This window comes from Schistocerca gregaria, chromosome 7 (assembly GCF_023897955.1).
Source record: "Schistocerca gregaria isolate iqSchGreg1 chromosome 7, iqSchGreg1.2, whole genome shotgun sequence".
NCBI lineage: Eukaryota > Metazoa > Arthropoda > Insecta > Orthoptera > Acrididae > Schistocerca > Schistocerca gregaria.
The window spans coordinates 99,356,291-99,500,469 of NC_064926.1; the positions used below are offsets into that span (position 1 = coordinate 99,356,291).

Here is a 144,179-nt window from a genome sequence, read left to right on the forward strand (position 1 = left end):
TCAGAATATGTTCTAAGTTCTATAACAAATGGATCACTTCTGCTACCCTTATTATGGACAGGTATAACCTACACTTTCTCCCAACTTCAGTTTTTTGCTTGAGGGATTTGCAATACATTATAGTTTACTCAGCTGCGAATTGGGTATAGATCCTGAAAGGGAAACAGTCAGGCTTTGGGGCTTTGTTCAATTTTAACGTTTTTTACTGTTTCTCAACCCCACTGACACTTACATCAATTTCACTCGTCTTTCCAATGGTACAAGAATTAAGCTGGGGCAATACTCCTAGGTCTTAATTTGTAAAGGAATATCTGAAAACAGAGTTAAGCATTTATGCTTTTGCTTTGCTACTCTGAACTTCAGTTGTAGCCTCATTCATGAGTGACTGGACACTAACAGCAATGGCACTAACAGCCTTTGCATATGATTGGAATTGTTTTGAGTTTTGTGGAAGATCATCTGACAATATTCTGCTATGGTTGTCAGTGACGTCTTAGCATATTTCGCTCTTGACTGACAAATGTGTTTCATTCATCATCTCTCTCTGTATATAGCCTTATACTTTGTCTTATATGTGTCATGCACTAGTCTCTGTTTCTTTAGAATTTTCTTTACAGTGATTATATACAAGGGAGGATGTCTCCTATTACGAATTACCAGTGCATGGTCAACAATTCTTTTAAACACGAGCCATAATTCCTCTACAAACTCTTGTCCTGAGTTAAAACTTCCAAGTTACTCTCTGAGGTATGTCACTATTGTTTTCCTGTCTACATTACTTAACATATAAATCTTTCTGCTTGTGACAATTGTCCTTTGTGTTTTGGTAATCATTGTTTCTATAACTGTCTATTGGTCACTGATACCAGTTTCGACGTGAAATTGCTCAAAGATACCAGATATGTTTGTTGCACATTCGATAAACATATTTCCATCATGAGTGGGGGTCTGAACTATCTATTCTAGGTAGTTTTCAGAGAAGGTATTTAGTGATGTTTTATGGGCTGCCCCGTCTCATCCACCGGTAACAACACTATAATGGATTGGTGGATTATTTTAGTCTCCTCCAATGACTACAGTATCATTAGGGAACTTATGCACAAGTGAACTGATGTTTTCTCTCAACTTTTTAGTTACATCAGAAAGAGAATCTGACAGTCATTAGAAGCTTTCTATTATAGTTGTTCTATGTTGGTGGATTTGAGTTTATTGTCTACTGAAACAATTACACCACCTTCATTTCCCTATCTTTTCGGTATACACTCTGTGAGCAAGGCCGGTATTCTTAACCCTCTCTGCTAGTCGCTGGAATGACACAAGAATGACCTCGGTGCTTAAACGGCACGCACCGTTTGTTCCAAGGTGCACCACAGTCGGTAGTTGGTTGCACGCTCTTTCATCAATAGTTGCAGGAACATCCTCTTCGACAAGCTTCAGTGCGTATTCGCACAGTTCGTCATGTTATATCACGCTAGTTCGCTTAGCCCAGTACCGAAAATGAAAGTTAGGTTACGAGATACCATCCGTGATGCAAAAGTTTGAAATATAGAATCTGAACTGAGGTACTAACAACGATAAACTTTATCAGTGGTCAAAGTAAACTATGTAACGAATGTTCTTGGTCAGTTTTGTGTGGTAAACTGTTGAGAAGTGAAACAGTTTAAAACATCGACATTAGTGACTAGTAAAAATATTTATAATGCGCATTAAGAATATAACGATTTAGGAAGACACAAAATCCATTACTGTAACGTGAATGAGCGCGACGATTATATGTTACCTTATGATGTTAGCAGACGACGACACCGCCAAAATTTGCTACCGGAGAAACCTTGACCTGACGTGTCGTTATATTCTATTTCACTAACGATTTGTATGAATGCTGTCACTTGAAATGCATTGTAGAATATTTTGACGTGATATGACATGACGGCGGGTGTGAATTGGCCTTTGCGCACCTCATTTAAGAAATTGAAAGTAATGACTTTCGTTTAGTGATAGAATCATGTACTGCTCAGTGACCAATGTCCTATATCTTTTCAGTCGTTTGTTATTTCTTGTAATACTGCGGAAGGAAATAGACTGACAACTTTTAAAAATAAAATATAGTTTCCTTTTAGCGATTGTAGGGAAATTCATTTTGCAGAGTTGCACAGATTGCTACCGTAACAGATGACATTTGTCAGCTGGGAAGAGTGAAAAATGTTTTGTATCGTTCGTGTATGACATTCTGTTGCTTAAGACAATAATTTAATTAGCGTGTGTTTGGATCATAAAATTTTGTTACCAGATTTTGACGTGATAGCATTACTTCTTCTAATACCGTAATGGTAAAGAGATTTTCGTCGGCCCAACGAAATCGAGGAGTGAAGGTGAATTACAAGTGGAGAACATACAGTGTTGAAAGTTCGTGATTAAATCTACAAATAATTAGTGGAAATGATTTACTATTACTTTCGTGGTGGGTGTAATTAAATTGCCATGTCTCACTATGGACAAGATAATGACAAACAAGGTATTTTCTAGTTTCTGACTATGTTTAGTTTTATATTGAAAATTTCAAACAGCGACTTATATTTTATGAATAAATTCCAGCATTATAAATAGTGATGCTTAGAAAGTAGACAGTGATATGACCACGTTTCACCTGAGTTGTACATTGTGGCTTCGTGTTATACTAGGGAGTATGTGATATTTATGCACCATTCACAATGCATACGAAAATATATTTTTCTTGTTACCTTTGGAATATCGTTAGTTACATTTGACGCCTCATAACTGTGGATTATGATGCACCGCTATTAGATGCCCTTTGCTTCCACACCCTCTCTACTCCTTTTTTCAAGAAAAAGTATTAGTAATTGTTAACGACAGCATGTGGAAAACTTAATTCTAGTCCCAGTTGGTTAGAAAATTATGAAGTCTTACAGGAAATAGCCGATCTCAAAGGATCATTTTTGTTTCATTCTCCAACTTGACTATTCAGTGTTCGCCGAAATCATTGAATATACTTTTGCCCTAGCAGTGTTATGTTTTTATTTGGTGCTGTTATGAGATATTTTGTTTATTCAGCCAGCTCTCTTATGGATGGGGTTCCTGTTAAAATAAGTGAAAAATACAAGCCACCAAGAAAAATCACCCTACCTGTTGGCTATCAGAACAGAGTGCCTCTAGCCTCAGTGGATGAAGTGGTGAGCATTTTAGTTTGTACATCAGCATGAAACAGTTGTAAAATATCTGTAAACAGAATACTAATTAACGCATTTTTGAATTTTGTTGCAGTATGACTTCTCTTTAGAAAATACTGTGCTTAGAAAGATTGCAGAATGGAGAAAACTGCAAGAACAACTTGTATCCAGGAGGAGGGAAAACATCAAACAACATAACGCTGAAAAGAAAGACGTAAGTTCAAAGGGAGAAACAGACTGGAATGTCCCAGCAACTGTTTCTACATCAGTGAGTGTTACAGCTAATAGTGCTGATGCTTCCACCTCACATTGCCACCAACAGCAGCAGCAGCAACAACAACAACAACAACAACAACAACAGGCTTCACAACAGCAACAACAACAAGTACTACAACAATATGCATCAATACTTACCCCAGTTCCCATTAGCATGCCCCTCAGTACAACTACCCATCATAAAAATCACTCTCACCACTTCAATCTGTCAGATTTTGAAACAGACACTTCAGACCCTTTTGATACAGTTGAATTAAAGACAATAAATGATATGGAGGAGTTGGCTCATGTTCTTCAGCCAACAATACCAGTAACAAGTACTGTGCCTAATTGTTACACTTTGCCCTACAACTCTTCCCAACACTTTGGAATGGTGGTGGAAAGCAATAAGGACTCTGTTATACTACCACATCTGAATGGCCTCACAGGTTATCGAATGATGAGGGAAGGGGGTTTCGCAACTTTACCGGTCCAACAGAAGAGTAGTGCTAATGTCAACTACCCTAATTTATGGGGTGACAGTTATAATGAAGCAACAACTAACCAGCGATCCTCCCAGCAGGATGGTGCTGGCTACGGTGCTCTGTCTAAAAGTGTGCCAGATATTATGAAAGAACTTGATAGAGAACTGAAAGAAAAACGAAGAGGACCAACACCACCTACAGTAATGTCAAGCAGACCAGCAAGTCTTGGTTCCACAGGATTAGAGGTTAGTGCCAGTTATCATAGACATATATTTGTGTGTTTTTGGTAAGATAAGTTCTATTCATAGTTAAGTTTGTTTATTTTATGTAAATATTTGCATTTGGATATGTTTGGTGATCAGATTTTGGATGCACATTGCACTTTGTGAATGTATCAACAGGTCTGAGATTTCGTATTCACATTTGTTGGCGTCCCCATCTCTCTCCCAAATTGTTAACTTTCAATGTATCTTATACCTCGGGCTTGGGATCCATAGGTCACTACAGCATACATTGCAAACATAATATAGATGGAAAAAAGGATTCATTGTTTTATTCCTGTCTGCGAGTGAATTACGTTACATGCACACGACAGCATTATTACTGTACGTCATAGGATGAAGGTGACACCTGTTGTGTTTTGGCTCAGTTGCCACATATATAATTAAATCAAAGTAACCTCGTTCTTACTATTGTTAAATTGCAGTCATTGTGGGAATCCTTCATTCATTCACTGTTAATCTGTGGCAACATATGTTTGTGGTGTCAATTCTTCAGCAGAGATAATTTTTTTTACATTTTTTTTACAAGTTTGACCAAATTGCTGCATTATCAGGCTGAATTTCAGTCATACAAGCTTCAAAGCGTTTCACCACAACTGCAGGTAACTGTTTTGTAATTATCTATTCATGATGTGTTCTCGGTTTTGCATGATAGTTTTGTGTTGTATAAGAGCGTCAGCTTACTTTCGATACCCTTACCTCATATTACATATACACCAATTTGGTATAAGAGAGAGAACACACGTCTTCTTAAGGATATTTTAGCAGACAAAATGTAGTAGGCCTACATTTATATTGCCTCAGAAGGATATATTTTCTAACTTTCAGAGGGTCTTTCTGGCTATTAATCGGGGAACTTTGTATTAGATGATATAACAGAATGTTGACTCTTGCCAGCATGTGTGTATATCCCAAGCAGTTTTGGAACCAGTTGTGGGATCCTTCCATCTCACTTCAACTTAAAAAAATAAATAATAATCCTCAGCCACTGTATCAGATTTAGATGAAACCTAGCATATTTGTGTATTTATTTATTCAGTAATCCATAGTATAGATGTGGTCAGGACATACAGTTTCAATTACATTTATACAGTTATGACATAACACAGACATATGTGATTTAGTCAAAATGTAATTTAGTGCCCTTAGGTAAATATACAACCCTAACAAAAATTTCTTTAAGAAGGTGAATAAGATAAAAACATGACAAACAACACATTGTGTACACGAAATTCATACACTCCTCTTAACATTTTTGTAGTTTTACACTTCAGTTTTACAGTGTGTACCATGCTGTCACTAATCTCCGCTATCCTGTACTCTGGCAACCTCACTTTGTAGCACCATGTCTGTCCAAGGTACCTGGAACAAACAAAAAAGAGGAAGGTGCAGTAGGATGATTCAAAATGAGAAAATACATGTATGGACAATCCAGGATGGAGTAACGGCAATATTATGGAAAGTATATATCGCTACTCATCATGTAGTGGAGACGGTGAGTCACAGACAGGCACAACAAAAAGACTGCTAAACGAGTAAGCTTTAGGTCAAAAAGCCTTCTTCTGAAGTGAGTGTGGGGGGGCAGGGGAGGGGGACCAAAAGAAGACTTTTTGGTCAAAAGCTTACTTGTTTAGCAGGTTTTTTCTTATGCCTCTCTGAGACTCAACATTTCCACTATATGGCATGTAACAGCCTATTCTTTTCACAATATTGGAAGTACGTGTATTGTATATTTGTGCTTCCTCTTGTACAGATATACGGCCAGTTAATGATGTCTTTCTTGTTTGAAGGAGATCATTTCTGCTGTTAAATTTCCAGATATTGTTTTAGGCTACAGATGTCTTTTCATTGCATTTCATTCTGAGTGGTAATTTATTGTATAAAATGTGCCCAACAGTTATGGGACCTTTTTCGGTGAATGTGAGCCATTTCCTCTGCAGGTAATAATTCTCTCTGTTTCTCATATTGTAATCATACATATCTCTACTTAACTATGCAGTACTATTTGCTTTCAAGTGCATAATTAGTTTGCTTTCAAGTGCATAATTATTGCAAGTGTATGTAGTGAAAGGACAGTCATGTCATTAAGTTTTGTGAATTTATTTGTACAAGATGCTGTAACTTACCAAAGGTGAAAGCACTGGTATGTTGACAGGCACAATTAAAAACACACAAATATTCAAGCTTTTGCAACCCAAGGTTGCTTCAACAGGAAAGAGGGAAAGGGAAGGAGAGGGAAAGACAAAAGGATGTGGGTTTTAAGGGAGAGGGTAAGGAGTCATTCCAATCCCGGGAGCGGAAAGGATTTACCTTAGTGGGAAAAAAAGGACAGGTATACACTCACACACACACACACACACACACACACCCATCCGCACATGTACAGACACAGGCAGACATATGTAAATGCAAAGAGGTTGGGCAGAGATGTCAGTCGAGGCGGAAGTACAGAGGCAAAGAAGTATTTGAATGACAGGTGAGGTATGAGGGGCGCAACTTGAAATTAGCGGAGGTTGAAGCCTAATTTCAAGTTGCCACCCCTCGTACATCACCTGTCATTCAACAACATCTTTGCCTCTGTACTTCCACCTCGACTGACATCTCTGCCCAACCTCAAGTTCCCATCTTCAGAGTTCTGATAGGTTGGTGTCAGTGGGAAGTATCCAGATAACCTGGATGGTGTAACTGTGCCAAGATGTGCTGACCATGAACCAAGGCATGTTTAGCGACAGGGTGATCCTCATTACCAACAAACACTGTCTGCCTTTGTCCGTTCATGCGAATGGACAGTTTGTTGCTGGTCATTCCCACATAGAAGGCTTCACAGTGTAGGCATGTCAGTTGGTAAATCACGTGGGTGCTTTCACACGTGTCTCTGCCTTTGTTCGTGTACACGTTCCGGGTTACAGGACTGGAGTAGGTTTACACTATGGGCAGTTACAAGGGTAGGAGACAGAGGGTATGGAAGGTGATTTCGGGATTTCATAGGGATGAACCAAGAGGTTACGAAGGTTTCAGGGCAGGATTTGAGGAAGTTGTATCCCTGCTGGAGAGCCACATTCAGAGTCTGATCCAGTCCCGGAAAGTATCCTGTCAAAAGTGGGGCACTCTTGGGATTCATCTGTGGGAGGTTCTGGGTTTGAGGGGATGAGGAAGTGGCTCTAGCTATTTGCTCCTGTACCAGGTCGGGAGGGTAGTTGCGGGATCCGCAGATATATATCCGTGTGCGTGCGCGTGTGTGCGCACACACACATTTCCCTAGACTTCAATGCAGTATGATAAATGGCAGTAGACTAGGCCATAGTACATTGTTAACAGTGTATATGCTGTCCTAGACATATTCTCAATAGGTTAGTGCTTACAATGGGAATAATTTGCTGGTATGGTCCTCCCACTTCATGTATTTATCACTGATGAAAAACAAAAACTTGGATTCTCTACATTTTTGAGAACTGGATTACATAGTATGAGGGAAATATTGTCAGTGCTTATAGTTTTATATGTATGTTTTGTTATTTGTGTCTACAAACATGTTTTCACTGACATATTAATATGCCTACCTCAAATCTCTCTCTGTTTTCATTTTGTAGCATTTCATAGTTATGAAGTTTTGAAATTGTTACCTCCATGATGGTGCAATATGATACTTGTTGATTTTTAAAAAAATAAGTTACAATTTTTTCACTTGTCCAATTTATGCAAAATTAGATGGTTTGGCCTACATATTCTAAAGCACCTAATATCTTTAAACAGCCCTCCCCCCGTCCCTCCAGGGGACTCGACGCACTTTGGCAGGTTCATGCTTGGCAGCCTTTGCAGCATCTTTTCCTTTTCATGCTACGTGTCTGTCCTCCTGCAAAATCCAAACATATCTGCCGTATCAGGGTCTCATTGCCATCCATTGGGTGATGAAAATGGTAGATGCACCTTAGTCCCCACATGCACGCTTTTTCTCATCTTTTGTAAATTGGTGCTTCCGCACAAGATCAAAGCAGGCTATGAAGTTATCACAGCCAAGCCATACATTCCAAACCCAATGCGCTGCTACCAGTGTCATTGTTTTAACAACCCTCTTAATGTCTTGTTGACACCCAGCCAAATGTGTAACCTGTGGTAGAGATGTGCTCGAGGGCGATTGTCCACCTCCTTCTCCCGGTGTATTGACTACAATGCTGTTCCCCCTCAAGATTATCTGGTGTATCTCAGTGAGAGGGCTGTCCAGGAGATCTGGGTAAAGGAAAAAGTTCCTTACCTGGTCACTTGCAAGTTATTGGCTATCGCAAACCCTGAGATGTACCATCTGGCACTTACAGTACTGTTCTTGCTACATTTCGCTTCACGAAGGACATGACCATGCAGACATGCGACGTCAAATTCAGCTCTGAGGTTGTGAAATTGCGCAGTGTCATCATAGCTTTGCCGTCCCCTCGTCCAGCTGTGCAACAAACCTTCAAACTCGCCTTACGTGGCGAAGTCAGTAGCTACGCAACTGGTAGGCCGGAAAGGAGAGAAGGAATACTCCTGTTAAGACTTCCTACATCCCTCCAGCCAGCCGACACCTGAGTCTTCCTCTGCTAGCCAGAAAGGCTCAAAGAAGTCCAAAAAAAGGCAAACGGTCTTCTCCTTCACTGACTTGAAGACCCTCTTCGATGGTGTCGCCACATGATACCTTAACCCGGCTAGTCTCCATGTTGTTGGTGCGCACCACCAACCGTTTTTCTGTGCAGGACTCTGCAGGCCAACAGTACAAGAAAGCCGATGCATCTGTGGACCTCATGGAGCAGGATCCTCCTGCCTCTGTGCCCTGTAGTAGTGAATCTTCGCAGGCTGGCTCTTGGCAGCTGCCGAGGTGACACCTCTTCATTTTTTTCCTCATGGCTCTCCTCCAATGGAATGTTCACGGCCTTTGATCCAACAAAGAGTATTTATGGTTGCTTTTAGAATTACAGTGTCCACTTCTACTCTGCCTTCAGGAAATAAAATTGTATCCTCAAGACCTCTTTGATCTTTTGCATTTCTTCCCAGTCTGTTTTGACCTTCACCCCAAGGTCAGCATTCCATCTCGTGGGAGAGCCACGCTGCTCATACAAGATGATGATCTGTCAACCCATCTGCTTGACTACCCGTCTTCAAGCTGTTGCAGTTCGTCTCTTTCTTCCTCACTTGACTTTCTCCCTTTGTACCATTTATGTCCCTCTGTCATTTGACGTCACCAGGACAGACTTCCTGCAGCTTACTGGACAGCTACCTGACCCGTTTCTGTTGCTCGGTAACTTTATTGTGCACCATCACCTTTGGGGTTCTGCCAGAACCTGTCAGAGAGGTGCCCTCTTGGCTGACCTTCTTAATCAATTTAACCTCTTTTGCCTTAACATAAAAGGAGCACCCACATTCCTTTCAGATTCCTTGCACGCCTATTTCCATTTGGTCCTATCCTTCCGCACTGCCCAGCTTGCCCATCATCTCAAGTGGTCCGTTCTCTCTGACACCTACTCAAGCAACCATATCCCGTCCACTTACTGACTCCTACCTCACCTCGTTCACTCCCAAATGGCAGCTTACTGAGGCTGAGTGGCAGATTGACTCCTCCCTCTCTCCCCAGCTGTGATGACCAGGTGGAATATCTTACAAATGTTATCCTTACTGGTGCAGAATGTTCCATTTTCGCACATGCTCTTTACCACGCTGTGTCACAGTCCCTTGGTGGACTGGAGTATGTTGCGACACAATTCGCGTGTGGTGACGTGCTCTCAGCATTTTTAACAGTCATCCTATGATGGAAAACTGTGTTCGTTATAAACAGATGTGTGCACAGTATCATCGGATTATTTGGGATAGCAAAAAAGCTAGCTGGATTTCATCCACTAGTTCTTTTAACAGTTCCATCCCAACGTCTATCTTGTGAGCCAAACTCCAACAGCTCTCTGGGACTGAGAGCCATTCCCCAATTTCCAGGCTGACAGTAGCAGATGATTTCATCACTGACCCTGTTGCTATCTCCAGCACCTTGGGCTACTTTTTTGCGGAAATTTCAAGCTCTTTCCATTATCACCCTGCCTTCCTCCATTGGAAACGAGCGGTGGAGGCTTGGGTGATACCCTTCCCTTCTCAGAAGGTGAGTGCTACAATGCTGCCTTTACTATGAGGGAGCTAGATAATGCTCTGACGTCATCCTGATCCTCCACTACAGGGCCACACGCTGTTCACATTCAGATGTTGCACCACCTTTCTCTTGTGGACAAGCACTTTCTGCTTAATACGTACAGCAGAGCGAACGTTTCCCAGATGCTAGCGTGAAACCACTATCATACCCATACTAAGCCTGGTATGGACAAACACCTTCCTTCTAGCTACCGCCACATCTCTCTCGCCAGCTGTGTTCGCAAGGTGATGGAATGTATTATTCATGCCCGGCTGGTATGGTGGCTTGGGTCTCGCAATTTACTGATGAATGCACAGTGTGAATTTGGAGTGCGCTGTTCTGTAGTTGACCATCTCTTCACTTCGTCCACGTATGTCATTAATGGTTTTCTGCAGAAATCCCAGACTGTGGCCATCTTTTTCGATTTGGAGAAAGCCTGCGACACGTGCTGGAGGAAGGGTATTCTCCGTACTCTCTACACGTGAGGACAGCATACTGAATGTTTTGCTCCAGTCACAAGGAAGTTAATAATCATATTTGATTTTGACTGATGCTTTGTATGCGGTTTTTGGCCTCAGGACAATTAAAAATCGATGTGAGTGATGCTATTTATGTGGTTTTTGGCCTCGGAACAGTTAAAAACTGACTTTTCTCATCTGATGTGATATGACCTTGCTGTGGTGGATGGGCTTATGTAACTAACAGTGCAACACCTGTACACCCATGCACACTGAGTAGTACAGTTTGGTTAGTGTCAACTGTTCACCTTAGGCATTTTTGTATGATTCGTTTGTCATTTGTACTTGACCACTATTAAATTATGATGACTACAGCACCATCTATTTGCTACATTTTGCAACTATTTATTTTTCTTCTGCCCCACATTTTGCCCCCTTCTCTGATTATATTCCGTTGCAATTTGATGTCATTCAGCTCAGTGGTGTTATTTCTACAGCAGTTTGAAAGTTTAATTTTAATTATAATCACCCTGTAAATAGAAAACAATAGCAGTTGTATCACATTTCACTGGAGCACTCCCAACAGTACCTTTGTCTCTAAACACTTGGCATTGAGGGCAAACATACTGGGTTGTATTACTTAAGACATCTTAGAGCTTCACATATCTGGAAACCTATTCCATATGCTCATACCTTCATTGACAATCTGCAATGGGGCACATTGTCAAATGCTTTTTGGAAATCTCGAAATATGGAATTTGCCTGTTGCCCTTCATCCATAGTTTGCAGAATATCTCATGAGAAAACAGTAAGCAGAGTTTCGCATTAGTGGTGGTGTGTAAAATGGACAGAAGCTCTTCAGTCTCAAAGAAATTTATGATATTCTGACTCAGAATATGTTCAACAGTTCTGCAGCAAATCGATGTTAAGGCTACTGGTCTGTAATTTTGCAGGTCCTATCTTTTACTCTTCTTATATACAGGAGCCACGTGCATTTCTGTCCAGTCACTGGAACTTTGTGCTGGGTGAGAGATTCATGATAAATACAAGCTAAGTAAGGAATCAGTGCCATCGAGTACTTTTTGTAAAACTGAATTGGGATTACATCTGGACCTGGCAGCTTATTTGTTTTCAACACTTTCAGTTGTTTCTCTATGGCCAGGGATGCTTACTATTAGATTTACTATACACAAGTCTGTTCATTGGTCAAATACAATATGCATGTATGATTCTCCTGTGTGAACAATTCTAAAAAGTGGATTTTATAACTTCGGTATTCATTTTGCTGTCTTCAGCTGTCGCACCAGACTGATCAATGAATGACTGGATGGCATTAGGCCTGCTTAGCGATTTTACATAAGACCAGAATTTTCTCAGGTTCTCCACCAGATCTTTTGCTAAGTTAATGTGGCAGTAGTTGTTGGATGCTTCATGCACAGATCTTTCTACAGCTGCACAGATCTCTATTAACCTTTACCTGTTATCATTTGCACCTTCTCTTTTGAACTGAGAGTGCAACAGCCTTTGCTTCCTCTGCATTTTCTGAATTTCATTGTCAAGCCATCGTGGGTCTTTCCTATTCTTAATCAACTTACTAGGCACCTAATTCTCCAGACCATGATTTACAGTCAGATTAAACTTTGCACATAATTCCTCTATGTCCGTCTTACTCTGAACTAAGTGATGTCAGTTCACTTTCTAAGTGAGATGGTAAGAACTGTTTACCTGCTCATTCTAGCAGAAATGCTCTCCTAGCCTTCTTGACTGAGTTAGTCATAACCATAGTTGCTGTAATGACATCATGATCACTGATCCCTGTCTCTATACTGACACTGTTGATAAGGTCTGGGGCCTGTTTGTAGCTATAAGGTCTAAGATATTTCCATTGCTGCTGAGGACGGTTTTCAGAAAACATTTTCAAAAGTTCATGCCACAACTGTCTGTACTGTTGCAGTGAATCCATAGATGGCCCAGTCTATATTTGATAGGTTAAAGTTGCTTCAAACTAATATTGCTTGATGTTGGTATTTCTGTACTTCTGACTGTAGACTTTCAAACAATGGAAAATCCAGGATGAAATGTAACAATATAGCAGAGATGCTGAGTCGCAGATAGGCACAACAAAAGGACTCCCACATTTATAGCTTTCAGCTATTAAGGCCTTCATCAACAATACGCATGTACACACAGGCACACACACTCATGCAAACGCAACTCACACCCACGACCACAGTCTTAGGCAATGAATCCACACCGTGAGCAGCAGCACCAGTGCATGATGGGAGTGGTGACTGAGTGAGGGTAATGAGGAGGCTGGGGCAGGGAGGGGGAGGGATAGTATGGTGGGGTTACAGACAGTGAAGTGCTGCCTGTAGGTCTGGCATTCAAAAGTGAAGTAATTATGGGTGAGGATGAAGTTGGTAAGTGTGATAAGGAACGAGGTTTTTGGAAGATCTTCGGTTGGGCATTGGGAGAGGTAGTGTTCAAGGGCAGAGAGACCATGGATGGATATGTGGGATGTTTGTGTGAAGGGATGTAGCAACTATGGTGACAAGAAAGGTTTCAGGTTGGAGGGGAGTGGGAATGGATTTGAGGTGTTCTAGGACTCATTACTGATCATTTCATTATTTTCCCCTGTACTACTTAAAACCACAAATTGATTTGAAACTTCTTCTTTGTATTTTAATATTTATTTTGTCCCTATTACATATTCTCCTGTTTTGAGGTTTTATTTTCGCTTTAGGTGCTGCCTTCAACCTAATTCTCATTGTACTTACTACTAGTTTGTGGTCTGATCCCATTTCTGCTCCTCGGAGGGATCGTACATCTCTAATTTACTCTCTATGTCTGTTATATTATGCGAACATGATCAGGGAAGGTAGTGCTGCTAATAATCATGTCCACTGATACAGCACAATTTATCAACAGAATGGCATTGTCACTAGCTTTTTCATGTAAACTTCCATTTCCAGTAGCAGGTTTGAAAATGCCCTCTTTTTTTGAAAATGCCCTTTTTTTGTGCATTTGCATTAAAATCCACTATTACTATCTTGACATCATTTTTTTGTTCCGTAAGCCAGATAGATTTTCATAGAAGTTTTCCCTTGTTGAATCATCTTTGTCATTGGTTGGTGCGTGACACATATTAGTTACCAGTTAAACCATTTGGAACTCAGTCTAAGATCATAACAGCCTGTGTTTTTTTTCGTTTTTTGAAGGTTGCCATCACAGAGAGGTAGATGGGATCCCCTGACCAGAGTGAGTGTCGCAGGAACGTGGTAGTATACAAACTGATGTAGTGTCCAGTTGCGTGAAAGATATTCATAAAAAATCCCACCAAGTGCGAGCCACGTGCTGTTATCTGCCTCGTACTTGCAGAAAGAATAATGCCTTCTGAAATTTTTCAGAACTAAAAACTGTTTTCAGTTAAAGTGTTAAAAAGACAATGAGTGTGGTGAACAAATATTCATGACAAATGGAGGAGTGGAAGACCTTTCATTTTGACTGGTGAGTTGGTGCAAAAAAATGAGAAACTGTTCGTGAAGGCCGTTAATTGATAGTGGATGAAATGTCTGTGATGTTTCCACAACTCTGAAGAACTCTTATGAGACAGTGGCAGGAACACTGGAATGATGGATACTGTGCACAAGATGGGTCCCAAAACAGCTAATAGAGCAGAACAACAAAAATGTCAGTAGTGCCCTCGAGTTTCTTCAGCTACCTGAATTGGAAGGTGAAGATTTTCTGTGCTGTGTTGTGACTGGAGATGAAACATGGGTGGCTTATTATGTGCCTGAGACAAAAAGACAATTGTCACAGTGGCATTACACCTATCCCAATCTGTAAAAAAATTCAAAACCATAATTTCGAACAAAAAAGTCATGGCCTCGGTGTTTTAGAAGTGAAAAACGTTCGTTTTGATTGAATTTCTGCCTCAGGAGGATATCATCAGTGGACAACAGTATTGAGCGACTCTAAAAAACTCAGAAGGAAGATTCAAAACAAAAAGAGGGTAATGCTGTTGACAGGAGTGTGCTTGTTGCACAATAACGCCTGCCCCCTCACACAGCTTTAGCCACCAAGGTGCTCTCGGATTCATTTGCTTGTGATGTCTTAAACCCGTCCCCCCACCCCAAGCTATGTTCCCTTGTCTTTGTGCCCTCGGACTATCATATTTTCAGCTCCCTGAAGACCTGTATGAGAGGAAAAGAAATTACTGTAGGTAGAAAATAATTTCTTAATCAGATGTCTGCTCCAAATTCATTGAGACCATTTTCTTTATCACTGTTAAAATTGTATACTTATCCATTTGTTGTATATTCCTGGCCAACGGTGCTGTTTCCTGCTGTTGTTGTATTGTCAATGTCTAGTTACTTACGGACTCTTCTCAAAAATCCTGTTTGCTTTAAACATACTCCATACACTCATTTTCCAAATCTCATGTCCATTTCAGATCTGTAAGAGAAGTAACTGAAAAAAATGTGCCAGGAAAAGAATATATTAACTCAAGAGCTGCCAAAATGAAAGTAATGTTCCTCTTAACCTTCTACACTAAGTTAGACATGGTGCAGTGATAACTTACCCAGAAGCACTTTATGCCACAGAAGATCTGCTGCTGATTCGAGAGAGAGAGAGAGAGAGAGAGAGAGAGAGAGAGAGAGAGAGAGAGAGAGAGAGAGAGAGAGAGGAGACGCCATATAATTGATCTTAGTAAACATGTTGGAAAAAAATTACAAACCTAATCAGGAAGAGAAGACTACTTTTTATAGCCATTTCAAAAAATTGATCCTAACCTCATAAGAACATTAAATGGCTAACTATTGCCAGGATATGATTGTATAGGTATTGTGGTCTTCAGTCTAAAGACTGGTTCGTGCAAGCTTCTTCATCTCTGAATAACTACCACAACCTTCATCCTTCCAAATCTGCTTACTGTATTTATCTCATGGTGTCGCTCCATGATTTTTTACCCGCCATACTTCCCTCCAGCACTAAATTGTTGATCCCTTGATGTCTCAGAATGTGTCTTATTGAACAATCCCTTTTTTTCGGTCAAGTTATGCCACAAATTTCTTGTCTCGCCAGTGCTATTCAGACCTCATCATTAGTTATGCGATCTGCCCACGAATCTTCAGCATACTTCTGTAGCAACACACACCACATTTCAAAAGCCTCTATTCCCCCCCCCCCCCCCCCCCCCCTTCCTGCAGGTCTGGGGGTTAAAATAGGCCCAAGATATTCCTGCTTGTCGTAAGAGGCGACTAAAAGGAGTCTCGCACTTTTCAGCCCGGTGAGTTCAGGTCCCATTCTACTGTTTGACCTGCCACTTTGCAAATTCTACAGAAGTGCGGGCCATATGGGGAAGGACGCCATACGTGGTGCACGATTTAGCCATAGCGCCCTTAGGTACGATCTCCTGAATCTCGTTATGGCTTTGCATCTCCACCTGCGATTCAACTATTTGGGCAAGGACACTTTCCGGGGTATGTCATCTTCTTCTGTTGTCCCCTGTCCTCTTTCACCCCCATGATGATATTGGATTTCTCTGTGCCCAATATCCAGCACGGTAGCCAGTCTGTTGTGGTGGGGCCGTCATGTACCCATTTGGTGGTAGCCCCCTGACAACACAGTGATTGCACTGCTGATGCCTGAGCTGTAAACTCCCTATGTATGCCGAGGAGTAGGTCTCCTTGGGGCATCAGGACTCTCGGTAACGACCATCATGCCAGTTGGCCTTTGCTGTGCCTGGGTGGTGCGCGTGGGAGAGCCCCTGACCGGAGTGGGTGGCATCAACATGGTCTAGGGAATCATTTTCCATCATGATCTCCTCTTACAGTCTGACGGCAAGCTCTGCACCAATTTAGAAAAGTGGGGTGTTCATTTCATCCGGCGCATTTACAGGGGACCCAAAGACTACAGGGTTGCTACCGGTGCCTTCATCTTGGCCTTTGAGGGTGATTAATTGCCTGAAAAGGTCAAGGTAATGGTTTACTGCTGTGACATTTAAACAATGCGTCCCTCCCCCTACGTGATGCTTTAAGTTCGGGCACATGTCTTCCCGCTGCACTTCCAGCGTCACATCAAGACTGCGGACGACCACTGCACCCAAATACTCCATGTACACCACCTCCCACTTGCATCAACTGTGGAAAGCACCATTATCGCTGCTCGCCAGACTGCCCAGTACTCGAAAAGGAGTGGAAAATTATGGAGTAAAAGACCCTGGACCGGTTGACTTACACAGAGGCTAAACTTAAATTTGAAAGATTACACCTGATTCGGTTGACGTTGACATATGCTGGAGCTATGTCACCGTCGCTGTTCCAAGTGGCAGCGGTTCCTCACTCTGTGCCATGAACAGTGGGCCTTCCAGCCCAATAGAATACATTCGCCCTCTTGGTGGTAGGGGGCAAATCCTCCTCCATTGCTCCCAAAGCACATTTTTCAGGACCAAGGCACCCCCCAAACCACAGGGGACATCTGTCATCCCCACCCCCTTTTCCGCCGCTGGAGAAGCAACGGCCTCCTCTGGCTCCTCTCGTGCGGAAGGGGTTCCTTGGCGCCCTCTCTCCCAAGGTCTTCACTAATGCCATGGTGGACACCTGCCAGTGACTCAAGGAGCCAAAAGCTGCTGGAAAAAGAGATTCATGTTTTTTCCACCACCTGGCTGAACTACAGCAACTCTTAAGCTTTACACCTGCTTTCTGCATTGCCCTTCAGGAAACCTGGTTCCTGGAAATGCAGATCCTTGCCCTCCATGGCTATAGGGGATATTACAAGAACCGTAGTGACTATAATAGTGTCAGGTGGAGTCTGTGTCTATGTCCTGAACTCAGTATGCAGTGAACCTATGCCCCTTCAAACCGCTTTTGAAGCTGTGGCTGTCAGGATAAGAATGACATAGGAAATAATTCTCTGCAACGTATGTCTTCCTCCAGATGGTGCAGTACCCCTGAACGCAATGGCTGCACCATTTGCTCAACTCCCTAAACTTTTCCTACTTTTGGGAGATTTTAACACTCATAACCCCGTGTGGCGTGGCAACGTGCTTACTGGCTGAGGCAGAGATGTCAAAAATTTACTGTCACAACTCAACCTGTGCCTGTTAAATACAGGTGGCACATGACACATATTCGGCCATTGATCTCTCAGTTTGCAGTCCTGGCCTTCTCCCATCTATCCACTGGAGAGCACATGACGACACTGTGTGGTAGTGACCACTTTCCCATCTTCCTGTCACTGCCCCAGCATTAGGCCCACAGACGCCTGCCCAGATGGGCTTTAAACAAGGAAGACTGGGAAGCCTCCACCTCTGCTGTCACCATTGAGTCACCCCCAGATGGTAACATCAATGTGGTGGTTGAGCAGGGAACTACAACAATCGTTTGTGCAGCGGTAAATTTGATCCCTCGTTCTTTAAGGTGCTGTCATTGAAAGACAGTCCCTTGGTGGTTGGTGGTTGCCAGAAGTCACTGAAGCCATTTGGAAGTATCGGTGAGCTCTACAGCGGCATAAGCAGCACTCTTTCCTGGAGCACCTTGTAGTTTTTAAATGGCTCCATTCCTGCATTCGCCAGCTTATCAAGCAACGGAAACAGGAGTGTTAGGAGAGATATGTCTCGACCGTTGGGTGCCATACGTCACCTTCCCAAGTCAGGGCAAAGATCAAATGAGTTTTTGGGTACCAGACCCCAACTGGTGTTCTTGCTGTTAACATAAATGATATGTTATCCGTCGATGCAAATGAGATTGCTGAACACTTTGCTGAGCACTATGCTTGCACCTCTGCATCAGAGAATTACCCATCGTGGCGGAGGCTGGAGTCCATCCATAGCAGGTCAGGCGGTCACAACTGCTCACCAGTTACATTGCACACGTTTGTAATTCTCCTGTGAATCCAAATTACCATCTCCTTTTACCACCCATGGCGGTTCATTTCCTGCATTGGTGGCCAGGTCAGGACTTACAACAATTGCCGTTCATGTCTGATCCCTTCTATCTGAACTGGAGTCCTTGACTTTACCACCTGTACTTGAGGTCTGTTTGTGTACACCTCCATGGTGTACACTTAGGCTGCAGCTTTGTCTGGACCTTTCACATGGCCCAAAGGACTCTGTTCACCTCGGAGCTATCCACTGTTACTTCCTCTCGATTCTTGACATGTAACGGGGCCATGAAGTGGTTTACACCGACAGCTCAATGGCTGATGGTCACATTGGCTTTGCATATGTCCATGGAGGACATATTGAACAGCATTCCTTGCCTGATGGCTGCAGTGTTTTCACTGCAAAGCTGGTGGCTGTATCTCATGCTCTTGAGCACATCTGTTCATGGCCTGGGGAGTAGTTTCTTCTGTGTACTGACTCCTTGAGCAGCCTACAAGCTATCGACAAGTGTTACCATCGTCTTCCTTTGGTAGCAACTATCCAGGAGTCCATCTATGCCCTTGAATGGCCCAGTCATTCAGTGGTGTGTGTGTGTGTGTGTGTGTGTGTGTGTGTGTGTGTGTGTGTGTGCGCGCGCCCCAGGACATGTCCGAATCCCAGCAACGAACCTGCTGACCGGCTTGCCAAACAGACTACACTGAAACCACTTATGGAGATCAGCATTCCAATAACTGCCCTGCGTTCATTTTTATGCTGCCAGGTTTTTTGGCTTTTGGAGACGGAATGGCATAGTCTCAGTACACACAACAACCTGTGTGCCATTTAGGAGACTACGAATGTGTGGCAGTCCTCCATGCGGGCCTCTCGCAGGGACTCTGTGGTTCTCTGCTAGCTCCGCATTGGCCACGCCTGGGTGACACATGGCTACCTCCTGTGCCACGAAGACCCGCCTCAGTGTCAATGCGGCACCTGGTTGACAGTGGGCCATATTCTGGTGCACTGTCCCACTTTGACTGCCCTGCGACAAAATATTCGGTTACCGGATTCGTTGCCGCTAATTTTATCTTACAACACCTGATCGGCTAATTTTGTTTTACATTTTATTTGTGAGGGTGTGTTTTATCATTTGATTTAAGTTTTAGCGCATGTTCTTTGTCACTTTGTGGCCCCCACCCTAATGCTTTTGGGGTGGAGTGGCTGGCTTCTCATTTTTATTCTCATGGTCAGATAGCCATGGTAATCTGTTTTGTCATTTTAATCTCTTCTACCTGTTTTTTGCATTTCTGTGGTTTTCTTCTCCCCTTTTGTGCATTTAAGTGTTTGTTGCCCTTCTGTCATTCTTGTGGTTTTTCCTTTCTCTCTATTTTGTGCTGTCAGTCTTGCTTGTTTTAATATCACCCTTGTTTTATTTGGAACAAGGGACCAATGACCTAGCTGTTTGGTCCCTTCCCCCTCTTTTAAACCAACCAACAAATCTATTAATCAAAATATTCACGGGTGTACTGCCGGTCTATAGTGTCCAACGGGCACAATATTTCGGCGATCAAACATGTCGCCATCATCAGGTGAACTGACGGACTGAGCTCCTGTGAACGTGCCGGCACGGAGATCCGTACGCTATGGCTGCTAAGTTCCCCCTGAGCAGCCATAGCGTACGGATCTCTGTGCCGGCACGTTCACAGGAGCTCAGTCCGTCAGTTCACCTGATGATGGCGACATGTTTGATCGCCGAAATATTGTGCCCGTTGGACACTATAGACCGGCAGTACACTCGTGGATATTTTGATTATCAAATACGCCGGGAGAAACTCAAGAATCACAACAAATCTATTCTTTTCTAGTGTAAACTGTGCATCATCTTTGTTTCACTTCCGTATGCCTAAACCCCAGGCAAATATTTTCAGAATAAGCTTCATAACACTCATCTATATTCGATGTGAACAAATTTCTCTTCTTTAGAAACACTTTTCATGCCATGGCCAGTCTACACTTTATATCTACCTACCTCAGTCATCATCAATTATTTTGCTGCCCAAATAGTAAAACTCATCTACAACTTTAAGTATCTCGTTTCTTAAACTAATTCCCTCGCATCACATGATTTAATTTGGCTACACTCCATTATCTGTGTTTTGTTTTCATTGATATTCATTTTACAGCACCCTTTCAAGACATAGTCCGTTCTGTTCAATTGCTCTTCCCAGTCCTTTTCTGTGTCTCATAGAATTAGTGTCATCAGCAAAGCTCAAAGTTTTTATTTCTTCTTCCTGAACTTCACTTCCTTCTTCAAATTTGCTTTGGTTTCCTTTACCGCTTGTTCAGTGCACTGATTGATTGATGTTGGGGATAGGCTAGAACCCTGTCTCAGACCCATCTCTATTATTACTTTCCTTTCACACCCCTTGACTCTCATAACTGGCATATATGGTTTCTTTACAAGTTGTAACTAGCCTTTCATTCTTTTATTTCACCCCTGCTCCCTTCAGAATTTCAAAATGAATATTCTAGTCACCATTGTCAAAATGTTTCTCTAAGTCTACAAAAGCTATAAATATAGCTTTGCCTTTCTTTAACCTATCTTCTAAGAGAAGTCATAGGGTCAGTATTGCCTTGCATATTCCTACATTTCTCCAAATTCATCTTCTCCGAGGTTGGCTTCTACAAGTTTTTCCGTGCCTCTGTAAAGAATTTGTCTTAGTATTTTGCAACTGTGTCTTCTTAAAGTAATAATTCAGTGCCGTTCACACCTGTCGGCATGTGCTTTGTTTGGTACTGGAATTATTACATTCTTCTTGAAGTCTGAGGGTACTTCAACCATTTCATACATCTTGCCAACAGATGGAATAGTTTTGTCATGCCTAGCTCTCCCATGGCTGTAGATAGTTCTTACAGACTGTTGTTTACTCCAGGAGCCTTCTTTTGACTTAAGTCTTCAGTGCTGTGTCAAGTTTTTCTCGCAATATCATCTCCCCCATCTGACTTCTCTTCCATTTCTAAAATGTTGCCTTGAAGTTCACCTTCCTTTTATAGACTCATCACCATATACACTCTGTCCACCTTCCTGCTGTCCCTTCGTTGCCTAGTACTTGTTTCCCATCTGAGCTCTTGATATTTGTACAGCTGCTTCTCTTTTTTGAAAAGTCTGCTTTAGTTTTCAACCCCAGTGAAATGTGCTTCTAAATCATATTTTGGCCATTCCTGCTTACTCATTTTTCACTTTTTGCCACACTTGTTTTTTAGACATTAGTGTTGGTTTCCACCTGCTCCATTAGGTGAATTATTATATTTTCTTCTTTCATGAATTAAATTCAATATCTGCTGTGACATCCAAGGATTGATTGGCAAGATGGCGTCGAGTGAACATTTTTCATGTAGTGGTGTCTCAGTTTATTTAAAAAGTGATAGTGAGTTTTGTAAAATTTGCGTGAAGAAAGTCAAAAGAGGTATCATGTGTGCCGACTCCGACTGCAAGTACTGGTACCACGATAAATGTGTCGAAGTTAATTTGAAATATACACTCCTGGAAATGGAAAAAAGAACACATTGACACCGGTGTGTCAGACCCACCATACTTGCTCCGGACACTGCGAGAGGGCTGTACAAGCAAATGATCACACGCACGGCACAGCGGACACACCAGGAACCGCGGTGTTGGCCGTCGAATGGCGCTAGCTGCGCAGCATTTGTGCACCGTCGCCGTCAGTGTCAGCCAGTTTGCCATGGCATACGGAGCTCCATCGCAGTCTTCAACACTGGTAGCATGCCGCGACAGTGTGGACGTGAACCGTATGTGCAGTTGACGGACTTTGAGCGAGGGCGTATAGTGGGCATGCGGGAGGCCGGGTGGACGTACCGCCGAATTGCTCAACACGTGGGGCGTGAGGTCTCCACAGTACATCGATGTTGTCGCCAGTGGTCGGCGGAAGGTGCATGTGGCCGTCGACCTGGGACCGGACCGCAGCGACGCATGCCAAGACCGTAGAATCCTACGCAGTGCCGTAGGGGACCGCACCGCCACTTCCCAGCAAATTAGGGACACTGTTGCTCCTGGGGTATCGGCGAGGACCATTCACAACCGTCTCCATGAAGCTGGGCTACGGTCCCGCACACCGTTAGACCGTCTTCCGCTCACGCTCCAACATCGTGCAGCCCGCCTCCAGTGGTGTCGCGACAGGCGTGAATGGAGGGACGAATGGAGACGTATCGTCTTCAGCGATGAGAGTCGCTTCTGCCTTGGTGCCAATGATGGTCGTATGCGTGTTTGGCGCCTTGCAGGTGAGCGCCACAATCAGGACTGCATACGACCGAGGCACACAGGGCCAACACCCGGCATCATGGTGTGGGGAGCGATCTCCTACACTGGCCGTACACCTCTGGTGATCGTCGAGGGGACACTGAATAGTGCACGGTCCATCCAAACCGTCATCGAACCCGTCGTTCTACCATTCCTAGACCGGCAAGGGAACTTGCTGTTCCAACAGGACAATGCACGTCCGCATGTATCCCATGCCACCCAACGTGCTCTAGAAGGTGTAAGTCAACTACCGTGGCCATCAAGATCTCCGGATCTGTCCCTCATTGAGCATGTTTGGGACTGGATAAAGCGTCGTCTCACGCGGTCTGCACGTCCAGCACGAACGCTGGTCCAACTGAGGCGCCAGGTGGAAATGGCATGGCAAGCCGTTCCACAGGACTACATCCAGCATCTCTACGATCGTCTCCATGGGAGAATAGCAGCCTGCATTGCTGCGAAAGGTGGATATACACTGTACTAGTGCCGACATTGTGCATGCTCTGTTGCCTGTGTCTATGTGCCTGTGGTTCTGTCAGTGTGATCATGTGATGTATCTGACCCCAGGAATGTGGCAATAAAGTTTCCCCTTCCTGGGACAATGAATTCACAGTGTTCTTATTTCAATTTCCAGGAGTGTATAAAACACGAACATGATTGGACATGCCGACAGTGCTTTCTAAGTGCCGCAGAAAACGAAATAATCAACACGCTAAAGACAAAAGTAAAAATAATAACCGTATTAACAGATGATTTAGTGTCAGTCAATACAAAATATCAAGAACTGAGGAAATATCAAGAGCTGGAAACTAAATATAAAGCAGTGGATCGGAATTATTGCCTGACTCAAGGCAACGCCATTGTTAATAGTCATACTGTGCAGAAAATGTGGCCTGTGCCAAGAAACAAACGAACGAGCAAGAACTACATGTAAGTGCAGCCCCAGTGATACCATTATCAAACAAATTCTCAGCACTATTAGCGGATTGTGGTAACACAACAGACATAAGCGAACCAGAAAGTAATCACAAAACTCCCGCTAAAGAACCAAAAAAGAACTTGCCGACCTTAAGATGCACCAAAGGGCTCCTACTGTATACCAAAGGGCTCCTACTGTATGCCGACAGTCATGGAAAGATCTATCTAAACGTTTTCACGAAAGTATGCTTTCAAAGCATTCAGTTTTTGTGAAAATCAAGCCTGGTGCAATGTTAAATGCAGTGGTGGAGAATATTACAACAGAAACAAGTCAATTGAACAAAGAAGCTCACGTTGTGATTATTGGCGGTGGCAACGACGTATACAAAAATGAATGCAAGACAGCCCTGTGATGCTTCCATAACATATTATCAAAACTATTTCAAACGAACATTGTCGTCACAAACGTGCCAGTGCACTGTGGTTGTGTGTAAACAAAGAGATTCAACACAACAATTCCGAGCTAAAGAAACTGTGATAAATTTAGCCATGTACAATTGATAGACTTAAGTAGATGAGTCATGATGAACACACAAAACACGGATTCCACTTAAACAGGAAAGGGAAGGGCAATCTAGTTTGCCACATAAGCAAACTGTGCTAGAAAGACAGTGTGGAGAAAGCTCCAATTGCTCTGGGCTACAACCATGAGGCTTTTTTAGAATAAAGGACCATACTAATAGTTTTCAGGGATGTATTTTGGATATGACTAAGTCCCGTTTGCGCAAAGAAAACCCAAGCTGTGAAATAAGTGATCAGTTATTGCAGGTCAGTTGTAAAAAACCAGTGTATGCAAAATGTACCTCAAACACTTTAGATCCATGCAAGATGGTAAATAAACAAGAAGGGATAACACCCTTAAAGTCAATACACTTAAATGTGCAATATCTCAGAAACAGACTAGACATACTACAAATATTCATAGAGGAACACTTGCCACATGTACCAGTAATAACGGAACATGGGCTAAAATGCAGTGAAATAATATAGATTAGAAGGTTACATACTAGCAAATAGTTATTGTAGGCAAAACCATAAAGGTGGTGGTGTGGCAGTTTATGTTAATAAGGATATAGAAGTTAAAAAAATGTCCTTTCTTGAACACCACACCAAAGAAGGATCAATTGATATGACAGGTGTTGTACTCCACGGTCATGATCTTAAGTTACCAAAGCGTAAAGTGATTGGAGTATATAGGCCACCAAATGCTGATGTAATGTTGTTTATGGATAAACTTAGTAGTGTTGTTGGCCTGGCCAGTTCTAATGACCTTAGTATATTAGGTGACTTTAATACTGACCTCATACAATCTTGTAAATATAGTGAACTCGGACACCAGAGTGGCGCACACATGTTCCACTAGAATAGATTATGCTATAATCAACGAAGATGTTATAGATAAGGTAAATTACAGTAATTTAGATTTTCTTTATTCTGACCACTTCTGTCAGGTGATAGAATACAAAAATTCAGTTATGTCTAAAATAACAGAAATTGTACTACAGAAACGAATGCTGAATACTTCAAATACTAATGCTCTTAAAGACAAACTAGCGAATGAGAAATGGGATTTTGTGTACCAGGTAAAAGGGTCAGATGAGAAATTGTATGAATTCCACTCACACCTATTGCATCATTATGAATATAGTTGTTCAGTCAGAGAAATCCAGAAGGTAGTTAAACACTGTCAAAATGAAAGTAATCCTAGGCTAAAACTACCAACAAATCTGATTAGGCTCAGGCAGCAAGTACACGATATAAACCAGCTTTATAAAGCTGCTACTACTATGCAGGTCTTCAAGGAAAAATACAATAGAGCCAAGCAAACTTTTAAAACTGAAATTGTTAACCTAAGGAAGCAGATTAACAGCAAAACAATAGAACAGTCTGAAAACAAGCAAAGCATCTTGGAATCTGATTGACAAATGACAAATACCGAAAAGGTCCCAACAAAGTGAACATGGAACCACTCAGCATGAGATATGATGGTAAGATTATAAAAAACCCAGATACTATATGTAATATTTTTAATAACTACTACATTTCTGGTGAATAATCATCCCATATTATAGGTTCATAGGTAGAGACCCATACCATCTCACCCAGTGTACCGAATTTGAATTTGTGGAAGTGAATGTGCAGGAGGTTCACTGGGCAATGTATATGCTGAAGAAAAAAATTTCATCTGGATGAGATGGCGTATCTAGTGCTATTACTAAAGCACTTTTTCACAAAGCCTTTTTCACAAAACATAAACTGCTTGTAGATTCGCAACATGGCTTCAGAAAAGAGCTAAATACAACCACAGCAATTACACAGTTCATCCACAAAGTTCACTGTGGTTGGACCAGAAGAGGCAGACTGCAGGTATATTTTTGGACCTGACAAAAGCATTTGATATGGTAAACCATTGGGTACTTCTTAAAAAGCTAAAATCTTATAGTATTGGGATCAAGTCATCTAACCACCTACCTGCTGAATCGTAAGCAAAGCACTAAATTGTCATACAAACTAGATAATAAAATCATAAACTCCCAGTCCACTGGTGAACCTGTATTACAAGGTGTACCACAGGGTTCAGTCCTTGGACCTTTACTCTTCCTTATATATTAAAAACAAAGATTCCAAGACTTTCCAAGCGGGAAAGCGCCGGCAGACAGGCACATGAACAAAACACACAAACACACACTAGTGTTTGTGTGTTTTGTTCATGTGCCTGTCTGCCGGCGCTTTCCCGCTTGGTAAGTCTTGGAATCTTTGTTTTTAATATATTTTTCCCATGTGGAAGTTTCTTTCTTTGCCTTTAAATATGTCTGCTTGTGTCTGTGTATGTGCGGATGGATATGTGTGTGTGTGTGTGTGTGTGTGTGTGTGTGTGTGTGTGTGTGTGTGTGCGAGTGTACACCTGTCCTTTTTTTCCCCTAAGGGAAGTCTTTCCGCTCCCGGGATTGGAATGACTCCTTACCCTCTCCCTTAAAACCCACATCCTTTCATTTTCCCCCTCCTTCCTTCCTTCCTGACGAAGCAACTGCCAGTTGCGAAAGCTCGTGATTCTGTGTGTGTGTTTGTGTGTTTTGTTCATGTGCCTGTCTGCCGGCACTTTCCCGCTCGGTAAGTCTTGGAATCTTTGTTTTTAATATATATATATAAAACAGAAAGAAACTTCCACATGGGAAAAATATATTAAAAACAAAGATTCCAAGACTTACCAAGCGGGAAAGCGCCGGCAGACAGGCACATGAACAAAACACACAAACACACACACAGAATTACGAGCTTTCGCAACTGGCAGTTGCTTCGTCAGGAAGGAAGGAAGGAAGGAGAGGGAAAAATGAAAGGATGTGGGTTTTAAGGGAGAGGGTAAGGAGTCATTTCAATCCCGGGAGCGGAAAGACTTCCCTTAGGGGAAAAAAAGGACAGGTGTACACTCGCGCGCGCACACACACACACACACACACACACACACACACACACACACACACACACACACACACACACATATATATCCATCTGCATATATATATATATATATATATATATATATCTCTGTGTGTGTGTGTGTGTGTGTGTGTGTGTGTGTGTGTGTGTGTGTGTGTGTATGTATTAAAAACAAAGATTCCAAGACATGTCTGCTTGTGTCTGTGTATGTGCGGATGGATGTGTGTGTGTGTGTGTGTGTGTGTGTGTGTGTGTGTGTGTGTGTATGCTAGTGTACACCTGTCCTTTTTTTCCCCTAAGGGAAGTCTTTCCGCTCCCGGGATTGGAATGACTCCTTACCCTCTCCCTTAAAACCCACATCCTTTCGTCTTTCCCTCTCCTTCCTGAAGAAGCAACCATTGGTTGCGAAAGCTAATAATTCTGTGTGTGTGTTTGTGTGTTTTGTTCATGTGCCTGTCTGCCGGCGCTTTCCCGCTTGGTAAGTCTTGGAATCTTTGTTTTTAATACCTTTTTCCCATGTGGAAGTTTCTTTCTATTTTATTTACATCATCATATATATATTAACGACATTGCACAACCCATTAACTCCCATATTGTAAGCTAGGCAGATGACATGTCAATCTTATTCTGTGGGAGTGAATCTAATGAGCTAAAATCTCTTGTTGCTAGTGGTGTAGCAGAAGTAACAAAATTTTTCAGTGATCAGGGACTCAAGGTGAATGTCACCAAATCTCAACTACTGGCATGTAAAACAGGCAGTTCCCTCCACAACAATATGAATAGTGTGTGTAATATCTGTGCAACAGGAAATGATAACTGTAAATTCCTGGCTGTGTATAGTGATGAAAATTTGCGGTGGACATACCACATTAATTTCATATGCGGAAAAGTCAGTAGTGCCATATATCTCCTCAGCCAGCTCGCAAAGATAGTTCCTAGCCAAGAACTGAATTTAGTATACTATGGAACACTTTACCCCTTTCTCAATGACAGAATTGAACTATGGGGCTGTGCAGCTAATGTACATATGAAAATACTACTACTACTACTACTACTACTACTACTACAGAAAAGAGCAATAAGACATATACATGGGATGGGACATAGAGATTCATGTCGTGAAGTGTTTGTGCAGCACAAATATCTGACAATATATTCTCTGTACATCTTCAAAATAGTTGTATTTTTTATAAGTCAACCAACAGAAGCTATCAAGGACAATGATGTACATGATCACAACACTAGAACAAAGTGTAACTATTTCCGTAACAGAACAACGTTAAAAATGACTGATAGAAGTCCATATATCAGTGGTTTGATTTGGTATACAAGCTACCAAACTCTCTAAGAACGTACACGGGAAATGTTTTTAAAACAAAATTAAAATCTTTTCTAATAGAAAAATGTTTATATTCTTTCAATGAATTTTAAGATAGTGATTGTAACATGAGGCATTAGCATATGAGTTGTCATTTGATAAATGTAAAAAATAGACATAAGAAGCAACAGCTACAGAATGTAGTGTATTTTATAAGTGTAAATATAATCATAGTATTAAGTATGACATTTTCAAAAGCCATCATTACGAGGGCTCCACACAAAGAAAATGTAAATAAAAAATAAATAAATAAAAGATTTCTGGTAGGTCTTGTCTATTTATCTATTTGATCCTCTGCTTTCAGTAATTCATCTCTCTAGGTAGCCAATCATCTTCTACTGTATTCCTTTCCCCCATTCTAGTCAATCATTGCCTAATACTCACCCTGAAACTCTCAACAACCTCTCACCATACAGTGGAGATGCTGAGTCGGAAGATAGGCACAACAAAAGACTGGGTGCATCTCAGGCAACTGTAGCCACTGAGTGTGGCTACAGTTGCCTATCTGTGACTCAGCATCTCCACTATATAGTGAGTGGCAACTTTCCTTTTCATAATATTGTTACATTCCATCCGTCATTTTCTGTGTTTGGTCTCAACAACCTCTGGTTCCTTTGCCCTCAGGTGCTCAGCATTTGTTTGCTGGGTATGGGTGTGGTGACCCCAGGGATCCTGAACTGGGTACTAGTAAGCACTGCCACTCCTGTTACCATAAGCTCTGGGCATGCTTCAGAGATCACTTTGGGATAGTGGGCAACCTCCGGGGAAACTGATGCACCTCAGGCAAGTGGGGCTCTATGTGAGGGGACACTTTTTTCAGCTGCCACTTGTGGGACTGAGATGGAAGCATCGAACTCAAGCTTATCAACTCCCGGCATCATGGCGTGTACCATCTGAGAATACACATACCTACATATCCAAATGAATGAAGGAGGCTGGTCGTCCTGAGAGTCAAATTGTGTTTAGTAATGGGGCTCAATGAGTCGTAAGTGAGAATGTGTCTGTGGTGACCAAGAGAAAGGAGGGGACATTTGAAAAAGTGTCCCTCTTCTGTATTCGTAAATGCCCAAAAGGGCTTGCTGGTACTTTAAAGTCTATGAAGCGGTTACAAAATGGATTCTTATTGGTTGAGACAAGAAGGGCAAAACAGGCAGAATTCCTAAGAAAGTCACAAAAATTAAGTGTCTGAAACATAATTGTTGAGTTGCATAAATATCTCAACTCAAGCATGGGTGAGGTCATGTGCTGTGTGATGTCTGATGTTTGGTTTATGGGGAGTCAGCTGCGCAGTCATCAGCACCCGTACAAAGTCCCAATTTTTACACCATCCAATCTAGGCACTGCCACAGGTGGTGGTGGTGGTGGTGGTGGTGGTGGTGGTGATAATAATAATAATAATAACACAAACATCCAGTCCCCAGGAAGAGAAAAACCATACGCTGTGATATTATGAACATCAACATCGCAGATTTTGAACAAGAATGGGCATCACTGGGGATAGTACATGCAGAGCAAAGGACGCAAAACAATAATGGAGAAATTGAGAGGACCATCACCTTTATTGCGACCTTCAGTGTTTGAATACTGCACCTTAACTGCATGTAACACATCTACTAAGGAGACTGTTTACACTATGCTTGTCCGTCCTCTTTTAGAATACTGCTGCGCGGTTGGGAGCCTTACCAGATGGGATTGAGGAAGTACATCGAAAAAGTTCAAAGAAGGGCAGTGCCATTTGTATTATTGTGAAATATGGGAGAGAGTGTCACTGAAATTATTCAGGATTTGGGTTGGACATCATTAAACCAAAGGCATTTTTCATTGCAACGGAATCTTCTCATGAAATACCAATTACCAACTTTCTCCTCCAATTGTGAAAATATTTTGTTGAAGCCAACCTACATAGGGAAAGAAACAATCACCATGATAAAATAAGGAAAATCTGAACTCGTATGGAAAGATACAGGTGTTCCTTCTTTGCACGCGCTATATGAGATTGGAATAATAGAGAATTGTGAAGGTGGTTTGATGAATCCTCTGCCAGGCCCTTAAATGTGATTTGCAGAGTGTCCATTTAGATATAGATATAGAACATATCAAAGGCAGCGTACGTCTGATTTATGGTTAGATCCCACATGTCGCATCACACAGAGATTGTGTTGCCACACCAAAGTTGACAACATGAATCGACACTGCAGACGTCAGGGAGAACTTGCTTCAGTCTGCACTGATGTGTGGGAGCTACCCCTGGAGAACATACCTTCCCTCTCAGCATAGCAGTGCCCCCACACTGAGGTTAATATAGTGTTGAGCTAGCAACAGCTCTTCCCCTTCATGACCTCGTCTGATGGAGTCAACATCATAGTGTAGGACCAATGTAATAGTTAAAGTTTCTGAGAGACTTGCCCATTTAAATGTGAAACATTGTACTGCAAGAGAACAGTTTGTTAATTAGTGCATCAAGTGATGTGGTGTTAGCCAGTGACAGTTGTTACTTATCCAATACTCCTGTGGCAAAGTAGTGTGCAAAGATAAGAAAATCATTTATTCATTTGTGTAACAATGTGGACTAATATTTCATGTATTCTGGTTTAATGTGCCACCATATTGAGCAATCAAAGAACCCCCCAGTTGTAACTGCCGATTGTAATTTCGTCCGGTCACAACATTACCTACACCCTATGCGGTGCCACAAATGCCAGCATTTTGGCCATACAAAGCTGAGGTGTGGTGGTGAAGCGACCTTTGGGTTGTGTGGAAAGTCAGCCTATGAAGCTGGGACTGACTGCCCTAGCAATCTGCATGAGCTTTTTGCTGAGCAATGCAAAATTCAGGAAATAAGAGGTCAAGCAGATCCCATATGCAGACGTCAAAAAAGAAAATAAGGCGACAAAACCCCCTGCCATACTTCGTATGCTTCCACAGTGCAGAAGCCTGTTCCAAAGATTATGCCATGATACTAATGTTCAATGTACCACCATTACCTTTGCGTGCACCTGTACAGGCTAAAGCAAAGTGAGTTAAGACATCTATCTATCTAGGCAGCTACAGCAGAAGAAGTATTGAGAAGGCCCCTTTGCCTACAGCCTTCGAAGGGAAGGAGAGCAAAGGAGGTCACAACGTATGCGTCAAAAGCTGTCCCAGGCACCATCGGACATCATTCTGGTACATCTGACTGATGAGGATATCACGGATTTTGATGCCTTGTCACTAGATTTAGGCAGTCCCTCCTCTCCCCCTCGATGTACAAGTGTCTCACCACCCAAGTGCAAGGGCAAAGGTAAATGAAAACCACACTGCTGAAATGGCTCCCATATTCCAGCAGCATATGAATGGATATGGGACTCATCTGCAAGGACTGAGACTCCTTGTACAGGGCTGACTGTTTTGCCTCTGTCTCCAAGAGACTAATTTTAAACAGACTGATGTGCCTGTACTTCTATCACCTCTACAGAAAAAACGATCATACTGGCGACAGGATGAAAAATAGGGTAGCAAATTCGTCAATGACACATTCCATTCCCACCTGTGCCCTTAACCACAACGTTAAAAGCAATCGCTGCTCGGATAGTGGTGCATATTGCTGTCACGGTGTGCTTTGTGTACTACTGACCTATGAGATAATTGACAGTTAGGTCCTCACACATCATCTTGCTAATCTAATCCATCCCTCTCTCCTTTTGGGGACTTTAGTTCACACAGTGCACCATGGGGTTCTAACACCACTACCCCAATGGCTTGGATCATTGAGTATCTAATGTGGATTACAGACATCATGTTGATGAACATGGGTCATGCTACACAACTCACTACTGCTATGGGTTCGTCTAATGCCGTAGACCTCTCCTTCTGCTTGCCAGTCCTTGCACGTAGTAGCTATACCCTATCTGGATCTATCTGCCTGATGAAGCGTATCCCAAAAAGAAGCCACTGAGATAGTTGTTCAAAATGCTAACAGGATGTTTTGCAGGCAGTTAGCTGATTTTGAAGATTGTGACAGTGTGGGACAGGGAGGATCAGATTGCATCCACTTTTGATAGCCTTTTAAAAATATTTGAAAAGTTTGTGTTAAAGTGCCTGTAGTAAGACACATTTTTGGCATAAATTAAAGAACATCATGTAGAAACCTCTTCAAGGAAATGGGTATTCTAACCACTGTTTATGAGTGTAATTATTCCTTAACGAAATTTGTTGTAAGTAATATGTCTCTGTTTCTAACCAACACTAACCATTACTAGGAATACGGACAATATACACAAAAACCTAAAATAACTTACCTTGGTCCAAAAAGAGGTTCAATAGTCAGAAACACACATTTTCAGTAAAGTAAAAAGTCTGTTAGATTTCAGTTTTGATAGCATTTGGTCACAATAATCAAGATTAGGTATTTTGTGTATGATAAATTTATTAAAAGGGCATAACTGTGTTTCATTCTGACAGTGTATTAATTCTGTAAATATTTGCAGTTCCAGTTTACATTAATGTATTCGCATATTTTGACAATCTCCTGAAAAATGATCGTTGTAGTGAGTAATATATTCAAATGTTTTATGTTTCTTATTTTATATTTTCTGAGGGTGAGAATCATCTGTTTTTGGATCTGTGGAACAAAAACTGAATCTAATCTTGTCCTGCTGATGAGTCCATCCTGAAGTCAATGGGAACACCTAGGAGGCAGAATGTCCCTTGGTGGAGTCATGAATGTTGGTCTGCTGTCAGAGTCAAGAGGCAGCTGTGCAGAGAATTAATTGGTGCTCTACAGATGCAAATCTTGCAATCTTTGAAATGGCCTAGGCAAAAGTGAGGAAAATAATTTGAGAAAATAAACAGAGGCCTTTGCAAAAGTTCCTGAACTCCATCAGTTGGTCCACGTCTGCAAGTAAAGTATGGGAAACCATCAGGAGCATCTGAAGGCAGAACTCATGACTACCAGTAGTAGCTGTACAAGAGCAGGGGTGCCTCCTAATATTGCTGAGAGACGTCACTTAGACAGTGGCTCAATCACATAAGACAATTACAGCCAATTCTAGCCATCTGTCGTTATCAGGAGGCACAGGAGAGGGTTGGTTATTATTTTTGTTCCACCAACACTGAGGAATATAACCAGTCTTTTGCTCCTTGGGTGTTGGTTCTTCATTGTCAGTAGCTTGTGATATTACACTCAATCATGACCTGATAATGTACAGCATGTTGAAACAGTTGGATCTGTGGTTGAAGGATGTCCTCCTCCAGATTTTTAGTGAAATTTGAGTGACTGGAGATTTTCCCAACTTGTGGAAAGCATCTATTTTAATCATGATTTTAAAACAAAGGAAGGATTGGACCAATGCCATTAGTTATCGTAGAATTAGTCTAACAAGGGAGGATATGGTCAACCGGTGCCTAGAGTGGGTTCTTGAAACCATGTCCCTACTTAGTCGCTCCCAGTGCAGGTTCAGGAGATATCACTCCCCAATCAATGACCTGACCCTGCTCAAAGCAGCAATTCATCAAACTTGCTTCTGTAAAAAAAAAAAAACACCTTATTGATGTCTTCTTGGATTTGAAAAAGGCCTCCAATACTATCTTAAAGCATAACATTTTATTGTAGCTCTATAAGTGAGGGCTCCATGGGCCTCTACCCACTGTCACACATTCTTTCATCTCGGACAGGTATTTCAGATAAGTCAGGGAATGCTCTGCCCAACCATTTTAAGCAGGAGAATGGTGTGCCTCAAGGGAGTGTTCTAAGTGTCACAGCAATCGCCATTGTGATAAACAGTATTATGCCCACACTACAGTGTGAACAACTTCTCCATCTTTAGTGCATCCTCCAACCTTGCTATGGCTACTCAGTAATTGCATTTGATGATCATGTGGTTGGAGGAATGGTCTAACACCATAGTTTTAAATTCTCGTTGGAGGAAACTATTTATGTTGATTTTAATCACTCCCAGTCTCTTTAAGTGTACCTGTTTTAAAACAGGGGGTACCGTTCTCACTTCTAAGGAAAAGGTGCAGCATCTGGGCCTCGTGTGATGAGCTCATGTGGCTGCCACATCTTAAAGAACTGAAACTGAGATGTCTCTAGGCTTTAAACATCCTTCAATGTGTCAGTCATAGCTCTTGGGAAGCTGACTGGTATGTGTGATCCAACTATATAAGGCCTCCATGTGATCCTGGCTTGAATATGGATGCCAGGTTTATGGATCTCATCACAAGGGTATTAGGCTGTCAACAGGGGCTTATTGCATGGGTGCAGTTGGTAGCCTGTTTGCAAAGGCTGGTGAGCCTCTACTGTCTATTCAACATCTGCTACAAGCACACAAGGGTCTGTCCATTCCAAAAATTTGCAAGTATATTTCTTCATTCCACAGCCACCACTGGAGTGGCTGTTACTTCACATTCCATGGGCAATAATGCCATTTAGAATCCGTGAGAGGAAGAGCGTTGAGTTACTACGGGTGGAGGGGGAGGAGGGGGGGGGGGGGAGGGGGAGCATTATGGTCCAAAGTCAGGGATGGAGTAGGAGATCCCCCTAGCATTTAAAGAGGTCCAGGTGACTTTTTGAATTGACTGCCTACAGAAAGAATTGTACCCCACACTACATTTTCAAAACTTAAATTTAATAAGATTTTACATTGCCAAACATTTTTATAAACCTGTACACAGATGAGTCCAGGCAGGGGGATTTTATTGGCCGACCTATTGTGTTGCCCAACATTGCCCTCAGGATGGGATTCCCAGAGTAGTTCTCAGTTTATTATGTGGAATTGTTTGCTATACTGAGGGCACTGGAGCAGATGAGGGAGCAACATGGCATGAAATTCCTCATCCGCTCAGATTCCCTTTGTGTCTTCCTCACTATTGGTCAGATGTACCCAGGGAATCAGGTTATGCAAGAAGTGCAGGATACACTCCTTCTCTTGCAATGGCAAGACAAGGAAATCATCATCCAGGGCACACTCCTTCTCTTGCAATGGCAAGACAAGGAAATCATCATCCAGGGCACACAGGGATTCAGGAAAATGAGCTCGCTGATGGGGCTGCCAAGGAAGCTTGCTCCCTTCCATCTTCTGCTCGCTGTGCGTTCCCCGACAGGCTGGCTGAAAGTGAAGAATAATAAGCTATGCTCTGTGAAACGTTCAGTGCGGGCGTGACATATACCTCCTCCCGACCAAGATAAGCTGAAGAAGTGTCCTTGCACAGCTTACAGTGGACACTGCCCATTGACATACGACTTTCTTTTACTTTGCGAGGACACAGTAGTGTGTAAAATATGTGGACACAGCTATAGATACAACATATATTTATTGAGTGTGTTTTATATAAATGATGTGAGGGCTTATCTGGGTCTCCTAACTGCCCTCTATTTTAACCAATAATGAATTGAGTATGATTTGTGTGTTAATATTTCATGTGATGTACAGAATTCTTCCCAAAACATTGAGTGTATGATTTTGTGTCACAGAATGGCTTGGCTTGATCACCCATTATTTCTAATGCAACTGCATTTTCCAATTTATTATTATTTTTTAATAGATTTTCACCATGCTCTTTTGTATATCATTCATGAAAAAATGCAGATTAACTTGCTGTTTAGCAGTCTCACCCACAACTCTTCAAAATCCGAAACCTATGATGTCTCCAGATCTCTTCCACACATATGACCTTCTTTCATTATTCTAAAACCAAATGTTAGTGATGATTAAATTATGCTCTGTGCAAAACTCTACCGGGCGCCTTCCTCTTCCATTTGTTTCTACCAGACTGTTTCTGCTAGTCTGTATTCACCTACCATTTTTCCTTCTCTTCCTCTTCCTTGCTGTGATTTTTATCCTACTTTTGTTGTAACTTTATGTGAATGTAATAACACACATACGTAGACTCAAAGTAATGAAACACTATACACACTTGATATGTTACTATGTCAACCTACCTTACAGATATAGTTTATTTTCTTATAAACTCTTAGATGTTAAGCACTATCCTTTTTTTCTTCTTTAAAGCACACACAGTAAGCATTGTATTTTACATGCTCTGCACCTTTCAACATACCTACTATTGAATGTAAGTCCACCGCCAAAATTAAATTTTCATCTCCCTTAACAACCTGTATAATTTCTTTTATATTGTTGTACATTTCTTCAGTCTCTTCATCTGCGAAGGTAGTTGGCATATAAAATTGTACTGCTTGGTGGACTTCTTGTCCGTCTTGGCTACAAGGATGCGATCACTGCTCTTCATAGTAAGTTACCCACATTCCTGTTTTCCTATTTATTATTAAACCTACTTCTCCATTACCCCTATTTGGTTTTGTAGTTGTAACCCTGTATTCATTTGACCAGAAGTCCTGTTCCTCCTGCAGTCAAACTTCACTAATTCCAACTATATATAACACCACCCTATCCATTTCCCTTTTGAAATATTCTAATCCACCTGCATGATTAAGGGAACTAACATTCCACACTCCAACCTGTAGAATGCCGGTTTTGTTTTTCCTGATGACTACATCGTCCTGAGTAATCCCCACCCAGAAATCTGAATGGGGGACTATTTTACATCCAGAATATTTTACTCAAGAGGTAACCATCATTATTTAAACATACAGTAGAGCTGCATGTCCTTGGAAAAAAATTATGGCTGTAGTTTGCCCTTGCTTTCAGCCATTCACTGACCAGCAAATCAAACCCATTTTGATTTATGTTATGATGCCAGACCAGTCAATCACCTAGAGTGTTGCCCATGCAACTACTGAAAATGTTGCTGCCACTCTTCAGAAACCACATATTTGTCTGGTCTCTCAACAGTTATGGTTGTACCTAGTGTATTGCTGAGGCATGCAAGCCACCCCACCAGCAACAAGGTCCATGATTCGTTGGCATTGGGGGGGGGGGGGGGGGAGATATGTTTTTGGTGCAATTGTATGACATTTTTATTCCTTATATATATTGTCTGAGAACTTTTTCCTCAGAGTTGGTGACACTAACTTCATCAACAATCTTCAGCTTCCTTAATACGGGTGCAACCCAGATACTAATGGCTTGTTCGTATTTACTAAAAACACCACCACCAGTGCTTAAAGTTCGCACTCCTGTCGCATTGACCTAGTATGTAATCAGTTTTATTGAGCCATTGTAGACACTGACCGTTGATGCCACAACCAGAAATCAGAAAATGATTCCCCATGTAATGCTTTACTATCACCTATTGGTGTTTATTTGGCAACTTCTATGCAAGGTTGCTAATTACACTTCTTTCTTTAATGAAAACTTGAAAATGCTTGTGAAAGTAGTCCTTCTTTGTTAGTTGTACCTTTGTTATGAGTGTTCCACCTGTTTTCAAAGTGTGATTGGCTGCTGATAACATATTTAATTAGGAAGTAGCTATGTTATGAAATTGATCTCGCATTAATGAATTGGATGAAGAGCTATTGCTAGAAATTTTAAGGACAAACATCAAATTTTATTCTTTGTAGAGTAACTATTTCACGCCTTGTATGAGAATCCCACCAGGAAGTTATTTCATTGGATGCTAATGAATGTACAGAAAGTTTGGAACTAATGTTCTGGCTCTGTTTGGCTATCTAACTCAATCATCATATATTCCCATGTTCTCTAAATCTTGTCTTATCACATTAATACAGTTCTGCCACCATTATACAGAATACTATGAGCTGTTAGCAACCAGGTATTTGGATGATACGGTAGCTTTCATACGCACTTTAACATGTAAGATACTGCAATTAAATGTTGCATAAACAATAACAAACATCAGTTAATATAAACAAGAGAAGCCAACATTACAGTAGGTATATTGATAGAGTGGGTTTGGTTTTCTTTGTTGCTTGGTACTCTTTAAACTGAAATTATGAAGCATTAAATAAAATAAGAACTCACCAGTGATGGTACAGAAACTCAAAGCACATTTAAGTAAGGGGATGAGAAATGGGTATTATGCCCTTTGCTTAGTACTGTAGTACATACACTGATTAATTTCTGGCCTTCTACATTTTTGATAAAATATTTTTTTATTTGTTATAATTTATTTTTCAATGCAGGCTAAAGACTTCCCATAAGGAAATGTAATTTGGAATTTTTGGTAAAAATAGCGTGAAAAATAAATTACTGGTTATTGTAATGTGTACCTTTGGTATGAGTTTTGTTGGGAGTCTCCTGCATCCATTGTTGATGCTTATGATATTTTACATAATCAGACTCTGTTTCAAAATGTTCTTAATGATCATTTAAAATTTTGTGGCCTAAATAGCAGCCTGTTCCAGCAGCTGTCATCTTCAAAGTGTGTTGAAAAATCTAGTTACAGTAATAATATTATTAGTGACTTACCAATCTGAAAAATTTATGCATTTATTCAAAGGCTATTGGTCTTGAGAAGATCAATTCAACAATGAATTGTGATTGTGTGTCTAACACAGAACTGGAAACCTTGGCCAGATTTGGATAGCCCAGACCAGTCTGCGGCTTTGAAGACCACTAACAAAGAAAAATGTGCGTGCCCACTACCTAATCCATTTGCTGAACTCAGTGTTGAAGAACAAAATCTTGCCATACACATAAGTGAAATGGGTTTTCCTTTACCACGTACAGCAAGAGCTTGTCAACTCGTGGGAAGTGATGATAAGAAGGTGAGTAGATGGGAAAATTAATAGCAAATATGTATCACAATGAATACAAACTTAACTGGTAATAAAACATTGTTCCCTAATTCGTTTAGTAGGATAGCTATATGTAATTATATATATTTTTCCTGTTCTTTTTGATAGAGTACTGATATGAATTAAAGTGTTAAATCTTCAGCATTGTTATATTTTTAAGAAAAAATTGTTACTGAAACTGAAGTTGTTTATCTGTGTTGATGAGTTCAAACACTACAAGCAGCAATGTGATACAACACTGCATGTTATCATTAATGGTTTGAAGTACACTCCTGGAAATTGAAATAAGAACACTGTGAATTCATTGTCCCAGGAAGGGTAAACTTTATTAACACATTCCTGGGGTCAGATACATCACATGATCACACTGACAGAACCACAGGCGCACAGACACAGGCAACAGAGCACGCACAATGTCGGCACTAGTACAGTGTATATCCACCTTTCGCAGCAATGCAGGCTGCTATTCTCCCATGGAGACGATCGTAGAATGCTGGATGTAGTCCTGTGGAACGGCTTGCCATGCCATTTCCACCTGGCGCCTCAGTGGGGCCAGCGTTCGTGCTGGACGTGCAGACCGCGTGAGACGACGCTTCATCCAGTCCCAAACATGCTCAATGGGGGACAGATCCGGAGATCTTGCTGGCCAGGATAGTTGACTTACACCTTCTAGAGCACGTTCGGTGACACGGGATACATGCGGACGTGCATTGTCCTGTTGGAACAGCAAGTTCCCTTGCCGGTCTAGGAATGGTAGAACGATGGGTTCGATGACGGTTTGGATGGACCGTGCACTATTCAGTGTCCCCTCGACGATCACCAGAGGTGTACGGCCAGTGTAGGAGATCGCTCCCCACACCATGATGCCGGGTGTTGGCCCTGTGTGCCTCGGTCGTATGCAGTCCTGATTGTGGCGCTCACCTGCATGGCGCCAAACACTCATACGACCATCATTGGCACCAAGGCAGAAGCGACTCTCATCGCTGAAGACGACACGTCTCCATTCGTCCCTCTATTCACACCTGTCGCGACACCACTGGAGGCGGGCTCCACGATGTTGGCGCGTGAGCGGAAGACGGCCTAACGGTGTGCGGGACCGTAGCCCAGCTTCATGGAGACGGTTGCGAATGGTCCTCGCCAATACCCCAGGAGCAACAGTGTCCCTAATTTGCTGGGAAGTGGCTGTGCGGTCCCCTACGGCACTGTGTAGGATCCTACTGTCTTGGCGTGCATCCGTGCGTCGCTGCGGTCCGGTCCCAGGTCGACGGGCACGTGCACCTTCCGCCGACCACTAGCGACAACATCGACGTACTGTGGAGACCTCACGCCCCACGTGTTGAGCAATTCGGCGGTACGTCCACCCGGCCTCCCGCATGCCCACTATACGCCCTCGCTCAAAGTCCGTCAACTGCACATACGGTTCACGTCCACGCTGTCGCGGCATGCTACCATTGTTAAAGACTGCGATGGAGCTCCGTATGCCACGGCAAACTGGCTGACACTGACGGCGGCGGTGCACAAATGCTGCGCAACTAGCGCCATTCGACGGCCGACACCGCGGTTCCTGGTGTGTCCGCTGTGCCGTGCGTGTGATCATTGCTTGTACAGCCCTCTCGCAGTGTCCGGAGCAAGTATGGTGGGTCTGACACACCGGTGTCAATGTGTTCTTTTTTCCATTTCCAGGAGTGTAGATTGAGTAAGCTTTGTCCATTATAATTAGACAGCAATTTGTTATACTCATAGGACTTGGGGTTCATTCCACAACAGAAGGTCTTTGGCTTTTACTGAAAATTCTATATTTTCATACAGTGTGTGCACACTCAAACACAAGTTGGGCAGAAGTGGTCTATGTGATCTTGTGGCATAAATGCCATTTTCATGAGAGCATCTGAAAAATATATTTACAAATCAAATCAGTTAGTGCTAATATCTGCACAACATTGTCAGAATATGGTATTTTTGTTTCTTCAGGAACTCGTGTAAATTTCTGAGCCTTTAGTGGCACGTATTATATACAGATGACCTCTGTCATGACAATTTCATCAATTTTTATTACCTGGGATCCTTTTCAGGCTGGGAGTGGACGTTGTACCAGTTTACAGCAAAAGCTCTTTTTATGTTACGATATTTACAGTCTCCTGTGGGCTGCAAGCACAATTTGTAGCATACTTGTGGGCTTGCTGTCATTTTCACTTGCGAACGTGCCACATACAGTCTAACATAAATGTTCAGAGACTCTTAACTAGAGTGACATGTGTGCTGTAGTAGTCTTACACGTGGGGTTTTATGTATTTATTTTAGTTTCTTGTTCTTGAGTTGTTTCAGCTCAGTGTAACTGTTTTATTTTTATAATCCACATTTCTGCGGATCCCATTATACTGTTAACAAATGTGTAATGAGATGATAAGAATCAGAAGTAAATAGAAGTAACACGTATTGATTATATGTTACAATGTATAACAAGATATGTTGTATCTTGTTACTTTGTATTGTAGGACTATTCAGAGATCAGCTGCAACAGAACAGTATCAACAAATTAATAATCTGAGAGTCTTTGCAATACCAGAATAACTTGGTGAAAATACAGGTGTGTTTATTAGTATTGCTCCTGAAAAATTTCATGAATAGCTTTTAGAACCTGCTGTTGATAGGAGCTGGAGAATAGAGTGCTGGCTGGTAAATTCGACAAAACATAGACCTATCATAATAAAGTTCATATCCTATTTGACTTATTTGAAGCCATCAGGGCAAAGAGGAAACTATCAAACTCGGGAGTGACTAGGTGAGAGGAGCTTACATCTGAAACGATGAAAATATTTAACATTGCAATCTCCTAGTTATGGATGCAGAATGTGAGGGCAGGATAATTGTAAAGACAGCTGCAGGAAAGAAGTCAGTGAGCAGCAACATGGTTCTTAAAAATTTCAACTGTAAGCCCCAAATTATATTCTTTTGTTAATAAGCATTGAACTTTCTAATTTTTTCCTTTAAAATAGTTTCCTGTTATTATCATTTGTTTCTTTATTATTACTTGTACTACTAATTAATTCCATTTACTGTTCAATTATCATACTTACAGTATCAATATAGTCTGAATTTCAGTACTTTCTCATTGTTCTCACAGTTATTTGATCTTGATTACTAATTTACTTTCAAATTATCATTTTATTCTTTAGTCTTAGATAATCTCTTTCTCAATTGTTCTCACTATTTCCTTTTACATATTTTTTATTCTGGTTCAGTAAAATTGCTGTTGTTACTTCCTTACACTTTAATATACTGTTTACTATGTTGCTATTGTATCAACTGATCTTTCTTTTCATATAACTAATGCAGCTGTGAATATAACATGCTCTTATGGAAGCTTACCCGACATTAAACATCTCTGACCAGTCCACTCTGTCTCTGACCTTCGCACTGACTGTTTTGGCTTTGTGCACCCCTCCCTTCTCATTCTCCTCACATTTTGCAAACACTGGGCCATTCCAGTTGTCAGACAACTGCCCATCTTACATGTTGGCTTTTCACATAGGTGACTCATGATGGTTTTATGCTACAACTCACAGAAGCAAATGTACAGTCTTTACCAGCGCACTTTTCGGAATTACACTACATGTTTCAGAACCTTTACTTTCATATCATACTCCTGTTGGAGGAGCTGAGTACCACCTCCAGCTAGCATGAGACAGATGTAGCAGATGAGGGGATGATGTGGCTCTATATATACACAAACTTGTATGCATGTGTAATTGTTGCTGGAGATATAAACATAAATCTTCTAAATGACTGTCCATTTGTTTAAAAATTCAGGCCTATACATCCCTGCTTAAACCTTAAACTGCTTCCACTTGGCCCAACTAGCCATGCAGCAGGCACTCGTATGTTCATTGATACATCTCCATTGCCTGGCATATCTGTTCATGATGTGATATTCATGACTGACTTTTTGCAATGTGCAAAGAATAAACACTAAGTAGTGTTTTTTTTCCCCAAGTGCATGAATGTGTGTGAGCTTACAGCTGACGCCTGTGGTATTTCTTGGCAAGTAACAGCAGGAAATAGCTTCAATGTAGGATTCCCAGGTATGTGAGTGGCTCAAAGACTTCTTAAATAATAGAACCCAGTGTGTTGTCCTCAATGGTTAGTGTTCATCGGAAAAGAGGGTATCATCAGGAGCGCCCCAGGGAAGTGCTCTTGCTATAGACATAAATGATCTGACTGGCTGGGTGTCTGCAACTGTTTGGTGACGACACTATGATATACACGAATGTGTCATAGCTGAGTGACTGTAAGAGGATACAAGATGACTTGGACAGAATTTCTAGTAGGTGCGATGAATGACAGTTTGCAGAAATTGTAAGTTAGTGCAGATGAGTAAGAAAAAAATCATGAAACATTTGAATAAACCTTTAATAGTGTGTTGCTTGACACACATCAAGAGCAATACGAGATGAAATGGGCTTGTAAGGTTGGTGTAGAAGGTGAATTGTTGACTTCGTTCTGCTGGGAGAATTTTGGGGAAGTGTAGCTCATCTATAAAGGAAACAATGTTCAGAACACTAACCTATTCTGGAGTAGTGTTAGAGTATTTGGGATCCCTACCAGGTCAGATTGAAGGAGGCATGCTACTGGATTTGTTACCAGTGTGTTCAGTCAGGGCACAGGTACTATGGAGATGCTTTGTGAACTCGAATGGGAATCCCTGGATGGAAGAAGACTCTTTCTGTGATGCACTGTTGAGGAAATTAAGAGAAGTGGCATTTGAAGCAGACTCCAGAATAAGTTTACTGCCACCAATATACATTTTGCATAATGACCGCAAAGATAAGAGCAGAGAAATTAAGACTCCTACAGACGCTTAGAGTTTTTCCCTCGTTCTATTTGTGAGTGGAAGAGAAAAGAAAATGACTAGTAGTGGTAGAGTGCACCTTCTGACGTGCACCATACAGTTGCTTTCATAGTATGGTATGTATTATGTAGTATATAATTTCACTTAAAGATTCAATAATTTATAAGATAAACGTACTTCTCTAAAACCTGTAAGAGTAAAGATAGTGTGTGCACCATGGCTTACAGATGATCCCAAATACGCCAACCTTTGATAATTTTCTTGCCTGCAAGCAAATACACAATCAAGTTATTCAGTCTGAGAGAAATTCAAAACTCAGATATGCTCATGTCTTAACTGAGGACTTCTTACGTGTCTACTATCTCGTGGAAAAATCTGACATACAGGAATTGACAACCTCAAACCTACATCTGAACCTCTAGCTGCTGTTGAGGATCTAAATCATTATTTTGCCACACCAGCACCTTTACTTGATCAATGCACAAGGGTGCAAACTAAAAAAACACTGCAGCTGTAATGTTTAATATAGTCAGTAAGTCAGTTGTACGAATTTGTTCGACAGCTGCAGGATAAAATGATGGTACAGTGAAAATGATCACTTTCTGCATTGATCAACTACTACCCAAAATAACATTTTTAACCTCTTTCTCATCTCTAGCATCTTCCCAACAGCCTGGAAGGAAACAATTATCCAGGAAGGAATCTGCCAGAGAATCCTCCAACTACAGGCTCATTTACCTCCTACCAGCATTATATAAAGCTTTGGGATACTTAGCTCACTATTGAGTTACTAGTTACTGACAAATACCAGCCAAAAATCTCAGCATGACAACTGCTTTTATGTAAGTGACTGAAGAATTGAAATGAGCTATGTACAAACAAGAGGCAACTACTTGGTGCTTTTGGACTTCAGCTAAGTTTTGACACTGTCAGCTTTGATGTTCTAGCTGCTAAATTCCCAAAACAGAAATGTTTTTCAAGTGTTATACAGTAGTTCCACACATACCTTACATCCCAACATCGATGACTGGAACAAAAAGGTCACAAGGAGTAAATGTAGTATGAGGATCAGTAGGGAGTCCCTTACTTTCCTCATTACATGTTCACTTATTTGCTAACAACCTTCAGTTGTATATAAGTAAAAGTCCAGCAAACTTGCGCGCAGCCTGCCAGCATTTACATGCTTACTTGCCATATTAGGGTGGTCGCAGCATACAGATCTAAAATGCAAGCAGCCTTAGTTGCTGACAAAAGACTTATCACATCTTCATTCAGAGAATCTCATCCACCCTTAGTCCTAAATGTTTCAGAAATAACTGCAAAGAACTTACGAATAATTTACTACAGAAGCATAAAAATGTGTTACCTCTCAAGCTTAAAGACAAACTGTTGTAATCACTAATACTTTCAGTACATAAGTATGGTAATTCCATTCTTCAAGAACGTTCGAATGAGAGTTCGTGCCACCTGGAACTGGCAATGAAGGGGTGTGTGTGATACATTTGTGAATTTCAACTGTATTACTCCTGCTTACAAACAGTTATCATGAATACATGCCAATAAGCATGGAGATTATCAAATTCTGTGTTTGCTGTACCTTCTTTCCAGTTATTGCACTCCCTGTTGTTTATCTTCAGCTCTTACTCCACAATCTCAGCACAGTGCAGCAGAAATAGTGGTCCTCGTACTGGTTCTCATGAAAGTCAAATCTTCTCTGTAGCAATACAAAACACAGCAATCGTCTCTATATCACTACATAACAAAGTCATTTTCTCAGTGTAATTTTCTACCTCAGGAATCCAACTTTGGAATGATGTTTGTTAATATAGCAGAGACATTAAATGCTTTCCAAACTTACAAAGAAACCTACTGTCACAATAGCTATCTCTTCCATATACTTGTCTGCAGCAAATTCTTGTCAGAACACCCCACTGCCCCCCCCCCCCCCCCCCCCCGCCCAAAAATCACTATTCTCTCGCCTTTTTCTGTAAATTTCTGTATTGAAAGTCTGTTTTTCCTTAACAGCAGTTATGACTGTCATTTCAACCTTATCGTCTTTCATTGTCCCTTCAGTTTTTGGTGATGTTAAGGTGGCTTCAGACGTGCTAAACCAATGACTATTATTAAACAATGGTATTAGAGATAAAGTTAGTGAACTGCTTATAGATGCTGACTCTAAAATTATTGGTGTGTTGGAGCACCACTGAAATAATTAGACAATTTAGAGGCTTCTTTTACCAGGATACAGATTGGCTGGCTGTTTTTCAAGGAGTTCATTGCGGTGTGGGGGGGAGTGGCCATGTATAAAAAACAGTATTCTGTTTGAGTCCTTAGATGTATCGGAGCACTGCACTGAACAGATATTTGAATGTCATGCAGGGGCAATTGAATTTAGTGAATCTAAACTTCTAATAGTCGTTGTGTATAGGTCCCCTAACTCTGACTTCAGAGCATTTCTGCTCAAGCTAGAGAGGGTTCTTGATTCACTTTATAGGCAGTACCAGAAATTAGTTATATGTGATGACTTCAATATCAGTTTTGTATATGATGGTGCAAGAAAAAGGATGTTGGTAGATCTCCTAAATTCGTATGATCTGATGCAGACTGTGTTTTTTCCAACATGGGTGCAAGGGAACAGTAGCACCGCCATAGACAATATTTTTTATTCATTCATCATTACTACTTAGGCATTCTGTCAGTAAAGAGTGAATGGCCTTTCAGACCATTATGCACAAATTTTAACACTGAAAGGCTTTCATACTCAAACAAATGTCACATATAACTACAAACTATGTAGGAAAGTTAATGCAACAGCAATAGAGAGTTTTTAAACCTTGTCTGGGAAAAAGAGTGGCAGGATGTTCATAATGCCAATAACATAGATGATAAATATAATGCTTTCCTTAATACATATCTCGTGCTCTATGAGAGTTGCTTTCCATTAGAACATTCTAAACTGGGTACTAGCAGTAATAGGCAGACCAGATGGCTGACTAGTGGGATAGGGATATCTTGTAGAACAAAGCGGGATTTATGTCAAAATGTTGGAAGTAGTCCCAATCAAGCTACAGTAGCCCATTACAAACAGTATATTAAGGTGCTTAAAAATGTTACTAGGAAGGCAAAGCGTATGTGGTATGCAAATAGAATTGCTAATTCACAAGATAAAATTAAAACCATATGGTCAGTTGTGAAGGAAGTGTCTGGTCAGCAGCATAGGGTCAACGATATAAAGTCAGTTCATGGTAAAAATATTTCTGTTACTGATAAATCAGATATATGTACACTATTTAACAATCATTTCCTGAGCATTGTTGGTGAATTAAATAAAAATTTAGTTTCTACAGAGAATCACATAACTTTCTTGGCAAATGCCGTTCTGAGATTGATGTCTTACTCTGTGATATAGACAAGAGGGAGATTGGTTCAATAATTAAATCACTGAACACTAAGGACTCTCATTGTTATGATGGAGTGCCTAGCAGAATAATAAAGTACTGTGCTGCACATGTTAGCCCTGTATTTAGCTATATATTCCTTTAGGAATTGTCAGTTTCCTGAACGAATAAAGTACTCAGTAGAAAACACTTTATAAAAAGGGAGAAAGGGCTAATGTAGACAATTTTAGATCTATTTCTATGCCATTAGTGTTTGCTAAGGTTATTGAAGAGGCTGTGTATGTAAGGATGATTGATCATTTTATATCACATGATTTGCTATCAAATGTACAGTTCAGGTTTAGAAGTCATTTAACAACTGAAAATGCTATATTCTCTATTATCTGTGAGGTACTCGATGGCTTAAACAAAAGTTTTCGAACGCTAGGCATATTTTTTCATTTAACTAAGGCGTTTGATTGTGTTGATCACAAAATAATGCTCCAGAAGCTGGACTGTTATGGAATACGGGGAGTAGCTCACAATTGGTTCACCTCTTACTTCAGCAACTGACAGCAAAAGGTCAGTCATTATTCACAATGTTGAGAATGGTTGGGCTGTGGGGTCTGAATGAATGGGGTATGGTCAAGTGGAGGATACCCTAGGGATCAGTGTTGGGGCGACTTCTGTTCCTTATTTATATAAATGACATGCCCTCTAGTATTTCGGGTAACTCTAAAATATTTCTGTTTGCTGATGTAAAGAATGTTGTGTGCAACATTGGCTCGGTTTCAAATGGTTCAGTTCATGACCTAAGTTCATGACTTGTAGAAAGTAAACTAATGCTAAATCACAGTAGGACTCAGTTTTTACAGTTTCTAACACACAATTCAACAAACCTGGCATTTTAATTTCACAGAATGGGCATATGATTAGTGAAACTGAACAATTCAGATTTATTGATGTTCAGATACATAGTAAACTGTTGTGGAAAGCCCACATTCAGGATCTTGTTCAAAGACTTAATGCTGCCATTTTTACTATTCGAACGGTATCTGAAGTGAGTGATCGTTCAACACAAAAATTAGTCTACTTTGATTATTTTCATTTGCTTATGTCATATGGTATTATATTTTGGCATAATTCTTCCCATTCTAAAAAGATATTTTTGGCTCAGAAACGGGGGGTTCGGGCAATAAGTGGTGTAAGTTGACGAACCTTGAAAAATTAAGCTGATTCTTGTATTGTTGATTGTGTTTACTTAAACTTATGGACTGACTTTTTTCAGAGTCATAAACGTTTGAGTTTTTTACCTCTTATTTCTTTTATGTTGTAATTTCATGTACTGACACATTCTATGACCTTGGAGATTTGCTCCTCAATTAGGTCCTACAGAACTTGATGTGTAAATAAATAAATAAAGTCCAGGTTGGGCTGTCAACATTTATGGAATGGACAGTGTGTTACTCATCGTAAAAATGACATGTTGATTTGCAACAGGCACAATGAAAAGACTTTCACACATAAAGCTTTTGGCCGAAGCCTTCATCAGAAAAGAGACACTCACATACATTCACACAAGCAAGCACACCTCACACATAAATAACTACTATCCCTGGCTGCTGAGGGCAGGCATACTTAAATGCATCAAATGAAAACAACAGTCCATAGTGGAGCGAGGAAGGGGAAGGGGTTACAGGGTATGGGTGGAGAAAGAAAAAACAATGCTGCCTGGCAAAGCGTGTAGGGACTAGAGATGGCAGACAAGGCTAACTGGACTGGTGCAGAGAGGAGGGGGTGGGGGGGAAGCACAGAAGCAGGATGAACTGGCAGAGAGCAGTGCACAATGAGGGGGAGGGGATGTGAGTTGGGTAGTGGGACAGAGGGGGCTGAAACTGTTGGGTAGAGGGTGTGGGAATACACAGGTTCAGGCCAGAATGATTTCAGTAGCAGAGAATGTGTTTTGAGGATAACTGCTACCTGCGCTGTTGACAAAAGCAGGTGGTGAAGGGAAGGGTCCAGATGGTCCAGGTTGTGAAGCAGCCATTGAAAGCAAGCATGTTCATGCAACTCTTGGCCAGAATTTGGCAGTAGCCGCCCATCCTGGTGGATAGCTAGTTGTTGTTCATACCAATATAAAAAGCTGTGCAATGATTGCAGCAGCTTTGGTACACAACATTGCAGCTTTCACTTCTGATGGGGTAGAATAAGTCTGTGTCAGGACTGGAACAGGAAGTGCTGGGTGGGTGGATCTTGCACTTTGGTCTTTCACAGGTATATGATCCCTGTGGCAAGGGGTTGGGATTTGGAGTGACATAGGGATGGACTAGGATGTTGTGGAGGTTGGGTAGGTGATAGAAAACCACTTTAGGTGGGGTGGGAGTGACCTTGGATGGGACGTCCCTCAGTTCAGGGCATGGTGGTAGATAATCAAAGCCCTGTGATGGATGTGGTGCAGTTGTTCCAGAAGGATGTTGTTCACTTGTTCCAGTCTGGAGTGGTATTGGGTGGAGAGGGGTGAGCTCCTTTGTAGCTGGCTCTTGGAGGTGGTGGGAAGGTTGGGGGTGTGATGGGATATAGCATGGGAAATCTGTTTGGATCTAGGACTGTGGGACAGTGCCTTGTGGTGGGAGGGTTTGTGGTGTGTTGGGATATAGCATGGGAAATCTGTTTGGATCTAGGACTGGGGCACAGTGCCTATCTGTGAAGGCATTTGTGAGACCTTCAGTGTACTGGGCAAGGGAGCTGCCATCACTGCAAGCATGACATCTCCAGGTGCCTAGGCTGTATATTCTTGGTGTCGAAGAGATAGCAACTGTCAAAATACAGGTACTGTTGGTGGCTTTACAGTGGCCAGAGGTGTGACTGTGTAGGTTAACATACAGGAATGTGGCACAATGGGTTGAGAAGGACCAAGTGGTGGGAAAGGAAGTGTTGAGATTCTGAAGGGATGAGGATAGGATGTCCTAGCCCTGAGCCCAGATCATGAAGATATCGCAGTGAACCTGGCCAGATCAGTGGTTGGGTTGTTGGTAGCCTAGGAAGGTTTCTTCTAGTGCCCATGGCTGTGTCACGTATTTGTGTGTTAGGATGTAGTTAGTAATGTGTATGAGGAATGACATAGTGGGTTTGGAATGTGAAGGACGTTGGGAGAGGAAGCTTTCAGTAGTGGCAAGATCATGGGCATGATGGATGTTGGTGTATAGGGAAGCGGCATAATGGAAAGTCCGTGTAGGGAATGGTTGGTATCTTTGATGTGGTATGCTAAATTTTGGGCAATAGGTTAGAGATGTTGGTCAGTGAGGGACAATATTCTTTCATTGAGAGCACAATAATTAGCTGCAATGGAGCATCCAGGATTGTTGGGTTTGTGGATTTTTGATAGATTGTAGAAGGTGGGCGTGTGAGGTGTGATAGGGCTGAGGAGGGAAATGGATTCAGATGAGAGGTTTTGGAAAGCCCCTAAGGCTTTCAGTGGGGATTAGACTTCCTGGATGAGATCACTCTGGCATAGTTTATAGGGGGTGGGGGGGTCAGCCAATCAATGGAGGGCTTCTGCCAGGTAGTCACAGTGATTCATGATAATAGTAGTGGATCCTTTGCCCATGTTGGAGTACCAATAACTATGAAAAGGATAGATTTCTTCTACCATAATGACACTTTGAGTTGCTTTCGATTGTTTTGATTTTGCCTAACAGCCTTTCCTCTATACCACAATCCTATGATATTTTCTTTTGTACTATTCTTACAAACCACATATGCTTTGACTTCTGAGCCACAGTGTATCAGTGGTCTTGTCCACACAGAACACATGCTTACATGACTGTGCAGATTGTTGGTGCACTTTCGCTTGTCCTAAATTCTTCCCACTGATGGTTTTTATTATTCCTAGTGAGCACATTTCCTTCCTCATTGTCACATATTTTCGCGTGTGTCATCCACACCTACTCATCCATACAAATGTGTGAACCATGACCAACTTCCCCCCCCCCCCCCCCCTCCCCTGATCCCACCATGCTCATATTCCCATACATCATTCGTTCCAGTCTTTTTTCCATATGTCTGAACATGTTTTACATAGTTATTTGTGCATGTTTTTACATGTTGTTGCTTATTTCTATGTATTTTTATGTATGTGTGTACTACTTCTCCTGGTAACCAGATCCCCTCACAAAGAATCCCTGATCCTGGGTAAAAATGCAGTCCCACATTGTGTTCCTTAAATGCTGCCTACACTATGGAATCTCCTCCCCCCCCCCCCCCACCTCCAGTGGCATAACTATAAAAATTCCTTTCTCTGGATCCCACCTCACCTTTCACGGTCACCTTTACCTTTTCAGATTTTGTCAGTCCCTGTTCCTCATGCACCTGGTAATGCAAAAACACGTCTCCATGGTACATATTCCACAACCATCTCTGCTCCCTGCTCCCTCCTCGTAGTGTGCTGTCCCTGCTATGTACATCACATCTCTGAAATTGATCCCTTGCACCTGGAAGAGCACTTGTAGCACTACATCCGTAAGTTACCCAGCCTGCTGAAAACCTGCTGCCATTTGGGGCACCACTGTCTAGCCCCTGTCCTACCCACCACATTCCTCCTTACCACCACCTCATAGCATCCAGACCTTGGTAGCTGACCTTTTCAACTTGCCACGTCCCCCCCAAATATCCCTTCCAACACTTCACCAAACCTAGAGCTGAACCAATCCCAGAACACTGTTGTTAACTTTTCCATCAAAATCCTCAGACCAACAGAGTTTGTCCTATCTGAAGGCCTCACCTTTAACCCTACACCCAAGTTGAATCATGTTGGGCTTGTCAAAGACCTAGTGTCCTTCTCCCTATCACTGCAACTGAAGCTAATCCAATTCCAACATTGAACCCTACCTCTCCCAATTCATACCACTATGTAACCACGATTCTCCCCTCACCACCTAACCACACCCTTGTCACTTTCCAGGGACTCCTTACCTCCAGCTGGGCCTCACCATACTAAGAACACAAACATTTTCACAGAAGACAGCTATACACAGCCTCAAAGCAGATCCTGGCCTAATGATCCTACCTGTAGACAAAGATTCCACCACTGTTGTCATGAATCTCAATGACTAACTAGTGGAAGGCTTCTGCCAATGTTCTGAACCCCCCCCCCAATCCCAAATCTATAAACTCCGCCAGACTGATTTCATCCCAAAAGTCCAACATAACCTCCAATCCGTGGTTAAAACTGTAGACCCTTCCCAGAACCTCTTCCCTGCAGCCATTTTCCTCCTCACTCCTATCACTCCCTGCACGTCCACATTCTACATTCTCCACAAACCTTACAATACTAGACACCCCATTGGATCTGGTTATCGTGCTTCCACTGAAAGAATTTTGACCCTGATTGACCAAGACTTCCAAACAATTGCCTGAAATCTAGTCTTCCACATCAAAGATAGCCCTACTTGTCACTGTTGATGACACTTCACTACACACTAACATCCCTCATGCTCATGCTGTTGAACACTACCTCTCCCAATGTCCTTCAGACTCCAAACCCTCTTCCTCATTCCTTATGCACCTTACTAACTGTATCCTAACACAAAACTATTTCTTCTTCAAAGGGAATGTATACAAACAAATCTGTAGTACATTCATGGGCACCTGCATGGCACCCTCCTATGCCAACCTGTTTATGGGCCACCTAGAGGAGGTGGCCTTCCTAGCCCCCCAAAATGCCAAAGTCTGGTTCAGGTTCATTGTTGATATCATCAAGACGTGGACTCAGGGCCATTTCTTCACAACCACAACACCTTCTCTTCCATCCACTTCACTTGATTCTTTTCCATCAAGTTTGCCACCTACCTGGGTGATGACCTCTTCCTCTTTGGGGGCTCCATCTACATCTCTGTCCACAGTAAATCCACCACCCACCAACAATTCCTGCATTTTGACAGTTGTCATCACTTCCACTCCAAAGAAATTCATCCCATACAGCCTGGCCAGCAGAGGATGGGGTATCTGCAGTGACAGCAGCTCCCTTGCCCAATATACTGAAGTTCTCGCACAGATCTTAACAGTTAAACACTAACCCCAGCCAGACATAGTTTGCAAACAGATTTCTTGCGCCATGTCAGTGTACACCCCAAATCCGTATCCATCACCCAAGAGAACCAGCTACAAAGCAGCTCCCCTTCAGCTCTCAATACCACCCCAGACTGGAAGAACTGAACCACATCTTTTGTCAGGTTTTTGATTAGCTATCATCATGCCCTGATGTGAGGGACAGCCTAACAAAGATCCTTCCCACCTTTCCAAAAATGGAGTTCAGCTGGCCTCCCAACCTCCGCAACATCCTAGCCCATCCCTGTGCGTCTCCCAATCCAACCCCCATGCCACACGTCTCATATCCCTGTGGGAGACCGAGGTGCAAGACCTGTCTAATCTCCCCCCCCCCCCCCCCCCCCCAAAATAAAAGAAACTTCCTGTTCCAGTCCTCTTAAGACATATCCTACCCCATCAGAGACTGGGCAACCTATGAAAGCAATCATGTTGTGTATCAGTTGTGGTGCAACCATTGCTCAGCTTTTTGTATTGGTATGACAACTGATAAGCTATCCACCAGGATGATCGACTGCTGCCAAACCTTGACCAAGAGCAAAGTGCATAACATGCAGCCAGACAAGACATGTTTGCTTTCAATGGCTGCTTCACAACCCTAGCCATAAGGATCCACATCTCCACCACGAGCTTTAATGAAATGTTCCGATGGTCTCCACTCCTAAAATCATCTGAGCCTCAACCTGTGTGATCTACTTACCCCACACCCTCCTCTCAATCCATCTCACCTGTCCTATCATATCCTCCCAACTCATGTCCTCTCACCATCATTGCGCACTGCTCTCTAACCAGTGCTCCCACCAATCTGTTCCCCTTCTCTGTGCCTCTTCTTGCCATTCCTTTTTTTTTTTCCTTTGCCTCCCTTCCCCACAGCCTCCCAGCACTGTACTAGGTAACCTTGTCTGCCACCTCTTAAGTTCATGCACCCTCAGCCAGGCAGCATTGTTTCCTCTTCCCCTACTACTTGTACCCTGTTATTCCTCCCCCTTTCCCCCTCCACTATGAATTGTTGCCTCCGTTTCACACATTTCAGTTTATCTGCCCTGAGCAGACAGAGGTAGTAGTTATGTACGACTGAAGTATGCTTAATCGTGTGAATGCATGTGATGAAGTCTTTGTCTGATAGTTGAATGTGTAATGGTCTTTCCATTGTGCCTGTCAGCAATTCAATGTGTTCATCTTTACCATGAGTAGCAGTCTATCGTTTCCATATTTGTCAGTCAATATTATTGTTGTCCCTAATGTCTGTTCTTATTATTATTATTATTATTATTATTATTATTATTATTTGTATTCATAATTATAATTGCTCTCATAATTATTTCTCATCTGTGCAGAAGCGAACCAAAAGTATTCACTGAAATTGAGAATGGTCTCTAATTTTTTGTGTGCTCTTTTTGGTCCAGTGGAAGAGTGGACCGTAAGGCCCTGATCTGGTCAATAAAGAAATGAATAAATATGACATTAAGATAGTGAGAGAGAGTCATATCAGTAGAAATGAAATTAGTTACAGAAGGCAAAGAGGATTATATGAGTAGAAAGTCTCTTAGGGGCCTATTTACTGTCAGCTGGGAGGATGCAGCCACCTAGGATATGGAGACTGGTTGTCCCCATCATTTCCAGAATATTTTAATCCACGTATATGTTTCAATTGTGGTCATTGGGTATGTTGTGGAGAACTGTATGGAAGGAAGGATGATAGAGATGACGCACAAGCTTGGATCAGATAAGGATGGGGAAGAAACTCAACTGTGCCCTTTTCTAAGAAACCATGTAAACCTCTTCCTTAATAGATTTAGGGAAACCATGGAAAACCTAAATTTGACCTCTGATGGGGGAATCAGGCCTTTTCAGTTTAGATTTGAGTGCAGTACTTTATTATAACGCATGATTGGAACATCTTATTCGCTGCTGGTGGGGGGGGGGGGGGAGCAAGGAACATATTGTGGGGGGGGGGGGGGAAGCAAGGAACATTGCTTTTTGTTAAGAAGGAGCACAGGTTTCCATGAAAAGAAACCACACTCATCGATCATAGGGTGAGCAATGTTCTGAGAAGATAAATAGAATTAAACGTAAACCTCTCATTAGTATGAGCTCTCTGAGGCCACTTCCACACTTCATCACAGTAGTGTGAGGCTTAAGCAGATATGTAGTTCTGTTTTTAATTTTTGTATGCCAGATTTGGATGCCATAATTTTCCCAATGTCTCACGTGGACTGAATTAGAGTTAGAAACTTATTGTCTTGATTTGTACAAATTTTATTTATAGGTTCAATATACATGAGAACTGTCGAGAACAATTGGTAAACTGCATAATCCTCCAGAGCTACCCAATACTCACTCACTCACTCTCTCTCTCTCTCTCTCTCTCTCTCTCTCTCTCTCTCTCTCTCTCACACACACACACACACACACACACACACACACACATTGTGTCAGCTTGGTATGATTTGGTGAGAGGGGAAAGAGGGTGGAGTGTAGGATGGCTGACAACAGGAAAGGAGTGGCAACAGGGTGATGAAATTAGACTGTGATATCAGTCAGTTCTCTTTGGACAGTTGGTGGTCATATCCACTTAAAGACAGTGCAAGTTACATCAACACTGGTATATAGCATGGCTACTTTCACAGATGGCCTTGATATGGCTGTAATGGGCCTGGAACAGGATGTTATGGATCAATGCGTAGGACAGATTTTGCCCCTGGATCTTCCACAAAGATATGCCCCATGTGGCAAGGAGTTGAGAATAGTTGCAGCACAAGTATGGACAAGGATATTTCTTAGATTCGGTGGACAGAGCAATGCCATGTTGGACACATGGGCAGCATTTTGGGTAGTGTATTCCTCATTTTTGGGCACAGTGATTCATAGTCAAAGTCCTGGTGGAGGATATGATTAAGTTTTTCTGGTTTGGGATTATACTGGAGAATGAAGTTGCTCCTTTTGCATCTGGTTTCTGGATCTGTTTGGAGAATTAGGGGTGTATGTGGATATGGCATGAGAGATCTGTTTGCAGACTAGGTTTGGAGGGCAGTGCCTGTCTGAAAGATTAAGTAAGATCTTCAGAATATCTGACAAAGGGCATGCAGAAGCACAAATGTAGTTTACAAATGACAATATTGTATGAATTTTGTATAACTAAAAATATGCAGTAGATCATGATACACGAGTGTGACACAATCGGTGAAATATAATGGGAAAACAATAAGAATGTTTGTAACTTTTCACTTGTATTCCCTGATTGAACAACTTGATTTTAAAAGTGCAATTCTGTGCAGCTCTGAGGGTGCAAGGCACATGAGAATTTATTAGTGGAAGGACATCTGCTCTTATACTTGAGGTGCTCTGCATGCTACTGTTGAGGATGTCTTCCTGCCAGATGGTATGACTCCACTCGTGTATGGTGCTCTCATCATCTTTAAAGGATTATGTTGCTATTTTTTGAAATGAGCACATTATTAGAGCAATAGGAGGTATACTAAGTTCTAGGATGAGACGAGAGTCCAGTGGAACCTCATTTATACAGGACCATAAGTCATTTGGATAATCAAAAGGCCAGAAAATCATAAATATAATGACGTGTTGCATGCTGCAAAAACATACATTGTTAATTTCACAAAATAATAATAATAATTTTTTTCACAAAAATGCTGACTATATACTGCAAAAAAAAAAAAAACAGTGATTTTTGTGCTCCTGAACAGTTGGGAAGTTTCTCCCGAGCCAATTTCATATGTTGTTTATGTGCAACACAAACACACAGGAGTTTCATCAGCATTAGTTTGACCAAAGTTGTTTGCAAATAAATAAATAAAGAATTAGTTGGTCCAGCTGCATTGCAGTCTCCGTGTCTGCCATAGTGGCTAAATATTAAGCACCAGTTTACTGAGCTAATCCATCATCACTATCATCGTTGCCTGCAGACAAACAAACGGTGAAAATTTTGTCATCACAAATAATACCACAGCATGGGCCACTGTCATTAGGTGGGTGCATATTTATGTCATTTACACCTATGTCCGAGCATGCTGGAATACTTGCAAAACTCAGCAGCACTGGTTTACAACAATTGCCTTTCCTCCCCCTGCAGGTCTGGGGGTTAGAATAGGCCTGAGATATTCCTGCCTGTCGTAAGAGGCAACTAAAAGGAGTTTCACATGTTTCGGCCTTTATGTGATGGTCCCCTGTAGAGTTTGACCTCTATTCTTCAAAATTTTCCCAAAGAGCGAGCCAACTGGGGAAGGGCACCTTACAGGGTGCGTCATGTCCATTGTGCATTGAGATCTTTAGCCCACTTTCTTGTCGTCATGTTGCAGTCCCGCCAATTCTCCATCTCTTGGGCGAAGACACCTTGCTGGGTGCAGTTTGCACCGTGCACTATGCAGTGTCGCTTTCTGCATTGATGATGATCATGGACTTCTTTGCACCTGATATCCAGCATGGTAGCCAGTCCGATGTGGTCGGGCCGCCATGTGCCCTGTTGGTTGTAGCCCCCTGACCACACAGGGATCGCTCTGCTGGTGCCTGCGCCATATACTCCCCACATATGCTAAGGGGTAGATGCCCATCCCCCTGGGGCATTGGGGACTCGCAGCAATGGCCATCCTGCCAGGTGGCCTTTGCTGCAGCTGTGTGGCACCTGTGGGGAGGGCCCCTGGTTGGAGTAGATGGCATCAGGGCGGATGACACGTGATGGAGCGTAGTCCATCAACTCTTGCTGATGGTGAAACACCAGCAGTGTCTGAGCGATATCAAGCTCAGTTCAACGCACAGAAGTACAACCTCAAATCGTTCTCCTCCCTGGCCACACCATGGGAGGAATGTCAAGCTAAGAATGAGAGCGGATATTATTTGCCCCGGTACCGTCTATGTTTGAGAGGTCATAGGTCATCTTCCATGACGATGAAGCCTCAGTTTTTTGTTGAGCATTTAGTGGACAAGTTTGGGGAGGTGGTGTGCTTGTCCAAAATGAGATCTGGGCCAGTCTTGATGCAAACAGCATCCTCTGCCCAGTCACGGGAGTTACTTGATTGTGACAAGCTGGGGGATGTTTCTGTAACCATCACACCCCATAAGAGCTTAAATATGGTCCAAGGTATCATATTTCACAGGGACCTTCTTTTGCAGTTAAACGATGAGCTGCACGCCAATTTAGAGCGGCGAGGTGTACAGTTCATCCGTTGTGTCCACCGGGGTCCGAGGGACAACCAGGTTGCCACCGGTGCCTTCATCTTGGCCTTTGAGGGCAATACATAGCCTGAGAAGGTCAAGGTGATGGTCTACCACTGTGATGTAAAGCCCTATATCCCTCACCCAATGCAGTGCTTTAAGTGCTAGAAGTTCAGCCATATGTCTTCCTGCTGTACTTCCAGCGTCACATGCCAAGATTGCAGATGCCCATCACATCCCAATACTCCATGTACCCCGCCTCCCATCTGTGTCAACTGTGGAGAGCACCATTCACCTTGCTTGCCAGACTGCAGGACTCTCCAGAAAGAAAGGAAAATCATGGAGTAAAAGACCCTGGACCGACTGACCTACACTGAGGCTAAGAGAGAATTTGAATGCCTGCATCCTGTGCATATGACATGGTCTTACACCGCCGCTACAGCAGTTCTGGCACCATCAGTTCCGCCAACCCAGGTCACCTCTCAGAGCAGGAAGACTACACCTGTCTCCTTGATGGTGGGGGGCATTTCCTTCTCTGTTGCTCCTGCACCACCCACTTTGGGAGCAATTCCCCCCCCCCCCCCCTCCCCCCGCCCCCTCAACCATCAGGGACGTCTGTCCTCACCTCTTAAGTCGGAGAAGCGTAAGTCGTCTTTGGCTTCTCTCGCGAGGAAGAGTCCCTTTGGTCACTCCTTTCCCAGGTGGGAAAGAAGACACTCACCAGTGGCTGAAGAGCCCAAAATCAGCCAGTTGTAGGGCTTCACGCTCATCCTCAGTCCCGGAGACTGATCCAGTGAAGTCCTCCAAGCCAGGGAAACCCAAGGAGCAGCGAGAGAAATCCAAAAAGAAAACCCCTAAGACCAATGAAATTGCAATGGAACCCACACCATCACTACCTACAAGCTCTGCGTCTGAGGATGGGGTGGAGATTTTGGTGTCAGCTGAGGGCCTAGATCTCGCCTGACCCTCAGACAAAATGTAGATTCACTGCTCAGGAAAAAAGTCAATAGCAGCAGGTGACTCTGAGGTGTAAACTGCCTTATTGAATGCTCCATGCCTTCCCAGTCTCATGATGACGTCATCTTCCAGTGGAATTGTGGCGGTTTTTTCCATCGCCTGGCTGAGCTGGGGCAAATGTTAAGCTTTACACCTGCTTTCTGCATTGCCCTCCAGGAAACCTGGTTCCCAGCAATGCAGACCCGTGCCCTCCGGGGCTATAAGGGATATTACAGGAACCTTAGTGATTATAACCGAGTGTCAGGTGGGGATAGCATTTATGTCCTAAACTCAGTGTGTAGTGATACTGTGCCCCTTCAAACCCCTCTTGAAGCTGTGCCTGTCAGAATAAGGATGACCCAGAAAATAACTGTCTGCAATGTATATCGTCTTCCAGATGGTGCAGTACCCCTGAATGAATGTATTAGCTGCACTGATTGATCAACTCACTAAACCTCTCCTGCTCCTGGGAGATTTTAATGCCCATAACCCCTTATGGGGTGGTACCATGCGTGCTGGCCGAGGCAGAGATGTCAAAACTTTACTGTCTCAGTTCGTCCTCTGCCTCTTAAACACATTGGGCCACCACACATTTCATTGTGGCTCATGGTAGTTACTCGGCCATTGATTTATCAATTTGCAGCCCAGGACTTCAACCATCTATCCACTGGAGAGCACATGACGACCTGTTTGGTAGTGACCACTTCCCCATCTTCCTGTCGCTGCCGCAGCATCAGGCACCCGGACATCTGCCCAGGTGGGCTTTAAACAAGGTGGACTGGGAAACTTTCACCTCTGCTGTCACTGTTTAATCTCCCCCACACGGTAACATCGATGTGATGGTTGAGCGGGTAACTACAACAATTGTTTCTGCGGCAGAAAACACGATCCCTCACACTTTAGGGTACTCGAACCATAAAGCAGTCCCTCGGTGGTTGCCTGAAGTCGCTGAAGCAATTAAGGAGCGTCGGTGAGCTCTACAGCGGCATAAGTGGCTTTCTTCCCTGGAGAACCTCATAGCTTTCAAACGGCTCGATGCCCCTGTTCGCTACCTTAAGAAATGACTGAAGCAGGAGTGTTTTGAGAGATACGTTTCAACCATTGGGTGCCATACGTCACCGTCCAAAGTCTGGGCAAAGATCAAACATCCTTTCAGGTACCAGGCCCCAACAGGTGTCCCTGGTGTTACCATAAATGCCGTGTTATCTACTGACACAAACACAATTGCCGAACACTTTGCTCGAGCCTCTGTGTATGAGAATTACCCCCCAGTCTTTCGCACACTCAAACGGTGACTGGAAGGGAACATCCTCTCATTCACTACATGCCGCAGTGAATCCTATAATGCCCCTTTTACAGAATGGGAACTCCTCAGTGCCCTTGTACATTGCCCCGGCACATCTCCTGGGCCTGATCGGATCCACAGCCAGATGATTAAACATCTATCATCTGACTACAAACAACATCTCCTCGTCATCTTCAACTGGATCTGATGCGATGGCGTCTTTCTATCACAATGGTGGGAGAGCACAATCATTCTGGTGATCAAACCCAGTAAAAACGTGCTTGATGTGGATAGGTATCGGCCCATCAGCCTCACCAACGTTCTTTGTAAGTTGCTGGAAAGTATGTTATGTCGGCGGTTGGGTTGGGTCCTGGAGTCACGTAGCCTGCTGGCTCCATGTCAGGGTGGCTTCCGCCATGGTCGCTCAACCACGGATAATCTTGTGTCCACTGACTCTGCCATCCAAACAGCCTTTTCCAGACGGCAACACTTGGTTGCCGTTGCTTTTTGAGTTACGTAAAGCATACGACACGGCTTGGCGACATCTTATCCTTGCCACATTGTATGTGTCTCCGGGGTCTGCTCCAGATTTTTATCCAGATCTTCCGGTCACTCCATACTTTCCGTGTCCAAGTTGGTGCCTCCAATAGTTCCATCCATATCCAGGAGAATGGAGTCCCACGGGACTCTGTATTGAGTGTGTCTCTAGTTTTAGTGGCCATTAATGGTCTAGCAGCAGCTGTCACCCCCCCGTATCACCTTCTCTGTATGCAGACAACTTCTGCATTTTGTAGTGCTGCTCCAATACTGGTGTTGCTGAGCAGCGCCTACAGGGAGCCATCCACAAGGCACAGTTATTTGCTTTAGCCCACAGCTTCCAGTTTTCAGCCACAAAGTCGTGTGTCATGCACTTTTGTGGGCTTCGTACCGTTCAGCCGGAACCTGCACTTTACCTTAATTATGATCCACTCACTGTAGTGGAGACATTGATTCCTAGGACTGGTTTTCGATGCTCGATTGACTTGGCTCCCTCATCTTCCTCAGCTTAGGCAGAAGTGCTTTCGGCACCTCAATGCCCTCTGTTGCCTGAGCAAGACCAATTGGGGTGCAGATCACTTGTATGCTGCTGTAGCTCTACGGAGCTCTTGTCCAGTCCCAAATTGGCTACGGGAGTGTGGTTTATGGTTCAGCAGTGCCTTCAGTGTTGCGTTTACTCAACCCTGTGCACCACTGTGGGGTTTTCCTAGCGACAGGAGCTATTAGGACGAGTCCGATGACCAGCATACTGCTGGAGGCTGGTTTTCCTCCATTGCAGATCAGACATGCACAACCGCTTGTCAGTTATGCAGCACACATTCATAGTTCCCCTGAACATCCGAATTACCATCTCCTTTTCCCACCCACAGCAGTCCTTCCCCTGTATCGGTAGCCCAGGTCTGGGCCAACAATTGCAGTTCGCGTGCAGACCCTTCTCTCCGAACTGGAGTCCTTCCCTTTACCACCTTTACTGGCAGTCCATTCACGTATGCCTCCATGGTGTGCGCCTTGGCCTCAGCTTCGTCTGGACCTTTCATGTGGCTCTAAGGACTCCATTAACCCTGCGGCTCTCCACTGTCACTTCCTCTAGATTCTTGACGTGTTCCGGAGCTCTGAAGTGGTTTACACTGCCGGCTCGATGGCTGATGGTCGTGTTGGCTCTGCCTACATGCATAGTGGCCATATTGAACAGCATTCCTTACCCAAGGGCTGCAGTGTATTCACTGCAGAGATGGTGACCATCTCTCGTGCAGTTCAGTACCTCCGTTCATGCCCTGGGGAGTCTTTTCTTTTATTTACTGACTCCTTGAGCAGCCTGAAAACTATTGACCAGTGCTACTCTCGTCATCCTTTGGTAGCATCCATCCAGGAGTCCATCTATGCCCTGGAACGGTCTAGTCGTTCAGTGGTGTTTGCCTGCACCCCTGGTCACGTCAGAATCCCAGGAAATGAACTTGCTGACAGGATGGCCAAACAAGCTACACAGAAACCAATTATGGAGATGTGCATCCCTGAAACGCCGCAAAGTTTTTCAGCTTTGGGAGACAGAATGTCAAAATCTCAGTATGCAGAACAAACTGTGAGCCATTAAGGGGACCACGAATGTGTGAAAGTCCTCAATTAGGGCATCTTACAGGGACTCTGTGGGCGATTCTCTGCAGGCTTCGAACTGGCCATGCATGGGCGACCCACGACTACCTCCTGCGCTGTGAAGGCTTACCTCAGTGTCCGTGCAGCGCCCGGTTGACAGTGGCCCATATTCTTCTGCTATGTCCTTCTTTGGCTGCCCTGCGACTTCATCTTCGGTTGCTGGACTTGTTATCATTGATTTTAGCAGGCAACACCTCATTGGCTGATTTGGTTTTACATTTCATCCTTGAGGGTGGGTTTATCATTCAATCTGAGTTTTAGCACCTGTCCTTTGTCCCTCTGCGTCCTCCACCCTAGTGCTCTTAGGGTGAAGGTTTTAATGTGTTGCAGGGTGGCTGGCTTTTTCTTTTTATTTTCGTGGTTGGCCAGCCACTGTAATCTGCTTCCTTGTTTTAGTTTCGTCTGTTTCTTGTATCTCTCTGTTGTTCTCTTGTCCTCTTTTGTTCTTTTTTTAGTGTTTGTTGCATTTCCTTCATTCTTGTGGTCTTTCCTTTCTTTCTGTTGTGTTATATGTCTCGTCTGTTTTATCCTCACACTTGTGGCATTGTTTTATTAGGAACATGGGACTGATGACCTCGTAGTTTGGTCCCTTTCCCTCTCTTTTAAACCAACCAACCAACCTGCCCTTCATCCATATGAATTTTATATTGTTGTTCATGTATTGTATAACCTTAATTCTCTTTGATGTTATTTTACGTTTGCCACAAATGGAGACAGTACAGCATTGTACACAGCTCAGTGTTAACTTGGTAACTAATAGACGAACAAGACCCATGTATGGTGGTTGCCCAAATTTAAATTGAAATTTAATGATTCTCATCATATATTGTTTTCCATACTGCATCAGGAATATCAAATACTACTCTGCTACCTAAATAAAAGTACTAATAATGGAGAGAATTGGCAACAAAGTAACTTTTAACGGTGCACATTGGTGCATAGAATATGAGACAGTTTACATACCAGTAGACTTTCAGAGAAAGATCCATACAAATTGGGAAGTTGCAAGAGTCAACAAGTGCAAGAATTATTGCACAATCAACTGAACTGTTCGTGCATCCAAGTTGCTGACAAGAATAATATATAGAAGACTCAAAAAGAAACTTTAGGATCTGTCAGATGATCAGTTTTGCATTAGAAAAGGTAAAGGCACCAGATAGGCGGTTCTGAAATTGAATGGAAGCAAGATTGAAGAAAAATAGACACACATTCATAGTATTTGTCCACTAGGTAAAAGTGTCAGACAATATCAAATGGTGCAAGCTACAGGGACAGATGATTAGAATGGAATTAAAACACAGTGTGCAAGGATTTGATTATAAGATTCACTGATGACATTGCTATCCTCATTGAAAGTGAAGAAGAATTACAGCATCTGTTGGATGTTCAGTAAACTAGATGAAAATCAGTAGTGTCATATCTCAGTGAGGAATTTGAAACTTTCAGCACAAGCCAGGAGCATGTAGAGGAACTATGGCTTAAGTTTAAAAGACTAGTTGACCATGCACTGGATAGATATGTACCCAGTAGAACAGCTCATAATGTCAAGGAACCTCCATGGTATACAGGCACTGAAAAGAAGTTGTAAAGAAACAGAGACTACAGCATGATAGGGGTGAAACAAAGTGTAGGGCTGTAGATATAGAGACACTGAATAAAACATGTTTGGCTGCCAAGAGAGTCTTCAGTGACTACTGTAGCGAAACATTGTCAAATGATCTTCCACAGAACCCAAAGAAATTCTGGTCGTATGTAAAGGCTGTTAGAGGCACCAAAGGTAGTGTCCAGTCCCTAGCAATTGATAAAGGAACTGAAATTGAGGGTAGCAAAGCAAAAGCTGTAGTGCTAACTTGGTTTTCAAATGTGCCTTTACAAAGGAAAACCCAGGAGACTTGCCCCAATGTAATCCCCATAGCACTGAAAAGATGAATGAAATAAGTATTAGTGTCAGTGGCATTGAGAAACAGTTGAAATTGTTAAAGCTGAACAGAGCTCCAGGGGCTGATGGAATCCCTGTAAAATTCTATACTGAATTTGCAGCTGAGTTAACCCTTCTTCTATCTATAATCTGCTCAGATCCTTTGAACAAGAAACCGTGCCCAGTTCTTGGAGAAAAGCCTAGGTCACACTCATCTATCAGAAGGGTAGTAGAAGTGACCCACAAAACTGCTGTTCAGTACCCTTGACATCAATTTGTTGTAGAATCTGAGAACATATTATGAGCTCAAACATAATTAGGTATCTTGAACAGAATGACCTCCTCAGTGCCAACCAGCATGGATTTCGAAAACGTCGATCATGTGAAATCCAACTCGCACTTTTCTCACATGATGTATTGAAAGCTTTGGATCAAAGCTGTCAGGTAGGTGCTGTATTTCTTGATTTCCAAAAAGCATTTGACTCAATACACACCTATGATTATTGTCAAAAGTACAATCACATGGGTTATCAAGAGAAATTTGTTGCTGGGTTGAGGACTTTTTGGTAGGGAGGACGCAGCATGTTATCTAGGATGAAGAGTCATTTTCAGATGTAGAAGTAACATCGCGTGTGTCCGAGGGAAGTGTGTTAAGACTCTTGTTGTTCATGTTGCGGTGGCCTGACAGACAATATTAATAGTAAAATCATGCCTTTTCCAGGTGGTGCAGTTGTCTATAATGAAGTAATATCAGAAAGAAGTTGCATAAATATTCAGTCAGATCTTGATAAGATTTCGAAGTATTGCAGAAATTGACAACTTGCTTTAAATTTTAAGAAATGTAAAATTGGGCACTTTACAAAATGAAGAAGCAGAGTATCACTGAGTCACTGTTGGAATCAGCCAACTCATACAAATAGCTGGGTGTAGCACTTTGTGAGGGTGTGAAATGGAATGAGCACATAGTTTGTCGTGGGTAAAGCATGTGGTAGATGTCGCTTTAATTGGGGAAGTGCAATCAACCTACAAAGGAGATAGCTTACAAATAACTCATGCGACCAGTTCTACCCCATGGGGCTCACCACTCATTGGTGAGCACGTGCTTGGCTACCACAGGGCACCAGCCTTTGCAGTGCTACTTCCATTTTCGTGTTGCATTGTCGATCCCCCTCCTGTTCCTTTCCCTTCCTTTGGGGAATGAGTCATATGCCTTCCTCACGAAACCAGAGTTCTTGGTAAAACTGTGTATGGTTTCATCCTGTCCATCCACCTTTCTTTCCTAGTCCATCCTTTTCTTACTCTTTCTCTGCTTTGGTATTTGTGGTCTCTTTTTTTCCTTACCTTTTTCTTCCTCCATGTGCGTCCATGAAGGCCAGTCCAAATGTTTGATGCATAAAAGGTGACTGGGCAACACGTGATTCCCAGCCCCAGATCGACAAGTAGGACCCGTTCATTCCCCCTGGTAAAGGCCAGGCCCAGGGAGGGGTAATTGCCTGAGCTGGTACCTCCCTCTATGCCAATTGAACCTTCTATCTGGAGTCTGGGAGGTGTGACCTGAAGTGTGGGCTATCACCTAAGGCAGGTGAGCTGCCCTCCCCCCCCCCTTTCCCTCAAGGGTGGGGGCAGCAGGAATGAGTGTGATATTGGAAACACTGGAAATCATGGGGGATTTCTCTGCAGTAAGCTCCTCATCCCACAAACGTAAATGGGTTGAGATGAAAGAATAGACACCTCTCCTGGCTGCACCCCTATACCTCGCGGTGTCGCGCATGGAAGACGCTCACAATTTCATGACAGTTAATCAGTTTGTTATACAGAAGGGGTCCTGTGAAGTCGTGCTTTAGATTGCATAATGTGACCTTGCTTTTGGTGATGGATAGAGCTTTTCAGGCACAGAAACTACTTAAAGCAACACTTCTTCACAGCTCTCCTGTTGAAGTAGAGACCCACCACACTCTGAACTCCTCCCATGATGTCATATACACTTGGCTACTTGATGGACTGACCGAGGCTGAAATAACAGCCTATCTCACTGACAGAGAGTCACTGCAGTTCACTGTGTCATGAAAAGAGTTGATAAAGAATTAGTGCCAATCCGTATTCTTTTCCTCACATTTTACCATGTGGTACTTCCATCAAAAGTTGATGGTAGCTACAAAGCCGTTATTGTCAGACCATATATCCTGAATCCCGTGCATTGCTATAAATGTCAGTGCTACAACCACACCCATGAATCTTGTGAAAATGCAGCCAAATCCATAACCTGGGGAAGGATTGCTCATGAGGGTGCATGCCTCCTCCTCCTCCTCCTCCTCCTCCTCCTCCTCCTCCTCCTCCTCCTCCTCCTCACTATATCAACTACAAGGTTGATCATGCTGCTTCCTCATGTGACTGTCCACTCTACCTCAATGAGAGAGCAGTTCAGGAGATCCAGGTGAAGAACAAGGTTCGTACTCATATTGCTCAGAAAATGTCGGCTAGCCACAAACATTGTACACCACCCACTGGCAATTGTAGCACAGTTCTAACCACACTCCGAGCTATGAAGGAGATGGTTATGCAGACTTGAGATTTCTAGTTTAGTGCCTAGTTTTGAAATCGTCCAGCTCCGAGCTCATGCCCTCATCTTCACCTGCAATGGGTGCACACCATACCAACAAACCTCTGCCTGCACCAGCGAAATTACATGCCTCGCAAACAGGAACACGGAAATTAAAAAATTAGTAGTTCCGTACAATGACTTTGTCCACACATCTAGCCAGGCAATGTCTGGTTCTGCACCTGACAAACACTAAGGTTTTAAGCAGTCAAACAAAGGCAATCAATCTTCCACTTGCCCACCTCGAAACGATCATCCACTTCCCCACCATGATGATCTTCATCAACAGTGTCACCATTCGATACCATCACCTGGCTGACCTCCATTCCACCAGGACTTACTGCCAACAACTAGTTCACTGGCCAACTGAAGATTATTATAGACACTTCCGTCAAACTAATAGATGAGGATCCTCCAGCCTCTGAACCTGGTCATTGTGCATGTTCAAATTCATGCACTTGGCAGCCACCACAGTTACTGCCCCCTTATTTGACCACCTCCTGTCTATCATTGGATATGTTAGTTCTCCAATGGAATATTCACAGCATCAGATCTGTCCAGTTGTTTTCTGCCTCCAGGAAACAAAATTACATCTTCATGATCACTTTCACCTCCGGCAGTTCGCTCCAGTCCATTTTGACCTACCCCAGAGGCAGGGACTCCGGCGTGTGGGGGAGTCACATTGCTAATTCGAGATGACATCTGTAGTCACACCATTTCCTTGCACACCCAGCTTCAAGCTGTTGCTCTCCATCTTTACCTTCCTGGTTTCACCTTCTCTCTTTGCAATGTTTACTCAACCTTGTCTTCTGCTGTCACTGTGGCAGACATTTTGCAACTTGTTGCTCAACTTCCTCCTCTCTTTTTGTTGCTCGGCGACTTCAGTGCCCACTGTCCACTTAGGGGATCTCAACACCCCTGTCTGAGAGGCTCCCTCCTAGTAGATATCTTTAGCCAGCTCAGTCTAATCTGTTTGAACACAGGTACATCCACATTTCTCTCTGATTCCACACACTCCTTTTCCCACTTGGACTTTTTGATCTGCACTGCTCAGCTTGCTCATCATCTCGGGTGGTCTTTTCTCTCCTACACACACCCGAGTAACAATTGCACTTGTGTCATTCATTTGATAGTGCCTATCCCATCTGTGCATCCAACCAACTGGCAGCTTTGCTCCTAACTGGCCACTTTCGGTGAACACCATTTCCCTTGCGTTGATGACCTTACAAATGCTGTCCTTACTGCCATAGAATGTTCCATACCTCTTACCTCTTCCTTGCTGCGACATACCCCCATCCCCTGGTGGACTGAGGCATATGACGATGCAATCCACATGTAGAGACAAGCTCTGCACTTTTTTAGATGCCATCCCACAATGGTGAACAGTATCTTTTATAAACAGCTACATGCACAGTGTTGCCGCATTTTCAGGGATAGTGAAACAGCTAGTTGGCTTTCTTTTCAAAGTTCTTTTAACAGTTTTACTCCCTCTTCAGTTGTTTGGGGTAAACACATTGACCTTCAGGAACCGCAGTTTATTCCCCGGTTCCTGGTCTGACCATAGAGAACAATGGTATCTCAGACACTTTGAGTCTGTATTTTGCAGATATTTCGAGTTCCACCCACTACCATACTGCCTTCGTCCCTCTGAAATGGGCAATGGAGAGAAGGACAATATCTTTCTCCTCCCAGAATCGTGAATGTTACAATACTGCTTTTATTATGAAGGAGTTTAAACATGCACTAACTTTGTCCCAGTCATCTGCTCCAGAACCAGATGGCATTCACACTCTGATGTTGCAACACCTATCTCCTGAGGGTCTACGCATTCTCCTCCATACATATAACCCAGTTGGACAGATGGCACATTTTCCAATTGCTGGTGTGAGGCCATTGTCATTCCCATGCCTGGTAAGGACAAACATTTTACTACAAACTACAACCCAATTTCCCTCACCAGTAGTGTCTGCAAGGCAGTGGAATGTATGATTAATGGTCGAATGGTGTGGTGGCTCAAGTCTCAGAATCTCCTCACTAATGCCCAATGTGGATACTGTAGGCACCACACTGCAGTTGATCTTCTTGTCATCTTGTCAACTTATATCATGAACAATTTTTTGTGGAAGTGCCAAACTGTGGTCATTTTTTTTTCTTGATTTGGAGACAGTATCCTCAGTATTATGCACAAATCAAGCTTTTGGGGGTCACCTGCCCCTTTTTATCCAGGAATTTTTAAGAGACTTTGTTTTTAAGGTACATGTGAGCTTGACTCTTTTAGATACTGTTATTCAATAGAACTGGGTGCATCAGGGTTCTGTGCTCAGCGTGGTCTTAATTTACGTGGCATTAACCCTATTATGGGTTGTTCCCCGCCAGGTATCTCGGGCTCTCTTTTCATTGATGACTTTGCGATCTATTACAGCTCTCAAAATGAACGTGTCTACATGAATGGCGTCATCAGTGGTGTGTTGATCATCTTTACTCATGGAGCATCAGCAATGGCTTCCCGCTTTCCACTGACAAATTGTCTGTATGAACTTCTGGCAGTACCTTGTGGGGAGCAGATGGGATCATCCTCCTCCATTTATACCAGTCTCTTGTCCATTCGAAACTGGATTATGGATGTATCATATATTCATGTGCATGTCAGTCTATCATACGTCGTCTTACTGCCATCCACCATAGCGGGATACATTTAGCCACTGGTGCCCTTCTGTACTAGTCTCGTTGAGAGCCTTTATGTTGAGACTGCTGACTTGCTGTTGCCCTACCAGCAGGATGTTCTCCTCAGACACGTGAGCTGTCTGTCGCCTGTGCCCAGTCACCCATCCTATACTCTTTTTGATGATTTTCTAGACTGCCAATATGGGCTTTGCTCATCGTCTCTGTTGCCTCCAGGAGTTCACTGCGTATGCTGTTTTGACAGCTTTGCTTTATGCTTCCTGCCACATTCCCCATGGGTGTGAGCTCTACACTGCCCTGGCTTCTTGACAAGGTAAGTGTTCATTTTGGATTCCATTTGCTTCCTAAGGACACCAGTCCTGGCCTGGTGTATTGTAGTGAGTTTCTTGCACTACATATGCAGATTGGGGAAAGTGTCTTCATCTACACCAAAAGTTCCAAGACCAATCATTGTGTTAGGTGTGTCTTTGTACTTGGTGATGCTATCTTGCCTTCTTGACTAGTGCTCTTTTTTTACCACATAGCTCTATGACCTTCATCAGGCCAACCAGTACATCTGGCGATACAGGCTTCCAAATTTAGTCATTTGCTTGGATTCTCTCAGTATTCATCAGAGCTGTCGCATGCTGTACTCAGTTCACCCTTTGGAGCCAACGTGGTGTCTGTGTGGATTCCTGGCCATGGCAGAGTGCCAGGGAATGAGGCTTCTGGTGCTGCTGCAAAGGCTGCAGCTCTCTTCCTCAGCTTGCTAGTCATTCTGTTCCCAAGAATGATCTTTATGTTGCTGTGTGTCGGCGTGATGTAGGTTCCCTTTTGGAGTGCACAATTGTCTTCTCTCCAGGGCAACAAACTCCGGGACATTAAATCTCTCCCAATAGTATGGTCGACTTCCCTAGGCCCTTACGTCACGAGGTGGTCATTCTAGCCCGGCTGCTGTTGGGCACTGTCATTTTAGTCACTGCCATTTATTAAGTGGTGACCATGCCATTTCACGATATTCTGAGAAATTTTCTGTAGGAGTGTCCTTGTCCTTAGCTGCTCCTCTTTTAAACTTGCTCGATTGGGTTTTTGCCTTTTTCACCTCAGGTTTTTATTTAGCACTTGTGTTTTCTTATGATGTAGGCACTTGCAATCTTAGCAGTTTTACACCCTACAGCACCAACCAAAAATAAATAAATAAATAAATAAAACTGAGTGGTGGAGGATGACCAGTTCTAGAATATTGCTCACGTGTGTGGGCCCGTATCAGAGAGGACTAATGGGGGTTATTGAATGTACACAGAGGAGAACAGCATGAATGAATGGTCACAGGTTTGTTTAATCTGTGTCAAACGGTAACAGAGACACTGAGCGAACTGAACTGGAAGACTTTTGAAGATAGACATAAACTATCATGAAAAAGTCTATTAACAAAGTTTCCAGAACTAGCTTTAGTGTCTCTAGGAATCTACTACAGGTCTCTAAGAGGTATTCAAACATTCATTCTTTCGCACTCAATATGTGAATGGAACAGGAAGAAACCCTAATAACTGCTACAATGGGACATATCCTCTGCCATGCACCTAACGGTGGTTTGCAGAGTATAGATGTAGAATGGTATAAATGAGTGCAGCATGTGGATTAAGAGTAAATTGAATAAAGACGAAAGTTATGTGAAGTACTGGAAATGAGAATGGCAAGAAACTTAACATCAGGTTTGATGATCAAGAAGTAGATGAAGTTACGGAATTATGCTACCTAGACAGCAAAATAACCTATGACAGACATAGCAAGGAGGACATAAAAATCAGATGAGCTCTGGTAAAAAGGCATTTGTGGCCAAAAGAAATCTACTAGTATCAAACATAGACCTTAATTTGAGGAAGAAATTTCTGAGAATGTACACTTGGAGCATAACGTTTTATGGTAGTTAAATATGGACTGTGGGAAGACCGGAACAGAAGACAAATGAAGAATTTGAGATGTGGTGCTACAGAAGACTGTCAAAAATTAGATGGGCTGATAAGGTAAGGAGTGAGGAGGTATATATGTAAAACGCTGACAAGTAGAAGGGACATCTGGTACGGCATCATGGAATAACTTCCATGGTACCAGAGAAAGCTGTAGAGGGTAAAAACTGTAGAGGAAAACAGAAATTGAAATACATCCAACAAATAATTTGAGTACATCGGTTGCAAGTGCTACTCTGAGATGAAGAGGTTGGCACAGAATTTGTGGCGGCCCACATCAAACCAATAACTCAAGGAACTGTTCTGAACAAAGTAGAAATAGGAATTGATGAGATTTCCCTTTATCATTTTCAATAGCTGTAACGTTTTCCAACTTCTACCATTGTAAATTCGTCATTTCATCCACCCGGTTTTCATAAAGTTGAAAAGTAAAGTGTAATTGAGAGTCTCAGATAGTTTGTGTATTACAAGACACAATGGAATCATTTTTGGTTGTTGTCCTTATGTGACATTTTTAAAATGATGTATATCTTAGGCTGTTTCCTTTTTCATGAAACTGGCGGAAAGACCTAAAGTATTTTATTGTATGTTAGAAGTAATGTATGAAAATTCTGAATTTCATCAAAACTTAATTCCTATTTGAGTTATATAGGTTAACACCGACTTTTGCAACTGTAATAAAAGTCTCTTATGACCAAATGTGTTTCGCTTTACTTTAAAGCCCATTCAGTGGCCACTACAGCAATGTGTTGTTTCTTATAAATTTGTCTGCTAGGATCACAAGTAGTTCTTATGCTTTCACTGTCTTCTATAAACAGTGTTAAATTATTATTGTTAGTGTTAGTGAAAGTGATGTGTGCTAAAATCTATGTAACATGTGTAGACGTATAGGGGGGTGGGGGCTTGAGTAACAATAATTACTTAATTCTGTTTATAGTCTATATCCAAAATGTAATAATTATTCATGATTCTAGCAAACAAATTTCTAAGAAAGGCCATATTGTTGCAGTGACCACTGAAGATGCTTCATTTTAAAGTGAAATACCTTTGGTCATAATAAGACTTTTCTTATAATCACAAAAATCAGTTTAATGGACAATTTGTATAGCTATGACTGCAAGCAAAAGATGCCATAAAATAAAGAAGACAACATGTATTAGTTCTTATGTGCATGACTATGTTTAGCTCAGAGAGGTTTCAGAACTGCTGCCTAATGATTTTCCTGTTACCAGTTGCTAGCTTTGTGACTACTGGATAACCAAAAAGCATTGAAACTCTTGTGTTGTGAATATGGTTTACAGAGTTGTGACAATCTGAAAACCAATACCGCCAATGATAAAATTGCAGATGGCAATCTGTGCAAGACAGGAAGCAACATGAACAGTCAGTGGTAGTGGTAAACATGATTGTGTTATATAACCAAAGCATGAAGGATAAAGGGAGGAAAAACAAGTAATTGTATTTTGCTCAGGGAATAATCCTCAAAATATGTTTAGAGTTCAAAGAAACAAGTATGCAAGTAGTAAGCCCTCCAAAAGATCACCATCTCTAAATAAATATTTATTAAAATAATTACTTTTATAATATTTATATTTTATGCCCAGTTTGATGAGACAATCAATTGAAAATGGGAAAGAGTGTAATGATCCTAGGTTGGAATTTCAGTTCATGCCAAGAGTGTATGTACATCTGATGCATGCAAAGTTGCACACTTAACTGAGATCTATCTGTAACTGGTTGAAAACAGTGTCAGATCACTTGCTTCTTCCTCAAAATTTTCTCTTTTTGATAGTAAAAACCTAAAAATTTAATTTGAAAGAGATTTTTATTTCTTAGTTCTCTGTATGTTGATTTTCTGCATATGCTACTGTGATTTTTCCAGAAGAATATTTGTATTCACAATTTGAGTGGTAAATCCTCTGGCTGTGAACAGTATTTTGGAGCAGGCAGATTAAAGAATTATACAGATAATTCTTCATACATACGTTGATTGTCATTATTACACCTTACAATAATATCTCATGGTTTGAAGTATTTAATTAATTTATATTTTAGTTGGTTAGTCATCACTAACAGCAGTTCTTTTTTATAGATGGTTGAGTTCCTGTTATTGGTGCAAGCACTGGAGGAGAGAGGGTATCCAGGAGATAGGGCAGAACGAGCACTGACGGTGAATGAATGTGATCTGAAAGAAGCTGAACGTTGTTTGGAGGCCACAACACAGCTTCTTGACCTAGGATTTCCTGAGGACCGTGTTGCCGAAGCTCTGGCAAAGTGTAACAATGACAGAGATCAGGCACTTGAACATCTTATCTCATAAAAAAGACAGTCAAAACCTGCAGGTGAAATGAAATGTTGCTACTGCCAACCTCATTGTGTATTTCACTTGCATAATTGCTTTAATGGTACTGAAGTATATAATAAATGGGGCAAATCGTTTGTGGATACTCTGTTTTTAAAAAGTTTTACTTAATCACGTACTATATAAGTGGACTGCTAAATGGTGGTAGTATAGTGGCAAGATCACTAGAAGTGAACCCAAAGACATCAGAGATATGAAATAAGACTTTCAGTCCCTAAGAGGTTCATTAGTTCCTTTACGAATAATTTTTGTTCCTTGTGAAAGTATGCATATAAGCTATACAGCAGAAGAAGTGTTGATGTACTCTGATATTGCCAGAAGAATGGTGTGACAAATGAAGTAAATATCTGAAATGATTACCACAGTATCACTGAAGATATTTGTGATAGTGTTATGCAAATTTAGTCTTTGCATGAATACTTATACTGCTTTCTTTATATGTGTGTAAAGATCTTTCACTGTTTTCCTGTTCTCTAGAAATATTATTTTCATATGTTTTAATTTATTGTACAATGTGTATTCATAACCACTGAAACAACTGGAAGTGTTAAGGTTGCTCCTTTGATTATAGTCAATGTTTGTCATACAACCAGTGTCTGGTGTCAATATTCCTACACACACACACACACACACACACACACACACACACACACACACACACACACAAAATTTGTTATGATGTTTTATTAATGTATTTAATCTTTTTTCTTTCCTTAGAGAAAAATACTAGTCAGCCCTCTTTCACATCCAGATTGCTTGTGTTTGACATCCATGTTGCAAAGGTGGTGTGATGTGGATCCTTTTTTATGATTGTGGCTACATTTTAACTACTGGCCATTTTGGATCAATATTAATATTACTTCCTTTGTAATTATACCAATTTACCTTCAATGTAATTTTTAAATACGCAGGCGTCAAAGTATTTGTGTTGCACAGTGACATTTTATACCTTTTATATTTTTCAGAAAATTTAATTTATATAGGTTACTGTTTTCACAAGCGGTGGTGTTATCAACACAGAAAGGGTAGAGATGTGTCATGTTCATGTCACTGCTCTTCTTCAAAGTTATGTACTGTTACTATCATCCCTTTTCTGAAAAGGGATCAGAATCTGCTACTGGTACTACTTAACTGACAGTATTTATAATAATCTGAAATGTGCTTTTACAAATTGTTTAATTATCTCTTTTTGTGCAATGAATTATTGCAAAAAGTAAGAAGGATGTAGGTTGGTACCTTATACTGTCCCGTCTGCGTCTGTAGCATGTACTGCTTATTCCTTTCCAGAGGATAATGTGATACCCACTGGGACTGAATCCTACCTTTTGATGAGGCACGTAAACTCATTTGATTGTGTTTGATTTGCAGGAAGTGTACGTATCTTGGCAAATATCTTACTACATTCATCTGTATGTCATGACTGTAGTTCCAGCTTTTGGCATGTTTATAACAATTTTTGTATCTGTTTTGGATCCTTTTTAGAGTGGATCACTAATATGACAAATTTCATTGTTTTCTGTGTCATTGCCTTTCACCCTCTTACAAAGTTTAAAAGCGCATTTTAATTTCATCTGAACCTAGAAATTATAAAGGCTTATTACATGATGAGAAGCGTCCACATCTAAGTCCATATAAATAACAGAACATAAGTTTCACCAACTATAAAATAATTTTATTCTTTAATTAGTTGTCCGGTGGTCTTGGAGTGAAAAGGAATCTATTAGCACAGTAGGTAGTGTTTAGTTGCTTGGTTGTTTTCATAAAGTAGGTTTGTATTCTGTTGTTAAGATGAAATCACAAAAACTAATGACACCTGGCTTGAAATGTGCTGTTAACTTGCTTTTGCAGATTGTTGAGATACTCGTCAGCAGTTTATGCGTTCCATGCATTAATAGGTAAAAGCTGATGGAAAAAAGACATTAAAAAGTTGAAAACTTAGTCATAATCACATCTCATTTCTATCCTGTTATCTAAATACATACTACACATCTCCTATGAAGTTCATTGCACCATGTGTTTGCATTTCTTTCTTGCTTTGTTGAAGCAAATGTCCAGTTGCTTAGTTACATCTAGTTTCAGGATGGTTGTGACTTTTCTCTGTTTCTTTTCTTCACCACTCCCTTCTTTTTCTTATCCTTCCCTTCTACTGAAATACAAGATGCAGTTGTTTGGTTTCAATTAATTTTACTGAAGATGATACACCATTCAAAAGAGAGGGAACCCAAATGAAGGAAAGAAAAAAAATCACATCAAATTTTGGTTCATATAAAAGACTTGCTATAAGTATGCTTGTTGTGCAGTTCTTAACATTCTGGCATTTTATAACATATAAGACCTTTTTTCGCTGTTCCTTTTATTTCTTCCTTGCCTTGTCAGTGATCATGTGCTCACACAAACACTTCTGGATACGCTTAAAAATCTAATATTCTTCGATTGTGTCTTTTATTATGGTCATTTTCAAGCATTTTGTTTTACTTGCTGTTTTGAAAGTTTTTGTTGCTTTCTTGTTAAACAAGGATGTGCAGGGAAAGGTAATGAAGTAGGTGTAGCAATACTCGGAAACTGTTACTGAATGTTGCTTTTGTTTTGCAGTCTTTTTCTGTAAAGGACATTATATGTGTAGAGAGAGAGAGAGAGAGAGAGAGAGAGAGAGAGAGAGAGAGAGAGAGAGAGTCAGTTAAAATGTTATATCATGTTTTTGCTTTGTGACTGTTGGTATTAGTCTTTTCTGATTTTTGTTAAACAGCCACGGTTCAGGCATGATCAGTAAAGTTACTGTATTATTACTCTGTGGAATGAACTATGTTTGATAATGTTGCTCTATGTAAGACTGCTGAACTGATTCTCAGGTTGTGTTACTTGTGCACTGAAAAGGAAATTATTTCTCATAAAGTTTAGAAAGACAAATGAAGTAATAATTTTAAAATTATTTAATTTAGCATTAAGCTTGTGATAATTGTGTTTCATAAGCTGCCCAAATTTCATTTAATGTTTTAAGTCAGCAGAGAGTGTTTGAAGCAACTTAAACTTGTGTACGCGAGAGGTTTCTCTCTTTAGTAATATGTGGTATGTGGGACATAGAGTGAAAAAGAATTTAAAAGTGGTGAAAAGCATAACCATCATTGTATTAGAAGTTCCTACTGTTTAATCCATTCCTGTAAAGTGTGATAATATGTTGTGTTCATACCATCAGATTAGTATATAACTCCACTTTCCTGCAATCTGATGCACTAGCAAATTAATAGTATTTATTGGTCCAGAAAAAAAATGCTTCTGACAAAAAGACTGCATAGACATAGTGACACTGATGCACTTGTAACAGTCTGTTTGATATGTTACTTTGTCATGTTAAAGATGTTGAGTGATTACCATTGCATTTAGAATTTGTCTTTTTGCATTTAGAATATTCTTCTGAATGAATAAAAACATGGTGAAAATAAGAATGATCAACAAATTCTAACAGGAATGGATCAAAGAGAACATATAGTATTCATTGCATGTATTCACAATTTATCTTGTGGATTTTTGAGAGAACAGTTTGATGATGTTCAGTACAAGAGGTAATCTCTTGTTACAATTTAATGTTGTTAGTCAATTCATAACTGCAGCTGTGATATTTTCTATGGGAGATAGTGGTCGGCATTAAGTTAATGCTGAAAATGGAATTCGGTGTACTTATAAGAATTTTGTAAACAGTTTTATATAAATGGTGAAGTTGTCATTGCTGTAACAATATGTTACCATAGCTTATGTGCTAAAGTGTTATTGTGCACATTGTATTATTTTGATAAGTTGAATGGAAGGCTAAATAAGCCTGGTTTAAAATATATTATGATAGGGGAACAGTCATTAGATCTGTGTCAGAATGTCATGCTGATTTTTGAAACTGCAGAAAATTTGCACCATTGTCAGTCATTACATTTTTTCCTCTCTTACAGCTTCCTTTACGTCATTCTGGCATATGGGATACATCATATCCCATGCAGATTTTGGACTGTTTCTCTGTCTCTGCGTGTTAAAACTGGCAATACTTAGAGTATATATATGTCAGTACAGATAACCAACTATAAAAGCTTGAGCTGACTTCATTAGTGTAAATATTCCATCAAGGATCTATGTTAATCTTGTAAGTAATGAAATAGCAAAGACTTGTTGGCCTTTGTAAAGTTGCTTGATGCTTGTGATTCTGTCAGAGCCTTTGAATGTCTGCAAATGTGTAATCTGAAAAAGAGATATATATATATATATATTTATCACTTGGTGAACTAAGTAAGCATTACTTTTTATGTGTGATAACTGCTGATTTTTAGCTCTCAATAGAGTCATTCAGTCATCTTCAGTAACTCCTGCTCCCTCTTCTACTTCAGTACTAGATTTTCCTTTACTTACTTTCCATCTTATAATTTTTGCACATCACCCATGTCACCATACTTATCCAATTAGCTTCCATGCCATCCTCAGCTCCTCCCCCCAACTTCCCCACCCCCCGCATACCTATGCTGTTACGTTGTGTCAGCTGAACATGAAAAGCCAGGGTTGCAGTTCAGCAGATAGTCTGGAGTGAGGAGTTGAGTCGATTGGGTTGGTAGAGGTAGGAAGTGAGGTGAGGAGTTTGGAAGCGGTAGTTGTCAGATTGGAAGGAACGAGCAGGGGTTAGGATGAGGAAAAGAGAAGCAGCAGGGACATGGAATAGGAATGTGACACGTGGGCATCAGACTGGTGAGTTCGTGCAGTGCACAAAGATTATGTGAATTGGATATGTGGGTTGGAGGGGAGGATTCCACTGAGTAGAGGCTGTGCATGCAGTGGGTTAGTGGAGATTGAAGCTAGGAGAATTACAGGAGTGAAGGATGTGTTGCAAGGATCATTCTGATCTGTGTAGTTCAGAAAAGCTGGTACTGGAGGAATGGGTCAAATGCCATGGGTTGTGAAGCAGTCATTGAACTAAGGCATGTTGTGCTTGGCAGCACATTCTGCCACTAGGTGATCAACTCTGTTCTTGGCCACAGTTTGGCAGTTGCCTTTTTTCGATTGACAGCTGGTTGATGGTCATGCCCACATAAAATTCTGTGCAGTAATTGTAGCAGAGCTGGTATAAGTGGTATATGACAAGTTGGTACTGTCTCTAATGGTGTGGAATAAGTCTGTGACAGGGACAGAATAAGATTTTCTCAGTAGGTAGATTGGGCAGGTCTTGCACCTAGGTCTTCCACTGGGATATGACTCCTGTGGCCAGGGGTTGAGAGTGGGAGTGGTGTAGGAATGGTCCAGGATGTTAGGATGTTGTGTAGGTTGGATGGACAGCAGAATACCACTTTAGTAAGAGTGAGAAGGATCATGGATAGGGTGTCCTTCAGTTCCAGGTATGACAATAGATAGTCCAAGCCCTGGCGAAAGGTATGGTTCAGTTGCTCAAGTCCGGGCTGATATTGGGTGACGGAGGGACACTCCTTTGCTGCTAATTCTTGCGGATAGTGGAAGGGTTTTGGAGGGGGGGGGGGGGGGTAAGGATATGGCTTGGGAAATCTTATGGGTGGAACTTTTTGCTGTGGAAAGGGTGACAACTGTCAGAATGCAGGTATTGTTGCTGATTAGTGGCCTTGATATGGACGGAGCCATGAGAGAGGTGATGGACAACATCAAAATTAAAAAAATGGCTGTTGGACTAAGCAGGACCAAGTGAAGCAGGAGTGGCAGAAGGTATTGCAATTGTAGAGGAATGAGAATAAGGTGTTTTGGCCCTGGGTCTAGATAATAAAGATAACATGAACTATTCCCAATATTTGGTCTCTCTTGAATGGGTTATTATGCCATTAGTGTAGTTGGCTACTTGATTAACATTATTAATTTAAAAGGCCCATGAGTGTAATCACTGAGGAATGATGACTTCTGGTAACATTACAGTAAAACTAATTACATTGACAATTCAGTCCAAACATAATTCTTATAAACACAGTAGTTTCATAGTCAGAAGACCTGATGAATGTAATGCAGTTGTTTATTTTATGATGATAAAAATTTAAAAAAAATATTGGGTAAAATGTACACACATCAGTTTAATAATTTTTAAGTGCTCAACTGAGCTGGTAGTAACGCCAGTGAATAGAGACTGAAAAAGGTCCACTGTGGGAAATAATGTGTGCAGCTGCAGATATTTGTTGAGTTGTAGAAGGGAGTGCCATGGCAGGTGTGGGCTGTGTGTGATAATGGGATTGATTTTGGTTATTTTTGTATGTTTTTTCTTTAATTAACTCTAAAACTATAGCCTCAGATGAAAAAGTATCCCAACACAAAATTTAATTAGATTAAAACTCCTATAAAAAGGTCCTGTTCATTTTTTTCTGTAAGACTAATAATGCATAGAAATGAGAGAATACAAAAATCCCAAGTGTGGTTTATGAACGCCAATTACAACATTGTAGGTTGCAAAAGTGACAGCGGTAGAGGCAAGTGAATCACACTTTATAATTCCCCCCACCCACCCAAAGGAGAAGTAACAGTATATGGGAATGTGATTGATAGTGTATAAAGAAAGAGGTAGTAGGTTTGGAGTCAGAAGAACTTTGGGAGAGAGGACATTTGATAGTAGGAAGGCCTTGGACATGAGAGACCTTGGTGTATAGGGAAGTGGCATCAACAGAGATGACTAGTGATCTGGGTGGTAATGGATGGGGATAGCAGGAAGTCAGTGAAGGAAGTGGGTTGTCTCTTTGATACAAATATATGGGCAGTTGGTTGGAGGTGTAAGCCAACAAGACTGGAGATTCCTAGCCAACAAGAGTGGAGATTCTTTTAGTGGGAGCTCAGTAACCATATACAATGTGGCATCAAGCATTGTTCAGTTTGTGGATTTTGGGAGGCATATAGAAGGTAGGTGTGCAGGGATGTCATTGGGGTGATGAGAGAGATGGGTTCAGAAGAGAGATTCTGGAATTGGCTTAGGGATTTGATCAGTGTTTGGAAGTTATGTTGGACTTCTGGTATACCTATGGCAGCGCTTCTGGTGAGGGAGTCAGAAGTCTTCTGCTGGTGAGCACTGCTATTCATTACAACAAAGGTGGACACTTTGTCTGCAGGGAAGATGATTAAATTGGGTCTGTTATGAGATTGTGCATGGCTGTTCTCTCTTCTATTGAGAGTTTTGTGTGTTTTCCCAATTCACATCATTTCACCATTGTTGTTTTTCAGTTTTGTGTTTTCCCCTCCATCCTAGCATTGCATCCCAATCCATGTGCCCGAGTCATCGTATTGCTGAGTGCACAAACTCAATTGGTCCAGTGCCTGTCTTGTCACATTCCTGACCCATGCACTTGCTACCTTCCCTCCTGCATTCCTAACCAACCCACTTGATGCCTCCATCTGAAGTGCCAGCTACATCTCCCCCGCCCTTCATCCTGCTTACCTCCTCTTTCTTCCTCACTCCACTCCACTCCGTCTGACTCAACCACTCACCCAAGTCCACCTGCCAAACAGCTACCCCAGCATTCCAGCATTGTGTGTTCAACCAACACACTGGACAGAATTTTATGAGGTAAGATAATAGTGTTAATTAATAATAAAGAGGGCTGCTAGATTCTATGTTTGGTGGAGACATTATCAGACATTAATACACCTATGCATAATGGACCTGAGTATGGTCATGCAGTAATTGAGTCACTGCATTCTTATTAAGGGAGAGGAGATTTGGAAATCCTGTCTTCTGCTACATTTTCTTTGGGTTGCCTTAGACAAACACTGGAATATGTATTTGTGTATTAGATAGCTAAGTTTACCTACCAGTAATTACTGATTTTAGAGAATATTAAAACAGAAGCAATCTGCAGATTATGAAATGTAATTTTCTCTACACGTGAGTTATAGATGGAAGGTGAATGGAAGTAAGAGGTTACAGTTTGTGTTATCTTCTCAAGAATGAGGGAGAAGATTTTGTTGATTTAGTTACACTTGAAGTCACAAGAAGTGTACTTCTGACAATAAATGGATAGAATTATAAGGAAACACATAGGACATTTTGGGGGATAGAATAATTTGAGGAAAAACTAAGAATTCAAAATCTGTGAATAGAACTGCTGGCATTTATTTGTACCACGAGTATTTAAATTAACCAAAAATAGATGCTTTGGTAATGTGAGAAAACACTTTTCTCAAGAGGAAGAACCATACACTAAAAGAATAAGTGATTTAACCAATTTCGGAAGTTGAATTGGACAAAAAAGTTGAGTGTCATTCATTTTTATCCTGTGGAGGTGATTGGAAAATTTCTCACAATGGGATCACATACTCCTAATGTATGTTAAGTGCTATCTAGCTCATGTCTACTCCATAACCCACATTTTTTTTTAAATGCCTTGCTGCATTGCTTAGGTACTGAGAGAAAGTTCACTCAACAACCTTCTGCATCATATTCATAAGATGAACTTTGCTGTCTTTCCAGCTTGCTGGTGAGCTGATGCTATTATACACTTAATGACACAGGATCAGGAACTTGTTCCCAGTGGCCTTATGAAGTGATGAGCTTTTCTGATGACCACTGCCTTTTCAGGAAGCACTAATGTGTACTGGGGAAGGAAATATGTTCATTCTGCTTGTAGATCAGGACAAAAAAGACATTTGATTTGTACAAATAATTTAGTTGCAACAGAGTCCATTTCTTAATTTGATTTGATTTTTACTTGATGATCTTAAATTATATTGTGGACAAAGGTTGTCCTGTAATGTAGGGGAAGTCAGAGAATACAATATTGTATGGATAATAAGAGAATAAAAACAATATGGCAAACAATATACATACAAGGCATACAATATCACAATATCATTTATAATGATGTGTGTTTTACACAACTTATAGCTCTAGAAATTTATTTTAATTAAATATGGTTTAAGAGGAATTGTCAGCCTTTGTGAAGGCTTTGCTTCTGCTTTGTGTTATGGCTGAGGATTATCAAAATTATTCGCTGAATGTGAATTTCATGACAATTGGTATAGATATATTCCCCAATTGTGTCATATGAAAACTTTTGCCAGACTGGGAGTCAAAACTGGATTTCCCACTTATTGAAAACAGTTGCCTTAACGTCTTTGGCTATCCATAGACATATTCTAGCCTAAACCAATAACTGTTTGAGTCCCAGTTTGACAAAATTTTTCATATGTCACAACTGGGTAGTACATCTGTACTCATTGCAGCTGATGTCATGAAATCCACATTCAGCGAGTAATTTGGGATAGTGTCACAGTTGGTTTGCTTAAGCTTTTTGTTATTAATTACAAATATCATCAGTGAGCAGATATACTGACTTGTGAGACAGTATCCCAAAGGTCTTGGATAGATGCCTACAGGATGTCCAACTACAGATCATATTCGATCTATTTTTGTAGTTTAAAAACTTTTTCCACATTTGCAGCATTTCCCCGGAATATTACGCCAAACGAAAATCAGAGAGTGGAAATAAGTATTATATGACGAAAATTACTTTCCTGGCTCTATAGGGCGAAATATCTATTAGTGTAAAGCATGCTGACCTGATCAATATGTACATTCCATTTTAATTGATAATCCATTTGTAAGCTTATAAATCTTATGGGTGGAGTTTCATGAATTTTTTGACCATTGATATGTACTCCAAAACCTTGTAGCTTGTTATTTGCCGTCTGAAACTGTATTACATTTGTTTTTCAGAGGTTTAATGATAGACTATTTTCTGTGAACCATTTGTTTACCTGGTGTTTCAGTTGTAATCTGTCATGAGGATTTCACACTGTTTATTAAGGCAGTTATATCACTAGCAAACATTCTTGTATTTGCCTTGTTTACGAGTGCTGGTAGGTCATTAGTATTGTCTAAGAAAATTATAGTGTTCCATGTTTAGAGAATTGGGGAACACTCCACTCTGATTTTATTGTTTGTCTTTCACCTGTCAGGTCAATTCTTTGTTTCCTGTTATGTAAGTAGGATTCTACCCAAGCTAATGTTGGTCTTTAATGCCATAGTGTGAAAGTTTTTTTACACCATCAGAAACTTTGAGATCACAAAACATCCTCATAGGATAACTTTTATAATTAATTTACATAGAAGTTCTTTTATGAAAGTGTGAATATTGCTCTTTCTGGGGAGTTGTCTGTGAAAATCAAACAGGGAGGGTGTCAGTGAGCCATGTTGTGTTAGATGTACATGTAGCCTGTTGTAAACATTCTCAGATGTTTTTGGAAGAACTAGCAGCAGAGTGGTAAGCTGGTAGTTGGGTATTAACATCTCTCTCATCACCATAGTGTATTGGCATCACTGTAGCATGTTTTAGTCTATAAGGAAATAGCCCAGCTTTCAGAAACTGTTACATAAGTAGTATATTGTGTTGTTGATTAACACACCACATAATTTCAACTTCCTGTCTGATATTCAACAGTAGCCAGAAGAGCTGATTCTTATTAGGGATCATATGATATATTTTCATTAGGTTCATTTGAAGTGCACTGCCGTTGGTATGTATTGAGTAAGATTAAATTGTTTTGTGGATTCCAAAGGAGGGTGGGTGTTTCGTGTTCCTATATTTTCAGCTACAGGTAAGAAATGTTTATTGAATTTAGAGGCTGCTGTTTTCAGATTATTTTCATCTGTCCGCATGGCAGACTATTAGCAGGAGGGGGCTAAATGTTTTGCTGTTCCTCAAATTATTTGCAAGTAAGTGAATATTATCATAGTTATATTAGTATTTAACCTAGGAGTTTTAGGTACAAAAATGTTATCGAACAGGTATAATGTCTCATAAGCTTTCCATAACAAAATTTTCTTTTTCAATATTGGCATTGCTTCACATATGAGTCATTAAATCAGAAGCCTCCCAAAAGAATTCACTCAGGCATTGGACACACTGGCATAAGTCATTCGTTCAGAATACTATTGAAACAAGCGACATTCAACAGTTCAGTGATTTCCTTTTTTAATTAATTAATTAATTAATTACTTTTTTTAAGAGTGGGGCTCCTTCTGCAGTCAGCAGCAAACATCTGTGTATAGGAAGGAATGTTTTCCCCAAATTTCTCCTGGCATATACAGTGTTTAAGTAACTTATAGGGATGTAGTCTGCTGACAGCATCGACAACTGCTTATATTTTGACAAATGCACACCCTATCATTTTCAAAGGAAAACTGCAGCAAGTAACAGCCATGCCAGGGAATGTAACAACTTGGTTTGTGGAGCAATTCCCAAAAGATGCGTGAGCGCACACGCACACGCAGAGAGTCACACGCACACGCAGAGAGTCACGCATGACCTGTCACAACTGCAGGGAATGTGGTAGGCACTCACATTCCACAAAACAAGATCACTCTTTATGGAACCTAACAGGGTCCTAAACTCAGATAATTTAAAAAAAAATGCATTTTGCATCTTATTTCTGCAAAATATGACCAATTCTGTTGGAAATGCTTCCAAGGTAAGGTAAAGAGGACATAACATTTGGTGCCACTCACTCAGTGCACATTTGGTCAATAGTGCTACACAGTCTGAGCTGTCTTTCACTATATCCATTCTGATGAAAGATGCCCTAAAGATTGGCTGACTCAGGTGACAAATTCTGAGAGTCTGAGATGATATGGGCCCTGCAAGCCAAGGTATGAAATACCTCTTCGCACTGAGGTGGGTGGTGACAAGTAGCAGCCTATAAATACAATGTGAGTAGGCTTCCTATACATGGCATGGTACGAGGTAGCATCATCCTTCCTCTTGACCAACACATCAATTCTGTCATGAAACAAATATATCGCTGGATTGAATTCTGGTGTCCTAAAAAGTCGTTCAAATGCTCCCTGTCGGGAGGCCAAACAACAAAAGCATCATATGCATATCTGAAAAAAAAACAAAAAACACACAGATTTCAAAGTCAACTCCAGTGCATGTATCTCAAATAATTTACACTCTTACTTGTCTCCTGCCACAAGGTACTTTTCTCCAGGAACCTGTTTTCCTGTGTACACTTTTTGGGGGGTCTGCCAAACACTGTATCATACAATAAAAACTGCATTTCTTTTAATGTAATCCTGATTGACCAAAATAATCGTAGCATTGCCCTTGTCCATAGATAAAATATTTGGATTAACTCTTAGTGAATGTAAAGCAGCTCCCTCAGCTGCTGTTGTATTACTCTTGGCTGGATGTGTCCCAGTCAACACATGACATGCTTCCCTCCTAGCCTTCTCTGCAACATCAGAAGATAGTTTAAAAACACCCTTTGCAACAGAACTAATACAATCAACCACTGGCAAATTCTTGGGCATCAGTGCAAAATTTAAACCATTCCCTAGCATGGATAAAGCTGCTTTTTCCATCTGATTCATCGCAGAATGTTGACATATAGTACCAGACTTGAAGCCACAGAAATTTTTCAAATACCAGGCAGTTGCTGAAATTCCCTGTCAGAATGCAACCATGTGGCACCTTCCAGCCAATTCCAAGAACAAGCTGTTATTTTTTCAAGCAGTTTTAAAATGAATTCAAAACAGTTCTCTGGAAACAAAATCCAAATGTTGGCCAATGTAAACACATTACTGTGACCATCATATCAAGATTGGAAGATTTATTATTTTGATTAGAGGGAATGTTTCTGGATGACTCTGATATTCTAGAAAGTTTTGATGTGGTCTCTCTCTTAACTTGTGTTCCTCTGTCTGATTCGTTGTGGTGAATTAAGGTTAGGTTGGACTTTGAATTAATGAATCTAAGTACTTGTGAGTTGACTTGTACTTGCTTTTTGTTCAGTGACATATGGAGTTGCAGTGGAAAACCCATTGTTACCTATTATTTTCACTTTATGTATGGAAAACATCAAGGAACATGAATCGAAGTTGGTAGCTTTGATGCCAGCTTGTTTTCTTTACATTTGTGTATGATACTTTCATTGTGTGGTCTCATGACAGTGAGAATTTGAACAACTTTTTAGAACACCAGAATTCAGTAGATGTTTGTTTCACATTGAAGGTGGGAAAGGATGACTCCCTTCCCTTCCTTGATGTGTGGTCAGGAGCAAAGAGAATGATGACTTGGGATATGCCATTTACAAGAAGTCCTCTCACACTGACTTGTACCTACAGGATGACAGTTGTCACCATCCAACTCAGTGTGAAGGGGTCTTTTGTACCTTGGTTCTCAGGGCCCATGTTATCTTGGACTCTGAGAGTATGTCAGCTGAGTTAGCCCTTCGTGAGGTCACCTTTTGTCAGAATGGATATATAGCAAAAGACAGATCAGATGCATGTTGCGCTATTGACAAACCACGCACTGGGTGAGCGATGATAGTAATGAGGTGGCACGAATATCTATAGCCTTTTTGCCTTACACAGAAAGCATTTCTAACAAGATTGGTCATATTTTTCAGAAATACGATGTGAAATGTGTTCTTTTTTAATACTGTCTGGGATTAGGGGCCTGTTAGGATCCATAAGGAGTGATCTTGGTTTGTGTAATGTCGATGTCTACATATTCCTTGGAGCTGTGGCATGCCATGCCATATATCAGTCAGACTATCAGGACTGTGGAGGACCGGTGTCCTGAGCATAAATATCACACGTTTCAACAGCTGTGCAAACCTCCTATTGCAGAACATTGTCTTGGCATCAGTCACCCTACGGTATATAACAATGTGGACATTCTGGCATACACTTCCACCTATTGTGATGGTGTTATTGAAGTAGTAGCTGAAATTCAATTAGCAACTCATGTTTTAAGCACAGATGGAGATTTTTGTTTGTTCTGCGTAAAATCTTGCTATACCTCTTGTCATAAAATGGGGGAACAGAGTTAATGCTGCTGCACCTGTTAGAGAGAGAGAGAGAGAGAGAGAGAGAGAGAGAGAGAGAGAGAGAGAGTGTGTGTGTGTGTGTGTGTGTGTGTGTGTGTGTGTGTTTTCTTTGTAGGTAGGTGTAAAGGCCTGCATGGATATTGAGCTTTTGGATTGACTGTCATTGATTCAAGAGTTGATCATTGTAACTTATTGTTCCATGAAATTTCGTACTCGTAGATTGCTCCAAGGATGAGAAAACCAAGTAAGACTGTTTTTTACTATTTGTATGTAACCTTTCTGATTTACTTGAACACTTTTGATGCTATTGATTTAAACTTCATTTATGTGCAGAAATAATTGTTCCACTTGGTCCCAAAGATCAACAATGGTGCATTTGTCAGGAACGGGTGAAATATGGCAAGTCAGTGCAGGTGATTTGGGGAAGCCTCGCAACAGTGCCAACATTGTGATGATAATTTTTCAATGATCTTCTCCCCTCCCACAGATGACATTCAGCACACACTGTGTCAGATTATCCCACCTGAAGATTTAATTCTGCTGTGTAAAATGAAGACTCAGGGGAAATTTCTGGCAAAGCATTGAAATCTATGCTTCTAATGTTGCCACCAAATTAAGATCAAATGGAAGAAGAATGCATGAAAAAAGCTTGATGCTGAGAAAGAAAGACACACCAAAGAAAGAGTGTGCTACAGAAACAAAATGACAAAAGCTAGATTTCATTACATCAATGCCAAAATAAAAAGAAGAAAACAGATGAAACAGTCAGTTGATTATCCTTTGCAGTCAAATTCAGATTTGTCACCACATGACTGTAGCTTAGGACTTACTGTTTGGCAAAGAAGTATCAGAAGAAGAAGAAGAAGAAGAAGAAGGAGTAGGAGCAGCCTGGGGCGTCAAAGAAAAATCAGAGGACCTAACATAGTATACTGTTTGCTAGGTACATAGCTAGCATAACCTCAGTAACATAACTCTTTCAGGTTATCCTACTAATACTTCTTTCATGGAGGAGAAAGTATAATTTATTTATAAGTATTTTTAAGCCCTACGTTCAAATTAATGAGACACTTCAGTTCAATATTGTGGTGAATATCTTGAGAGTCTACAGTAATGTTACGAAGAGTTGTTTCAAATGTTTTCATTATGCAGTCATCCATGTTTATCTCAAATGATGCAAAGACCCACCTGTGGAGCATTACCCCATTTTGTGGGGTAAAACCCACAATTTTTGTTTTTGCTAAATTGTAAATTCTCTGTAATTTGTATTGAGATTGAGTTCAAATTTGGATGGGTTACAGGTAACAATCCAAGCTGTGACTTCAATTTGAAATTGTGGGAAAATCAACCCCTCATTGACCACAATAATAGGAAAAATGAAAACCATGGGGTTTTACCAACATTACCCTACTTGCTGCAGTTTTGCCTTGAAAATGACAAGGTGTGCACCTGTTCAAATATCTGTGACTTTGGATGACATCACCGAGCTCCTTTCCCATAAGTTATTTGAATGGGAATGTTCCATATTGATAGACTGAAGAAGTGCATATGGTAATCAACATTTTCTTTATTGCCATGTTTTTTCACATTAAGACTTTTGGCTAAGCTCTGCTGTACGTTTTACTTTTCAGTACCTTCACATATGTCAATGTGGTCCACTGTGCCTTTTTTATTCCTTCAGTTTCCTCATTGCTGTTGATAGGACGGTGTATTCATTTACATACATGTTGCAAACTTTGTTTACCTTATAATTTTTCAACCTTTCTTACAGCTGAAATATTATCAGACAGAGCATCTAAAAATCTGCATACTGCCTGAAAATTAATACAGGTAGGCACTGCAGCTTTTACCTAAACATCACTTCTACATCTACATCTATACTTTGCAAACTACTGTGAAGTGCGTGGCAGAGGCTATGTCCCATTGTACCAGTTATTAGGGTTTCTCCCTGTTCCATTCACATGTGGAACATGGGGAGAATGATTGTTTCAGTGCCTCTGTGCATGCAGTAATTATTCTGATCTTATCCTCATGACTCTGTGAGCAATATGTAGAGGATTGTAGTATATTCCTAGAGACATCATTTAAAGCTGATTCCTGATCTGTTATTAATAAACTTTCTGAGGATGCTTCATGTCTATGTTCAAGAGTCTTCCAGTTCGATTCCTTCAGTATCTCTGCAACACTCTCCACAGATCAAATAAACATGACCATTCTAGCTGCCCTTCTCTGTATACACTCAATATCCCCTGTCAGTCCTATTTGGTATGGGTCCCACGCACTTGACCAGTATTCTAGAACTGGTCACATGAGTGATTTTTAAGCAATCTCCTTCCTCAGTATTCTGCCAATAAACCGAAGTCTGCCACATGCTTTACACATGACTCAGCCCATGTGACCATTCCACTCACATCCCTACAAAGTGTTACACCCAGGTATTTGTATGAGTTTGCTGATCACGAAAATGACTCATTGATACTACAGTCATAAAATACTATGGTTTTTTTTCCCCTATGAAGTGCACAGTTTTACATTTATGAAGATTCAAAGTAAGTTTCCAATCTTTGCACCATTTTGAAATCTTATCAATGTCTGTCTGAATATTGATGCACTTTCTTTCAGTTAGTACTTCATTTTAGATAACTGCATCATCTGCAAAAATCCTGATTTTGCTATTAATACTGTCTGCAAGGTCATTAATATACAACATGAAGAGCAAGAGTCCCAACACACTTCCCTGGGGCACATATGAAATTACTTCTGTATCTGCTGATGACTCTCCTTCTAAGATAACATGTGGCTTCCTCCGTACAGAAGTCTCCCATCCAGTTGAACCATAGCTTCCAGTATGTCGTGTGAGAAAAGTGCAAGTTATGTTTTACATTATTGATGTTTTTGGAATCTATGCTGGTTGACATTGACTGTTCAAGAAACCTCATTATGTTTGAGCTCAGAATATGTTCTAAGAGTCCACAACAAATCAGTATCACGGATGCTGGACAGTAGTTTTGTACATCAGTTCTACTACTTTTCTAGACGGGTGTGTCCTGTTCTTTTTTCCAACAACTAGGAATGATTTTTTTTTTAGCGCTGTACGTTAGATTACAGATAGAAGAGAGATTCAGCCACAAATTCAGTATAGAATCTGACGGGGATTCCATCAAGCCCTGGAGCTTTGTCCAATGTCAATGATTTCAACTGTTTCTCAACACCACTGACACTAATATTTATATCATTCATCTTTTCAGGGGTATGAGGATTAAATTGGGTCAATTCTCCCGGGATTTTCTTTGTAATGGAACATTTGAAAACTGAGTTAAGCGTTTCAGCTTTTGCCCTGCTAACCTCAATTTCAGTTGCTGTCTCATTCGCTAGCGACTGGACACTAACTTTGGTGCCACTAACAGCCTTTACATTGACCAGAATTTCTTTGGGTTTTATGAAATATCATTTATGTGTTTCATTCAGCATCTCCCTATCTGTAGCCCTACACTTCATTTTACACTTGTTATACAATAACCTCTGTTTCTTTACAGCGGCTGTATACCAGGGAAGTTTCCTCCCATTATGAGTTGTTCTACTGGGTATGTATCCTTCCAGTGCATGATCAACTATTCTGGTAAACTTGAGCCATAGCTCCTCAGCATGCTCCTGTCCTGTGCTGAAAGTTTCAAGTTCCTCATTGAGATACGACACTACTGATTTTTTTATCTTGTTTACTGAACATATGTATCTTTCTGCATGTTTTAGTTGACTTTTGTACTTGGGTAATCATTGTTGCCACTGTAGTGTCATTTCACTGGTACCAGTTTCAATGTGGGCATCCTCAAGGACATCAGGTCTATTTGTTGCCTTTACATCCAATATATTTCCACCATGAGTGGGGTTCCATACTATCTTCGCTAGGTAGTTTTGAGAGGAGACATTTAACAATGTTTCACCAGATGTTTTTATCACGTCCACCACTAACAACACTCTAATGTTCCAATTAACTGTTGGATGATTATAGTCTCCACTGATGGGTACAGTATGATTGGGGAACTTACAGGCAAACTGAGGTTTTCTCTAAAGTTTTCGGTTACATGAAGAGATAAGTCTGGTGAGTGGTAGAGGGATCCACTCATTTTATGCCCACCATTTGTACTGAGTCTTGTCCAAACAATCTCACATACAGCCTCAACTCAGTGGATTTGAGTGTCTTGTCTGCTGTGACAAATCTACATCTACATCTACATCTACATTTACACTCCGCAAGCGACCCAACGGTGTGTGGCAGAGGGCACTTTACATGCCACTGTCATTACCTCCCTTTTCTGTTCCAGTCGCGTATGGTTCACGGGAAGAACGCCTGCCGGAAAACCTCCGTGCACGCTCAACTCTCTCTAATTTTACGTTCATGATCTCCTGAGGAGGCATAAGTAGGGGAAAGCAATATATTTGATACCTCATCCAGAAACGCATCCTCTCGAGACCTGGACAGCAAGCTACACCGCGATGCAGAGCGCCTCTCTTGCAGAGTCTGCCACTTGAGTTTGTTAAACATCTCCGTAACGCTATCACGGTTACCAAATAACCCTGTGACGAAGCGCGCCGCTCTTCTTTGGATCTCCTCCATCAACCCAATCTGGTACGGATCCCACACTGATGAGCAATACTCAAGTATAGGTCGAACGAGTGTTTTCTAAGCCACCTCCTTTGTTGATGGACTAGATTTTCTAAGGACTCTCCCAATGAATCTCAACCTGGTACCCGCCTTACCAACAATTAATTTTATATGATCATTCCACTTAAAAATCATTCCGCAAGCTTACTCCCAGTCATTTTACAGAAGCAACTGCTACCAGTGTTTGTTCCGCTATCATATAATCATACAATAAAGGATCCTTCTTTCTATGTGTTCGCAATACATTACATTTGTCTATGTTAAGGGTCAGTTGCCATTCCCTGCAAATATGCCTCGTCCATTTCACATTTGCGTATCCTTTTGATATACACTTAAATTTTTCCCCATGAAATTCAGGTTTAAACCAGCTTTCTGAACCTAGTATTATGTGAGCTTCACTGCTTTCTGTGAGTGTTTAAATCTCTGGCGTTGCAAAACTTTCAGCAGCTAACCATCAGGATTTTAATACTGTCAACTGTGGGAGGCATTTCTTTCAATTTTACACTGATATTTCTGGATTTCCTATAGCTGGATAAGATGGAAAGTTGTTTGATTTAAAAAAAAAAAATCTTGTGTGCACACTACGTGCAGTTAGTGTCTGCAGCTCACAGTCTTGCGGTAGCGGTTTCTCTTAACGCGCCTGGGGTCCCGGGTTTGATTCCCGGTAGGGTCAGGGATTTTCTCTGCCTCAAGATGACTGGGTGTTGTGTGCCCTTCATCATCACTGATTCACAAGTCGTCTAAAAAGGACTTCGAATACGGAGGCCGGACTCTACCGCATGGGGCTTCCTGGCCAACAGTGCCATACGATCATCTCATTTTTCATGTAGTTAGTTACCTTAGTAGTAGCCTCTGATGTATAGTCCACACCTGACCCATTTAGGTGGACTTTACAGTTCTCAACCCTATGGCACAAGTCCAAGAAGTCACAGCCTAGCTTGTCACAGAACCTTTGAAGTCTCTGTTTCACTCCTTCTACTTGACTGAGGACCAATGGGCCATGGTCAGTTCTGGGGACAATACTGGAAACTGTGAGCTTCACTGAATCTCCATTCACGAGGCTGGTCTTCTCAACAGTCTCTGCCAGCCGCTGGAATGACCGAAGTATGACTTTGGAGCCCAAACGACAGGTATCATTTATTCCAGTGTGTGCCACAATCTGCAGCTCATGCACTCCATTTTCTCGTGGCTGCTAGAATAGTCTCTTCAACAAGTTGAATGAGGCTTCTAGTGAGGATAGACAGAGGACGATAAAAGGAGTCCAGGAATTTGTATGTACTTCTGTATTTTAGTAGGAGCTTTTCCAAGATTTTCTTGAAGCTAGGTCTAAATTCATTCACATGTGAGCACTCCTTTTAAGACCTCATAAATACAATGAATGGTGTTCATGGTGCGAGGTCGTGCATTTTGGGTTACAGAACATAGACCTGAGTTCAAAAAATGCAAGCAACATTTAAGAAGCTTGATCTATAACCACTAACCGTACTTGATATTTTACTTTGTAAGTTCACAACACACAGATGTGCATTGTTTAAACTTTGTATTGTGGTAATGGTTTCTTTTTTACTGAAGAAATCAAGTTAATAATTGCATGGGTTTCAGTTGTTGTCCATTCAGTGGGCCCACTAAAGTATGCAATAGATATCTGTCCCTTTTATCAATGGTTACATGTAGAATAAAATATACTGGATATCCAATTACTGTTCATGTGATTTGTGACAATTTTTCTTCATACAGGGGCTGAATATACAGGGTGAAGCACCTAAAACTTGCACTGTACATATTTCGTAAATGGAAAGTGCTATTGACATGCAGAATGGATTGATGGTCAGGAGCTCATATTTTTAGCGAATAGTGAGTGTAATAATACTTAGAAAGTGTATTTTCTGTGCAAACATACACTTTTTTGAATGGAATAATGTCTATTGCCATTCACAAGCTAAAAGTACGTGAATTAGAAAGTCATTGGTGGTTTTTGTAGGATTCTAGTGAGTTGTTTATGAAATATTGTATTTGGAATATTCCCATGTCAATACTTGTGCCATTCAATCTACATAGTCGCTAGGTATGATGTTGCTATGTTCACTTGCAGCGTGCTTGTGTGTTCCTTGAGTGCATTGTGACTTGCTAGTCAATTAGTGTGGAACAGTCCAAGTCATATGTCATGAGTGGATGATAGGATTTATGACTGCAGAAAAAGCTAACATGCTCATGGTGTGTGGCGGGTATAAGAAGAATGCAGTTCGTTCTTGTATGCTGTATGTGACAAGATATCTCAATAGATATCAACCATCTTGGCAATTATTTATCAACCTCTTCAGCCAGTTCTGTGAAAGTGGTAGTGTAACACACAGACGGTGTAACAGAGGGAGGGAAGTGATGACAGAAGAGGGGGAAATTAATGTTTTTGCTGCTGTTGCAATTGATCTGCATGTTACCACCTACACAATCCCTTGAGGAAATGGCATGAGTCAGGCAAGTGTCCCATGCATTCTCCATTGACTGTGGTTAAATCTCTCACATCTCTCTCCATCAAGAGCTGCATGGAAACGATAATGAGATTCATGTTAACTTCTGTACATGGGCATTAAGGCAGGATACTCCAGATGTATCGTGTATCTTGTTTAGAGATGAAGCCACGTTTACCAATCATGGTCAGGTAAACTGCCGAAACATGCGCCATTGTTCTGTTGACTATCTACCTTGGCTTTGTCAAGTGGAATGTCAGCGTCCTTGGAGTCTGTGGGGTAGTGGACCATCACCTCATAGATCTGTGCTTCACAGGTGGAACACTGAAAGTGCACAAATATCGCAGCCTCCTAACAGACCACCTGTCATGGATTCTAGAAGACATTCCTCTGCAGACTGGGAAGAACCTGTGGTACCAACATGATGGCTGTCCAGCCCACGGTGCATGAAGTACCACAGCATATCTTCACAAATTGTTTTCAAATTGTTAGATTGGATGCAGAGGACCTGTACCTTGGCCGGCCAGTTTCCTAGATTTGATGCTTGTAGATCTTTTTCCATGGGTAAAGCTGAAAGACATTCTCTACGTGGGCATAGCAACTAAACCCAATGATATGCATCAATGTATTAGTGCAGCTTGCTCAGACATCTCCCCTGCAATGCTAGCATGTGTGCAGCAGTTATTCCATACCAGACTGGAAGTGTGTATTTCCACTGACAGTGGTCATTTTGAACATAAGCTGTGATGGTCAGTTGTCTTGTTACTGGTCAGAATTCACATAACTGGTGTATGCACTTGAGTTGTTCTTTAGTGTGAGCTAACACAGGTATTGTACAAGCGTCAGTGTGGGAACTTTTCAAAATATGATATCTTGTGAATAACTTGCACTAGAATCCTACAACAAATACCACTGACATTCTACTGTACCCTACTTGTAGTTTTTTAATATCAATAGACTTTTTTTACATTTAAAAAAGTGTGTGTTTGCAAAAAAAAAGTACTTTTTCTGAGCATTATTACAGTCTGTTGATTGGCTACTAGTATGAGCCCCTGACTACCAACCCAGTCAATGAAGACAGTAAAACGATAGCACTTTCCATTTCTTGAATATTTGTGGGGCAAGGTTTAGGTGAGTCACACTGTATGTATTTTTTCAAGTACGCTCATTGAGAACAGACTTTCGAGTTTACATCTCCAGACATAATTTCATAATAGAATTGTAGGGCTTGGAAATGGAAATACCACATATTATACACGCTGCCTCTGTATCAAAAGTTAATTTCAACTACTTGAACTTGGAGTTGCTAGTGTCTCACCAATAAACTTCTGTCTCACCCTAATGTTGTCATGCTGTAGTTAATTATTCTTCACATGCATTGCAACTTACATGTGCTGCTGAATATGACTTCATTGTTGCTTGTTATAAATTGCCAAAATTATGTAATTGGATAGATAAAAAAATCTACTCACCAAGCAGCGGCAGAACACACATATAAAAGACTGTTGTAATTGGCAAGCTTTTGGAGCCAGTGGCTCGTCCTTCAGGTATAAGGGTGAAGGAAAAGGATTGGAGAGGTCTAGGAAAAGGGTAAGTCTCATCTGACCCGGGGTCTGGCTGACTTTCCCAAAATCTACCCCTTTCCCGGTACTCCTTTCCCCAGACCTGTCCTCCCAAAATCTACCCCTTTCCCGGTACTCCTTTCCCCAGACCTGTCCTCCCAAAATCTACCCCTTTGCCTGTACCCCTTTTCCTAGACTTGTCCAGCCCTTTTCCTTCACCCTTCTTCCTTCCCCTTCAACCCTGGCTACCAAAGCACGCCATTTACAACAGTCGTTTAACTGTGCGACTGCTGGTGCTTGGTGAGTTGATTTTTTTATCTATGCAATTAAACAATTTTTTTATATAAATTGTGATTGAAATGTTACAAATGTGTACTTTACAACAGACTGATTCCCTTGAAGACTGTACTACTAAAATGTTAAACAGTGTCATTCATTTTCCCAGTGTTCATTTTGGATTTTGGTATCTTGTCGGTCAATTAGAAAAATCATACAGGCAGAAGAGCAATAAAGGTCACACAAGCTATATTCACTACACTACTTCGCTGCTGTGTTTAATGTACTGAACCCCATATTGCTTCTGCTCAGGAGTGGTCACGAGACAGGCACTCTGCAAAATAATCAGCATAGCAACTACTTGTAGAACTGATGTACTTAAATAGTCTGCCTTGCGAGGTATGTTCATAATTTTTAAAACTGATTCATAATAATAATATATATATGGCCATTCATTGTTGCTTCATATAGAAGAAGAAGAAGAAGAAGAAACAAAGAAAGAAATAAATAAAGATGATTTACTCACAGCTCTTATTAGAATTCATCCATTTTCTCTTGTGTATCTTATTCAATCTGATTTATTTATTATTTTTCCTTTACAAGATTTCTTCTTCGTTATGATGTGACATTATAGTGTCTTGTATTACCAAATTGCATTTCTTTTTTCAGCATATGTCTAGAGTAAAAAATATTCCTGCAAAAAATTCCTCAATACATTTTTCTCTTTCTAGAAATGAGTATGAGTTAGGAAGAGAGTGAATAGGAGGCATCAGTAAATTTTGTACCCTCATCTTTAGTAAGGTGTATAATTTGTAACATTTCAATGCTCAGCAACATGTGAAAAGCATGACAAGAATAAGGAAGTAAAATGTGGCAACTGTATCATGAGACAGGAGTTTATTGGTGAGGTACTGCAATCTCCAAGTTTGAAGAGTAGAAATGAATTTTTTATGACATAGAGGTGGTATTTGTATCATGGTATTTCCCTTTCTAAGCTATACTGTTCCATCCTGAAATTGTATCTGAAGAAGTGGGTTCGAAAGTCTCTTCTTGATGAGTCTTCAGCCTGTATATGAAGAAAAAATGTCACAAATCACCTGAATAGTAAATGGAGATGCAGTGTATTTTATCCTAGACAATATCATTGATGCACGAAACAGATATGTATCAATGTTTTAGTGGGACCCCTGAGCAGAGGATGGGTGAAAGACACACAACTCATACCATGATTTCTTGAGAAAACCATGTTACCATGATGCAAAGTTTCAAGAATACATTTTTCATGATGGGCTAAACAGGGCATCTAATAAGGCTGAAGTTCCCTGACAGGAATGTATTAACACTTCAGATGAAGAGGCTAAAAAGGAGACCAAATCTCAATAGTGTGAAAAATTTATGCGAAGTTATAATTAGAAGAAAGGTATTCAACTGGAAAGCAACTCACAGTGGGTGAGGGAAAAAGGGAGGGGGGGGGGGGGGGGGGAGGGGGGGCAAGGTTTGCACATTACTGTTGTTGTTGTTGTTGTTGTTGTTGTGGTCTTCAGTCCCGAAACTAGTTTGGTGCAGCTCTGCATGCTACTCTATCCTGTGCAAGCTTCTTCCTCTCCCAGTACCTACTGCAACCTACATCCTCCTGAATCTGCTTAATGTATCCATCTCTTGGTCTGCTTATACCATTTTTACCCTCCACACTGCCCTCCCATGCTAAATTTGTGATCCCTTGATGCCTCACAACATGTCCTACCAACCGATACCTTCGTCTAGTCAAGTTGTGCCACAAACTCCTCTTCTCCCCAATTCTATTCAATACCTCCTCATTAGTTACATGATCTACCCATCTAATCTTCAGCATTCTTCTGTAGCACCACATTTCGAAAGCTTCTATTCTCTTCCTGTCCAAACTATTTATAGTCCATGTTTCCCTTCCATACATGGCTACACTCCATACAAATACTTTCAGAAGCAACTTCCTGACACTTAAATCTATACTCGATGTTAACAAATTTCTCTTCTTCAAAAACACTTTGCTTGCCATTGACAGTCTGCATTTTATATCCCCTCCACGTCACCCATCATCAGTTATCTTGCTCCCCAAATAGCAAAACTCCTTTACTATTTTAAGTGTCTCATTTCCTAATCTAATTCCCTCAGCATCACCTGACTTAATTAGACTACATTCCATGATCCTCGTTTTGCTTTTGTTGATGTTCATCTTACATCCTCCTTTCAAGACAATGTCCATTCCGTTCAGCTGCTCTTCCAGGTCCTTTGCTGTCTCTGACAGAATTACAATGTCATCGGCGAACCTCAAAGTTTTTATTTCTTCTCCATGGATTTTAATACCTACTCTGAACTTTGCTTTTGTTTACTTTACTGCATGCTCAATATACAGATTGAATAGCATCGGGAAGAGGCTACAACCCTGCCTCACTCCCTTCCCAACCACTGCTTCCCTTTCATGTCCCTCGACTCATATAACTGCTATCTGCTTTCTGCAGAAATTATAAATAGCCTTTCGCTCCCTGTACTTTACCCCTGCCACCTTTAGAATTTGAAAGAGAGTATTCCAGTCAACATTGTCAAAAGCTTCCTCTAAGTCGACAAATGCTAGAAACGTAGGTTTGCCTCTCCTTAATCTTTCTTCTAAGACAAGTCGTATGGTCAGTATTGTCTCACGTATTCCATCATTTCTACGGAATCCACACTGATCTTCTCCGAGGTCGGCTTCTACTAGTTTTTCCATTCGTCTGTAAAGAATTCGCATTAGTATTTTGCAGCTGTGACTTATTAAACTGATAGTTCGGTAATTTTCACATCTGTCAACACCTGCTTTCTTTGGAATTGGAATTATTATATTCTTCTTGAAGTCTGAGGGAATTTAGCCTGTCTCATACATCTTACTCACCAGATGGTGGAGTTTTGTCAGGACTGGCTCTCCCAAGGCTGTCAGTAGTTCTAATGGAATGTTGTCTACTTCGGGGGCCTTGTTTCTACTTAGGTCTTTCAGTGCTCTGTCAAACTCTTCACGCAGTATCGTATCTCCCATTTCATCTTCATCTACATCCTCTTCCATTTCCATAATATTGTCCTCAAGTACATCGCCCTTGTATAGACCCTCTATAAAGGGTGTTACAAAAAGGTACGGCCAAACTTGCAGGAAACATTCCTCACACACAAAGAAAGAAAATATGTTATGTGGACATGTGTCCGGAAACGCTTACTTTCCGTGCTAGAGCTCATTTTATTACTTCTCTTCAAATCACATTAATCATGGAATGCAAACACACAGCAACAGAACGTACCAGCGTGACTTCAAACACTTTGTGACAGGAAATGTTCAAAATGTCCTCCGTTAACAAGGATACATGTATCCACCCTCCATCGCTTGGAATCCCTGATGCGGTGATTCAGCCCTGGAGAATGGCTTGTATCACAGCCATCCACAATACAAGCACGAAGAGTCTCTAAATTTTGGTACCGGGGTTGCGTAGACAACGAGTTTTCAAATGCCCCCATAAATGAAAGTCAAGAGGGTTGAGGTCAGGTGAGCATGGAGGCCATGGAATTGGTCCACCTCTACCAATCCATTGGTCACTGAATCTGTTGTTGAGAAGCGTACAAACATATTGACTGAAATTTGCAGGAGCTCCATCGTGCATGAACCACATCTTGTGTCGTACTTGTAAAGGCACATGTTCTAGCAGCACAGGTAGAGTATCCTGTATGAAATCATGATAAAGTGCTCCATTGAGTGTAGGTGGAAGAACATGGGGCCGAGTCAAGAAATTACCAACAATGCCTGCCCAAACATTCACAGAAAATCTGTGTTGATGACATGATTGCACAATTGCTTGTGGATTCTCGTCAGCCCACACATCTTGATTGTGAAAATTTACAATTTGATCACGTTGGAATGAAGCCTCATCCTTAAAGAGAACATTTGCACTGAAATGAGGATTGACACATTGTTGGATGAACCATTCGCAGAAGTGTACTCTTGGAGGCCAATCATCTGTGCCTGCACACACTGTACATGGTACGGAAACAACTGGTTCTCCCGTAGCACTCTCCATACAGTGACGTGGTCAACGTAACCTTGTACAGTAGGAACTTCTGACACTGACATTAGCGTTATCGTCAACTGCATGAAGAATTGCCTCATCCATTGCAGGTGCCCTCATTGTTCTAGGTCTTCCTCAGTTGCGAGTCATAGGCTGGAATTTTCTGAGCTCCCTAAGATGCCGATCAATTGCTTCGAACGTCTTCCTGTTGGGACACCTTTGTTCTGGAAATCTGTCTCAATATAAACCAACCGCGCCACAGCTATTGCCCCATGGTGATCCATACATCAAATGGGCATCTGCCAACTCCGCATTTGTAAACATTGCACTGACTACAAAAACACGTCTGTGATTAACACTAACCTGTTGATGCTACGTACTGATGTGCTTAATGCTAGTACTGTAGAGCAATGTGTCGCATGTCAACACAAGCACCGAAGTCAACATTACCTTCCTTCAACTGGGCCAACTGGTGGTGAATCGAGGAAGTACAGTACATACTGACGAAACTAAAATGAGCTCTAACATGGAAATTAAGCGTTTCTGGAAACATGTCCACATAACATCTTTTCTTTATTTGTGTGTGAGGAATGTTTCCTGAAAGTTTGGCCGTACCTTTTTGTAACACCCTTTATACTCCTTCCACCTTTCTGCTTTCCCTTCTTTGCTTAGAACTGGGTTTCCATCTGAGCTCTTGATATTCATACTAGTGGTTCTCTTTTCTCGAAAGGTCTCTTTAATTTTCCTGTAGGCAGTATCTATCTTACCCCTCATGAGATAAGCCCCTACAACCTTACATTTGTCCTCTAGCCATCCCTGATTAGCCATTTTGAACTTCCTGTTGATCTCATTTTTGAGACATTTGTATTTCTTTTTGCCTGCTTCACTTAGTGCATTTTTGTATTTCCTCCTTTCATCAATTAAATTCAATATTTCTTCTGTTACCCAAGGATTTCTATCAGCCCTCGTATTTTTACCTACTCGATTGTCTGCTGCCGTCACTACTTGATCCCTCAGAGCTACCCATTCTTCTTCTACTGTATTTCTTTCCCCCATTCCTGTCAATTGTTCTCTTATGCTCTCCCTGAAACTCTGTACAACCTCTGGTTCTTTCAGTTTATCCAGGTCCCATCTCCTTAAATTCCCACCTTTTTGCAGTTTCTTCAGTTTTAATCTACAGTTCATAACCAATAGATTGTGGGTCAGAGTCCACATCTGCCCCTGGAAATGTCTTACAATTTAAAACCTGGTTCCTAAATCTCTGTCTTACCATTATATAATCTATCTGATACCTTTTAGTATCTCCAGGGTTGTTCCATGTATACAACTTCTTTCATGATTCTTGAACCAAGTGTTAGCTATGATTAAATTATGTTGTGTGCAAAATTCTACTAGACAGCTTCCTCTTTAATTTCTTACCCCCAATCCATATTCACCTACTATGTTTCCTTCTCTCCCTTTTCCTACTCTCGAATTCCAATCACTAAAACTATTAAATTTTCATCTCCCATCACTACCTGAATAATTTCTTTTATCTCATCATACATTTCATCAATTTCTTCACCATCTGCAGAGCTAGTTGGCACATAAACTTGTACTACTGTAGTAGACATTGGCTTAGTGTCTATCTTGGCCACAATAATGCATTCACTATGCTGTTTGTAGTAGCTTACCCGCATTCCTATTGTTTTATTCATTATTAAACCTACTCCTGCATTACCTCTATTTGATTTTGTATTTATAACCCTGTATTTACCTGACAAAAAGTCTTGTTCCTCCTGCCACCGAACTTCACTAATTCCCACAATATCTAACTCTAACCTATCCATTTTCCTTTTTAAATTTTCTAACCTACCTGCCCGGTTAAGGAATCTCACATTCCATGCTCCGATCTGTAGAACGCCAGTTTTCTTTCTCCTGATAATGACGTCCTCCTGAGTAGTCCCTGCCTGGAGATCCGAATGGGGGACTATTTTACCTCCAGAATATTTTACCCAAGAGGACGCCATCATCATTTAACCGTACAGTAAAGCTGCATGCCCTCGGGAAAAATTACAGCCGTAGTTTCCCCTTGCTTTCAGCCATTCGCAGAACCAGCACAGCAAGGCTGTTTTTGTTAGTGTTACAAGGCCAGATCAGTCAATCGTCCAGACTGTTGGCCCTGCAACTACTGAAAAGGCTGTTGCCCCTCTTCAGGAACCACACGTTTGTCTGGCCTCTCAACAGATACCTCTCCGTTGTGGTTGCACCTACGATACGGCTATCTGTATCGCTGAGGCACGGAAGCCTCCCTACCAATCGCAAGGTCCATGGTTCATGGGGGGAGTCTGTAAGGATAATTGATCATTTTATATCACATGTGTCACTCATTCTGTTCTGTCAAGGAATTGCTCAAAAAATTAAGACAATTCTTGTTTTATTGTTGTTTGCATTTACTTAAACTTATGGACTGACTTTCTTTGGGCTGATAAACATTTATTTTCATGTGTGATTACTTTTATGTTGTTATTTCATGTACTGAGACATTCCATGACCTTGGAGATTTGCTCCTCAATTAGGTCCTATGGAACTTGACATGTAAATAAATAAAATAAAATAGAAACAAAATTGTATAAATGCTATGGTCAGTTGTTTGCTGAGAAGTCTGATGGTGTCAGAGTGCCAGTGAAGAGTGCATGCAGTGTTTAATGTGAAAATGGCATCAGCAAGGTCTGTTTTGAACAAGTCAAAAAACATTCTGAAGTGTGCCCATACATCGGAATATGTGGCTGCATTTCAACAGAAAATGCTTCAGATACGTGCCAAATCAACCCAATGCCTGTTTCAAGAGATCGGTGTATCATGCCAATCATGTGGTTGAATACTCCACCCTCACCTGCACATGCATCCCTACTGAATGACTATTGTTCATGCATTAAAACTGCCAGATGCTCCTCAGCGTGTCCAGTTTTGTGAGTGGCTGGGATAACAGTGAATGGCTTGGACATGGATCTGTTCAGTATGTCTGATGAAGCCTGGTTTCACCTAAGTGATTATGTCAACTCACAGAATCAAAGGTCTGTGCAATGGAGAACCCTCGTCACTTCCACAAAACACCATTACATGATCAGAAGGTTGGGGTTTGGTGCACAGTGTCTGTATTCTGCATTATTGGTCCCATCATCTTTCCTCAGAGGCTGATTTTGGTGTATTGCATTGCCAACATTTTGAAACCATTTGTGGCAGCATTACCAGAGGAGGAAAAGAGCTACAGTTACTTCCAATGGGATGGAGCAACTGCCCATACAGCTGGCCAAACCTTGGAGCACATTTACACAATCAGAGTTGTTAGCAGAGTTCAGTCTGGTCATGGTCCTAGGTGGCCACTCAGGTCATCTGATCTATCAATGTGAGATTACTTTGTTTGGAGAGCCCTGAAGTCTAATATGTACCGCAGTAACCCTCAGAGTCTTTAAGAACTGCATTTTGGATGAGACTGCAGTAATTCCAGCAGTCCAGCTTTGATCTGCCTTCACCAACTTGCTCAACAGAGCCCAAAAGTGCCAAGAGATGAATGTTGATCACTTTCAAACCTGCTATAGTTAAGTTAGTACTGTATTTCCTTCTCTGCTGGGTTTCTTTGTACCCTGGAAGTCTGTTCTCTGGGCCACTTTTATTTACCCCAACCCGTATTTATTGTCAGTGACCATGGAGTCTTCTGTTTGTCCAGTGTTTATTACCGATGGTCAAGTTATGGTGAGAAGGATATCGACAGTCTGATTGTATATTAGTATTTCTGAGTTTCTAGGGTGTACTATGAGGGTTGGAATTTAAATAATGACAACTATTTATTCACAACCAATACAAAAGAGTTACATGTTTGACCTGTTACTGTCCTTGAAAGTAGTCATCAGCGTTGTGTAGAACCCGTTGCCTGCAACGTGGAAGGTGTAGTATACTGTTAGCAGAGCCTGTTCTTTTGATGGTGCGAATGGAGTGGTGAACTGTCTGTCGAATCTCTGGAACAGTTCTGAAGAGAATGCCACGAAGTGGTTTCTCCATCTTCGGAAGCAAATCAGTGTCACCATCACCTGTGACCAGTTTTGTGAAAGAAGTGGCAACACTTTCTGTGCAACCCATCCATCATTTTGCATGACAATGCATGGTCGTATACAGTGCAAGCTGTGGCTGTTCTGTTCGGTCGATGGGACTGGGAAGTACTGTGCCATCCACCATAGTCCCTGGACTTAAGTTCTTGCGACTTTGATTTGATTATTTACGATCCAACCCTACTTTATATGGATACAATACTATTTTTTAATATTATGTAATCTGTTTGAAACCTTCTGGCATCCCTACATCCATAACCTTTTCACGGTTTTTAAACCAAGTCTTAACAATTATTAAATTGTCTTCAGTGCAAAATTCTACCAAGTGGCTTCCCCTTTCATTTCTCTCCCCCAGTCCATGTTGTTTTATTGTTGCTTCTCATTCTTTTCCTGCTTTTTAATTCCAGTCCTTCATCACAATTAAAGTTGTACTTCTTTTAACTGTTGAAATAATTTTTATCTCATTGTGCATTCTTTCAATCTCTTCATCATTTGTTGAGCTAGTAGGTATATAAATTTGTATTCATATGGTTGGTGTTGGCTTTGTATGTAACGTGGCTGTTCACTGTGCTGTTCATAGCAGGTTACCTACATTCCTGTTTTCTTATTTATTGTCATAACCATGCCTGCATTACTTGTATTTGATTTTTTGTTGACAACCCTATACTGACCTGACAAGAAGTCCTGTTCCTCCTGCTGTGATTCTTCACCATGTCCTTTTACAAATTCTCTGACCTACCTACCCAGTTAAGGGATCCAAAATTCCACATTATGACCCACAGAATGTCACTTGTGTTTCCTCTCATGTCATCCTCCTCCTCAGTATTCCATACCAGGAGATCTGAATGGGGGCCTATATTAACTGTGGAATATTTTACCCAGGAGGATATTATCATCATTAAGCCATAAATTAGAGCTGCACATCCTCAGGAAATGTAACAGCTGTAGTTTCCCTTTGATTTAAGATATCTACAATACCAACATAGCAAGGCTATATTGATTGATGTTACAAGCTTGCCCCAGACAATCATCCAGCTGGTGCTCCTGTAACTACTATAAAAGCCTTTGTCCCTCTACAGATACCCTTCCAATGTTGCACCTATAGTATGACTATCTGTATCATAGGGACACACAAGTCACTCCACCTTGGCAAGTTCTGTGGCTTCTGAGGGTAGTAACGTAATAAGGAAGCTTGTGAAAGAACTTGCTTTTTTCCTTCTTTGAATCGTGATTATTAACTTGACAAATACTGTATCTCCTATTTGGAAGTGTCAAGGTTTCACTGCTTAACTCTTTTTGCTACATTTTAATTTAATCCACTGTTCACATAGCACACTCATCTTGTCTATGCCTCCAGGCATATAAACATTTTCTACAACTTTCTGTGTAAGATCTTAACTCGTGCAAGGCCTGTAATATTCTGATAATTTACACACACACACACACACACACACACACACACACACACACACACACACACACACACACACACACCCCTATCTATACTCCTACATGATAGAGGCTGGACTGACAGTTTCAATATTATTTTGCTGCAGGTGAACTGGTTGTGGTGGGGGTAGTGTCACATACAGTGGGTAGAGGGGGAGGGAGATGAAAGGCAGGGAGAGGGATTGGTGGGTGGGTAGCTAGCGGTTTGGAGGGAGGTAGCCAGCTTGCCAGCTGGGGATGTAAGGGGGAGAGATGGCAAGTATATGGGCTGGCACAATTGTCATGGCTGGTTGGAAGCAGTACATGCTGAAGGTGATGTGAGGACATAAATTGGGATGGGGTGACAGTACAGAGGAAGGGGAAGCTGTTGGATGGAGGATGCAGAGACCTGAGATTGAGGTCAGGATGATTATGGGAGCGAATGATGTGTTGAAAGGATAACTCCCATTGTGTAATTCAGAGAAGCTGGTGATGGAGGGAAGGGTCCAGATGGCTTGGGCTGGGAGGCAGCCATTGAAACTGAGCATGTTGTGCTCAGGTGCTTGTTGTACCATTGTTCTGATAACAGTTATGCTGTGGCTATTGAACCTGGTGGACAGCTAGTTGGTAGTCATACCAATATAAAAGGCTATGCAGTGTTTGCAGCAGAGTTGGCACATGACATGACTGCTTTCACAGGTGGCATTGCCTCTGATGTTGTAGGATAAGGATAAGGTTGTGACAGGGCTGGAATAGGAAGTTCTAGGTGAAGGGATTGGGCAGGTCTTGCAATAGTGGTCTGTCACAGGAATATGATAGCTGTGGCAATAGGTTGCATAGGATACCTCTTATTTCAGGGCAGGATGGGAGAGTATCAAAGTGCTGGCAAAGGATATGGTTCAGTTGTTCCAATCTGGGGTGATATTGGGTGACGAAAGGGGTGCTCCTTTATAGCTAATTCTTGGGGATGGTGGGAGGATTGGCCCTGTATGAAGATAAGCTCTGGGAAGTATATTTGTGGACTATGTTTGGGGGTATTGTCTGTATGTGAAGGCCCTTTTGAGGCCTTCACCATACTGGGAAAATGGGTTCTTGTACATGAGTAACTAGCTGCATGTACACGACTCCTTGAGCTATGAGAGAACAGCGTCTTTTGCGACAACACTGATATGTAAAACATTCTCAGTTTTCTTCTGTGCCAATTCGGTATAAAATATTGAGCTTCACACGATAACCTCCATCGTCATTGTCAGGAGCAACTGATTGTCTTCACTGCTGCTCGGTGGCTTGCGTTTGGCCAAGTCACAGTCGGCCAGCGATTACATACTGCTGTCGCAGATGGTGTCAATGTCTGTGCTGGTGGTGCCACCACTTATGTGGGGACATAAACACTGCAAGGAATGTCTCTGCTGCTTCTCTGCATTGAGTGCATGCTTCCATGCACCACTCAGATAGTATCTGTTATCATGGTTAAAATTCTTCTCTCTCATTCTTATTTCAACAGCCTCCTTAAAAACAGAATCACAGTATGTGGAGACATGGTACAAACTTTTTGTTTCATCAGATAGTATTTTATGTTTGTTGGTGAGGCTGTGCTCTGCAATTGCTGGCTTCTCTAGTTCTCTATTTTTAATATGTTGTTGGTGTCCTGCACAGCAATCAGAAATGGTATGAATGGTCATACCTATGCTTCTACGCTCACAGGGGATATTACAAATTCCAGGGACCCTGAGGCCAAGACTATCCTTAATTTTCTTAGGAGGATGAAAAATTGGTCTTGTATCTCATCTCCCCAGGACTCTTCCTATTTTACTGCATATAGCCCCACAAGATGGAAGAACTGTACATGGAGGAGGAGGATGAAAAATTGGTCTTACATCTCGTCTATCCAGGATTCTTCCTGGTGGAGGTTATCGTCGAAAGCTCGAGATTTTATCCTGAACTGACGCAACAAGAAAACTGAGAAAGTTTTACATACTCCTTGAGCTGGATTTGATTCTCAGTGGTATGCTTATGTTTGTGTCAAATCCAAGGAGAGCCATGCTTGTAGGTGCATCAACAGATGCATATGCATGGTAGAAGCACATGCACTCCACCAAGTATTCGAGACTCCTACTTTGCTGCAGAATTGGATGGTGTGTTTGGTACGCCTTGTGACAAAACTGAAACTGTAGAAAGAAGTGCAAGTGCTGGATTAATAAAAACATTTTTTGGTATAATGCGTGAATTTACCACATCAGTAGGATACAGCATCACATACTTGGGCCAACAGCCTGTGACCCCAAAAATTTGAAAAACTCCTCCTCTATTTTTGATCAAGGTCCAAACAGATCATTTATCCCTTTACGTATTATTGGGTACAGTTTGTGATGGAGAATTGTGACTGTCTTTTATCTGTTTACACAATTCTTAGGTTCACAACACTTTTTTTAAATTTTCTACTTAGATTTTGGAAATAGTAAAATTTTGTAGGATGACACATTCAAATACCAATCTGATTGCTCTCTTTATATAAATATCATGTATGATCAGTGATAGCAATAGTTGGTTTGCAAAACCATCAATTTTTCCTGTTTCATTCAAAAGGAAGGAAGGAAGGAAGAAAGAAAGATTGGATTTAACATCCCCTCATCATTGAGGCCAGTAGAGATGGAGCACAGGCCGTACCTTTTCAAGGCATCATCCCAGCATTTACCCGGAGCGATTTAGGAAAATCATAGAAAATCTAAATCTGGATGGTTGAACGCAGATTTGAACAGTCACCCTCCCAAATGCAAATCCAGTGTGCTGACCACTGTGCCACATTGCTCAGTTGTTTTCATTCAGTTCTCCACAATATAAGCTCAATTATTATAGTTTTTACCTGAGGGTTGTTGTTCCATTTTTCCATGCTATAATTATAGCCTGAGTGTCATCTGAATTGTTCTGATAAACATTCTTCATTGTCACGATAACTGTCTTATGTGGCATACAAACTGTACCCCATGCCTAAAAATCATATTGCCTCCAAGCAGAAATGTAACAGGGTCAGTCATGGTGTGAGAAATGCAAAACTCAGTCATGCCCGTATATTAACTGACAACAGAAACAGGACAGCTGCCCTACAAGAAAACCTGCATGGTCTTGGTATAGGCAAACTAAAAACTCCAACTAATCCAACCATCCTAATTAAAGAAGTAAACTAGTACCTCATATTACCTACAACCACAGCTGGATCACAAATTAAACAGAGACTAATCGATTAAATCATGGGAGTAAACAACTGTAGCCATGAAAAACATTATTAACAGTGTGTTATGTGCAAACTGTCAAAAAAAGCCGTCACACATACCAGATCATTATCTACTGGACACAGTGACATCACAGTCCAAATCATGAACCATATTATTGACCTACTATTGTCCACTACAACAGATATTTGCAACCACTCTTTAACCACAAGTGTTTTTTCGGACACCTGGAAACAGGGTCCAGTTAAGCCACTTCCTAAAAACAACATTGCCACAGCACCCTCTGATTACCAACATAGTTACTTTCTTCCTGCCTCATCCAATGCATTCGAATATATTGTCCACAACTAGATAGCCAACTACCTAACCACAACCAGCGTACTAGACAAAGACAAATCAGGCTTCTGTAAACATTGCAACACACTATCTGCCTTAATAATGGTAACAGAAGACCTAAAACCTGCCAGGGATGCATAAGATGTGACTATCATGTGCTTCTTACAGTTTTAGCCTTTGACCCTGTCAACTTTGACATTTTATGTGCCAAACTTAGCAGTCTAAAATTCTCGCCAGTTGTAGTGCAATGGATTTGCTTATATTGGACATCTTGCGAGAAATGCATTACATCCATCAGTGTTTATTAAAATGATCTGAGAGTCTGGCAGTGGCAGTATGTGTAAATAATACTGACTATAAGCTAATAAAGTACTTACTACTGCATGTGCTGCCACTAATATTGATAATAGCAGCAGCAGCAGCAGCAGCAGCAGTAGTAGTAGTAGTAGTAGTAGTAGTAGTGGTGGTGGTGGTGGTGGTGGTGGTGGTGGTGGCAGATAAAAAATAAAAATAATTTATAGGCCTACAACATTTCTGAAAAGGACAGAGTACTACTCGCCATAACAATACCATGTCTAGTTGAAGACAGACGCAATGAAAAGACTTACACACTTAGCTTCTGGCCAAAGCCTTCTTCAAAAAAGAAAGAAAAACACACATTCAGACAGGCAGGCATATCTCACACACCCATGGCCGCTATCTCTGGTGACTGTAGGTTGACTGCAACTGTTGTATTGAATGAAAGCAGCAATTGGGAATGGGGCAGGGAAGTGGGAGGGATAGCATAATAGGGATGAAGAGAAAAAATACTGTCTGGTGGACATGAATAACGTTTAGGTGAGAGTACGGAGGAAGGGGAAACTGTTGGGTGGAGGCTGCAGGGATCTGAGATTCAGGCGAGGGTGACTATGAGAACAAAGGATAAGTTGTATGGAGAACTCGTATCTGTGTAGTTCAGAGAAGCTGGTGATCACGGGGAGGATTCATATGGTCCGGGTTGTCAATCAGCCAATAAAATCAAGTGAGTTATGTTCAGGTGCATATTGTGCTATAGAGTGGTCCATTTTGATCTTGGCCACAGTTTGGTGGTGGCCATTTATCCTGGTAGACAGCTGGTTGGTGGTCATACCAATATAAAAGCTGTGCAATGATTGCAGCAGAGCTGATATGACATGGCTGCATTCGTAGGTGGCCCAGCCTACAATTGGGCAGGACAACACTGTGTCAAGACTGGAATAGGAAGTGCTGGGTGCGTGGCTTGGGCAGGTCTTATACATGGGTCTTCCACAGTTATATGATCCCTGTGGCAAGGGGCTGGGATTGGACGTGGCATAGGGGTGTACTAGGATGTTGTGGAGGTTAGCTGGGTGATGGAACACCATCTTAAGAGGGGTGGCAGGACTCTTCGATGGGATGTCCCTCATTTCAGGTCATGATGGTAATCAAAGCCCTGATGAAGGATGTGGTTCAGCTGTTCTTGTTCGGGTTGGTTCTGGTTGATGACTGTGGCACTTCTTTTTGACTTGTTCTTAGGGGTAGTAGGAGGATTGGGAGTATGTTGGGATGTGGCATGAGAAACCCATTTGCTGACTAGGTCTGGCAGGTAGTGCCTGTCTGTGAAGATTGCTGAGATGGCTCATCTAGAGGAAACTTCCTAGCCTCCCAACACCCCAAACCCCTTGTCTGGTTCTGGTTCATTTATGATATTTTCATGATCTGGACTCAGGGCCAAGAGATCCTGTTCTCATTGCTTCACAGCCCCAGTACTTTCTCTCCCATCATTCTTCACTTATTCTCCTCAAGCCAGCATGCTACCTTCTTGGGTGTTGACCATGTCCTCTCTGATGGCTCCATTGACACCTCTGTCCACATTAAACTCACCAACCACCAAGAGCATCTGTATTTCAAGAGCTGTCATCCATTCCACATAAAAAAAAATCCCCCTCATATTGCATGGTCACCAGGGATGGCATATCTGGGGTGGCAGGAACTCCCTTGCCCAGTATGTTGAAGGTGTCACAAAGATAGGATTGCCAGTTTTTTAATGTAAGAAATAACTCACTGTATAGTGGAGATGTTGAATCATGGATAGCCACAACAAGAAATGTGGTAAACAACAGAATGATAAAATTATTGAAATTTGTAAAATAAACTAACTTACATTATCTTAATGTTATGTACAGCACAATGAATTAGGTTTGACAAAAGATGCAGAAAAAAGCATTAATAGGATTACCTTATTTTCTCCTTTTGTACTTCACATTTGACCTAGCTGACTTTAAAACTGCACTGTCTAACTATCATGGAATGGAACTCTCCACAAGACATGTTCATTTTCATAGTAATTGGCAGTTGACTTTTAATCAGAGCTACTGAACATCTGTTTTTTATTGTCTGATCCCTTGTTGGACATTTAGTTAAAGATGTGTTCAAGACATGCATTTGACCCAGGGACACTCATTATAAAAGAAATAAGTTCTTTGATTCTATTACTTTCTGTTGTTCTTTATGACTAATAATGACAACTACTTGTTTGAGTCATCTTCTGTACCCTCCAAAATACTGACAGGAATGTTTCTAACAAGACACCCTTCATACAATTCTTCCACATCAATTACTTCAGTTAATTGGCGAGAAAAATTTATTTTTCTGTTTAAATAAAAAAAATTGCAGCGTTCTTGAAACATTTTCCTCACATGGTTTTTGAAGGCAGTTTAAGGCTTCTAGGTAGAAATGCTAAAAACTTCTATCCAGTCTGATTCTTTCTGAAGAAGATACAGCCTCTGTGGCATTTTTAACTCCAATTCTGATGAACCATTGTTCTTTCCTTTGTTCCAGTTTTCTCTTCAGTAAGCATATTTTGTCATAACTTCAAGCACAGAAATAGTGTATTTTTCTAAAATCATCATACACTGAACAAAAATCTTAGCTACTTTGCTGAAAAATAGTACATGGATTTCTAGCAATACATCCTTGAGTTCATCTTCTGGATCAAAATACTTCTTCAGAACTTTGGAACAGCCTTTTCCCAGTGATCTGAAGCACCGTTTGATTGTTGATCATTAGTGGATGAATCTTCTTATGCGCAGTCTAAAGAAAGTCAGAGTGTCATGATATCTCCATCCATTCAACATCTGCAAACTCAAAATGTTTCTTCAGTCTTTGCAGCACTTTGCAGATGGGGAAAATTACTATGTGTATTCAGAATAACCTTTTTTTATGTCTATATCAAGGCAATCGGTTGCATGCCTCGTTGTATTACGGACAATCTGAGCTGATCAATTTGACCTTAGAATTCTGGAATGTGCATCATGAAGCAGCTGAAAAACAGAATTGATGTAAGTGTTATCTGCCATATAGGCAGTAATCGTGTCTAGAGGCAGATGAGTTTCATTATCTTTATTTGATCAAACATTCATAAACTAAACTTGTGGTTTCATTGGCACTTTCATAAAAGTTCAGCAGCTTGTGTTGTACACCTCTTGTAGCTGTGAAGTATCTTACACAGAGAGGAAATATTTTATGAATATTTCAATTACTGACATACATTGCAATAGTAAATAAACAGTTTTTAGAAACAAATTCTGTCACATCTTTTAGAGACTTCTGAGCCAATATGTCTTGCACCAGATCTTCTCCCTTCTTTCTTCCACATATAACACTGTTAGTGGCATTGAAATTCTCAAAAATATGAGATATCAGTTTATTCAAACAATCCATGCTGGTGTAGCTGCAGTTACGTTTTATGGTGTGAAACACAATAGTTAGGAAACACAATAGTTAGTTCTGCTGCTGTCACTGTATCTTCCCAGAGATCACTTAATTAGAAAAATATGAATCCATGTTTTTCATTTTATTTTGTGATGTTGTATTTCCTGTATTGGTTTCATTTTTAGCATGTTGCTTAAGATTGGACTCACCACCATGACATTTAGAGAATTCACACACACACACACACACACACACACACACACACACACACACACACGGAACATCGGTCCTTGTGGCATTGTCCAATGACAGATTTCATCCATGTGTATGATGATTTTCATATGACATTACTCATTGAACTTTCTTTGCGGGAGTTGCATTGATTGAATTTTCATGAGAATCTGGCATCTTAACACTGATGTCTTTGGTGGCTTCTCAATTTGCATGGATTTAGTCTAAAAAAAGCATTAACAATCACGCTGGAAATTTGAAGGGATGACCTTTGGAAGTACACTATGGAAGATGATGTAAATAACCAAGCATGCTCAGTTTTACCAGTGAATAGTGTGACATCACGAGATTTCCTTCTACTGAGGCTCCAAAGAGAAAAAAATAATGTAGCTACTTTGAACTTCAATGGCCTGCAAATCAAATATGTACTTAAATATATTTGGAGACAAAAACAGACACACCCTTACTTTTATGGGACAACAGTACATAATACAAGATGTCTTATACAATACGGGATAGGTGGCAGTCCTACACAGAGGCCTTCACAGAGAGGCAGTGTTCCCCAACCTTGTTCACAAACAATTTCACGTGCTATATCTTCATATACCCCCAATCCTCCAACCATCACCAAGAATCAGCTACCATCATCCAAAACCACCTTGGACTGAAACAACTGGACCACATCCTTTGTCAGGGCTTTGGTTATCTATCATGATGTCCTGAAATGAGGGACATCCTTCTCAGTTTACCTTCCCAACCCTCCTGAGGCGGTGTTCTGTTGCCCACCAAATCTCTACAATACCCTAGTTCATCCCTATGTCACTCCTAGTCTCAATCCCCTGTTACAGGGATCATGTCCAGGTGCAAGACCTGCCCATTTACCCACCCAGCACTTCCTATTCCACTACTGCTACAGTCGTGTCATACCCCATCAGAGGTCAGGCCACTTATGAAAGTAGCCATGTCATATACCATCTCTGCTGCAATGATTGCATGACTTTTTATATTTGTGTGGCTATCAACCAGGTGTCTGCCAAGATGAGTAGCCACCGCCAAGCTGTGATCCAGAGCGAGGTGGAACACCCTGTGGCACAACATGTAGCCGAACATAACATGCTCAATTTCAGTGGCTGCCTTGCAAACAGAGTGGTGTACAAATTTGCAGTCAGGCCACATGGGATAACCACGAGTGTGCTCCTGCTGTCACAGCTAGCCGCCTCCTAACCAACCCACTGGACTGAGGCAGAACCAGCTTTCATCAGAAAACACAACAGACCTCTACTCTGCCCTCCAGTGAGTTCTACTTGACACCATTGAAGTCACAAATGGCAGTGGTTGTGGAAAGCATGCTACAGGGCAACTGTCTCAGAGATGTCCTTGAAGTAACTGATTTGTAACAGTTCATTGCGTCACCGTGGTGCCAACTGCTCAAATTGATGCTCCAGATGCAGTACAATGCGTCAAAGCTATATACCAAACACAGTGGTTTCCCTCTCAATAGTGCCACATGGCCATCTGGATCTCCGTCTTCTTGTAACCATAGTTTCTCATCACCACCACTGCCAGCAACCATGTGCATTGGCTACACTCCTGCCAAGTCTTCCTGCATTATCTCAGAAGAAACAATGAGCTTCTCATAGCCCTATTATATGACCTTGTCGTTCACACTCATTGAGGTGTTGATAATGGCATCTTTGTCGCTTTAAAGGTATTCCTGACTAGCATCAACTCACCGCTCCAATCTCAAACTTAACTAATGCACATGACCGTTACAGCGTGTATTTAAAGCAAACCTGATTTGTATCCCCATAGTGGCGTTAGTAACACCACTCTTAAGTGACTGTCGCAAAATTGTAGTACACATCATCTTTCAAATGTAGAAACACTACTAACTTTCATTCATGTCACACAACTCCTTTGCATGTTGAAATTTTTTCCAGCAGTGTATATAAGCTACAGACTTATACGACTATGCATCAGCCACATTATGCAAACTTTGCAGTACACATGGCACAACAGTATGATGTTTGCCCAGTTGCTTTTTACCCACCCCAGCAGTTTTCCACAGACTCCTTTGAAACAAATCACTCAGCCACCCACCCACCCACGCACCCACCCACCCACCCACCCACCCACCATGTTGGTGGATAGGGCTACACATAACATACCTCTTGGCCCACTCCAGAAATCTAAAACCAAGCTGATAATTTGTCAGTTCTGAGCATTTGAAAACAACTTCTTACTTCATTAATACATACAATACTTCAGTTGTCATACAATTCAGAAAAACTTCAATGATATAGGATTCTGTTATTCTGATTGACATGTTTGTATCTATCACAGATAACTTGTTACAGTTCTGATAAAATGATCCATTTATTCACTACAAAGAAGTTTGTTTTGCACCAACCTGAGTCACAGCAATCCTCTCTATCAATGCTATATGCTTCCTCATGTTGGTGTCCACCAACGGGAAGAGTGGTTACAGTTAATGGCATGCAGTAGAGAAGTAAAAAATTCTCAGTATCTGCTCAAAGTGTCTTGTGAAGCAATGGAAGCTCGTAAGCTTAATCGAGAACTAGTTTTTGGGTGGCAGCACAGTTCTTTTTAGGTTATACGTGACAACTGCAGTGTACGAGAGATTGGCTCCAGCCCTGAGAGCCAGAAACAGAGGGGCGGGAAGTGTCTCACTGCATCCAGGTGCACAGCCTCCTGTCTGAAGCAGGCCATAGTGATGGGAACAACCGAATGAAAACCATCAATTCAGTTAGTTGTTGGAAAACAGTTGCGTAATTCAGATGTAGCTTTACTTATTGGTTAAATTATTTATTCATTTTCTTGAATGAAACAAGACTATGGGAGCAACCAAATGGAAACTGTTGGTCATAGTTTTATGTATTGGTAGAATTATTATTCCTTCATTTCTTTTGCGTGAAACCAGTCTCTGGGAGCAACCGAACGAAAACGTTATGCAAAATACCACCACACTGTGATATCTGACTGAGTTATTCATTCTTTCTTTTCAAGTGAAACCAGTCTTCAGTTTTTCCGTAGGCTGAAGAATTCATTCACTCTATTGAAACCGCTGTTTATTGGTTTAGTTGAGTTATCCTGTTATGATTCTGACTGAAACCAGTCTTCAGTACTTTCATTAGATGACATAAAGCAGTGGTTCACAATACATATTGAGGTACCCATAACATCTAATTGTACATCTACATCGATGCTCTGCAGATCACAGTCAAGTGCCTGGCAGAGGGTTCATTGAATCGCCTTCACAATAATTCTCTATTTCACTCTCGAAAAGTGCACGGAAAAAACAAACACCTATATCTTTCTATGTGAGCTCCAGTTTCCCTTACTTTATTATGATGACTGTTTCTTCTTACATATGCTGGCAACAAGAAAATATTTTTGCCTTCAGAGGAGAAAATTGGTGATTGAAATTTCATGAGAAGATTCCACTCAACAAGAAATATCTTTGTTTTAATTGTGTCCACCCCAAATCCTGTACCATGTCAGTGATACTATCTCCTCTATTTCACAATAATACAAAACATGCTGCTGCTCTTTGAACTTTCTTCATGTTCTCCATTAAACCTATTTGGTAAAGATACCACACTGTGCAGCAGTTCTCCAAAAGGGGATGGACTACCATAGTGTAGGCAATCTCTTTAGTATAGGCTGTTCCAACCGAGCTCCAGGGAGATGGAGCGCTCACTGCGACAGCTCGGAGCCCTCATGGAGGGGGAAAGTGAACTCACAGCCCCCTGGCCGCATGCAACTGCAACTGGCGCAATAATCTGTGTTCAATGACAGCTATGACTAGCCACGGGAGCCCTGTACCTCTATCGGAGGATACCTTTCTATTCATTGAGAGGGATGATCGTCTGCAGTGTCTTGTATGTCATAAAGTATTTAATTCTGTGAAGAGATACAATATACAATGACATTATGCACGTCTTCACGCAGTGCACTGTGCACTACGATCAGGTAGAAGGCGTTGCACGCAGAGAACTCGTAGCCAGGCTTAAGAACGATATACCAGGAGACGTTAAGTTTAAAAATGGTTTCGTAATACAGAAGCTATCAAAACATGCAACATAGTTCGTGTTCTGTAATGCGTTTATAATTTTCAGGTGAATGAGAGCGGAGAAAAGATTACTGAATCTGCAATTCGAGCAAGCTACAGGGTCACTCACATCATTGCGACCCCCCTGCAGGTCCGGGGGTTAGAATAGGCCCGAGGTATTCCTGCCTGTCGTAAGAGGCGAATAAAAGTAGTCCCTCCCCCTCAAGGGGGTAGTTAGCGCCTGCGTCCGGAGACGGACGGTTCCACAACCTATATTTGCGTTCATTTTGGTTTTTCACTTCTTCTGGTTTCTTCCTTTCTTTGGTTGGTTCCTTTCTTTGTTCTTCTCCATCTCGCTGTCTTACTTACTAGTTCTCCTTGCCTCCTCCTCCTTGCCTCCTCCTCCTTGCCTCCTCCTCCTTGCCTCCTCCTCCTTGCCTCCTCCTCCTTGCCTCCTCCTCCTTGCCTCCTCCTCCTTGCCTCCTCCTCCTTGCCTCCTCCTCCTTGCCTTCTCTTGTCTCCGCCTCGGCGTTTGAGACAGTCTGTCCTTTCTTTCTCTCTCTCTCCTTTCTTTTTCCTCTTCTTCCTTCCTACCTGTGCGTGCCTGAAGGCCGACCCACGCGTTCGCATGCGTAGCCAGTGACGGGGTAACTTGTAATTCCCTGCCCTGGGTAGACAAGTAAGGCACGCACGTACCCCCTGGTAAAGAACAGGCCCAGGGAGGGGTGATTGCCTGTGCTGACACCTTCCGACCATGCCGATTGGTCCCTCCGTCCGTTTCTTGGGAGGTGTGACCTGAGATGTGAACAATCACCTAAGGCGGGAGTGCCCTCTGAGAGGGTTCCCACAAGGAAGGAGCGCACCATCGGAGACGCTGGCAGTCGTGGGGGATTCCTCCGCAATGGATTTTTCTTCTTCTTCTTCTTCTCTCCCAACTTCTGCCCACAAACGGAAACTTGACCAGCCACCAGTGACAAAAGTACTACCGCCTGCCCCACAGTTCCTCGTAGTTTCTCGATCTGAGGACGGGAAGGATTTTTCCTCTGTCAACCCTTTCATTAACCAGAAGGGCGTAGATGCCATAGCCGGATCGGTCAAGTCTTGTACCAGGTTGCATAACGGTGCCTTGTTACTAGAAACTGAGAGCGCCTTTCAGGCACAAAAACTGCTTCGGGCCACACTCCTGTACAGGTTCCCTGTCCGGGTGGAGGCTCAAAACACTAAATTCGTCTCGTGGTGTGGTATATACTAGATCACTCGACGGATTGACCGACGAGGAGAGCAGGGCGTGACGGCTGTACATAGGGTCATGAATAAGGTCAACAATGACCTTGTACCGACCCAGACACTTTTCTTTACCTTTGATAGTGTTCAGCTGCCGTCGCGCATCAAAGCAGGCTATGAGGTTAATTCTGTTCACCCCTATGTCCCGACACCTACACGTTGATACCAGTGTCAGCGTTTTAATCACACTCGCCAGTCTTTTTCCAATGCGGCTAAATGTGTCACTTGTGGCAGGGATGCCCATGAGGGTAACTGTCCACCTTCGTCTCCTTGTTATGTGAACTGTCACTGTGACCATGCAGCGTCCTCTCGCGACTGTCCCATCTACAAGGAAGAACGCTGTATCCAAGAAATTCAGGTCAAAGAGAAAGTGTCTACCTCAACTGCTCGCAAGCTATTTGCTAGTAGGAAGCCCACGCTGCTCCCAGCGGGGAAATACAGTACTGCCCTCGCCTCTCCTTGGACTACCAGGGAGGTGGCGACGCAGACATGTGATCTGACCTTCAGCACTACGGTCGTCCGTTCGGCCAGTGCTAAGATCGCCCGCTCGACGTCTCCTCTTTCTCCCATCACCCCTCCGACACGAGTACCTTTATCAGCTTCTGCCAGGACGAAGACCCAGAAGTCAGATGCATGGGACTTAAAGAAGGAACCGTCTCGTGCAGACCTCCTACGTACCTCAAACTCTCAGCCACCGACCAATACTTCCACAAAACGACCTTCCAAGAAGGCTCATAGGAAGCACAGTTTTCCCTCCCCGCCACAATGCATATCTTCTCCTGCGCCACCCAGCAGTTGCCACCCCAGGGCGTCATCCGTTTCGCCTGGCCGCACCGCTGGTAGCGGAATATCTGGCCGTTCACCAGCGGAGGAAGCTCCCCCTCCCGGCCATCTGAACAAGATGGCTGATGAACCTATAGAACAAATGGATGATAACTGTCCGCCCGCTGCTAGCGGCGGCAGTGCTCGCCTCAGCGGCCTTCGAGATGACCCCTTCTTGCATCTTCTTCTTCTCACAATGGCACTTATTCACTGGAATATTCGCAGCATTCACTCCAACCGAGAGGACTTGAAATTGCTGCTCCGCTTGCACTGTCCGCTCGTCATAGCCCTGCAGGAAACAAAGCTACGCCCATGCGATCCAATTGCCTTGGAACACTACACCTCTGTGCCTTTTGACCTACCCCCTGTGGCAGGTATTCCGGCTCATGGAGGGGTTATGTTGCTGGTCCGGGATGATATCTACTATGATCCCATCACATTGCACACCGGCCTGCAGGCAGTTGCCATCCACATTACTCTCCCCACTTTTACTTCTTCCATTTGTATCATTTACACTCCATCGTCGTCTGCCGTTACCAGGGCAGACATGATGCAAATTTTTGCTCAGTTACCTGCACCATTTTTGTTAACTGGAGACTTCAATGCTCACTATCCTCGTTGGGGCTCTCCAGCATCCTGTCCGAGGGGCTCCCTGTTGGCAGACGTTTTCAACCAGCTCAATCTTGTCTGCCTCAATACTGGCGCCCCTACTTTTCTTTCAGACACCTCTCACACCTATTCCCATTTAGACCTCTCTGTATGTACTACCCAACTTGCATGCCGGTTTGAGTGGTATGCGCTTTCTGATACATATTCGAGCGACCACTTCCCGTGTGTTATCCATCTCCTGCATCATACTCCCTCACCGTGCTCAACTAGTTGGAACATCTCCAAAGCAGACTGGGGGCTCTTCTCTTCCAGGGTGACCTTTCAGGATCAAACCTTCACAAGCTGCGATAGTCAGGCCGCACACCTCACGGAAGTCATTCTCACTGCTGCTGACTATTCCATCCCTCACACTACTTCTTCTCCATGTCACGTACCGGTCCCCTTGTGGACCGCAGCATGTAGAGACACTTTACGTGCTCGTCGACGTGCTTTATGCACCTTTAAACGCCACCCTACAGTGGCGAATTGTATCAATTATAAACGATTACGTGCGCAGTGTCATCGTATTTTTAAAGAAAGCAAGAAAGCCAGCTGGGCTGCTTTCACAAGCACCTTCAACAGTTTTACTCCTTCTTCTGTTGTCTGGGGTAGCTTGTGCCGGCTATCTGGCACTAAGGTCCACTCATCAGTTTCTGGCTTGATGGTCGCGAATTACGTCCTTGTGGCCCCTCAGGATGTCTCCAATGCCTTCGACCGCTTTTTCGCCAAGGTTTCAAGCTCCACTCATTACCCCCCTGCCTTCCTCCCCCGAAAACAGGCAGAGGAGGCTCGGCCACCTAACTTTCACTCCTCGAATCGTGAAAGTTATAATGCCCCATTCACCATGCGGGAACTCGAAAATGCACTTGCCTGGTCACGGTCCTCTGCGCCAGGGCCTGATTCTATTCATATTCAGATGCTGAAGAACCTTTCTCCTGCGGGTAAAGGTTTCCTTCTTCATACTTACAATCGCATCTGGATTGAGGGACATGTTCCCGCATGCTGGTGCGAGTCTATTGTTGTACCGATTCCTAAGCCGGGGAATGACAAGCTGTGTCTGTAGGGTGATGGAGCGAATGGTTAACTCTCGTTTGGTTTGGCTGCTCAAATCTCGACGCCTACTTACCAATGTACAATATGGATTTCATAGGCGCTGCTCTGCTGTTGACCATCTGGTTACCTTGTCGACCTTCATTATGAATAACGTCTTGCGGAAGCGCCCGACCGCGGCTGTGTTCTTTGATTTGGAGAAGGCTTACAACACCTGTTGGAGGGTGGGCATTCTCTGCACCATGCATACATGGGGCCTTCGCGGTCGCCTCCCTCTTTTTATTCGTTCCTTTTTAATTGATTGACATTTCAGGGTACGTGTGGGTTCTGTCCTGTCAGACACCTTTCGCCAGGAGAATGGGGTGCCACAGGGCTCCGTTTTCAGCGTTGCTCTCTTCGCCATAGCAATCAATCCAATAATGGATTGCCTCCCAGCTGATTTATCAGGCTGCCTTTTCGTGGACGGTTTTACCATCTATTGCAGCACGCAGCGTACATGTTTCCTGGAGCGCTGTCTTCAGTGTTCTCTTGACTGTCTTTACTCCGGGAGTGTTGCCAATGGCTTCCATTTTTCTGCCGAGAAGACGGTCTGTATTAACTTCTGACGCTACAAAGAGTTTCTCCCACCATCCTTACAACTCAGTCCTGTTGCTCTCCCATTCGTGGAGACAACAAAATTTTTAGGTCTTACATTTGACAGGAAACTTAGCTGGTCTCCACATGTGTCATATTTGGCTGCCCGTTGTACCTGTTCTCTAAATGTTCTCCGTGTTCTCAGTGGTACGTCGTGGGGAGCAGATTGAATCGTCCTACTTCGCCTATATCGGTCGATCGTCCGCTCCAAGCTGGATTATGGGAGCTTTGTATACTCTTCTGCACGGCCGTCCATCTTACGCTGCCTCAACTCCATACAACATTGGGGTTTACGTCTTGCGATCAGAGAATTTTATACTAGTCCCGTCGAGAGTCTTCATGCTGAAGCCGGTGAATTGACACTCACCTACCGGCGCAATATACTGCTTTGTCATTACGCCTGTCGGCTACTGTCAATGCCCGACCACCCATCGTATCGTTCCTTTTTTGACGACTCTTTCGACTGTCAATACGGGTTGTATGTCTCTGCCCTGCTACCCCCTGGAGTTCGCTTTCGTCGCCTCCTTCAACATCTTGATTTTTCACTCCCTGCAACCTTTAGAGTGGGCAAGAGCCACACGCCACCCTGGCTCCAGGCTCAGGTTCACGTTCACCTTGACCTCAGCTCGCTCCCAAAGGAGGTTACCCCCGGTTCGGTATACCACTCCCGTTTTGTCGAACTTCGTTCGAAGTTCATTAATATGATCTTCATTTATACAGATGGCTCTAAGACCAATGACGGGGTTGGGTGTTCTTTTATTGTCGGGGCACAAAGTTTCAAATACTGGCTACATGGCCATTGTTCGAACTTCACAGCTGAGCTCTTTGCCCTCTGCCAGGCTGTTCTTTACTTCTGCCGCCACCGACATTCTGCTTATGTCATCTGCTCTGATTCTCTGAGTGCCATCCAGAGCCTCAGTGATCTGTATCCGGTTCACCCTTTCGTGCACCGGATCCAATGCTCTCTTCAGCAGCTGGTGGATGACGGGTCTCCAGTTAGCTTTATGTGGGTTCCTGGCCATGTCGGTATCCCTGGGAACGAAGCTGAAGATGCCGCGGCCAAGGCTGCGGTCCTCCAGCCTCGGACGGCTTCTTGTTGTGTCCCTTCATCAGATTGTAGCAGGGTCATTTGTCGGCGCATTTTATCGCTGTGGCATGCCGATTGGGCTGCACTTATGGGCAACAAGCTTCAGGCTTTGAAACCTCTTCCCGCAGCTTGGACGCCCTCCTCACGTCCTTCTCGGCGGGAGGAGGTCGTTTTGGCCTGGGTACGAATTGGACACTGCCGGTTTAGCCATCGCCATCTGCTGACGGCAGCGCCGGCGCCGTTCTGTCCATGTGGGCAATTGCTGATGGTCCGCCACATTTTACCGTCCTATCCGGATTTTACTACACTGCATCTTGATCTTGGCCTGCCATGTACTCTGGATGCCATTTTAGCGGATGACCCAGGAGCTGCTGCTCGTGTTCTTCGTTTTATCAACTTGACACACCTGTCTAAGGACGTTTGATTATGCTGTAGTTTTTCAATCCTATACCTGTTAATACGTCTTTTATAGTGTTGCCCCTTTTAGTTGCTTTTTTAACCTTGTGCCTCGCGGTGCATTCCTAACTTAGTCAGGGCGCTAATGACCATTGTAGTTGTGCGCCCTAAAACCACAAAAAAACAATAAAATCATCATTGCGACGAGTGGCAGGCCATTTTCAGTGGGACCACTCATAAAATAGTGCATGTTAGCAGTTGCAGAATGTTGGTTTCCAAGGGAGGTGCATGCAATTTAAGGGTTTGCCTGTCGAAGCAAACAATGTCTCTTCGAAACCTGGACATGGCAGCGGATTTAGAGACACAGCTCAGGAAAAAGTCGGAGAGCTTTGTTACATTTTCACTAGCGTGTGACAAAAGCACCGACATATCAGGCTGTGCTCAGCTTGCAGTCTTTGTGCGTGGTGTCAACATGGAGCTGCAAGTAACTGAAGAACTCTTGGATGTGGTACCACTCGATTACACCTCAACAGGACGTGACATTTTTGAAGCTGTTTGTGAATCAGTGGACAATACGAATTTGCCGTGGGATAAGCTCCATTCTGTAGCGACGGACGGTGCGCCACAAATGATCGGGTGTCGCAAAAGTTTTGCTTCTCGTTTGAAAAATAAACTCAGGGATGAATTCGGAAAAGACATTTTGACCCTTCATTGTTTTATTCACCAAGAGCCACTGTGTGATGAAACAGTAGAGCTAGGTGGTGTAATGAAAGATGTCGTGAAGTGTGTGAATTTTGTGTGGCGTCACGGTATGAATCATCACCAATACAAAGGATTCCTGACAGATATGGAAGCAGAGTATGGGGTTATACCTTACCACAGTAGAGTTTGATGGCTGAGTCGGGGAAAAGTTCTGGATGTATTCTTTGCCATTCGCGAGGATATATCCCATTTTCTCTAAATGAAAGAGGAAGAAATGCATTGTCTGAAAGATATAAAATGGATTTCAGACCTGGCGTTCCTAGCTGACATAACTATGCATCTGAATAATTTAAATCTGTCATTGCAAGGCAAAGGGCAGCTAATCGTTGACATGCACGACCATATCAAAGCATTCATGGAAAAGTTACATTTATTTGAGAGGCAGAAGAGTAATAGACATTTAACATTCTTCAATTGTCTTGCTTCTTTAAAACTACCTTAAGGTACTACTTTCGGCGATTACCAAGCAAAGTTAAAGCAGCTCATCACATCATTTGAAACACAATTCCGAGACCTCATTAGTTTGGAAATGGAACATAAGTTGTTCAGCACTCCTATTTCAGTTTCCCTGGATTACTTGTCATCGTCACTTCAGTTGGAGATTACTGATTTGCAAAATTCAACTTTGTTGAAAGAGAGGTACTACAACACGTTGAATTTGTCATGATGCTATCGTTTATTACACCAAAAAACATTTCCCAAGCTTCACAACTATGCCGCTCAGATCATGTGCATGTTTGGATCTACGTATTGTTGTGAGCATCTTTTCTCAGCAATGAAAAGAGTAAAAAGTTAGGAACGATCGTTTCTTCAGCATGCAACGATGAAGGCCATCCTCAGCATTAATGCTGCAAACACTTTGATGCCTGATATTTCCGATCTTGTAATGAAAAGAAAATGTCAAGCTACAGAGGCCCAATAAATTTAGTATGGAATTTCTTGTAAAACAGTTGTTTCTTATTTATTTCCTGAACATCGTATTTCCTCATGTAGCGTGTCACCACGTCTTAGCAGCTAAGAGTATGAGGTTGTCGATCTTGTAAGACACAGCTGGAACAACGAAACACTTGCCTTGCCGCCTGCCTCAGCCAGCCATGCCATGTGCCAGCGTGCTGGCCCACTCAAATGGTCACAGCGAGCGACATGGCTCCCTGGAGCAGGGAGCGCTCCGCGACTCACACCGGAGCCGAAGAGCTGGAACAGCCTGCTTAAGTAGATCTGTTGCTTCTTCTAAATGTACTGCCAACAAAACACAGTCTTTTGTTTGCCTTCCCCACAACATTCTCTGTGGGTTCTTTCCAATTTAATTTTTTCGTAATTGTAGTTCCTAAGTATTTACTTGACTTTATGGCCTTTAGATTTGACAGATGTATTGAGTAACTGAAGTTCAATGGATTCCTTTTAGCATACTTATGGATGACATCACACTTTTCATTATTTAGGATCAACTGCCAGTTTTCGCACCATAAAGATATCTTTTCTATATTGTTTTGCAATTTTTTTTTATCTTTACTAGACAATAATGACAGCGTCATCTGCAAACAACTTAAGATGGCTGCTCAGATTGTCTGTGACACTACCTTGGGAAACACAAGAAATCACTTCTGTTTTACTAAATGACTTTCCGCCAGTTACTATGGACTATGATCTCTCTGACAGGAAATTACAAATCCAATTCCATAACTGGGACGATATTCCATAAGCACTCAATTTTATTACGAACCCCCTGTGAGGTACACTGTCAAAAGCCTTCTAGAAATACGGAATCAATTTGAAATCCCTCGTCAATATCATTCAGCACTTCATGTTTCACAAGAAGGGTGTTTTCTAAATCCATGTTGGCTGAGTGTGTCAATAGAAGTAATTCATTTTACGTTTAGAGGCAACATCCGCTGCAGATCATGGGCACTTAGTGTTATTGCCAACACACACACACAACTGTCATCTTTAAACAAACTGGAATTTCTGACGTGTGTTCCACTGATATCATATAGGAACATACTGAATCGTTAATTACAGCGTGGCAGCATGTCACTTCACACAGTTCTAACTACATTTTCACACAAGTCTGTAAAACTTTTATTAACATCTTCTGCAAGCCACTCTTCCTTTCTCTTACAAGGATCTTTCTCTTGTTTTCGTCTTCTGTCATCTGGATCATTCTAGAGTGAGAGTTAGGTGGTTTGCTTAAATAGTGCGGTAGATTGGCAAATATTTTTGGTACTGTGCAGTCTCTTAATTTTGGTCAAGCTTTTGGGCCTTCCTTCTCATTTCACCTACATCTACATCTACCTACATCTACATTCATACTCCGCAAGCCACCCAATGGTTTGTGGCGGAGGGCACTTTACGTGCCACTGTCATTACCTCCCTTTTCTGTTCCAGTCGCGTATGGTTTGCGGGAAGAACGACTGTCTGAAAGCCTCCGTGTGCACTCGAATCTCTCTAATTTTACATTCCTTGCATATCTTTAAATGTATCAAAGTTTATTACAGGAGAGTGGGGGAGTTTAGCACAGCGGGTCAGGAACAAGAAGATATACGGGCCCTGTAATGAACTTTGTGATGTCACACCAGTCAGCTTGTCCACCACACTTTATGAATGCTTGCCTCTGTGCGGGGCCCATGGGAAATAATATTTAATTGAAAAGATGCCGAACAAAGATCTTAATTTTGTCATGTGCTATCAAGAACTTCCAAACATTCAAACAAGCAGTTAATAATTACTAAATTCATCTGAAATAGTTATTTGCTCCCTGCTGGAGTCAGCTGCTGGCACTTGTAAGACCTAGCGTCACGTATCGTGACATACGCGCCAGAGCCTGTTTCCACGTGGGCCTTGGCAGTGGGTAAAATAATGCATATCAATATGTCTTTAACTGTGAGAGCTTGTCTCATTTGAGAGGTGTTGCCATCTGATGCTTAGTTATATAAATAAGCATGCGGAACGCAGGAAATGCTACTTGCCAGTAGTCGGCGCAAGAAAGAAAAGTGTGTTTAACCTTTGTTTCTTATAATTTTTGACCTCTAGCTTCTAAGAGGCAAGCCATTTAGTGTTACATTAAAACACAAATTTTGGTGTTATACTCATCTCTGCACATTAATGCTCGCAATTATACAAGTATTATTTTTCTTAAGCAAAGTGTGAGGGTTTAGAGAAAGTCAAAATAACATAGTTAATCATTTTTATAAGAATGGGTGCCTCCATTCAGATGCTGAGGACATATCCCCATAAAACAGAGAACTTGTTGGACAGCCATCAGTGCTGTTCATGGAGGGGCTGTTATTAAACAGAGCATCAACCTGCACAATATACCAGAGACAAAGATCTGTGCATAATATGAGGTGAATTCGACAAAGATGGTGAGGAATCGCACATGTGTATTTCTTGTGCTTCTTCTTGTGGGTGGGATGGCCCTGAAAGCTACAACTGTTACTTGTGTCTGAAGAAGCATTAGTTGTTTTACAGGTATGCAAGAGACACTTATCATTGAGTCTTCTTCATTTTTGTCCCTATTTTATAAGAAAACTATTATTATTGTTTTGTAACTATTCCACACTCATTCTGATACTTTTGCTATTTTCTTTTTGTAAACTATGCTGTTCAATGTTCTGTTTAATAAACATAATATTCAATACATACAGGTATATTTTGTATTATAAAATATGTTGAATTACATTCCATTCCTTGTGCCAATTTACCCCAATTACTGCACCATTTGACCATATGTGTCAGGTAAAATGATGCAATGCATTGATATTATAATCATTAGTTTTTTCTGTAACATATAGCTGTATATTTATGGTTTTAAGATACTTTACAATAACACATGGGGCTAATGCTATTCAAAAATTGAAGGCATTAGGTATTACAGAATAAAGGTCATCGTCAAAATCTGTTAGGTACACCAAATTCCACCACTTTCCTCTACACCCACTTCTAACACTAAGTACAGACCACAGATCTCTTGGAAGTTAACCAGTCTTTTCTTGGAATTGCTTTTAAACATTCACAATGTATATCTGTATCTGTTGGATATATACTGGATTAGTGATTAGTTATACACTGGATTAGTAATTGATTGAGCATCATGGGACATAATACTTGTCTAGCAATTGAAAAATATCATCAAATTAATGGTAATACACATTTCCTGAAGATGAAGATAACAAATTACTCTTGTAAATATTCTTCATGGGTTTGCCGCCGGATCACATTGTGCAAATTCCACAAGATTTCCTCAGAGCAACTGTCTGACATCTTCAGGTGGTTCAACCTTGCTGGTGGCTAGGTATGACTGACGGTATCCACACATTGATGCCCCATTTCTAGAACGCGAATTAAGAATGTGCAGGTGCAGTGACTTGCAGTTAGATGGTGCCATATGCAAACTCCTGCTGAAAATCCCAGAGAAGCTGTCCTGTGCATGCGCTGTATGCTGCGTTTGCCAACAGTGTGGCCAGCTGTTACTCACCAACAGCTGAACTAGACCAATGTTATGCTGGGCCTGTTATCAAAGAATCTTGATTTTCGTGTCGTGATTTAATAGCAGCCAGTGTAGGGTTCCAGGCTGTGCTCAGTTGAAATCTCATATCCTTGTTGATGTACGGCTGTATGGATATGTATTGCTTTCTTAATGATGCAATCCCACATGATGTTGCTGGGGATAAACTGTTGGCAAACACAGCATTCAGTGCACACGCAGGAGAGCCACTCTGCAATTTTTGGCAGGAATTTGAATATGGCACCATCTAACTGCAAATCATTGCACCTGCACATTCTTAGCACTTAGTCTAGCAACAAGGTGTCGAAGTGCGGATATTGTCAGTCGTACCTACGCACCAGCAAGGTTGAACCACCTGAAAATGTCAGACAGTTTATTTGAGGAAATATTGTGGAATTTGCACAACTTGATCCGGAGGCAATACACACGCTTTCCTCCCTCCCTCCCTCCGTCCATCCATCTGTCCGTCCCCCTTTCTATAAAAACCAGTCACAAAATTCACCTTTATAAACAGACCAGCAATCTTTCGACATCTAGAGGACAAGGGTACAATAACAGAAGCAGCAGATCACACAGCGAACAAACTCAAACATTCACAGTGTGCACAGAATTGCACATGGAACAATTTAATGCACAGCAATCTATTTGTCAGTTTAAATGGTGAGATGAAGAATTAGTCTTTCAGTGCATAATTAAATGGATATGTATATTGCTTATTTAAACTTTAGTGTACCCAATGAGATGTCTTTGCTTACAGCTGGAGGGGTGGGGATACGCTCTGGGGTGGCGGTGGCGTGGCTGTGGCATGTTTGTTGCTGTTGGAAGTAGTTAGCCTCATAACAAAATTGAAATAGATATTCCTACGAGTTAGTAAGGTAGAAGTCATTCCTGAAAACCAGAATAAAATAATAATTGGACACTTTAAATGAACTCCTAATTCAGATGATACAATTACTGAAAGGTTCAAAGAAAACTTGAGTCTAATTTCAAACATGGCCTTTAAATAGGTCTGCTTGTGTCTGTGTATGTGCAGATGGATATGTGTGTGTGCGCGAGTGTACACCTGTCCTTTTTTTCCCCTAAGGGAAGTCTTTCCGCTCCCGGGATTGGAATGACTCCTTACCCTCTCCCTTAAAACCCACATCCTTTCGTCTTTCCCTCTCCTTCCTGAAGAAGCAACCATCGGTTGCGAAAGCTAGTAATTCTGTGTGTGTGTTTGTGTGTTTTGTTCATGTGCCTGTCTGCCGGCGCTTTCCCGCTTGGTAAGTCTTGGAATCTTTGTTTTATATATATATATATATATATATAATGGTGACTTCAATTTACCCTCGTTATGTAGGTGAAAATACATGTTTGAATCCAGAGGTAATATAAAACATCACCCAAAATTGTGCTAAAGGCATTCTCAGACAATTATTTTGCATCCACTCAAATAGTAAGCAGTTGTGAAAACACACCTGACCTCTTAGCAACAAATACTACTGTGCTAATAATGACCGTCAAAATGGATACAGGGATTAGTGAACACAGGGTTGTCGTAGCAAGACTGAATACCGTAACTCCCAAAAACAAATGGAACGTATACCTATTCAAAAAGAACAGATAAAAATTTGCTTGACGCCTTCCTGGGAGACAATCTCCACTCCTTACAAATTAAAAATGTAAGTGTAGACCAGATGTGGCTTCAATTCACAGAAATGGTACCAACAGCAGCCGAGAGATTTATACCAAATAAATTAACAAATGGTGGTGCTGATCCTCCTTGGTACACAAAACAGGTCGGAACACTGTTTCTGGAAAAAAAAAAAAAAAAATAATGTCAAATTTAAACAGATGCTCCAAATTTAGCACGAACTTGAATGCGAAATGCTTATAGTAGTTTCCACAAAGAAACTTTGTTTCGAAACCTGGCAGAAAATCTAATGAAATTGTGGTCATAGGTGAAGTATGCTAGCAGGAAGAAATGATCAATGCCTTCTCAGCATGATAGCAGCAGAGACACTATCAAGGACAGTGCTGCCAAAGCAGAGTTACTAAACACAGCCTTCTGAAATGCCTTCACAAAAGAAGGCAAAGTAAATATTCCAGAATTCGAATCAAGAACAGCTGCCAACATGAGTAACGTAGAAGTAGATGTCCTCGGAGTAGTGAATCAACTTAAACCACTTAATAAAAAAAAAGTCTTCTGCTCCAGACTGTATACCGATCAGGTTTCTTTCAGAGTATGCTGATGCAATAGCTCCATACTTAAGTCATATACAACAGCTAGCTCAACAAAAGATGCATACCCACACCAATATGCAAGAAAGGCAATAGGAATAATCCACTAATTAAAGGCCCATATCATTAACATTGATACGCAGCAGGATTTTGGAACATATATTGTGTTTGACTGGTAAAGACTGTATTGTGCATTTTACTGATGATAACAGAAGCAGCACGTGTGTCAATTTCTTGTGTGAAAAAATTGTTATGTGGTGTGAAAAAGAAAGAGTAATAAATTAATATGTTGCTATACATTTTCATAATATTTGGACACTCCAGTACTCTTCATTCAAACTGCCTTCTATATCCACCATGTTCAAAACAAATACAAAAATTTATTGCTTCCTTAAAAATTTCAGCAGAAAATAAGACAAGTAAGTGTCATTTTCTTAAGACTGTAGCAACCAGATAGCCTGAAGAGGAAACAATATGTATTTTACAGTTGGATGGAATTTATATTAATCCAGAATTTCAATTCAAAGGAGGTGCTATAACTGGTGTTCTCTGGTGTCATCTGCATTTGGGAGCACAAAATAAATAGTTTCATTACATCTAGTGAAAAATATGTCTGGGCAAGAGGTATATGTAAAAACACTTGCAGTTTTACAACTTGTAATTTCTTGTGGACTTAAAGTCATAACTATAATATGTGATAACAATGATGTAAATACAAACTTGTTAATGAAACTAACAGAACACTCCAAAGGCAATTATTACTTCCATTTTTCTTTTGGCAGTAAAGATGTGAATCAACTTAAACCGCTTAATTAAAACAAGTCTTCTGCTCCAGACTGTATATGTCATATATACAGTATATGTCATATATATCATGTATGACACTGTGCATCTATTGAACATAAGAAACAAATAGATAAACTTAGCATATGCAGGCAAGATATATTTCCCTCACTTGATCCGAATTGTGAACAGGTTTTAGAAGTTAAGTTTTCTGATGCCGTGAATTTATGCAGTGCAGAATGTAAAGACCCCCTCTTACAAAAACAACTCCAAAGCTCAATTATATAAATGTGTATCCTAATGCCATTCAGTGTCAAAATATAACTTAACAAACAGTGTTTCTCATGACACAACTGTTGCTGCTTTGATGTGTTTTGAAGTGCAGAGTGGAGGCACAGACCAGTTTGTACAAATAAGAATAGGTTGGTGGAAGGCAGTCGATGTGAGAAACCCAGTTCGCAGTATTGGTTGTAATGATTCTGGGCTACAGTTTTTGAAAATTTTTAAATGTTGGTTAAGCAGATGAGTCATGTAAAGGGTTCATCACTTTCAAGAGAAACATGCAAAGCTTTGTGCCACACTCATGAAGTTCTTCTTTGCATTATTTAGTTATGTTTCAATAATTTCAAAATGCATATTTTTCTGACTGGAATGTTTCAGACTGGTAATTTAGAACAGGATTTGGATTGCATAGACAACTATCTGGAGCATATTATCAAATCTTGTACACTCAGATTTTACAATCTGAAAAAAAGAATTGTGTCAAGAGTTGACTTGGTTTATGGTCTTCATATTATGGAAGCCTTTCTTTCAACCACCAGATTCTGAGTGATGGTTTTGGAGTGGTCCAGTCTGATTGTGGTGATGTGGATGACTGCATTTTTTTTTTTTAGAAAACCGAAAATTTGGTAGCTTCATGTTTCAAAGTAATGAATGAAATGATACAACCAATAATAATCCTGTTTTACTTTCTCTTTATGGGTATATAGCACAGGTGGCTTTACAAAAAGGTCCTGTGAAACCTGTCTTATAATTGTAGCCTTTATTTTGACATTCCCAATAAGAGTGGCATAACCTTCTCATCCTCAGCAGTTACATAATAGTGCCACCTGTCTTGGTGTATTGTTTGTGTATTGATATCAGATTCCTATGAATCACACTTTTTAAAAATCTGTAACCATAAGCAGGTTCTAATGTTAATTTTGAAAAGAATAGTTTTGTCAGACACTAGTTTAAACTTCTTTCTTTATGATACATGTTTGTGTGGTTATGCTCTGAGTGACAAGTATGAAGATATAGCCAAAAAAAATTATAGTATACAGTCAAAAAATCAGCAAATAAAATTACAAGGATGCTAAATGTATTTCAAGGAAAATAAAAACTGAGTCACATAGTAAATCAGAATCAGAATTTTATCATCTCATAACATACAAGTTAAAGCGTTGATTTTATGTACAGGAGACTCGTCAGCTTATAACTATGATAAATTATACATGGAATACAATATTTTTTTATATAATCACAATAAAATCTGAATATTATTTATTATTATTCTTTTCATCCTGCTCAGATGGTCAGGTCATTAAAAAATTCATCACCAGAGTAATAACATTTCTGCACCAGGGTGCTATACAGTTCTCTTTTTACTGCCTCATTTTGGACCTTTCTAAAATTTGTGTCTTTCAGTTTATTGTATACTTTCATTCCCATATATTGTGGAGTCTGTGCAAAAAGATTAAGCTTGTGTGTGGAGATGGAAATTTTTTGACAAAAAGAGTTTAGGGTTATTACTTGTGAAAAGAGTGACTGACAAGATTCTCTTGGTTTTGTACTGCATATGTTTCTGATAATTTTTTCTGCAAAGTTAATATTTTTGTCATGTTGCTAGCAATCCTCCAGAAGACAATACCGTATCTCACTACTGACCCAAAGTAACTATGGTTTACTACTTTCTTGTGTCTATACTAGCGACATTGGCTAAGATTGTCATAGCAACTGCCAGACCGTTTAGTTTATTTTTTAGATAATCTGTGTGATGACCATGATGGGTTTCTGCCCAGTTGTATTCCTAAGGATTTAACATGCTCTGCTTCATTTAGCTCCTGGCTTCTGTGCATAATGTGAATATCATTTATTCAAGACTGTTTTGTCTTAAATTGCATCAGCTGTGTTTTGGAAATATTTAGCCTTAGGCCATTTAGAGGGAACCAAACATCTAGGTTTTCTAAAGTTTCTATGACATTTTCAGGAATTTCTTCCGTGTTTTTATTTTCTACCAGTACTGATGTCTCAATTGTTTTTGGTTTTATTGTGAGGATATGTTGGATTTAGGCCGTTTATGTTCCAGTGCATTAGGAATGAAGACTTGCACTTACTTACAGTTTCCAATACATCTTCCCTTGAATAGCTCCTTCCACTTGTACTGTTGAAGTTTTCATCCCAGAGCGATGTTTTACACAACTGATGTAACATTTCTCTGGAGCCACTTACCATACAAAACGTTTTGGTTCCTTCCTTTTGCGAGTGGTGTGGGTTGATGCATAGTGAGTGGGCATCTCACATGTGATTTTTGAAGTTTTAGCTTGTGGTACTGTATCTAAACTTGTTGGAGATCCTCTTCTTGTTTCTTCAGCTTTGTCTCAAATCATTGGAGTATCTGGTTCTTCAGTTGAAGCTGATGATTCCACTGGAGCTCCTATAATTGTAGCTCACATTAAGCGAGGCTGATTTTGATTCATTTGTTTCAGTATTACATCACATAGTGCTTCTTTGTCTTTCTTGTTTCTATGCATTCCATGGGTAGTGAAGTCTTCCCTTTTTTGGCTGTCTGCATTAATGTATGTTGCACTGCTGAAAAAATTACAAATTTTTTCGATCTTCTGGTTAGTTGCTTCAATTTCTGCATTCACACATGATGTTTTGATGATGTCATGTCTCATAGGTATGCTTGTTATGAACAATTTCATGTCTGTAGCCTTTTCCAATGCTTCCCGTAAATATCTCAAGGCAAACTTTTCCTCATTTTTGTAGACGTCATTTGCTCCAGTTAAAATAGTGCAAGAGTTACAACTTCCTTGGTTGATGCATGTGTCAATGTATCGAGTAACTTCTTGTAGTGGAGCACCCAGTTTCACAAATCCAACAACACTTTGATTTATTATTTTGATGTTTTAGGTGCACTGCAGTCTTGTATGCAAGTAATCTCCTGTTTTAGAAAGTTTGGTAAAAAGAAAGCATAATGTGAAACTGTGCCATGTGAAATTTTTCCTATCCAGTGTTTCAAAGGAGTTCCTTAAAAGGAAGCTGGCACATTATCCTTGCATTCTGCAGTTTGTGAGCCTTTGTTTTGTGTAATTGCAAATGGAATTACAGACGCCACATAATCTGTCAAAATAGCTCATTGAAAGTATCCTGATTTTTAGTATCAAAATAGAAATGTTACTGCTTCCTACAGTAAATACTGATGTAAATTTCATTGAAATCCTTATGATTAAGTGACTGTGTAATAACATTACAATCCACTTGATGCCTGTTAAATTTAATACATAATAGCAAGTTACTGTCATCTTTTACAATTATTGGCATGGAAAACTTGTTTTTGAATGTGTAAGTATATACAATCATGCTGTCCTATACAGCTATACAATATTTCATTTCTGCAGTATGTCTACATCTATACTCTGCAAACCACTGTGAGGTGCATGGCAGAGGGCACATCCCATTGTAACAGTTATTAGGGTTTCTTCCTGTTCCATTCATGCTGCTCTTCTCTGTATATGTTCAATATCCCCTGCTAGTCCTATATGGTATGTGTCTCACACACTTGAGCAATATTCTAGAACCATTGAATGAGTGATTTATAAGCAGTCTCTTTTGCAGACTGATTGCACTGCCCCAATGTTCTACAGATAAAGTGGAATCTACCATGTGCTTCACCCACAACTGGACCTAAGTGATCATTCTATTTCATACCCCTACACCCAGATATTTGCGTGAGTTAGACAATTCCAACAGTGGCTCTGTGACATTATAGTTTTTTCATTTTGTGAAGTGCAAAATTGTACATTTCTTAACATTCAGAGCAAGCTGAAATATTATAAAGATCTGACTGAATATTTATTCAGCTTCTCTGATTACAGATAACTGCATCATCTGCAAAGAGCCTAATTTTACTATTAAGATTGTCTGCAAGGTCATTAATATACAACGTGAACAGCAAGCATCACAACACCCTTCCCTGGGGCACACCCGAAGTTACTTCTACATCTGATAACGACTCTCCATCCAAGATATGCTGTGTCCTCCCTACCAAAAAGTCCTCAATCCAATTACAAATTTTGCTTGACACCCAATATGATCATACTTTTGACTATAAGCGTAGGTGTGGTGCTGAGTCAAATGCTTTTTGAAATCGAGGAACACTGGATCTGCTTGGCTGCCTTGATCTAAAGCTTTTAGTATGTCATCTGAGGAAAGTGCAAATTGAGTTGCACATGACTGATGCTTTCAAAATCCATGCTGATTGGCACTGAGGAGGTCATTGTCTTCAAGATACCTCATTATGTTTGAGTTGAGAATATGTTCTAAGATTCTACAACAGATCAGTGTCAAGGACACTGGATAGTAATTTTGTGGATCACTTCTACTACCCTTCTTGTAAACAGTTGTGACCTGTGCCTTTTTCCAAGAACTGGGCTAAGTTATTTATTCAAGAGATATATGATATATCTTTGTTAGAACAGGGGCTAACTCAGCTGCAATTTTGCTATAGAATCTGACAGGGATTCCACTGGGGCAATTCTCCTGGATTTTCCTTATAGAGGACCATTTTAAAATGTAGTTAAGCATTTCTGCTTTTGTTTTGCTACCTTTAGTTTCAGTTCCTGTCCCATTCACTAGGGACCGGGCACTAACTTTGGTGCCAATAACAGCCTTTACATATGATCAGAATTTTGTTTAGATTTTGTGAAATGCTGTTTGATAATAATCTGCTACAGTAGTCATTGAAGGCATCACACATTGCTTTCTTGACAGCCAAATGCGTTTCATTTAGCATCTCTTTCTCTATAGCCCTATGCTTCGTTTGATACCTTTATGTGATAATCTCAGTTTCTTTACAGTGACTGTATACCATGGAGGCTCCCTTCTACTATAAACTGTTCCACTAGGTACATATCTATCCAGTAAATTGTCAGCTATTCTTTTAAACTTGAACCAGAGTTCCTCTACATGCTCCTGACCTATGCTGAAAATTTTACGCTCCTCATTGAGATATGATACTACTAATCTTTTATCTAGTTTACTGAGCATATATATCTTTCTGCTTGCTTTAGCTTCCTTTGTACTTTGGTAATCATTGAAAAACTAGAAACTAGAAAATCTGAAAAGGGAAATGCAAAGGCTCAATCTAGATATAGTAGGGGTCAGTGAAGTGAAGTGGAAGGAAGACAAGGATTTTTGGTCAGATGAGTATCGGGTAATATCAACAGCAGCAGAAAATTGTATAACAGGTGTAGGATTCGTTATGAATAGGAAGGTAGGGCAGAGGGTGTGTTACTGTGAACAGTTCAGTGACTGGGTTGTTCTAATCAGAATCGACAGCAGACCAACGCCGACAAAAATAGTTCAGGTATACATGCTGACGTCGCAAGCTGAAGATGAACAGATAGAGAAAGTGTAAGAGGATATTGAAAGGGTAATGCAGTATGTAAAGGGGGACGAGAATCTAATAGTCATGGGCGACTGGAATGCAGTTGTAGGGGAAGGAGTAGAAGAAAAGGTTACAGGAGAATATGGGCTTGGGACAAGGAGTGAAAGAGGAGAAAGACTAATTGAGTTCTGTAACAAGTTTCAGCCAGTAATAGCGAATACCCTGTTCAAGAATCACAAGAGGAGAAGGTATACATGGAAAAGGAGATATGGGAAGATTTCAATTAGATTACATCATGGTCAGACAGAGATTCCGAAATCAGATACTGGATTGTAAGGCGTACCCAGGAGCAGATATAGACTCAGATCACAATATGGTAGTGATGAAGAGTAGGCTGAAGTTCAAGACATTAGTCAGGAAGTTCTAAGGAATGACGAGATACGTTTGAAGTTCTCTAACACTATAGATACAGCAATAAGGAATAGCGCAGTAGGCAACACAGTTGAAGAGGAATGGACGTCTCTAAAAAGGGCCATCACAGAAGTTGGGAAGGAAAACATAGGTATAAAGAAGGTAGCTGTGAAGAAACCATGGGTAACAGAAGAAATACTTCAGTTGATTGATGAAAGGAGGAAGTACAAACATGTTTCGGGAAAATCAGGAATACAGAAATACAAGTCGCTGAGGAATGAAATAAATAGGAAGTGCAGGGAAGCTAAGACGAAATGGCTACAGGAAAAATGTGAAGACATCGAAAAAGATATGATTGTCGGAAGGACAGACTCAGCGTACAGGAGAGTCAAAATAACCTTTGGTGACATTAAAAGCAACGGTGGTAACATTAAGAGTGCAACGGGAATTCCACTGTTAAATGCAGAGGAGAGAGCAGATAGGTGGAAAGAATACATTGAAAGCCTCTATGAGGGTGAAGATTTGTCTGATGTGATAGAAGAAGAAACAGGATTCGATTTAGAAGAGATAGGGGATCCAGTATTAGAATCAGAATTTAAAAGAGCTTTGGAGGACTTACGGTCAAATAAGGCAGAAGGGATAGATAACATTCCATCAGAATTTCTAAAATCATTAGGGGAAGTGGCAACAAAACGACTATTCACGTTGGTGTGTAGAATATATGAGTCTGGCGACATACCATCTGACTTTTGGAAAAGCATCATCCACACAATTCCGAAGACGGCAAGAGCTGACAAGTGCGAGAATTATCGCACAATCAGCTTAACAGCTCATGCATCGAAGCTGCTTACAAGAATAATATACAGAAGAATGGAAAAGAAAATTGAGAATGCGCTAGGTGACGATCAGTTTGGCTTTACGAAAAGTAAAGGAACGAGAGAGGCAATTCTGACGTTATGGCTAATAATGGAAGCAAGGCTAAAGAAAAATCAAGAGACGTTCATAGGATTTGTCGACCTGGAAAAAGCATTTGACAATATAAAATGGTGCAAGCTGTTCAAGATTCTGAAAAAAGTAGGGGTAAGCTATAGGGAGAGACAGGTCATATACAATATGTACAACAACCAACAGGGAATAATAACAGTGGACGATCAAGAACGAAGTGCCCGTATTAAGAAGGGAGTAAGACAAGGCTGTAGCCTTTCACCCCTACTCTTCAATCTGTACATTGAGGAAGCAATGATGGAAATAAAAGAAAGGTTCAGGAGTGGAATTAAAATGCAAGGTGAAAGGATATCAATGATATGATTCGCTGATGAGATTGCTATCCTGAGTCAAAGTGAAGAAGAATTACATGATCTGCTGAATGGAATGAACAAATGAATACAGAGGATGGACTAACAGTCAATCGAAGAAAGATGAAGGTAATGAGAAGTTGTAGAAATGAGAACAGCGAGAAACTTAACATCAGGATTGATGGTCACGAAGTCAATGAAGGTAAGGAATTCTGCTACCTAGGCAGTAAAATAACCAATGATGGACAGAGCAAGGAAGACATCAAAAGCAGACTTGCTATGGCAAAAAAGGCATTTCTGGCCAAGAGAAGTCTACTAAAATCAAATACCGGCCTTAATTTGAGGAAGAAATTTCTGAGGATGTACGTCTGGAGTACAGCATTGTATGGTAGTGAAACATGGACTGTGAGAAAACTGGAACAGAAGAGAATCGAAGCATTTGAGATGTGGTGCTATAGACGAATGTAGAAAATTAGGTGGACTGATAAGGTAAGGAATGAGTAGGTTCTACGCAGAATCGGAGAGGAAAGGAATATGTGGAAAACACTGATAAGGAGAAGGGACAGGATGATAGGACATCTGCTAAGACATGAGGAAATGACTTCCATGGTACTAGAGGGAGCTGTAGAGGGCAAAAACTATAGAGGAAGACAGAGATTGGAATACGTCAAGCAAATAATAGAGGACGTAGGTTGCAAGTGCTACTCTGAGATGAAGAGGCTAGCACAGGAAAGAAATTCGTGGTGGTCCGCATCAAACCAGTCAGTAGACTGATGAAGAAAAGAAAAAAATCATTGTTGCCACCACTGTATCATGGCCACTGGTACCAGTCTCGATGTTGTGTCCTCAAAGATGTCAGGTCTATTTGTCGCCATTAGATTGAATATATTTCCACCATGAGTGGGGTTCCTGACTATATGTTCTAGGTAGGTTTTCAGAGAAGACATTTAGTAGAGCTTCACAGGATGTCTTATGATGCCCACCATTAACAAACCTATAATTTTCCCAATTTATTGTTGGATGATTGAACTCTCCCCCAATGTTTACTGTATGAGTGGGGAAATTACATACAAGTGAACTGAGCTTTTCTCTAAAGTTTTTGGTTACATGTGGATATTAGACCAGGTGGGTGATAGAAGGATCCAATTATCTTTTTATGCCCACTCCTGATACTGACTCTTGCCCAAACAATCTCACATGCATCTTCAATTTCTGTCTCAGTGAATTTACATTTCTAGTCTACTGTGAGAAATACACCACCTTCATTTCCCATTTGCATATCCCTTTGAAATACACTTAAATTTTCCACCAAAATAATTTCAGGTTTCGACCAGCTTTTTGTACCTAGTATTGTTTGAGTTTCACTGCTTTTCATAAACACTTCAAACTCTGTCATTTTGTTGTGAATGCTTCAGCAGTTTACGATTAGAATTTTAGTACTCTCAACTGTGGAAGGCATTTCTTTCTATCTTACACTGATACTTCTGTGTTTCCTACAGCTATTGTTGTCTTGATTGGATAGTGTGCCACCTAATTTTAAAAAACCTTATGTGCACCCCACACACAGTCAGTTACATGAGTAGCAGCCTCTGATAAGTAGTACACACCTGACCTATTTAGGATGACCATACAGTTCATGTTTTCATATATATTATAAGTTTTCTGCACATTAAAATTCCTCTCTTGGACATTGAAATGGGGAAAAGAATAGTGATTTGTTGGTGAACACTTCTGCTAATTATAGAATTGCACTATTTAATGTGCTTGCTACACATCCTATCATATAATTGACTTCTGTACTGTTTTTGTGTATTACATTTTATGACACTTGTTAACAATGCACTTGTTGCTGTTTAAATATGAAGAATACAAGTGATTCATTCTTGTGTGCATGCTATAAAATTGCACTTGATAGAAAGTAAATCAGTTTTGTTTTTAATGTGCAAGAAGACATCCATTCTGGAAAGCGTGCCACCTGTTTGACAACTGTGCGATGTTGTCACATTGAAGACTCCAGCTTGTCTGAAGATGGCTATGGTAGCAGCTGTAATGAGGAGGTGGCACGGTGGCCAGTAAGTGCCAGTGCAGGTCCTGGCTGCTCTGCGCTCACACCAGCCTCTGCGCCACCTGCTCACTACAGCCGCTGCCCTGGCCCTGACAGCAGCAGGAGGAGATTGTGGTGGCAGCAATATCCACCCGCCCAACATCGACCATTGCACACTACGGTAAAAGGTGGAAAAGTATATAAGCAAAATAACTCAAACCCAAAGACTGAGTGAAAACATTCATACACATGTGATCAGAAGTATCTGGACACCCCTAAAAACATACAGTTTTCATATTAGGTGCATTGTGCTACCACCTACTGCCAGGTACTCCATATCAGCAACCTCAGTAGTCATTAGACACTGTGAGAGAGCAGAATGCGATGCTCCGTGGAACTCATGGACTTCGAACATGGTCAGGTGATTGGGTGTCACTTGTGTCACATGTCTGTATGTGAGATTTCCACACTCCTAAACATCCCTAGGTTCACTGTTTCACCTGTGTCTGTTGACTGACAGAGACTGCCGATAGTTGAAGAGGGTCGTAATGTGAAATAGGCAGACATCTACCCAGATCATCACACACGAATTCCAAACTACACCAAGATCCACTGCAAGTACTATGACAGGCAGGCAGGAGGTGAGAAACGTGGATTTCAGGGTTGAGCGGCTGCTCATAAGCCGCACATCGTGCCGGTAAATGACAAACGACACCTCACGTGGTGTAAGGAGCATAAACATTGGACGATTGAACAGTGGAAAAACATTGTGTGGAGTGATGAATTATGGTACACAGTGTGACGATCTGATAGCAGGGTGAGGGTATGCCGAACGCCCAGTGAACGTCATCTGCCAGCATGTGTAGAGTCAACAGTAAAATTTGGAGGTGGTGGTTTAATGGTGTGGTCATATTTTTCATGGAGGGGGCTTGCACCCCTTGTTTTGTGTGGCACTATCACAGCACACGCTTACATTGATGTTTTAAGCACCTTCATACTTCCCACTGTCGAAGAGCAATTCGACGATGGCAATTGCATCTTTCAATATGATCGAGCTTCTGTTCATAATGCACGACCTGTGGCAGAGGGGTTATACGACAATAACATCCCTGTAGTGGTCTGGCCTGCACAGACTCCTTACCTGAATCCTCTAGAACACCTTTGGGATGTTTTGGATTGCCGACTTCGTGCCAGGCCTCACTGACCAACATCGATACCTCTCCTCAGTGCAGCACTCCATGAAGAATGGGCTGCCATTCCCCATGAAACCTTCCAGCACCTGATTGAATGTATGCCTGTGAGAGTGGAAGATGTCACCAAGCCTAAGGGTGGCTCATGCCACGAACTTGTAAGTCATTTGCAGCCAGGTGTCCAGATGGGGCGGGCAATATCACACACTAGCCAAACATTTACATATTGCATCATCTTTCTGTTTAATAATTAACTACTAAATAACATCAAAAGCTAACTCCAAGAGAAAATCTATAGGTAGTTTATTATCCCGTAATGTCACATTTTGCGACAGTTTACCACAAAAAATCATACTAAAAGCGCATTTTGGGGAGATCTTTAATGCAATTTATGTTAGCTCCCTTGTATGCTTTTAGTTTTTGGTATTTTCAAGTCTCAGTTTCAGATGTTTAATGTTTTGTGCACTCAAATTGCGGTGTTTATGAGTTCGTGTGATGAAACAGTGGTCTTTTGGTAATTTCAGAGATCATATTTATTTTATTTCACTTATTTAGCGCCTGTATTATCACATTCG

The 144,179-nt window shown here is 41.5% G+C and overlaps 1 protein-coding gene across 2 annotated transcripts; it reads left to right on the plus strand.

Moving 5' to 3' along the window:
- Positions 1–1,383: 1,383 nt before the first annotated feature.
- Positions 1,384–79,177, plus strand: LOC126281569 (ubiquitin-associated protein 1-like). 2 transcript variants are annotated; one of them, XM_049980643.1, is made up of 6 exons: positions 2,143–2,515; positions 3,073–3,191; positions 3,283–3,402; positions 4,027–4,173; positions 39,194–39,403; positions 74,639–79,177. In XM_049980643.1, exons 1-6 carry the CDS (start codon positions 2,482–2,484, stop codon positions 74,864–74,866), a joined length of 858 nt encoding a protein of 285 aa, XP_049836600.1. In that variant the 5' UTR covers positions 2,143–2,481; the 3' UTR covers positions 74,867–79,177. The 2 variants fall into 2 exon arrangements, with proteins under 2 accessions (XP_049836599.1, XP_049836600.1); XM_049980642.1 differs by having other exon boundaries at positions 1,384–2,515; positions 3,283–4,173.
- Positions 79,178–144,179: the final 65,002 nt, after the last annotated feature.

Excerpts from the sequence above, each read along its gene's own strand:
- LOC126281569 (XM_049980642.1), top strand. The coding sequence starts at position 2,482 with ATGTCTCACTATGGACAAGATAATGACAAACAAG. Across the intron at positions 3,192-3,282 it reads TAGCCTCAGTGGATGAAGTG|TATGACTTCTCTTTAGAAAA; the intron begins GTGAGCATTTTA and ends ATTTTGTTGCAG. Across the intron at positions 39,404-74,638 it reads TGGGAAGTGATGATAAGAAG|ATGGTTGAGTTCCTGTTATT; the intron begins GTGAGTAGATGG and ends TCTTTTTTATAG.